Source organism: Panthera pardus, unplaced genomic scaffold, assembly GCF_024362965.1.
Source record: "Panthera pardus isolate Hobbes unplaced genomic scaffold, ASM2436296v1 HiC_scaffold_24, whole genome shotgun sequence".
NCBI classification, from domain to species: domain Eukaryota; kingdom Metazoa; phylum Chordata; class Mammalia; order Carnivora; family Felidae; genus Panthera; species Panthera pardus.
This window is the reverse complement of record NW_026526810.1, coordinates 37,563,317-37,707,495: the sequence shown is the minus strand read 5'-3', so window position 1 is coordinate 37,707,495 and position 144,179 is coordinate 37,563,317. Positions and strand designations below refer to the sequence as shown.

The window sequence follows — 144,179 nt, the reverse complement described above, 5'->3', positions numbered from 1 at the left end:
TTTCCAGTGGGCAAATTTTTTTCCTAATAAGGAGAGGAAATTATGGAAATACAGTTGTAACAGCAGTCAAATTGTTTCAAAATTTTTAAAAGGTAAAATAAGAATAGCCCAGGGGCGCCTGGGTGGCTCAGTCGGTTGAGCGGCCAACATTGGCTCAGGTCATGATCTCGCGATACGTGAGTTCGAGCCCCGTGTCGGGCTCTGTGCTGACAGCTCTGAGCCTGGATCGGATTCTGTGTCTCCCTCTCTCTGACCCTCCTCCGTTCATGCTCTGTCTCCCTCTGTCTCAAAAATAAATAAAAGTTAAAAAAAAAAAAATAAATAAAATAACAATAGCCCATTTTTAGTATGCTAAAAATCTAGTATTCCATTTTTATTGCTGTGAAAAGACTATTTTTAATAAGTCAAATTTAATGATGAGAAAAATGTCAACGTAATTCTTATCAGAGAGCTACATCTGATTTTTCTTAGTGGCATGATATATGGTAATTAAAGAGTATTCTAAATCTTAAGGGTTTCTAGGCTCATTTTGACTTCAACTGGTGAATTCATTTATAAAAGAAAAGAAGTAGACATTGAAATAGGTAAAATACAATAATAAGAGTAATTCAAACATGACAGTTGAAAATGGAGGTGTTTAAAAAGAAAATTTAGAGTATCAGATATTGATGAGAGTACAATCATAAAATGTTATTCCTAGAACGATTTTCATCTTCCTATAAATTAAATAAATTGACTCACTTCTGAATGTTAGAGTCTTCAAAATGATATGTATATACTGAAAATATGATCTTTTTTATTGGCTATTGCTACAGAAAGGGTCATAAGTAATGCCAGCCATTAGTAGAATTTAGAAGATATCATTTATTATACTTCAGAATGGCCTGTTATAGACAATCGTTATTTAAGAAAATATTGAACATGGGATGTAGTTAATTTTTAACATATTGGAAATATTGTTAATTTTAAATTCAAGTTCCTCTATTCTCAGAGGGAGCAGTGTATAATCTTTAAAAAAAATTTATACCCGTCTTAAGACAAAACTCAAGAAAGACAACCAACGTAGCAAAACAGAAATGCCTGCATCTCTCTGAACATATTAGATGCTATCGTACTGAAATAGAACTCTTCTGCTTTCATTACTTTTTAAAAGATGTTATTTTTAGGTAGTCTCCACACTCAACCTGAGGCTCATACTCACCACCCTGAGATCAAGAGTCACATGCTCTACTGACTGAGCCAGCCAGGTGTCGCTGCTTTCATTTCTAACATCCTCTTAGCATTAATGCTTTTGCTGATGCTATTGTTCCTTCCTGCCCTACCATGACACCTATTTCTCATTTGACATGCTTTCCTACACTATGTCATTTGGGTGCCTGGAGAAATTTTGTGTGTTTGCGTATGATGTTTTAAGAAGAGAATAGGGTAAATCCTTCTTTTCTTTAAGATTAGAGATGGGCCTTAGAATAATCCACGCCCTCTGTTTATACAGAAATGACATTCAAGTCAGGTCAAATAAAAACAGGAAATTCCCAGTTGAGTCCACGTTTACACCAGTAGAAGTATGAATATGGGAAGTGCTGCCTGGACCTTCCTAAGACTTGACCTGCCATAGATACCTGTGAATGCCTATGGGTAGAGACCTAAGATATGGACAGTAGGGATAACACCGCCCATGGGCCTGTGTTTGGAGTGGTTCTAAACGTTTTCAGAGTTCAAGCAGCTGTTGCTATATGGCACCAGGGAGCGGAGAAGAGCGAGGAATGCTACCAGTTGGTGCTAAAAACAGATTGGAAGCCCTGGTCCACATTTGCAGAAATACACTGCCTGGACTTGGCAGGCCCTCCTTGCTTTCAGACCTCTTTCTCTTCTTGAACATGAGCAGTTGAAATATTTTCTTCCCTTTCCTCTTTAGTACAACAATTGTTGTTTTGGTCAGATTTTTATGCACAAATAAATTATTTTACTTAATACATATACACTTCTTGCTGAAGTTGGGGGGTAGGAGTTCAGAGAAGGATGATAATACATCCTGTGCTTTGCCGCCAGCTTTAAAAAGCTCTAAAGATCTGGACAGGGGCCTATTTCACTAGACAGATAATGAAGCTACTATGGAGTGCTTGTTGGTGTACTGTAATTTTTGTTTTCTTTTTTTCCTTAAGCCAGACTTATCAAGTATAATTTACATATATTAAAATTCACCCCATTTAGATGTATAGTTCTATGAATTTTGAAAAATGTATATAGACTTGTAACCACCTTCACAGAAAAGATACAGAATATTTGTATTATCCCGAGAAGTTCCCTTTTACTGGCCCTTACCGTAGCTGTTGGCCTTAACCCAGCACTGATTTATTCCTTGTCCCTAGAGTTTTGACACTTGGGAATGTCATATAAGTGGAGTCATAGAGCATGTAGTTTTAGTTTGGCTTGTTTCTCTTAGCATGATGCTTTTTGAGATTTATCCGTGTTGTTGCATAGACCAGTAGCTGGTTCTGTTTTATTGCTGAGCAGTATTCCATTGTATAGATATACTATAATTTATCCTTCAATTGATGGATACTTGAGTTGTTTATACTTTTTGATGATTTTGAGTAAAGCTGCTAGAACCATTTAAGTACAGGGCTTTGTGTGTATATATGTCTTTATGGGGGGGGGGGGGCTAAATACCCAAGACTGGTTTCTGGGTTGTAAGGTAAGTCTATTTTTTTTTATTTTTTTTAATGTTTTTATTTATTTTTGAGACAGAGAGAGACAGAGCGCGAGTGGGGGAGGGGCAGAGAAAGGGGGAGACATAGAATCCTACGCGGCGCTCGAACTCACAGACCGTGAGATCATGACCTGAGCTGAACTCGGACGCTCAACGGACTGAGCCACCCAGGCGCCCCGGTAAGTCTATTTTTAACTTTATAAGAAACTGACAAACTGTTGTCCAAAGTAGCTATCTTGTTTTTCATTCCACCTGCAATGCATGTCAGTTACAGTGGCTCTTCCTTCTTCTTGGCACTTGACATTGTCAGTTTGTTCTGATTTGAGCCAGTCTAACAGTTAGTGAAGTGCCTTGTAATTTAATTACATCATTTCATGTCTATAACATTTGATCCCACGGTTCAATTCGGTGAAGTTTAAATGATTCTCTCCACAAGGAGTTTGTCTTTTAGTTGAGAACCTAATACAAACATACACAAAATCCAACGCAGTATTTCAACAATTGTCCAACTTAGTAGCAAGAAAGCTATCAGATGAAGTTCATGATTGATTTCCAGTGAGTTGTTCAGTTGACCATTGCTACAGCATTTAACTATCCCTGAATGGTTTTGTGGACACCAAGTCTAATGGATTCTTCCTTCACAATCTGTTACTAGTTTTTTGTTGTGGATTTTTGTTGTCGACACTTCAGGCCTTTATCATCTCATCATAGATTACTACAGCAATTTCTAACTGGTCTTGTGCCATCTAGATTCTTTCTACTATAATCAGACCTAAACACAGCCATTAAACTCCTCTACCTAAAATGGTATTCTGCTGTTGTGTAACAAATTACCACAAACTTAGCGGCTTAAAACAATGCTATTATTTGTCCACACTTCTGTGGGGCAGAAGTCTAGACGCAGTGTAACTGGGCTCTCTGCTTAGTGTTCACAAAGCTAAAACCAAGGTGTTGGCCGAGCTGCTTTCTCATCTGGACCTGGGGCCCTCTTCTGAGCTTACGTGGCAGAGTTCAATTCATTGTAGTGGTAGGACTCGGGTTCCCACTTCTTACTGGCTGTCAACTGGGAGATACTCTCAGTTCCTCGAGCCCACTCTCATTCCTTGACAGGTGACCTTTTTATCTTCAAACACTGGGATAGAAGTTCTCCCTCTCATCAAATCCTTCTTATGCCTCAAATCTTTCTTTCTAAACAAAGCCTAATCCCATTTAAGGGCTTACCAGATTAGGTCATGTCCACCCAGGATAATTTTACTTTTCTTACAGTGAACCATTTCATAAAACATAATCTATTTATGATTGTCATGTCCCATCTACGCTCATGCGTAGGAATTAGACAAGGTGTATACGGCAGGGAAGGGGAATATTAATAAAAGGCACTATTGGATCAGATCTAGGTCAAGAAATTATGTCTGTGTCCTTTCTCCTCCCTAGAGTCTCATTTCCCTATAAATTATATCCCTGGGCCAAAGGGTCCTTGAGCTTGAGTGGAGGAGCGCCACCCCAGTCATGGCTTCAAACAGTGAGATGGGTTCTAGTCCCTCATTTCTTTTCAGGCACCTTACTCTTTGGTATTCTACAGAAGCTGAACCTCCTCAATATGCTTCCGGACCCAGAGTGCATGCCACAGTTTGGGCTCTAGTCATTGCACGGTTTTGAGCGGAGGATTGACATGATATGATATGCATTCTAGAAAATTATTCTGGCTGCTGCCTTGAGAATAGGCTTTGGTGATCAGTGGTGCAGTTGAGGAAGCCAGAGTGGAGGCAAGGAGGTGAGCGAGGAGATGCTGTACTGACCCAAGTCAGAGATGATGGTGGCTTAGACCAACACGAGGAAAAGAATCAAGACTGCTGTGACTACAGACGTGAAGCAAGCAGTTAGAGGTGATCTGGCCTCCAGCACTAAGGTTAGAGGTCTACTGGACCAAAGGATCAGAGGTCCTGAAAAAGGATGGGACTCTCTAAAACTGGACCGGATCATTCTGGGTTGGGAGTGATAAAGTGACCCCTTGGCATTGATGGTGGAGGAATAATTTAATCTAGACCCAGCCAAAGCTTCTGTTTCCGAACATTCGGTGCCATGTGCTTGCCTGCATCAGTCTGTGCCCAGCACTTCTGGGGGGGGGGGGGGCTCTTTCCTGTGTGATACCCCTAGTTTAATCCTGTTACCTTGGCAGTTAGCCGTGGCATCCATAGCGCCCATGAGAAATCAAAGGATAATTCAGATTCATAACCAAAGTGTCATTTAGGGCATGTCTCTGTGCATAGAAAGTGAAATCAAATGTTGAGGCAATTATGAGAATTATTCAGGCAAAGACATTTCTTCTTCCCTTATATGGATATTTCATGAAAAATTTCTAGGCCTGTCATTAACTAGCTCATTACTTTAATTAACCACTTCATTATGTAAGTGTAGACACAGCCTTAAAATTATTTGTACTGTTTTTTCCTGTGTGTAAATAACAGCGGAGTAAAAAAATATTAATTTATGAATGCAATTGTGTAGGTGATCACTCCACATTTACTCAGCACTAGCAATTAGTGCATGCAAATCAGCTAAGACAAAAGTCTCTCTGATCCTATTCGGAATACAGGAAGAGTTAATTTGCAAGAATGCCTGTTTCTGGCCCATCTGATTCTCTAAAGTCACGTTCTTGCCTCTGAAAATCAGAAACTGACCACATTTGTTGTGTGCTTTCTGATCACTGTTAATGCCCTTGCAAACACAGGAAATAAAATGCTAACAAATCATCATCCATTACCTAATTATATTTACCTAGACAGATAAAGTTGGGGGGAGGGGGAAGAGTGGATCATATTTTTTTTAAAAAAAAGGCATTTCTCATTTGGCAAACAAAGATGAAATTTATAGCTTAATTATTCCTCATAGTGCCATACATAGAGCCTTTTCTGTTAAACATATCCAAGTCCTGAGATTTTTCTCCCAAAGAGGTGTAAAATGTGTGTTGATTCCCAATTAAATCAGTTCCCCCTCCAGTGGGGATAGTGCTAATGGGATTTAAACGTTCTTGAGGCTTCACGAGGGCACACATTAGGAAAAATCCTGACGTGGATGGAATATTGCTCCTTCAGCAACACAAATATCAACTAATAGAGAACTGTACAACTACCTCTGACATCCTGCGTTGTGGAAGCTGCTTGAATTAGTCATTTTCATTAAACATCATGCTTGTGGATGAATAGCAGCAGTTGATTTGTCTTGATCCTTGGACAATATTTGGACATTTATTTCTAGGTTGTTTATTTAAAAATGCACGATGCTGAAGTTTTATGAGATACACCCACAGGTCTGTGTAAACTGAGCTACATCCGCTGGCCACTGTGACCACATATATTATTAACTCTTTGTGTGCCATGGGAAGCACTCAGGTACCAGTCTCCCGAAGTTGAGAGCTGCTTTGAACAGGCACGGACTGCAGTGGTTTCCGGGAGATGAAGGTAGGTATCTAAATCCGCTTATTTAAAGTCAGTCAGAGAGAGACAGATACCACATGTTTTCACTCATATGTGGATCTTGAGAAACTTAACAGAAGACTATGGGGGAAGGGAAAGGGGGGAAAAAGTTACAGAGAGGGAGGGAGGCAAACCATGAGACTCTTGGATACTGAGAACAAACTGAGGGTTGATGGGAGGTGGGGAAGAGGGGAAAGTGGGTGATTGACATTGAGGAGGGCACCGGTGGGGATGAGCACTGGAAGTTGTATGGAAACCAATTTGGCAATAAATTATAAAATCAATCAATCAATCAATCAATCAATCCACTTATTTAATCAGGGAGGGGCTCGGTTCAATTTTTCTTCTCCCATTTGTTGCAATTCCTGGGTATCTCCACCAGAGGGAGCACGGTTAATGTTTGGAGAAAAAAAAGCAAGTAGCCTTAAGCCTTACACCCTTACTACTCACGAAGGTGGTAGATAGCTTTTCTATCAGGGGCTGATATCTAAGTGCTAGCCACATGCTACGTTTTCACAGCATTATTTTGTTATTTTTAATCCCTTCAGTTTAAATTACATTATTTTTAAATAAAAAATATAGTCATAAGTTTCAAAATTTCTACAGTACAAAAGTAAACAGTGAAAACTCTCCCTGCTACATTTGTGCCCCAGCCTCTCAGCTACCCTCCCACATGCAACTAATGTTACCAGCTTTTTTGTGATGTGTCATTTCACAGGTATTTAATGGTATCAGTTTGTTTAGAGCTAAGTTATACATATAAATGTAAATGAATACTTTCTTTCCTACCCTTTTAAAGATTCCAGTGTACTATACGCACAGTTCTGCATTTAGTATCTTAGAGATTGTTGCCTATGAATGCAAAAAAAGATCTTCTCCAATCCTTTTAATGATGTCATTGTACACATGTACTGTAATTTACCCTATCAGTTCCTTACTGGGGGACAGTTAGGTTATTTAAAAACTTCTGTGATTCCAACAATGCTACAATGACTAAGCCTATAAAAACATTATTTCTTAAGAATGCAAGTTTACAGGGGCATCCAGGTGGCTCAGCTGGTTAAGCATCCGACTTCAGCTCGAGCCCCATGTCAGGCTCTTTGCTGTCAGCACAGAGCCTGCTTTGGATCCTCTGTCCCCTTCCCTCTCTGCCCCCTCCCCTGCTCTCTCTCAAAAATAAACAAACATTAAAACATTTTTTTTTTTAAATGCAACTTTACCTGTAGGATAAATTCTGAGAACTGGAGGACCCGGGTCAAAGAGTATATGTATGTATAGGTTATTTCTGATCATGGCACCATTTTACACACAAGGGCTCAGAGAAGTGGAGTGACTCACCCAAGGACACACAGTTATTAAACACTGAAATAGGATTCACACACATATATAATTTAAAGACAAACAATAGAGGGGCACCTGGGTGGCTCAATCAGTTGAGCATCCAACTTCAGCTCAGGTCATGATCTCATGATTCATGAGTTCAAGCCCCACATTAGGCTCAGACTTGTTGCTGTCAGTCTGTCAGCTCAGATCCTGCTTTCAGATCCTCTGTCCCCCTCTCTCTACCCCTCCCCTACCTGCACCCTCACAAAAATAAATATTAAAAAAAATTAAGACAATGGATATGAATATTTCAACAAAAGAAATTATTTAATGAGAATATATGCACATTAAACCAGTTTTTAATCATTTAAAAATAATACAGTGGTATTATAGGGAGAAGCATTGAAAAGAAAAGGAACATTCCTAATTCTATTACCCAGAGATAAACTATTAATTTGGGGGTACATATCCTTCCATTGTTCTTATTTACAAAATAGGATCCTATTTTAAATATTGCTTTATAATCTATTTTTTCTCTTATTAATATTTAATAACTAGCTTCTCAGATCATTAAATATTTTGCCTTAACATCATTTTCAGCTTCAGTGTTTTCTATTATATAAAATGAACCAGAATTTAACTAAATCCCTTATTGTCAGAAAATGTTCTCATGCCTCTCCCCACTTTAAGTATGATACGCAATACTGTGAGGAACATGTTTGGACTGGATTTTATTTTATTTTTTTTTTGCAATCTATTGCACTGGGGCAGCACTCTACCCCTCCTTCAGTCCCCTTCAGCCTCTGGATCACCCTTTTGGGAGAATTCAACATTGTAGTTAGTCTTTGCAAAGCGGCAATGCCCAGTGCTCACTCCCCTTCTCCCCTATTTCTGCACATGAACAGAAAATAAGGGGACCTGGTTATTCCTCAGCTCACTTTGTGGTAGTGTCGTGGTCTGCTCAACCGATCAGACATTTGCTCCCAGGCTTTGGATCCCATGACAATGGAGGCACAAAAGGAATCTTGGAGGTCAAGGTCATTCTTATGGGACTGGTGGTGAAGGGCCACTGCTCCTGTGGGGTGACCTTGGTTTATCTGGCCCCCTTGTATCCTAGATCTCAAGCATGATTCTCTAGCCTTCCATTGATTTAGTGGGCTCCCAAGATCCTTGCAAAATGGTCTCTCTTTGCTTAAGATAGCCAGAATTGGTCTTGATTGCTCGCAACTGAAAACCGTCATGAATGCAATAGTAATTGTAAGCCTGATCCATGATTATTTTTTTAGGTAAAGAAATCATTTATGAAAGAAGGGAAAAAAGGATTGCTTTACATAACAAATTCTCTCATGCATTTTAGAAAATCATGGATCAAGTAAGGTACACCTGAATAGTTTAAAAATTGTTTACTGGCTAGCTTGTCAATAATCTTTTGGCACCTTATTAACATAGAAAGCTGTATATTTGTCAAGAAGGCCCTCTGAGGGGTGTCTGGGTGGCTCAGTCAGTTAAGCGTCTGACTCGATCTCAGCTCAGGTCTTGATCTCATGGTTGTGAGTTCAAGGCTCACGTTGGGCTCCATGCTGCAGGTAAAGCCTACTTAAAAAAAAGGAAAGAGGGGGCACCTGGGTGGCTCAGTCGGTTAGACATCTCACTTCTGAGATCATGATCTCACAGTTCTTGAGTTCAAACCCCACATCAGGCTCTCTGCTGTCAGTGCAGAGCCCCTTTGGATCCTCTGTCTTCCTCTCTGCCTCTCTCCTGCTAGCACACACACACTCTCTCTCAAAAATAAAAGTAAACATTTAAAAAAAAAAAAAGAAAAGAAAAAGAAAGCCCCTTGATACTTGTGAGGTGATAATTATATAAAAAAATTAGTTGTATCTGGCTTTAGACAAACTCAATGTGTATAAATTTAGATCTATTATTCACATAAATAGGGAGGGAAGAGGGGCTCATTAGAAGACTGAAATACAAAACCTAGAGTTTGTCACCTCCTAGCACTTTTACCTTGGGCAAGTCACTTGACCTCATGGAATTGCTTCTTGATCAGCAAAATTGGGGTAGTAACAAGCCCTATATTACAACGTTGCTGCTTAGAGTCTAAATGTCAGGAAACATGAGATGCATGTGAAAGTATGTTATAATCTGTAAGATGTGAAATAGCATTTCTTTTGTAATTGCAGGAAAGGAGCATTTCTGGTCTTTTTAGAGCTTGTTCATTATTTTATACCCGACAGGTTTACATCAAACCACCCTTAGAGTATTCAAGTCGATTCCATTTACAAAAACTTCGGCTTACTTAATTACTTTAATTAGTAAAAGCTATTTCTGGGGCACCTGGGTGATTCAGTTGGTTAAGAGTTATGACCTTACTGTCATGAGGCTGATCCCCATGTTGGATTCCATGCTGGGGTGTGGAGCCTGCTTGAGATTCTCTCTCCCCCTCTCCCTCTGTCCCTCTCCTTCTTGTGCGCTCTCTCTTAAAAAAATAATAGGGGCACCTGGGTGGCTCAGTCGGTTAAACGTCCGACTCCAGCTCAGGTCATGATCTCACGGTCCGTGAGTTTGAGCCCCACGTCGGGCTCTGTGCTGACAGCTCAGAGCCTGGAGCCTGCTTCGGGTTCTGTGTCTCCCTCTCTCTGACCCTCCCCTGTTCATGCTCTGTCTCTCCCTGTCTCAAAAATAAATAAAAACGTTAAAACAAAATTAAAAATAAATAAATAAATAAATAAATAAATAAATAAATAAAAGCTATTTCCTTTCCTTTCCTCCTTTCTTCTTTCATCTTTCCATTCATATATGGTTAGTATCTAGGACATTAGAGTGAAAACAAAGGTGATAATTATTTGTAGTTCCATTAAAACAACTTGATTCAATACTTCTTCCAAAAACCTACACTGTGGTTGAAAACTGAAAAATTTAATCAATTATTTCACTTCCACAGTGCCCAGCCATTGTGTTTTATAACTGGTTCTCCTGATATGACATGAGTTCTTGAAGTCAGTGACCTGAGGCTACACTCTACCAGTTACCTTATAGAAAAATAATTGGGAAGTGATAAAGAAGTGTCCCTCAAAGGGAACCAGCCCCACAGAAGCAGATCATTCCCTGGAGAGAAGGGAGCATCTACGGTTATCCCTTCATATCATCTCAAGGGCCATGTGGAAGTCAAGGGAAGTCCTGGGGACACCATTCTAGGGATGATGGACACGGACAGCAGAAGGGGTGAGGATGTAGGTCTTGAGGTCATGAAAACTGTAACTTGCTCATATTTGTTTTTCTTGTTATCCTGGTAATGTTACCGTTTTTCTATTGAATTGATTTCTTTCCTGTCCATGTGACAAGCTGGATTCTTGTCATGTCTTCCTCTGTTGTTATCCCGGTCTCTTAACTGGCCTTCCCGCTCCCATCTCTCCTCCCTTTCAATTCAGTTTTTACACAGCTTCCATACACAGGGGAGAGAATGTCAGTTTTTATCAAGTGCAGCATAATAGGTCATTACTAATTAATTTGTTTGTTGACTATCTCCTATCCTCCCTAGAACATCAGCATGGACTTGGTATTGCACATTTCTGTATCTCTAACCCCTAGTACTGTGCTCGGCACATGACAGGAGCTCAGTAAACATTTATTGAGTAAATGGATGTAAATGGATGAATGAATGAATGAGTGAACACCTTTCTGTGGGATGGCCATTCCTTTTTTCCATCATGTACTGAAATCAGACTTGTTCTACAAGGCATAGCTGACCTTCTCTAACTGTTCGTCTTTCCCTGTACTGTTATTCATGTCATAACATGCATCAAATTCTTCTTTGTATTAAATTAGATCTGTACCCCACTGCTTTGTAATTACCTCACATGCAGTCTCTGTGTCCTGCTCACCTCTGGTTCCCCTACAATGTCTAGCACATTGCAGATGGGAGTAATCAATTAGCATTAAGCTAGTGAACATTCTTAACTTCTTCAGCAGGTGACTCTCTACGATCATCCTAACTGGTCAATTCCAGTGACCTAATTTAAACTGGCAGAGATTTCAATCGACATGCATAGCGAGCATTCACATCATACAGTTAAAATCTATGGGGGACACAGAAGGAATCTAAGGCATGCTGTTGGTCCTTAAGGGGCTTACTGCTTAATTAGGAATACAAGATAATTCCATTGACCACAGCATTAGAGCCACTTTAGGATTCTTGTTAAAAATGTCGCCTGACAGAAGACCTCCTGAATCAGAATTTCTAAGGAGGTGGCTGAAAATCTGCATAAAATCTTCATAAGCTCCCCAGATAACTTATATTCTCAGCAAACTTTGAATTAATGAAAACCCCAATTGGCCTCATTCCTCCTTTCATTCCCAAATGGTGCATCTGATCCCTAATTATAGATGCAATCGGTCCCCAGTTCCTAAGAATAATACTAGGTTCCAGATCAACATGCAATGGCTTAGTATCAAATCACCTCTGCTACAAGTCTGGTATCTCATTCATTCAGTCATCAAAATTCATCCATTCATTTATCTCAAAATTTACTTAGAACCTGCTGGGTTTATAGTATTACCCCTGAGGCTTAGGTCTCATTTGTAGATTTCTGCCTTGGTCCTGATTCACACGTCCTCATCTATTAACCTCCTATTAGAGAAGTTCCCCTTTGGACTGAAGCCTCATCGTGTCCTTGGTCTTCCTCCCCTCAGAGACTGGCGCTCTGTTCTGAGCTGTAGGTCAGTGGCTGAGGCCCAGCTATTTGTTGACAGTGTTTCCAGAGACTGAATGCTTACCTGTCTAGTCTCTGGCTTTCTGGAGTGCCAGATCTAGGGCCTCCCCCACTGTCTGCGCTCATTTTAAGTAAATGGACACAGTCTTTATATGGAGAGTAAGGCTTGAAAGATATATGAATAAGTGGCTTTTCTAACTCTAAGTGTTATAAAGTGCTAGTTATCATCATAAAAAATAGGACCCAGGTATAAATGCAGGATGTTATCAGCACAAAAGTACTGGAATACACCTATCTCTGGTCAGCCCTTGAAAACTGTGAAGTTAAATAAAAACAAGGTCTCATAAATGCACCATATTCAGAAGCACATGAATTGCAACTGACAGGTTTACTTATACTTGAAGCTATATAAAATGTCCAAATATTTTTTAAAAAGTAAAGAAAAGTAAAAGCAAGACTTTGGCCAGGACACTCAGGATAGTAGACCCTATCGGTTGTCCACTCAACAGCCTTCCCATCTTCTTGTATTTCTTTCTTGCTGGGAAAGCTGATTCTCATTTCAGAGGCTGAAATGTCCGAAAGGTGCTTTCCAGGTTCCTTCCGGCTAGGGCATTGGCACGTGATCCAGTAAGTCTTGGTCAATGGACCCAAGCGGAAAGTCTGCTGGTGAAGTTCTGTGAAGTGTTTTTCCCTGATGAAAAGAACAACACTGCCCTTTCTGCTTTCAGACATAGTTGCCAACCTGATGTGTGGGATGGCAGCAGCCACCTTGCTACAATGAGGGGATAAGCCTGAGGATGACAGCTGATACACTGAAGATCAATGAGCATTAAGACTGAAAGAGCCTGGGTCATTGATGTCACTGTTGAGGTATGGAATTAACCTTACCTGCAGCCCCTCTAAAGTTACTACCTTAGTAAATGATCTTTGTTTGTGCCATTTTCAGTTAGCTTTTCTGTATGTGTAGCTAAAATAATCCTAAATTTAAATGCAATCTTTAAATTAACTATCTAATTTGCTACTATCCTGGGTGTTTGTAAGAACAGTTTTATTCGCCTTGCGTCTTTCTCTGATTGAGACTTTGGTTTGAGGAGTAGCTACAGTAAAAGTAAAAGTAGCTGCAGTTGGTGGGGTATGAGGTTATATATGTTATATGATTTAATTTTTTTTTAAATTTTAGAGACAGAGAGAGGCAGAGGGAAAGAGAGATAGAGAGAATCCCAAGCAGGCTCCACGTTCAGCACAGAGCCTGACACAGGGTTTGATCCCACAACCTGGGGACTATGACCTGAGCTGAAATCAAGAGTCAGATGTTGAACCAACTGAGCCACCCAGGTGTCCCTAATTTAATTTTTATAGGCCAAGCTCAAATGGTTCTGCCACTGCACAAAGTAATATTGACTCTGAATTATAGATGTGGTAAGTAAGGTAGTGTGTGGTGTAGAGACCTATGCAGGAGGGGTGTTAAAGTTAATGTTAGAATTCTGTGTCTCTGACTTGGGTTTGCGGTTAACATGTCTGGATTCAGGATATAACATTCTGACTGGCATAGTTAAAAATACCTGCCAAACCACAAGAAACTCTTAAACACAGAGAACAAACTGAGGGTGGGTGGGAGGGAGTGAGGGAGAGGGGAAAGTGGGTGATGCGCATTGAGGAGGGGACTTGTTGGGATGAGCACTGGGTGTTGTTTGGAAGCCAACTTGACAGTAAATTATATTCGTAAAAAAAATCATCTTCACTCCCCCCCCAAAATAAAATAAAATAAAATAAAATAAAATAAAATAAAATAAATGAAAATACCTGCCAAAACACTATGACATGATTAAAAATATCCTTTTTGCTGGAAACATCTGGGAATTCTTGTTTCAGTTAATTGGAGATGTATGTGTGCATCCAGGTGTGAACAGACCACAAAGGCCCACTATTCATTTTCTTTTCAGTTAAACTGACCCAGGAAATGTTTTTCAAAGTTTTCATGCAAAAAAAGTACACCCTGTACATTTTCAATGCTGTGTTCTATAAATTAAGTGAACAATGTCCATAAGTACAAATTTACCCACTGGAATCTAATAAAGAATCTAATTTTATGGATAGAATTTGAAATTCATTTTGAAGGTTCTTGTTCTGAGAGTCCAGGCCAATATATAAGTGTTTTGCCTTTGCAAGTGATAAGAATGCTGAATACATTTCATTTCAATTAGTATAATTTAACAAGAATCACAAATTGTTTTAGGATGAGTTTGCTAAATAACAGATATTGTGTACTATGGCAACACTACTAATTATTCAGTCTAGTTAGTATTTCTAATTATTCTTTAAAATGAAGTTTATAATCATAACGTGATCCCAAGTGAATTAAGAAAAGCAATAAAAAGATGTTGAAACTCACAACAGCTAAAGACAGTTACTTCAGTATTTTTTATATCCAGATAAGTAGTAATTAGCAGAGCTAATTGATTTTTAAATTTGTATTGTAATAATGAGAAAAGCAGTGATTCAATTATAGTAAGATTATTTTTCAGGACTATGATCAATGAGCAACAAGTAATAAAGAGAAAAGATAAATAACGTTTCCCAAATATGACTATTTTCCACATTTTAGAAATGGAAGGCAATCTTGCAATGACTTGCAAGTATATTATATATAGTAGAGGTTAATTGAATTATAGATGAAGCAATTATGCCTTGTAATGTAATCTTTCCTGTTTAAGGCTGGAAACTACCGAAGTGCATGAATACAAATTAAAAAACAAAAATAAATTTTTGCATTGCAAAGAGAATACATATTAATTAACAATTAGAAAATATAGATGAACAAAAACATCAATAAAAAAAATTTAAGCAAACAAGTCCCATTACTCAAGAGATAACCATATTTTTTTGTACATTTTGATGTATATCCTCTGACCTTTCTATGTATCATGTATATTATGATACACAGCTTCTACAAAATAGAATCAGAGTTATTGCTTTATACCCACATTTTTTTATTTTGAAATGCTTTACAACATAGGGAAATTTTGGAAGTACAGAACAAAGAACTCCCTAAACCCATCATCCAAGGATCCCACTTAAGTACCAATAAATATTCTTTACACAAAAAGATCCAATCCAGAAACAGATGTTGCTCTTTTCATGTCTTTGTAGTCTCCATTCTGAGACAACTCCAGTCCTAACTTGACTTTTATGATCTTGATGTGTTTGAAGATTACAGTTGTTAATCTTATTATTATTAAAAAAAATTTTAAACACATTTATTTTTAAGAGAGACAGAGAACAAGTGGGGTAGGGGCAGACAGAGAAGGAGACACAGAATCTGAAGCAGGCTCCTGGCTCTGTGCTGACAGCTCAGAGGGATCAAACTCACAAACCATGAAACCATGACCTGAGCTGAAGTTGGACGCCTAACTGACTGAGGCATCCAGGCGCCCCGTTAACCTTATTATTAGTTATGATTATTAGCTGTTTTGTCAACTGTCCCTTGATTTGGCTTCGTCTGATGTTTCCTCATGATTTAGATTCAGCTTATTAGTCTTTGGCAGGCATATCTCAAAGGGCTGTTGGGTTCTTTAGCATCTTGTAAGATGGCACACGAGTTGTCAACTAATGGTGGTGTTGACTTTTGTTACTTGAGTAAGATGGTATTTGCCAGGTTTTTCCACTAGGGAATTCTTATTTTTCCTTTGTAATTCATAAATATTTTAGGTGGAGATACTCTGAGAATGGGTGTATATATCCCATTCATCAACCAATTCTCTTTTATTAGTTTCTTAATTAAATGTATTATTACTATAATAGTTACCAAATGGTGATTTTCTAAGTCTGTTATTTTTTCTACATTTGTTAGTTGACATTCTACTGTAAGGAAGAGACTTTTCTTCTTTTGTGTGTTCATTCATTTATTTATATCAGAGTGGATCCATGGATTTCTACTGTTTTATTTCTTTTAAGGTAAAGTTTACTTATTTATTTTGAGAGAGAGAGAGAGAGAGAACCAGTGGGGCAGAGGCACAGAGAGAGGGGACAGAGGATCATAAGAGGGCTCTGTACTGACAGCAGAGAGCCTGATGGAGGCTCAGACTCACAAACTGCGAGATAATGACCTGAGCCAAAGTCCAAAGCTTAACCGACTGAGCTACTCAGGCACCCCAGGATTTCTACTGTTTTCAATGGGGGTATAATCTATTACTATTATTAATCATTCTGACAATTATATTATCCCAAATTTAGCCAGTGGGAGCTCCTACAAACTAACTTACATGTCCTAACATATTCCCATTGTTCTTTGAGCACTGTCTTCCTTTCTGGAACAAGATATTCCAGGCTTCTTGTGTATTTTCCTTCCTCCAGCCTTGGGATTAGCCATTTCTCCAAGGAGCCCTGGTTCTTTTTAATGGAGAGTGGTACAGACACCAAAATCTCAGCAGTTGTGTGCTTACTGTAACCAGAATGTTGATACTCTTTTACTAGAATGTTGATGTGCCCAGGCACCCCCTTTTTTTTTAAAGAATGGACAAAGTCAGTAAATATACATATATACATATATAATACATATATATTTGATTTTATATTTATGCATACAGAATACCATGTGTCTACATCAGAATCTCCAATTTCAGTATAACACTGCAGGGTTAATTCTAACCTTCTCTCTTTTTATATTTGTAACTCTCTTCTATGACAGCAAGAAACCTGGTTCCTTTAATCCATTGCTTAAACTGCCTCTATGTAGCCAATCTCTCAACCTCTGCTGGGTCACCCTTGGGTTAAAAAAAAAAAGAAAACTAAATAATATATAATTGTTATCTTTCCAAGACACAAATAGTTATCTGTAACACTTTTTAAAAAATGTTTATTTATTTGTTTTGAGAGGGAGAAAGCATAAGCAGGTCAGGGGCAGAGAGAGGGAGACAGAGAATCCCAAGCAGGCTCTGCACACTATCAGCACAGAGCCCAATGTGGGGCTCAAACACACACCGTGAGATCATGACCTGAGCTAAGCTCAAGAGTGGGACACTTAACCAACTTAGCCACCCAGGCGGCCATATAAGACTATTTTTAAAAGCTAAATATTACTCCACCAAACATATATGTGGACATTTAGGTTGCTTCCAAGTTCTTTTATCAGAATTTTACACAATTCATTATTATTTACCATTCCTAGAAGGGCATACTGGGTGAAAGGCAAGAGTATTTTTAAGACTCTTAATTTTTAGTGCCACATTCTATTTTCTTTTTTAAAATATTTATTTTTGGGGGACGGGAGAGACTGAGAGAGAGAAAGAGAACAAGTTGGGGAGGGCCAGAGAAAGAGGGAGAGAGAGAATCCCAAGCAGGCTCCACAATGAATGTGGGGCTCGATCCCATGAACTGTGAGCTCATGACCTGAACCGAAATCAAGAGCCACCCAGGTACCCCTTTAGTGCCTCATTTTAAAGTCAAATAAAACTATATGAATTTGGATCCCACTTGTATGGGATTTATAATCACTCTTTCATGGATTGTACTAAAACTGAACTTTGCACTGGCTAAAGTGGCAATTACCCTGTAAAATGAAAAAATACAGAAAGAGGTATTTACTCAAGAGAGCAAATCATTTTCCAATCCCTTACATGCACATTCATCTACTCAGCAGCTAGTTCCTGACTGTCACCCTTGTTCAAGACAGCCTGCCGAGCACTGCAAGTGACATAAGGTTGCGTTAGATGCCAATTCCTTCCTCAAGGAAGCCATTAAATTAATGAATTAAAAATCCTTAATTTATTCATCAAAGGAAGGCCCTCTAGGACTTCTGTTTGGCAGGACTTCATTAAGGATTAATTTTCATTATTTAAAAAATATTTTTAAAGGGCATTTTAAAAAAAGTCTATAGTTGAGACTAATTCAGAATGGCCTTTCCTTTATATCCTATGGTACATTTTTACTGGAACACCATACAGCACATTTTTGTTATTCAAAAGAACTTGGGCTTGCAGAATACTTGTGAATCAAAATATTAAAAATTGATTTTTTTTTCAAATTCTGGAACAGTCGAGTCACTTTCTTTTTCTTTCTTTTTTTTTTTAGGGAACACAAACTTAGTATAAATACATACTTTGGCCTAGATGCAGAGACTGGCCTTTTTAAGGCAGACTATGCTTAGAAATCCAGATGGCAGCCTTACTGAGGGCTTTTCTTTGAAAGGCAGGTACTAAAGGATGAGTTCATGGGTTTTACTAGACTGGGTGTCTGTGTCTCCTGAGACCTTGAGCTACATGAGCAACACCCTACCCTCAAGAAAACAGAGAACACTGGGGCGCCTGGGTGGCTCAGTCAGTTAAGCACGTGACTTTGGCTCAAGTTATGATCTCACAGTTCATGAGTTTGAGCCCCGTGTCAGGCTCTGTGCTGACAACCTCCCCCACTCGTGCTCTATCTCTGTCTCCCAAAAATAAATAAATGTTAAAACAACAACAACAACAACAATAATAATAATAATAATAAAGAAAGTGGACAAGAAGGTTAACAAAGACCTACTCTCAGGAAATTAAGAAAATGAGAATTTCATTCATTTTTTTTCATTTCCAAGCAAGCTCTCAGTCATAACGTCTGAGGAAGGCAGTGTGATAAACAACGTGGTAAGCCGGGGAGCTGAGAGGCAAGTCCCTCGTCTGCAGGAGATCCTACAGGGCGGAAGTCACTGTGAGTGGGTTGTGTATCTGCCACCACACAAGCATGGAGTCCGTCCGAGGTTAACATCCTAATACTTCTTTCCCTTCTCCGCCTTCAAACTTTCTAAGAGTTTCTAAAGAAGATGGGCTCTGACGGGCTCTCGTAGGCACACTGACTCGGGTCTAGGAGTCTCACTGACTCTTGGCCCTGGGGTAAGACGATCCAATCCTTTGAAAAAGTTTTCTCATTTCTCCAGCAAATAGCACAGCGTCCCGTTTCTGCTGGGCCTCATTTATCATTCCCAAGAAAATCTTTTGCAGACAAACAGACTGTCTCTGAAGGACCCCATCATATTCTGTTTAGCACAGGCTCTCGTACGGGAGCTGCCCTCTGATTGCCCTTCAGGAGACTCTTAGAAGACTCACTATATTTCTTTCAATGTTTGGAGGCAGACTGCCAGATTTTAAAGAGTTAGTGAGAGGGTGGCAAACTCGTGTTAACCTGAGTGTCTGAAACACTGGGTTAAGATTCTGAGATTCATCTGGGCTCAGTGGTAAAACAGTACTCTGACTGACTGCTAATGTTTGATAGGTTTGGAAGGGGGTGGCTACCCTTGTGCCACATGATGCTGCCTCCGACCCTTTTTTGGACTAAAGATAGGGCATAAATAACTCACTATAACAGCCAGTGTTTCTTTAAATCTGTATCTCATTCCTGTGTCACTCTGACCACAGTAGGGTAGTGCTATGGTACGTACATACAGTTCCCCAGAGAGCTCCTTCAAATAAACTCGGTCTTTAAAGTTCAACCTTAGTAAATCTCCCAGATTGTACCTGAGGTCCCTTTTCTGCACGTGGACTTCACACAGTGGGAGCTGAGGAGCAGGGAGCAGAGGATATCTACTTTCATATGATCTGCGCCATGCATTAACAGAGGAAAAATGTCCCATCACTGTCAATGGAATGAATATTCTATCAAAACGGCCCTCTCATTCTCCAGTATTGAGATTAACTTTACCTGCTAAACATGGTAAAATTTATTTCGGTGGCCTATGACCACCATCTATCAGCATCCGACCCCTATCTATATAAAACAATAAGCATGATCTTAAGGCACTCTTAGGGGCTGTCTAAGAGATGTATATTTGCTGACATACAACCTGACTGAAGCCAAACACCATTACCCCTGTGACTGATTGGAGGGCGGCCGTAACTGAACAGTTTTATTTCCCTCCAGCAGCTGAGCTCCCTGACCATGCGAGCTGAGCTGACACGGCATTTCAAGTCCTGTTACCAGCTCAATGGTTCTCTTGTAAAAAAAAAAAAAAAAAGCAAAAAAAAAAGGCACCTCTTCATTTAGCCTCTCCATCTTGATCATTGCTGATGGGCTATCAATAATTTCAAGTTGGTTGAGCAGTTGGCTGAAGGTTAAATAAATTCTGCTGGCTGTTTGCATGATTGTACCAGAGCGGAAGGATTCCAATTTAAAGCGGTTTTCTCACAAGTGCTCCTTGGAAATGTTTCTACAGTAAAAAAGTTATGAAATTCAGTTTTGAAGGTCCAGGTGCACTTGAAATGATACCATCGTCAGGTGCCACAAGAACCCTGACATTAACAAAAATGGGATTTTTCTCTAACTTCAGATTTTCCCCAGAGTAATTTAGAACCCAAACGACACACGGAATTAATTATTAGCAGGGGAAATTCTCAATATGTTATGGCCCTATTTTGGATATTGGTATTTGTTTTCTAAAAATGATCCAAATTACATTTCAGAAATTCATCCATTAGCAATAAGAGCAGGAATGTGTATCACAAGCTGTAGTTATACAGGTTTCCCTTGCTATATATGAAAGCAGAACAGTCCTATGAAACCTTTTGTAAGCCAAAATGGCATAAAGAGGCAATTGGCATTAACTTACATGGAAAAACTTTTAAGCATTGTCAGATCCCCCAAATGACCTCTTCTAGGTTTTTCTGATATGTTAGGACACCTCTTGCTAACAGATGCACAAAATAAATCGAGATAAAGCACATGGTTTTGACACGGGTGGAAATCATGGCGGCCTAATGCGGAGACGCTGAGTGTAATTCCCAAGAAAGGCGCTGGGTGGCACCACTCTTGCTGCTTCGAGTGCACCTGTAAAGGCTGGGGGCAAAACAAGCACAGAACGCTTTTTCGCTTTCCTCCTTGTTTCGCAAAAGTGAAATCCTGTCTGGATTCCTTTTCATTAGTGAACGCAGGTCCTAATGCAGGTCCTGCAAAAACGTGAAGTGGTGTGGTGTGGATTTTTGAAAAGCAGGGGATACCTGGATCGTATGAAGTTTTCCATTGCTAAATAGCCAACTTTTACAGTACTTTATCCACATTCAGGAGGTGGTTTTCTTTTTTAAAGTAAATTTTTTTTTCCCCCATTGTACGAAAATGATATGCACTGGTTATAGAATATGAACAAAGTACCGGTAAGCAAAAAGAAAAGAAAAATCACCCATCAGTTAACTATTTTCACCATTTTGTCATACATCTTCCTAGTTTTTTCCACATACATCTATTTATAATATTTTCTTTGGCTAAGATGTGAGTTTTACTGAATGTGAAATATTGCATCTGTAAAAACTAAGCACACAGATGCTCTTCCAGATATTTTTTGAGCTTCCTGAAATTATTTAAGCTGTATTCGGTGTGAGTTGATGTTGTCACATCCTTACGATGGGTTTCCCACGAAGCGCTCAGATTCTCAAGTCTTTTTCGTGATACTATGTTTTTTGAACTGTAATTTTCGAATCTCTGATTCTGACAATAAAAGTGTATCTGGTTTGGGGCGCCTGGGTGGCTCGGTCGGTTAAGCGTCCAGCTTCGGCTCAGGTCATGATCTCATGGTCCGTGAGTTCGAGCCCTGCATCAGGCTCTGTGCTGACAGCTCAGAGCCTGGAGCCTGTTTCCGATTCTGTGTCTCCCTCTCTCTCTGCCCCTCCCCTGTTCATGCTCTGTCTCTCTCTGTCTCAAAAATAAATAAACGTTAAAAAAAAAAAAAAGTGTATCTGGTTTGCCTGGGTCATAGCTAATTGATCTGGTATACGCTTATGCAGATTTTCAAAGATTTTTTAAAGTTTACAATGTTTTTGGCATTGTTTTCCAAACAATAAAACCCTTAGCTTCCTTTTGAGTAGGTAGAGAGGCTGATTACAGATGTCTCATGAGGCTTACGCCTGTGTGGCCTGCTTCACCCTTCAGCCGACGCTGTACTGCCCCTTCTGCTTTTCACACAGGAGGAAGCTCTACACACATGTGAGCTTCACCATTTGCAATTCACTGGTACTTCTGGCATGGTAGAGCTCACTACCTGGGAGAAAACTTGGTCTTTACGCACTTACCCCCGTTCTTTTTAGTACTCATCCTTCCCTTACATTTGCACTCATTGCTACCATGAAAGATAGTTAAGTGGTCTAGAGAAAGTGAAGACTACAGTAAGATATTATCTTGGTTCCTATGGCTCTTCTCTGACTTACAATTAAATTACCATGTTTTCCTGAGTAACAAGGGAAGATGATAAAGCAGCAGTGGAAATGACTTTGGGTGATTTTGAGCATTGTTACTCCAAGTGTGCTTTGCAACGCAACAGCATCAGTATCATCTGGGAGCTTGCAAAAAAATGCGAAAATCTCAGAAACGACTCAGATGGGGCACTGGGTGGCTCAGTCGGTTAAGCGTCTGAATCTTGATTTCAGCTCAGGCCATGATCTCAGGGTTCGTGAGTTCGAGTCCTGCATCAGGCCCTTGCTGGCACGTGAAGGCTGCTTGGGATTCTCTATCTGTCTCTCTCTCTGTCCCTCGCTCTCCCTCTCTCTCTCTCAAAATAAATAAGTAAAACTAAAAAAAGAAAAAAAAAAAGAAATTGCTCAGATCTACTAAACTAGAATCTGCATTTGGACAAGAGTTCTGGTTCTTTGCATGTACATTAAGAAGCACCTGTCTAGAGGAATACATTTTGTTAAACTGTTGAAGTTCAGTCATTTATAATCATGCATTTAAATAGTGTAATCTGACACAAGACCTTGATGTTATTTTGATTTGTTTGAAAACAATCCCCTCACCGTGTGATATTAATCTTTAAACCACAAAGAGTAGCTGCTATCTATTCCCTTACCATGGTCACTGATGTCAGATCTCTCATGAGTCGGTTTAGGCTGCACCCTGAATAGATTTAGAAAGGTGCATCAGACCACTTATCAGAGGCTCTTTATGCTTAATCATACTAATAGAAAAGCAATAACAACAACAACAAAAAACCCTTCTAGATGACTTAGTCTTTGCCAGGCATTGTTCTAAGTGTTTTAAGATAACTCAATGTACAAAATGACCCGTTAGGATAGACACTAGTCCTGTCCCCATTTTACAGGTGAGAAAGCTGGGACTTGGGAGGACTGAGTAACCTGCCCAAGGTATGCAGAGAGTAAGTAGCAGTGCTGGAATGCAATCCTGACTAATTAGCTCCAAAGTGCATTCTCCTAATCACTCTGCATAGGACGATACAAAAACACAACATGACCATTTTATGTGAATTTGCAATATGCTAGTTTGAAATCACATAATATAGAAATATAAGTTGCCGCTCTCCTTATCCAGTTTTGAATCATGCAATATTCCTAAATTTAAAAAGTGTCAAATATCTCGTAATTCTGAAGCCTCCTGGTTGAGTGACCGGTAAAAGTGTTTATGCTATTACCACGTGGTGGCGCCACTCTGACTAGGAAACAAATAATCCAGCTCTCCTTTGTCAGCTCTGGAGAAAATCAGCCTGGAATTAAGCTAGGTCTTTGGGAATAACCCTCAAATACAATGTAATCCCTATGAATCTGACTTATGTACTGTAGGCCTGGATCACAGTGTCTGCGTTAATTTCAAGTGAAAAACTTTCAGCTCTATATAGTATGCTCATTAGTATTTGAGTTGTCACATTCGTTTCAAAGATTATCTTTCAAAAAAGGCAGTGTGTTGGGGAAGAACACATTGTAATTCTGCAGCAACTCAGTACTCTTTGCTTCTACGACCACATATCAAACAGACTTTGCGAAATACACAAATATAAAACCTGGCGTATGTGGTGCCCCCTTTTGTGGGCACAGAACAAATTGTTTCAAATTACACAGACAACCAGCTCCTTGTTGTTGTTCTTGTTGTGAGATTCACATTATTTACTTTAACAACTATCTGACTCTAACGTGTTCTTTATGTATTTTAGCACAAATTAAAGGAAATTCAAAATAATTTTGCACATGTATGTATACATACTAGCAGACCCCCAGTGAATGCTTTTCTGCTTGAAAAGTTTATGACTATGAAGCTAGCAGTTCTATGTGCTAGAGCATGAGATCAACCAGAGACTCATCCAAAGTAGAATTTCATCAAGAAATGAAATCCAGGCAGTCTTTCTACTGCTAAGGTGATCATAACAACACTAAAGTCATAATTTACTGAACTAATAATCATTTTACTATAAGTTCAAGGCAAAAGTGAATTCTCCATAAGAAAACAAGTTATTCCATATCATTTTAAAACTGTCAGTTTATTCACGGGTCAGTCATTAATATATGTGCCAATATACTAGAAATATAGATCCAATAAAACAGGAGGTTATAGTAAGTCATTAATTAAGACCGGCAGCTTTGGCAAACTGTCTGAATCAATTTTACAGACTCGTGTCAAAAGTGTTAATAGTAGTTGAAAGGGTTTTCAAAGGGTAGCTCGCAAAATTAAAAAAATATATCCATGACTAAAACCCAGAGATAAATACAAAAACGTGTATATATAAATTTCTTCACTAAGCCCTTGGATCTGCCTTGTTGAGACCATTTCACACAGTGTAAATGGGAGGCGAATACCCACGAAAGAGAAAAAATGAAAAGTGGGGGTCCTTATTCCCCTCCATGACCTCTGGCAGGTGCTCCAAGGTGGATAGATGATGGAACGATACTAAAAAGGCAGCCCATTAATAAGAGATGCCAGAGCAGTGGGAGGTTAGGTCAGTGGCGACATCCACGGAAGACTTACCACGAGCTGCATACAGAGCCCAGCGCACAAGACAGGTAACTTAGCTGAATGGAGCACAAACACTGGAGCCAGCCTTCCTCTTGGGGTTTTTCTAAGTGCCTCTGACACTTATTGCTGTGTGACCTCAGGCGGGTTACTTAACCTCTCTGTGCCTCAGTTCCCTCATCTGTAAAATAAGGAGAATATTAGTACCTACTTCACAGGGTTGTTACAAGCATTAAATGAGTTGATGTGTACAAACACACTTAGAACCGTATTTGGTACAATTTATTTATTAAAAAAAATAAATACAGATTTACTATAGTCTTCTCCAATTCCCTCAAAGTTTGCATACAATGAAGACCATCTCCTGACCCAACCTGTGTGAAGTTATCTTTTAAAACTACAAGTGAGCTTTGGTCAACCTCACTGCCTACTGGACTGCATTCAAACTCCTTGGCCAAGTACAGAGACCTCTTACAATGCCTTCTTTCTACTCCTTCAGTTCCTCAGTCTTATCTCCAGTCAGCCTGTGCATTCTAGATACACGAAATTATTTGCTCTTCCCCAAATCCGGCAAGTTCCATGTCTCCAAACTTTGCTCATGCTGGTCCTTCTACATGAAATGCTCATTTCTCTTTGTCTAGTTGGTGAACTCTGCTAAGTCCAGCTCAAACAATTCCTCCTTTAAATAGCTCTTTTTAAATGTTTGTTTATTTTGGTGGGGGGGGGGGCAGGGGCAGAGAGAGAGGGAGAGAGAGAATCCCAAGCCGACTCCATGCTGTCAGCACAGAGCCTAACACAGGGCTTGATCCCACGAACCGTGAGATCATGACCTGAGCTGAAGTCAAGAGCTGGCCGCTTAACTGACTGAGCCACCCAGGCGCCCCCATTTCCTCCTTTAAAAAGCCTCCCTTGACCATTTCTCTTTGCCTGTCTGTCCCTCCTCTCCTAGCATCACCACCCCCTGCCCAATGAGTTATTTTCTATCACCTCCATCCTCTCATTGAAACTATGTGTCATCCATCATATTAGCTGTTGCTCTAAAGTATAAATTTCTAGAGGTCATCTGGTTCCCCAAACACCTGGTAAATATTTATGGTATGGTGGGTTACTATACAATAGTGCCTTTCAATGCAATGCTTTCATCTTCAACTATTCCCATTCTGGGTTTTGATTTCTGGAGAAACCCAGGTTTTCTAGTGAAGTCTCTATCTGGGATCATGTGAACTTGACAAGCTCCCACAGCCGCAGCCAGCTCTCACAGCTCGTTTTTGGTAATCAGGAGCTGGTGCTGGATTCCAGCCTTCCCCCCACCACCCCGCCCCCCAGCCAGGAACTTGTGCAGCGTTCAGGCCACTGTACTTTGGCTCCTGAAAGCAGCCTATTATAGACTTCATTTCTCTGCAAACGAAAAGGAATAAGCACAGACGACTGTATTTTGGATTGGAATATTCGATTGAAGCAATGTATCTAAATACAGAGCATGAGAACTGTCCCTGACACCTATATTAATCACCACCTCTCTCTGATTCCTTCCCTTTGTCTTAGGGAAAAGGAACACTCTGAGGCAAGTGCTGTGAAAGTTCCTCCTTTACCACAGCTCTGCGTGAGGTGAGTGATGAAACAAGCATCACTGTGATCCTGGTGTTCTCTTGTGTAATCACTAAGCACCAGAGTCACAACGCGCTCCTCTCTCAGACTGCTAACCAGCCACCATTGTGTTACACTGTATGGAATATGTGTTTTGGTATCAACATCACATTTTTTTTTCATGTTTTAAAGGTTTTGCTAGGAGGAAACTGCTAATCACAACCCCCTTGTTGGGACTAAAATCCAGTTCTGAAGGGAGATTGCTTTTCAGTCCCATAGTTTTATTTCTCTGGCTTTCATGAAACACAATTTTGGCCCAGTGGGGTCACAAGGATGTAAAGTACCACTAAGACTTCTCGTTTCTTTTTCTTTTGAGTCTCTGAAACATTTTAAATCCAATCAACCGTCTTCAATCAGCAGAGACCCTGAGTAGAAAAACAAACAAAAAAAAAACTACCAGAAGCCATGTTTCTTAGACACAGAGACAGAAACTAATGGAAGTACTCTGGGTGGTCAAAAAGTTTTTGAAAACTCACAAGTAAGAACTATTTCTTTGGAAGGTAAATAAATGAGGCGTTGATATGTTCTGATCATACCTCCCGCTTTCCATTACTAGGAATGAGGTGCAGGACAATAGACATCGTTACGAACATCAAGGAGAGAAAAGAAGAACCAAAGGTGCCTCAATGACTGTTAGCATGAATACATGACGATGCCCTTACATGTTTTTCATAGAGGAGGTATGTGGGTCAACCTGTGTGAACATATGGGAGCCAGCGTTCAATGCCTCTGATTCTGCACGACTCTTCCCCAACATGAACCTTACGAGATATATTGTGTTTATTTTAAGTTACCTGTGGGGTGTGTGCTCCAAGCCTTCTGTAGTCATTGCCAGTGAAGTGGAAAGTAAAGGCCTCCAAACAGGTCACTTTGCCATTCTTTACCCTATTTCACAGCTTGCCCTACGAATTTTGCTTTTAGCTGTAAAATAGTTCTGTTGTGGGTAAATGCTGGTGTTAGGATTAGTTTATGAGGGGTGCCTGTTAAGCATCTGACTCCTGATTTCAGCTCACGCCATGATCTCATGGTTTTGTGAGTTCGAGCCCTGTGTCAGGCTTCGTGCTGACGGGGCTGAGCCTGCTTAGGATTTTCTCTCTCTCTCTCTCTCTCCCTCTCTCCCTCTCTCCCTCTCCCTCTCCCTGTCTCCCTTGCCAACACCTCCCCCCCCCCGACTCATGCTGTCTCTGTCTCTCTCAAAATAAATAAACCTTAAAAAAATTTAAAAAAGAATTAGTTTACTAAAAAAAAAATCTCACTTTATTTAATGTGCTTAATTTTTTCCCCCAGTTGTGCTATAAAAAGAAGGCAGGCAGGAAACAACCACTTAACTATGTGTACTGTTGGGTGAGATTTCTTACACAAATCTTCAAGGGAGGTATTATTATTTCCTTTTTACGTACAAGGAAAGCAAGTCTTACAGGGTTACACAGCTCTAGGCAAGGGAGTGAGGGCTTAAACCTTCATCTATCTGCTTCACTAATGCTTCTACTACACTGGGGGTTGTAGACTCACAGCCTGCCTCCTGTTTCTGTAAAGTTTTACTGTGACCGTGTCAAGTGTACTCATTTACCTACTATCTATGGATGCTTTTGTACTAGCATGACAAAGTCAAATGATTATAAAATCTACGCATGGCCCATGAGCTTAAAGTATTTACTATCTGGCTCTTTATAGAGAAAGTCTGCTGATTCTCAATCATCCACCATTTCTTTCTTTTTTTTTTTTTAATAAAGAGAAGGAGAAAGAGAGAGGGAATGAGAGAGAGAGAGAGAGAGAGAGAGAGAGAGAGAGAGAGAGAGAGAGAGAATCCTAAGCAGGCTCCACACTGTCAGCACAGAGCCTGATGTGGAGCTCTATCCCATGAACCATGAGATCATGAGCTGAGCACAAATCAAGAATTGGATGCTTAACCGAAAGAGCCACCCAGGCACCCTGATCACCCACTACTTCTTAAGAGCTGTCATTTGTACATTTTTCTGAATAACATATGGGATAAGAAATTAGTGAGGTTTTCTTTTTTCCAAACTTACCACCCCCCCATTTCAATGTTAAAAAATACTTCAGAACACCGGAGGGTAACAAAGAAGAAGGTAATGATGGCTTATAATCCTGTGATCCAGGGATAACTAAGGCCATCCTTCAAAACTTTTTCCTGTGTATATATGAATACATGCGATTTTTTCCCCTGCAATGAAATAATATTATATATGTTGGTTTGTATTTTGCCTTTTTCACTTACTATATTTTGGACATTTTTTCATGCCAACAAATACACATTCATGTCATTTTAATGGCTGTATAGTATTTGATTTTATATTTTGCCATATTCATTTATTATTTTTTTTTCTTTTGGCAGCAAGGAGGAGAAACTCAACAAATTGCTCAGTGCTAGAATAAGTTGTAACTAAAAACACACTCTCCAGGGGCGCCTGGGTGGCTCAGTCGGTTGAGTGCCTAACTCTACTCAGGTTGTGATCTCGCGGTTCTGGGTTCGAGCCCTGTGTCAGGCTCTGTGCTAACAGCTCAGAGCCTGGAGCCTGCTTCAGATTCTGTGTCTCCCTCTCTCTCTGTCCCTCCCCCGTTAGTGCTCTCTCTCTCTCAAAAATAAAAACATTAAAAAAATTAAAAAAAACTAAAATCATAAAGATTTTTTTAAATTACAGTAAAATTATAGGTTTATTTGCAACTCAAGCTAGTGTTGGGCTCATCTGAACGCAGACAAGTCTCGAGGAATGTGCATTTTACCTTGTAGTCTAGAATCTGTGAGGGCTATTTGACCACTTTCCAGTGACCCATGTTAAAGTGAGCATTTTATATCTGAGACCAGCTCTCAGTTGATATACTGCTGGTTCCACGCCTGAATGTTTTACTTCCTTGTTATGTTAAAAGGGAGGTAAGCATGCTGTTTGATAACATGGCATAATTAGATTGTTATACCAAATAATAGCCACATCTACACTAGTGTTTTGGCCTGGAATATAAAACAGTACATACCATGGAATAGGGGAATGCTAGAAACCATTACATACAAACTCTTCATTTTGCAAACGAGGAAATGGGGCTGAGAGAGCTGGCTTCTAGAACAGTGTTCTTTTAACTATTAAGTGTCTTCGTTCTTTTCATTTTTAAGTTTTAAAAATAGCCAGTTCTCCTTTCTGCATGAACTCTTACTGGGAGCACCAATACATAACATGGGCAAAAGGAGAGCTGCTCTCGCTGAAGCAGGGGGAGGGGTGCAGGGTACCTGCTTGGCCTTCTCTTTGTCCCCACATGTGGCCCTGTGGGTTCAAGACGATATATCCAGGGGCGCCTGGGTGGCTCAGTCAGTTAAGCGTCTGACTTTGATTCAGGTCATGATCTTGCAGTTCATGGATTTGAGCCCTGTGTGGGGTTCTGTGCTGACGGCTTGGAGCCTGGAGCCTGCTTCCCTCTCTCTCTGCCCCTCCCCCCTCACACTCTGTCTCTCTCTCTTTCAAAAATAAATAAACATTAATAAAAAAAAGACCATATATCCCGATACTTGCTTGGATCTTGAACCCTACATTAGGCTCATTTCAGGTGTCTCCTTTGTCCTGTCCTTCTCTATTTTATGAAGAGTTTTTATGAAAAGGCATTTGATTGGAAGTTATTTTCTCCCTTGTCTGTCAACCATGTCTAACTAGGAGGGGAAGAATAATAATTGGGGTTAAATGCATAGAAGCATTTGTTTCATGCAGACTTAGAGGCCAGATTTAAAAAAGGTATTTTCCCTTGATATTGCTTCAACATCGGAAAATGTTCTGGCAATGAATGTTATGTTATTGATGGTCAAATATATTCGACGAAACATTCATTTTTGCTATTCAGTGGCACTTGGCCACAGAACAGATCACAGTAAGCAGATCACAAAAAATTTACTATAATTTTAGGGACATTTTTATTCCAACCTTTTATGAAAGGTGAACCATTCTATTACCTAATCCAGTGGCATAAATAAGAATTATTAAAACCCATCTAGATTATTACTTTATTGATGTTTCTCACCTGCACATCCTATTATATACAATGTTTATCTTGGATGACAATACCTTGCAGCACAAAAAGAAAATTGAAAGCCAGATCTTCTCTAAGAGAAAATCAAGATCATTATGTAAACAGCAGGCGGGTCTCATCCAGAATATGTCACATAAATATCACACCATGAAACAAGAAATGTAAATTATTGTACATACGCTGTAATGGAAAATTGTATTATACATTAGTGGAGTCACCCATTTATCTAATCACAATCAGTTCCCATAAAATCTCATTTAGGAAAGTTGAATGCAATTCAGGGGAGATGGCCATGGGAATTTCAATCAGGGGAACCTGAGTTTGGATCGAGATCTCACCCAGGCCTGTGAGTCAGCTTTTATTGCTTTCAGATACCTTCCAAATCTCTGGAATTATCTGTATCTGAATGGACCAGCCCCACCTCGCACCTGGGGGAAGACATGAGACCAGCCAGCATCCATGGCCTTACTTCTAAATCCTGGTTCAAAGACAATGTTCAACCCACAGTGTCATCTAAATGTTTTCTGGGCTTTCCCACTCCTCTCTGACCAGAATGTGGTCACTCACACTCATTCATTTGTTCATAGAGTCTCTTACTCAAGAAATACGTATTCAGTGCCTTAAATGCTTAGGCTTTGTGCTGTGAGGTGGGTCCAAAGAGACGGAAGCATTGTCCCAGACTTCAAGGTGCCGCCAGTGTAGCGGGGACAATAAAAGTCATCGAGCAATCACCAACGTATGTGTCATTTCAATGGTGGATGCAAAAGAGGGAGGACAGCGGGTGCTATGGGAATGCAGAACAGATCTGGTCTGTGGACAGCATGATCCAGGAGTGGCTTCGGGTACAAAAGGGACAAATATCAAGCAGAGGGAACACCACATGTGTAGGTCTGGAGGGGAGAAGGAGCTTGCAGCATAAGAAATACAGGGATGAGGCTGGTGTAGCTGGAGCCCAGGGCACGAGGAAGAGAGGTGTGCCAGATGACGGTGGGACGCCGAGGAGGTAGGGAGGGGCTACAGCTGGCAAAGCGCTCAAGATTTTGGTTTGTATTGTACAGGCAATTGGAGACCACCGAAACAATTCTTAGGTTTTAGGGGGTGGGGAGATGAGAGCAGAGAAATACACACCCTGATTTGCATTTTAAAAGGTCCCTCAGAGCACAGATGAAGAGCAGAGGACGGAGGCCAGTTTGAAGGCTGTTGTTGCACTGCAGGGGGAATAATGGTAGCTCAGGAAGGATTGATATGGAAGGGACTGGAGACTAGTGAGTGGATTTGAGAGATACTTAAACGGTTTTTTTAAATGTTTATTTATTTTTGAGAGAGACAGAGAGACGGCACGAGCGGGGGAGGGGGAGGGAAAGAGGGAGACACAGAATCTAAAGCAGGCCCCAGGCTCTGAGCTGTCAGCACAGAGCCCGACGCCAGGCTTGAACTCATGAACCATGAGATCATGACCTGAGCCGAAGTAGGATGCTTAACCGACTGAGCAACCCAGGCTCCCCAAGAGATATTTAAAAGTTAAAATTAACAGGGTTGGGGATGGATTGGGTGTTGGGGTGTGGAAAGGCAGGAAGGTATCAGGGATACCTTCTAGGTTTGTGGCTTGAGGATTTGGATGTATGACATTGCCAACCCCTGAGACAGGGAGTGGGGGAGAGCACCGGCAGCCTTAATGTGCCACCCGGTATGCCTTCTTTGCTGTCCTTACTACCATAAACAAATGATAAGCTGTGGACCAGAGCTATTCCCTATAATGATGACAAATGAAGGGGTTGAAGCTACTTCCCAGCAGTCTCTGAGAGAGCACCGTGAATCCCCTTTCTGAATTTATCAACATAAAATGCGTTAATGGATATTAATATTAGGTCATGGTAAATATGAATTCAGTTGTATTTGAATCTATCACCAACTGCCAGAGGAGCCTCACTGTCATTTCCTTAGATCTTCAATGGATGAAACACAAAGGCTTTTAAAATTTTCCTGTATGCAGAGTCTTGATTATGCATTCTGGTGAGAGAGTATATTTTTGATCCATTGTGAACAATAATCATCATAATACATTATAATTAATGGACAATCCATGGCTGAAGGCCCCTCGGCATTTTAACAGAAAACAACCAACAGAGTAACTTATGATCAAACAAGGCAATGTGCCCAAATAAATAAACCCCAGATTTGGTCCATAAATAAACTCCTATACCCAGGACTCAACATTAAAGAAATGCTATATATCAAACTGGCAAAGATTAAAAAGGTAAGTCAAAATTATTCTTACCTGGAAGTATGCTGCAGCCATGCAAGCTAAGGACTAGGATACAGCCTGGACCTTCAGCTATTTTATGTGCATTATCCCTCTGTGCAGACAACACCTATCAGATGGAAGGCTGCCCATCATCTTTGGTTAGCCTCACCAAGAGAAGCATCAATCTGGCCGTTCCCAGCTTACCTTGCAACAAGGATGCAGGCCTGAGAACGAGGCTCCAGCAATCAGATGCACCTGTAGGACGGGCTCATCTGAGCCACCTGAGAAAACTCCTGTGGGTAGAATTTCCATAGCTGCTGGTGTGGTGGGTGGCACAGGTGATAGGCTTTTGGCTTGGCAGAGGCAACAGGGGATTTACCCAAGGGGCTTTTCAGGGTAAATTCCTGGCACAGAGGGAGCACTGGGGGCAGATACAAACGGGGCCCTCTGGTGGTGAGGGAGGCGCCATCAGCAATGGTGAGCCCTCACCTGGCCAGCTGTGGTAGGTGATTTGGGACTTTGGGAAGCTTAGCCTTACACTGCCGCCCCCCACCCCCCACCACTAGTATCCTTCCCCAGCCCTCTCTGGAGAACTGAATTCCTTCCACCTAGCTCCAACAACCAGTCACCTTTAACTATATTTGCTTTATCCCTTTCTCTGTGTATGTATATATCTTTTGTTCTCATTTTTGCTGGACCACTTGAAAGTTGTCCACTTCAAAGTCGTTGACCTTCTGACACTTTGCTCCTCAACACTTGCAGAGCACATCTCCAAAGCATAAGTTCCCACAGAACCACAATACTGTTATCAAACCTAAGAAAATTCATACTAATTTCATAATGCCATCTGGAATACAGTCTATATTCAAATTCCTCCAGCCTAAGAATATCTTTTACAATGATTGTTTTTCCAAAACAGGATCCAGTCTAGGTTCAGTATTGTAATTGGTGATGATTAGTCCCTTTTGGTCTAAAGTACTTCTAACTTTTAAAAATGTACCCACGATGCTGACTTTTTTGAAGGGTGACGTCAGTTGTGTCATGGACCCTTCCTACGGTCCTGATTCGTCAACCAGTTTCCTCTTTGTGGTGTTTATTTTATTCCTCTCTCTTCTTGTTGTATTGCCTATAAATCCAGAGTTAAGAGTTAGAGTCTTGACCGAATTCAAGTTGACATTGTTTGGCAAGTGTGTTTCACCGGCAGGGCTGGGTGTATCACTGATAGAGTGTTCCACTATTTGTGATACGAAATTTGATCACGTGGTTAGGGTGATCACTGCCAGATCTCCCCATCGTAAATGTATGTCTTTTCCTTTTGCAAATAATCTGGTAATAAGAAACCTACTTTATCTCCTGTGAATATCTTCTTCTTGAAAAACTTTTCATCTTATGATTTTAGTTATCTATTTGATAATGCTTGCCTGACAAGATGTTTTTTCTTTAAGATTTTATTTTTAAGTAATCTCTACTCTCAACATGGGGCTCAAACTTACAACCCCGAGATTAAGAGTTGTGTGCTCTGCTGACCGAGCCAGCCAGGAACCCCTGGCAATACCTTTTCTAAAAACTCTTTTTCTCCTTTACCAGACGAAATTAGCCTCTGTTGCTTATAACTGAGAATTCTGACTTAGTAAGCCACCTCCTATTAGTAAGCAATAGCTTGGAACTGGAAGACCAGAAAGCGAGTACTGGCTTGTTAATGGGATGTGTCACTTTGAGCAAGTGCTTAGTCTTGTGTGTGGCTCTGAAAAAACCAGTCCCACCGGTTCTGAATTCAGCCAATTTTTAACTTTCCCCGCCATTTCCACGGCTGTTCCCATTTACGTCCTTTTCCTCTGGGCCATTTTCACATTCAGGGAGCAGTGGGCAATGGGAAAGGGGAAGGCGAATAGGAGGGGAGAAGGACTGAGGCACTCCACTCCACCCCACACAAGGCTGGCCCAGACAAGCCTAAGAAATCTGACTGCCCCACTTCTCAGTTGCCAGCTGCCTCACAGGATTCAAAGAATGATGCAAGGCCAGCCTTCTCTTTGGAGCACTCACAGGTTGGTGGACTACAATGTAGGTAGCTTTTGTTGGATGCTTCCATGTGGGTTTCTCACTTCAAACTCAACCTGTCTTGTCTTCACTGTTAATCTCCTTGAGAGAAATGAAGCCCTGATGCATAGTGGGCACATTTAATGTTATGGAGTGAAGGTTGAATCAATACCAACGTATACACATATAATCACCTATAAATATACACCTTTCCTGGCTATTCACACACACACACACACACACACACACACCACTCTCAAAAGACAATGTTTTCACAAGGCGGTATAATCTAGACAGCAGAAGAAACTGAGACACCTAGTGGTCAACTCCGTTGCCTAAATTTCTAGTTAGTCAATCATTTCTCTTCATGATAACGAAGTTCTGTGAAAAAACCTTCATCTAGACCTGGCTTGGAGAAGCATATAGCAGGCACAGCCCATTTAGACCTTAGAATCTCCACTCAGACCACCGCCCACGGGAAGCATTTCTTACACTGTGGCCACTTGGCTGCCTCCAAGCCATGGCACCCCATAGCTGGATCAGTAAATATCAGAGCATCCAAGTCTCCCCGGGCTGGATGGAGGTGACCCCGAAAGTCCTGCGCCTGATTACCAATTCCCGTAGATGCCCTCAGATTTTAGTGTAATTGACGTGTCATGGACTTCATCCTGTGATTTGTTACAGCCTCATTGATTAACGGGGGGCTGACAGAGCCCAGGGTTTCCCTGCTGTTCTCTCTGGCAGGAATGTTTGCTCAGCAAACAACAAGGATGGGGGTAGGGATGCAAGCTCAGAGACTCTGCTTCCCCTCGTGTCTCTCTTCCCTTCTGGGTATCACAGAATCCGCCAGGGCTGGATTAATATGACAGTGCCTTGAGGATGTGGGTCCCATTACCACTGGTCCCTATAGTTTCCTGGAGGAATTACAGTGGCCTCCTTCAGTTTTACAAGTAACTGGAGGCTTACAAAAATTTGTGAGAAGTTACTGATTGGCTCTCTTAGAAAAAGGCAAAATAAAATAAATAAAATAAAATAAAATAAAATAAAATAAAATGCAGCCTGCTGGCGAAAATGAATCGAGGGTGATCAAAGAAGAGTTTTCTCTGGAGAGGTTTATTAACAGGGAAAGGCAGGAATAAACCTGGAATGATGGAAAGATTTTAGTTCTTGATCTGGGTTGTGGTTACACAAGTGTGTATATGTGTGTGTGTGTGGTGTGTGAGTGTGTGTGACAGAGAGAGAGAGGGAGAATTCATTGAGATATACACTTAAGATTTATGCACTTTACTCTGCATATGCTACAGTCTTATTAATTTTGTTATTAAAATATAGCCTGCTGTAATGGGAAGAACACTGCATTCAGGGCCACCTTCCTCTCACTGTTTACATCTTGGCTGTCTTCACTTCTTCAGCAAGGTCTTCACTGACCATCTCCAGAACAGCCCGTCCTCTCTCCTCCGCTCTATCCAATTACCTGGTTAATTTTCTTCATTGCGCTTGTCATCCTCTGGATATAGCTTATTTATTAATGTACTTATTAGCTATTTCTCACCACTAGAATATAGATTCTGTGGTGGCAGTTCTTTTCATTGTCCAGTTTCTCGTGGACTCCCCAGGAAATATATGTGGTTTGACAGACTGAGGTAGAGATACTTCAGGTGATATGAGGACTCTGTTGTGGGATGAGTATTACCAAAATAGGGTCAGGAGATCAAGTGATGCTCATAGTAAAGACTCAAGACTGTGGTCAAAGTCAGGTTAGAGTTCACCAGGCCAAGGTCCAACATCCGAGCCAAAAAATCAAAGTCGTGGTCAAAATCAGGCATGAATGGTCATCAGGCCAGCTCCAAGGGCAACTCAGATGGGCCGGGCCACCAGTGCATAGTCCAGTCTTTGAAAAGCCATTAGACAGATCCGTTTAGGGGTTTGAGACAACTTCCTGAGGTGAGAATAGACTTGTGGTTCTCAACCAGGGCTGTTTTGCTTTCTGGGGATAGCCAGCAATGTCTGGAGACATTTTTAGTTGTCACAGTTACAGCGAGGGAGGACTACTGTCATGGGGGGAGGGGCGGGCAGGTAGAGGCCAGAGATGCTGCTACGCATCCCACACTACACAGGGCACCCCCACCCATTATGCACAAGGAAGAATTATCCAGTCAAAAATTTCAATAGTTCCCAGATTGAGAAACCCTTGAAAAGAGGATAGGGCAGAGAAATTGGGATCTCAGCTTTAAATATGTACAAATACTGTGCTCTTCCACTGAAGGAGGCAAAGGCCACAGATCTTCCAGAAGGGAAAAATATACCTATCTATAAGCATCCTATCCATATTCTAGTCTATAAAGTATTTTATTTTGTGGCTATCTCTTTCTCCATAAGCACCAGCAGACCAGTGTTTAAACAAGCTGGTATTCCAGAATTTAAAACCTAAAACTAGTTTGAGTTTTCCTCACTGGATGGGCACCTAGCTACTGGCAGCTATGTCTGACAACCAGTCATTCTTGGGCTCCGGGCCAATTTCTTTAATGAATCTCTCTAATTTAATTCATATTTCCCCACCTCTCTTTTAAGTACCACCCAGGCTCATCGAGCCTAATATTGGAACCAAACACATTTAATGGCCGTCCCTTCATTAAACATTACAAGCTCTTTAAGGCCTCGGCAGACAGGTGCCCCATTTGATAACCTAGCGCCCTGGCAAAGTCAATAGCCAGTGCCAAGTTCATCCCTCTGTTTCCCATCTTACAGCTGAGCCTGGAGCCTCGTGGGCGAGACAGGCTTTATCACTGGGGAAGCATAAGTTTTCCAGGCCAATGGATTCAGCGCTCTGGCTATATCTCATGCCTTGACACTAGATGTCAGCGAAGGGTAATTGTTGTCTCAATTTAGAGGCCAGCTCAGGTAGCTGCTGGCACCCTTGGTTCATGTTTTATAGCAAAGGTGAAGTATGGCTCCGTTCCCACTGCACACATATATTACAATAAAAGGGGATATCGGTGCCTAGTGTTTTTAAAGGCTAGTCATAAAAGATGAATAACGAGGCAGTTTAAAGCTAAAAGACAGCTGCCAAGCTCAATGGCCATGATGGATGCCGAACACCCAGTGTGGAGAAAACCCATTCCTCCGAGACCACCATCCAAAAAATTAATTACTACAATTCAGCATCTTTAAATGTGCCACTTAATATACTGCTACCATAATTAAATTTCCAGCCCTGTGACCTTGAGACCATTTCCTGAGATAATAAATGAGATCAAGGTTTAATTGATGCGGATGCAAGTAGAAACTGTCCAAGGATGCAAAGAGCCTCCACACTGTGAGTCAAGGTTGGGGGGTGGGGCTGGGGTGGCTGAGGTGGAGCAGAGTTCTGCTGCCCTGTTGAGTCTGTCCTTCAGTGACGGGGCGGGGGGGAAGGGGTGTCTCTTAAACTTTCTGTGTTTGCCACCAGAACACCAGAACAGCACAGTGAGGTGGCAACGGCACAGAACTGGGAATTGGGAAGCTAGTGCTGGGGTCAGAGATGTGTTGCTAAAATTCTGTTTGGCCTTGAACCAGTCACTTCTTCCTGGGCACTGGAAGCTGTTCTCTGTAGGAAGAAGGGCTAGACAACACACTCTCCACAGTTCTTTCTAGCCCTAATGGGCTATAATTCTTTTGGGTAAGCTGAATGGAGAGACATGTTAGTTGCCCCTTTTGCGCTCAGCAACAGAACCCCTGCCTCACCCACCAGCCATCCTTTAGAAACTGTTGGGTAAGCCAGTAGGTTTCTCTATCAACTGTCATGAGTGCTGATGGTGGGTGAAAGGGGTTTGCTAGTATCTCCCCCTGTAGAAGGTCACTGTCTCAAGAACCAAGTTCCTTGGAGGGCTATGGATGACCCCTTGTCCAGCTAACTTGGGGCATACTTAGGATATATTTAAGGCATGAATCTGGCTAAAATGAAAGCAGAAGGCAATTTTAAAGAGTGGAGCCCCATGCAGTCAGAGAGTGGGAGTGGAAGCTCCATGAGCAGAAGAAAGAGTGGGTGATCTTAACCCTGTATGTTGGGCCTCAAGTAGTTTCAATTAAAAATTACTGAACACCAACGAGACACTAGGGACCGTGCTACAGGCTGGTCTTTGCCCTCAATTTGCTCCTAGCATTTTAGGGAAATGGGAATAAACAAATTCACAATAGTATCCTAGTATAATAATACAGATATGTATAAGGTACTGCTGATCTGGATGGGGCCTTATTAGTTTTGTCTTTCTTTAGTCCCCCATTTCCAGTAGGCTTTCTGAATAACTGCCAGTTGATTGATCTTTGCAGCAGTGCTCCCTCCCCAACATAAACATGGAAACTACAAGCCTTAATTCACCATAGCCTAGGAAGGCTCTGTCTATGTTAGCCTTTTCCCCCCTAGATCAATGCTGAATAAATTCCTCAACCTCTCTGCCTACGTGCACGCAGAGCATATCATACATCCAAGGAAGTGAGTTTAGGACCCAAGGGGACATTTGGCGATGTCTGGAAACATTGTGACTATCATAGCTGGGGTGGGGCTGGCTACTGGCATCTAGTGGGGAGAGGTCAGGGATGCTGCTAAACAACTCACACTGCATAGCACAGCCTCCCCCCACCTCCCCTGAAGTCCTGGTCTAAAGTAGTCTATCTAACTTCAACTCAACCAGTTGAAGAGTAATAAAATCAAGTCCACACCTATTGTGACTTTGGTCTTAGTATATCAAAATAACTGGTTTCACTGATTTTTTTTAAATTAGTGAATTACTTTCACCTGAATTGGTGGAGTCATAGCACCAAGTGCTGCTAGTTGGTTAAAGCAGGTGTTGAGTGTTCCCAGAATCCTGAGCCTCACATCAAGCAGGGATCGTGGCAATACAGAAGCAAGCAGTGATCAGCGGGGGTGGGGATAAGAAATATTTTTAAGTTTATTTATTTGAGAGAGAGAGTGAGTGCAGGAGAGGGGCAGAGAGAGAGGGAGACAGAATCCCAAGCAGGCCCTGCACTGTCAGCACAGAGCCAGACTTGGGGCTCAAACTCACGAACCATGAGATCATGACCTGAGCTTCAGCTAAGTCGGATGCTTGACTGACTGAGCCACCCAGGTGCCCCAAGCAGTAATCAGAGGGGGTAGAGATAATAAGGACATATTTCTTGAAAAAGAAAACTGACCCAAGGACTGAGCCCTGGAGCACTCCACCCACGGGGTCAGGAAGGTAAGGAAGAACCACCTGAGAAACCTTAGGAGGACTGATCAGATCTGAAGACTAGGAGGAGGACCAAAAGAGAGAAGAGCACCAGAGAGAAACTGAAACACGTGTTTTAATGGTGTTTAAGGCTGCTGAGAGGTCAACCCAATGGAACCAGTGGAGATTAGTACTGAGATCATGGGATACCCTGACAAGAGCTTGTTCTGTGGAGTGGAAGAAGTGATCTGAGGGGGTTCAGCACAGGATGAAAAGAAAGAAAACAGAGACAGAGACTATACACTCTCTTTTGAGGAATTTTGGTATAAAGGGAAACCAAGAAATTGGGCTGTAGCTAGAAGGGGTTGTGAGACCAAGAGGTGTGTGTGTTTGCAGTTAGATGGGAGATCTTACAACATGTTGGCATGCTGATGAGAATGCTCCACTACAGAAGGAAATATCAGTGGGGACCTGGGTGGCTCAGTTGGTTAAGCATCCAACTTTGGCTCAGGTCATGATCTCACGGTTCGTGAGTTCAAGTCCTGCGTCAGGCTCTGTGCTGACAGCTTAGAGCCTGGAGCCTGCCTCAGATTCTGTGTCTCCTTCTCTGTCTGCCAATCCCCTGCTCACACTCTGTGTCTTTCTCTCAAAAATAAATAATAATTTAAAATTAGAAAAAAGAAGACAGTATTGGTGATGCAGGAGTGAAAGGTGACACTTTGCCTGCACAATATTTTTGAGTTAGTGAGAAGGGATGGGACTTAGTGCACAAAGGAAGAGTTGACCTAGGACAGCAGGATGGACAGTGCATCCATAGTGTGTGAGTTATCTACTGCTGTATAACAAACTGTCCCAAAATTTAGTGGCTTAAAAAACATGAAAACCCACATTTATTATCTCACACAGTTTCCTCTGGTTAAGCACTTAACAGCATCTAGGCTGGATGGTTCAGGCTCAAGGTGTCTCATGAGGTTGCAGTCAAGATGTTGACCAAGACTGTAGCCATGGGAAGCTTTCACTGGGGGCTGAAGAGCCGCTTCCAAGATGACTTACTCGTATGACTGGCAAGTTCATGCCGGTTGTGGACAGGAAGCCTCAGTTCTTCACCAGATGGACCTCTCCATAGGGCTGGCTGCCTGAGTAGACTCACAACATGGTAGTGATCCAAGAAAGAACAGGGTAGAAGCCTCAATGATTTTATAATCTAGTTCGGAGGCTATACACCCTCAGTGTCTCCACATTCTGTTGATTAGAAATGAGTCATAAAGTCCCAGCCAACAGGAAAAAATTTAGACTCAACTTTTTGAAAATTCTTTGAACGTCAAAGAATTTGTGAATATATTTTTAAACCACTACATATAGTAACAGGAAGGAAGTCGGCAGATGCGGGCACAGATGTGGTGAGGGGGGAATCGGTAGATGTTCTCTTCTAAGCACTTCTATGTTTTTATTGAAATGGTAAGCAAGGCATCGGCTGGGAGTGGGCATGGGGAGAAGGTTTTAGAAGGTGGAGGAGATAGAATATAGGATCTAGGAAACAGTTGATGAGATCAGGAAAGTGAATGGACTGCTAGGACTTCCAGGTGAACTAAGCGTCCCTCTAGGGGATTGATCATAAACTTGAAGGGCAGCGACTCAGCAGTTTGGATGACTTTCTCCAACCCCCAACCAGGGAAATCTGAGGATGTAACGTGAGAATAAGAAACCCCAACCTCCATGAAGTAGACCATGTTTCCCCACCCCCCGCCCTTTTTAATTAAATGTTAACACACAATTGCTTAAGGAACTTGTTTGTATTAATAAATAACATGTTTATTTGTTTGCTTCTCTCTACAATTTCTATCATTCTTTTAAGTTTTCCAAAATTAACCACATGTAGGATTTCCCCTCCCTGTTCATTTCACATGAGCAAATGTTCATAGACAGGTGTGAATCAGAGCCTCACAGGGCCCAGAGCTGGTCAGGCCCCACAGGGAGTAGTGTTTTCAGGGTGGACTCAGCATTTTAAGAGAGTTCAAGTTTATACTTGATAACCTGGGAAGTCTCGAGAAGAAAGTAGCCAGAATGGCAAAGTGCCATCTTGTTACGGGGAAATGATAGGAGGAGCTGGAATGTTTTGGAAGATACCTGGTCACTGTCTTCAAACACCTAAGAGACGGTGTGGGATTGCTGCTTCCGGCTGTCTTCAGCTTCTCAAGGATGTGCCAGTCAGGAGGGGTAATTGGGGTGATTATCCTGGAACAGGGTGCTCGTCACAGGATGACGGACAGAAGGTGTCCCTTCTGACATACATCAAGAGTTGCTTTTCTGAGAGGATAAGGCTTCTCCATCCAGCTGGATATAAGTCAATTCCCTCCTTAAAGGGACAGATCGTGGGAACTTATGCATGGGATAGGTTGGGGCAGTGGGTAGGTTAAGCCCAACCTTAGGGCATGCTGCCAGCTACCCCAGAGTGAAGTTGGAGGATGCGAAAACAAAGGCTCTCATCTTCCTGTTTCAACACTGCCTTCACCCATGACCTCATGCACAGGTGCTATATGGCCAAGGAAGTGGCTGCGTTATACCGCTGAGGGCCACACTGGAACTGGTGGTAGAAGTCCCAGCAGGACAGATTTCTGTTCTTGTGAGGAAAACGTCCCAGTAGGTGGAAATACTTAAAACATGAAAAGGACTCCCTACAAGCGGTGAGCTCACTCCCCCTTTCAGGAAGCATCTGCCAGGCTCCTTTGGAAAGAAAGCCTGCAACAGGAGGGAGGTCAGACGGGCTGACTTCACTTCCAAGTCCTCCTCCGCCTCTGCGATGCTGTGATCTGGTCACCTGGGGTCTTCGCAGCGAACAAATGTTTATTGAGCTCCTACGGCGTGACGTCCCGTGTACTGAACACCTCTTGTACTTCACTTCAGGTGTTCTTGGACTCGCCTGCCATGCGGCCTCGGCTGTGGTGCCCAGGTTTCTGCAGCCTGCCATTTTACTGTTCATAACGTCCCCCGGAGACATTCATCTTGGTTCAAATTTTAATTACAAACTAGTATGGCCACTGATAGTTCAACATCAGAGACCCTGGGTCACAGGGAAGCAAACCAACTTGTTGAAGCCTGTATTTATTTGGTATGGAATATGACTTAAGAAATAGAGAATGTTTTCTAGAATCCTTTTCAACTCAAAGGGTCTGATGTGAACTTGGCGAGTTGTCTTAAATTCTTAATACACTTTTTTGAGGGTATTTTCCAATACACTGCTATTTGATACTACATCGTTGGTGTGGACATTTTTCTTTGGCATTAAGTGGATGCTATTAAGTTTTTCATAAAATATGACTTTTGTAATTTGATTTTTTTGATATGAAATATAGTCACACAATTCAAGCTTCTGTCTCTTGTCCCACAGCTGAGTCTCCTCATGAATGACCAGTTACTGGTTTCTTATTTATTCTTCCAATTTTTATGTATATTCAGGCCAACACACATGCACATATTTTTCTTCCTGTTTTAATAATATTTTTACATGATAGCATACTATGTATATCTTATGCATCTTGCTCTTTTCTCTTAATATATCTTTGAGATCTTTTCATTCCAACATATATATAAATTTATCATTCATTTTTATAGTTGTATAGAATTCCATTGTATGTATATCGCAATAAACAATTTTATACAAGTGTCACATTTATGCGGGCAAGTGTATCTATAGAACAAATTTTCTGGAAGAGGAAATGTGGCATCAGAAATCACATGCATTTGTAGTTTTGACATACATTGACACCCTGCCCTCCATTGGCCTTGGAGCACCATCCACAATGTATCAGAGTGACTGATAATTTTTTATCACTAAATATTTTTTTAACTTTTTAAATATTAATAAATAACTTCAGATATTTTTTAATGAGGGTTAAGCAAGTGAGTTCAAGCTGTATCTACTTGAAACATATTTTCAAGAAAGAGAAACTGGACTCAACATCACTCCAAAACAGAAGTCTATAGAGGAGTGCCTGGGGGGCTCAGCAGGTTAAGCATCCAACTTCAGCTCAGGTCATGATCTCACAGTTTGTGGGTTTGAGCCCCACGTTGGGTTCTGTGCTGACAGCTCAGAGCTTGGAGCCTGCTTTGGATTCTGTGTTTCCCTCTCTCTCTGTTCCTCCCCCACTCATGCTCTGTCTCACTCTTTCAAAAATAAACTTTAAAAAAAATTTTTAAAAAAGTCTACAGAGAACATTTTATGACATAAACCCTGAGGTTAAATTTCTATTCCTATCACTCGTGGGTTTAGAGGTTTTATTTCCAAAGACTGAAATGCTCAAGCTTCTGATCTCTCTTTTCTCTTCCTTTGTGGATCAGTGAAGTGAGTTTCTCAGCTCCCCTGACTGCCAGGAAGGGTGGTTCTCTCTGTTGCACATCACAACAGGTTGTGATGATATCATATGCAATAAGCTCTTTCTCTCTCTCCTTGAACTTATTTCTTTCTCCTGGGACTTTGTCTCTTCCCCAGGCACACTCCTATCAGTGACCAGTCCCCTTTTCAATTCTTTCTCATTGATTTTTCTTCTCATAATTAGTAGACTCATGAAACTGCCTTCACCTACATTCCCTATTGTGCTAAAGGGGTCTAGCCTTTGCTTACATCATTTATCTCCTGTTGAATTTTGCAAGTCAACCTAGCAGTTCTTGCTTAATAGAGATTTTAGTATAGCTGACTCTTGAACAACACGGGTTTGAACGGTGTGGGTCCACTTACATGTGGATTTTTGGTTTTTGATAAATACAGTATAGAACTGCAGATGGATTTTCTCAACATTTTTTTTCTAGCTTAATTTGCTGTAAAATTCAGTAGATAATACATGTAACATACAAAATAAGTGCTAATTGACTATTTATGTTATCATTAAGGCTTCCAGTCAACAGTAGGCTATTACTAGTTGAATTTTGGGGAAGTCAAAAGCTATATATATTTTCGACTGTGCAGGGGGTCAGTGCCCCTCATCCCCACATTGTTCAAGGGTCACCTGTATATCTCAACAACTGTATTTACATGTTGCCGTTCTTTCCCCATCCAGGAGTAACATACATACATGTTCGGAAGGGGGCGCACTCCTTCCAAGGCAGTATGGGCTTGTAGTGGTTGATGCCCAAGGAAAAGAGCCCCAGAGCTGAGGTGACTGGCCTTTTGGCCTTTAGAATTTACTAGCAGCGGCTGCTACTTTAATGGAACAGTGGTCACTGGCCAGGCACTTCACACTCATTAGCTCGTTTAACCCTGGTCATAAACTCATGAAGAGACTCCTGTTATTAATCCTATTTTACAGATAAGGAATCAGAGGCTTACAAAGTTGGAGTTACTTACCCAAGGCCACAGCTCACAAGAGCCCAAAGTCAACATGCAGTCCCACCCCACTACTGGGCACTCACCGGGTGACTTTGAACAAGTTTCCTCCCCCCTTACTTCTCTACATCCTTTGTCCCTTTCATATTTGGTTAAAAAAAAAAAAAACCTCATAATTTCTCTTTCTTCCTTTGTTTTTAAATAACTGTCATAGTGTTCTCTGTAGTAGGAGAGACCAAGGAACAAGCAATTAGCACTTGCCTTGACTGACGCTCAACTTCTTCTTTTGCATCCTCACCTCCACGTCTCACAGGCTCATTACAAAATCCACTTCCAAACTCACAGGCTCATTACAAAATCCACTTCCAAATGTGTGGGGGAGTATTTACTGAAACCTGTAGCGAAAGGGAGGGCAAAGGGTAAATCATACCTTTTAGAAACACATTCCTGGATTCAACCAATGTCTGCTGATCTCTAGCCCCATGCCAGACAGATGATTGCATGAGCCCTTATTTTAAGGAATTGTTAAAAAACCTCCTGGGGTGGGGGCTGGGGGTGGGGCGGAGAAAGTCATATAAGCAACTATGGCAGAAGACAGAATGAAAACAAGTGTTTGTGTCTCATAAAGGTCCCTCTGTCACCCTGTATTGCATCTCTTATGCATAGAATTCCATAGACAACCTATTCAAAAGCAAAATTTCCCTTTAAACAGGAAGAACTTGGAAAGCAAGGGAGCATACAAAATTGGTTTCCAAATGATTTGCTAGTGGATTTTCTTTGCAACTTTGATCGCATTGAATTCTCTTTAGTAAATTAGGGTGAGATGTAGAAAGATTAATGAAGGATGCCGACCATAGTATATTGCCTTCTCCACTAACTTAAAAAAAATAAAACTATGAGGGCAATATCATGCAAATACAAGATTATAAAGGTGTTCTATGAAGGAATAAAGTTCATCTTCAACAAGGAATCCTATTATTTTATAGTCACATGTATTGAACCTTAGGAGTTAGTTCTATAAGCCATAAGCCCTATGCCTCCCCAAATAAAATAATAAACAAAAGTCTGAAAAATTCTGTTACCACTTTCTTTTCATATATCCTGCGGGAAGGAGAAAAGATGGGTGAGAAAGAAAGCTATCAAATGATGCCCTCAAACTCTAAGTCATCCTGTCAAGCAGATCATAAATAGATAAGACCACTGATAGGTAGACAAAAGCTCAGCATGATCTTGCTAGAAGCCAAATAGGGGAAGCCCCAAACCCAAAGGTCATGAATTAGTCTGATTTTAAATTTTTACATTGTTTAATTATAGGAGTCCAATCGTTAAATTTAGTCAACCAGAAAAAGCCCTGAAGGATCAAAGTACATTGCTGTAGTGGCATTGAACAACCTCTAGGAATATACTTTTTCCCCATCTGCTGCTTAGGTAGCCTGTGCTGTCAGCAGAAACCCCAAGATGGCATTCTTGCCTTATTTTTCTAAATGACTCCTTTGGTTTAAAAAAAAAAAAAAACTGTCTGAAATCCTCACAAGGTTGGGTGGCTAGCTTTGGCGGAAGGGGTGGAGAGGGGAAACATGACATTCTTTCTATTATTTAATCATCAGTGTTGAGTGGGTCGAAAAGGCAGTTGCCTACTGGATATGATTTCAGGTATACCATAGAAAAAGCCCCTTGTTCACAATGATTTCTGCCTGCTGGTCAGCAGTAGCCCAGTAAGTCATTATCAGAAACAGATAAGAAAACTGGGGGTGTTAATTATCTAGCAGGGACCCGAAGGGAAAGGACGTAGAAAAGATAAACTTTGGCTGAACCAGAAATTGAGGGGAAATCATCATTGGTAACCTCTTAATTTGATTTTATAGGATAGAGCCTCTGTTCACCTATTATTTAATATTCCTAACAATCCTGCATGAGGCAGCAATATCACCATTCCCAGATTCCATACAAAATGCAGTTCGGGAGATGCTCTGAATTGTCTAACACTGTGCAGAATAATCCCAGAACAGTTAGGTCACTGGGATGATGCTGGAGAGAGTCACAATGGGAGTCATGTGGCCCTTCCCTCTCGGGCAGCTCCTTCCCATTGATATTTAAACATACTCCAACCTTTGCCATCCTTTGCTCTGCTGTGAAATCCAATGTGTATGCTTGAGTCTAGGTTCTCTTGACCTCTAAGCAGAAACTGACGCTATTGATCATTCTCTTCTTCTTAAAACACTTTTCCCCCTTAAAGCTGAGATACTTCCCGGTTTTCCTCCTAGCTTCTGGCTCTCCCATTTCAAGTCTCCTATGCAGGCTTATTTGTCTCTACCCAGTCACCATAGACAAGCTCCTCCTGGTCTCTCCTAGTTCTTCTGTCCTTTCCCCTTACCTCACTCCATACATTTCCACTGTGGTAACTGCTAGTGACTTTCCAATTTAAATCTCCAGCCGTGACCTCTCCTGTGAGCCCCAAACCTACTCAGCACCTTTACGTGGCTATCTCAAAGACATCTCGAATTCAGCATGTTCTGTCCCACACTCAAACTGGGTCCTCTCATATTTCCTAATTAGGTGATTTATGCCAGCGTCTGAAAATGCTGGCTAAGCCAGAAACCTTCAATTGGTCCTTGGCCCTTTTCTCTTTCTTCCCCCCTACAGCCATCCATCACCATATCTTCTCGGTTTTATCTAAATGTGCCCACTTTCCATCTTTGCCCCTACAGCTATACTAAACCTAAGCCACCACCACCTCTTGTCCACACTTCCCACCCTTCTCCCTACACACTCTGGTTTCTTATTAATCTCCACAACGAAATCAGGGTAATTTTTTCAGAACATGAATCTGGTCATCATTTGTTTCAAAATATGTCAGTGACTCTCAATTGCCCTTGTGATGAGGACCAAAATCGTTAGCATGTTTTACAGGGTGTGGTTTGGGCCTTGCTACCTTTCTAGCTTCATCTTACACCTTCAGCCCCTGTCCCCAACCTAAACTTGTCCTATGTACTTTAACTGTATTGTTTCTTGCTCCAAGGCCCCCACCCATATCGTTTCATCTAGCAGATCTCAGATCAAGGGTTATCTTCTCAGGCAAGGCTCCCTTAACCCCTTCCTCTCTCCCAAGTAAAGTACCTTTGACATTACCCACCTTCAAAGAATGGTTACCAGCCTTCAATGTGCTCATCTCAGTTTGTCACTATGCATTCCTTGACATGATTATTTGATTAAAGTATACCTTTCCTATTACAGTCTAGGCTTGGTTTGGCTCGCCATTTTAATACTAACTACAAGCATAGGGCCTGCCATATAATAAGTGCTCAGTAAATATTTGTTAAGAGACGGAATACTGAGAAAGGAATAGCAAGATCAACATCTATTTCACTATTTCACCTGGTTCCAGTCACACTATAGATTTTCACGGAGAGCTAATATTATCCATATCACACTTCAGGGGTCTTAAAGAAGAATGTCCAATTTGGTTACTTTTTAATGTCATCAAACAAGTCCCATAGTTGTTTTTAACTTAAGAAGCAAGGTGATACAACCTTAAAAATAAACATCTGCTTACTGAAACTCCTCTCTCTCCTAAATAGACATCCAGATATATTCCACAAGTTACCAAGTTGGGTTTTTGTCATCGGGAAAAGGAAAGCATTCCACAGATAGAAGGCCTTGTTGGAGAAGATGGATGTCCTTGCTCAAACCACAGGAGAGCGGACTCAATCCCAGTTGCTAAGAAATGAAAATTTCCCTAGTACAATGTGACTACTGGAAAGTGAGCCGAGAAGAAAGAAACCAGCGGAAGGAGGAACTGCAGTAGGAAAACAGCCATGTTATGTGGGGCTGAGAGTATCTGAGAGCCATCTACCTCAGAAAAGGACAATGGTCAACACAAAAATGTGATAATGATATAAACATACTAGACCAACATAAAACACTCTATAGATTTTCCTTAGGGCTAATGTGAGAGAAAGCTTTCAAAATTAAAAAAGCTACACTCGGGAAGCACACGCTTCATGCTAAATCTAGTAACTGCTAAACCCAGTTCTTGCAGTTAACAAATGATAGGATTCCTCTGAAAACAAATTTGTAGATAAGGAAATGTGACATTTCAGTGGGCCGCAGTTTTTATTACAAGTTTACACATTGTGGGTTTTCTCCAAAAGCACCTTATGGTTATGTTGATATACACACTGGCTTTCTGGAAACATTTAATTTATTCAAGTTGCTTGTTAGTAGCCAGATGTTTTAAAGATTTTACCACTGTGGTTGAATTCAACAACAAATCGGTGGGTTATTTCCTAAACCAATTTGTTTGGGTAGAAATTTAATAGATCTCTTTTAAAGCCCTGAAGTATATAGCAAAATTAATATCTAACTATAAACATAGAAACTCATGATGGAGAATTTATCTTTTGCATTTACTTGTCATGTTTATTCATCAAAATCCATGCATAACTAAGAAAACTAAATAAATATTACTTTTCTTTTTTAAAAATTAAAGAGCTCTAACTTCTGATTCTAAGACAAGTTAAATACAAACTCTAAGAGATGTATTTTTAAAGGTAGGGTTTTTTCTTCTTCAGTCTAATTTAGGATCTCTGGGATAAACAAGATGTTTTACATATGCGCTAGGAATAATTGATAGTTCAAGCTTCTGTGTGTTATACTTGTTAAAATATTTGCATTCAAAAGCAAAGTCAGAATTGTAGCTCAAGGCTATATGTATATCTTTCCTAAGGAACATAAGACATAAATAGCATTTTGAATTGTAATTGTTTTGAAATTATAAATTTAAAGATACAGACATGCAATTTTTTTTTTTTTTTAAAGATGATACTGTCTTCTTCATTCAAGCTTTTGCAGTGAATGTATGTATGTGTCACACACCGGCAGGGATTGCATATAAGAATAAGGTTGAGTGCCTGTCCTTAAGAAGCTCGGAGTCTAGTGAGGGCATACTGACTATAATCTGCTAATTGCAGTGTAGTGTAATAGGTACTGCAATTGTGGTAAGTACTGGGATTTTGGGAACAAGCTGGAAGAGTTGTGTCCTGGCTATTAGTGATACTCACTGAGATCCTGGGGCTTCTTCCTGACACATGCTAGGATTGCATTTCTTCACTTCTTTAAAGTTAGGCATGGCTTACTTACTTTGGCTAATGAAATATGAGTGGAAGCAATACAAGTCACATCTAGGTGGAAAGGCTTTTTCCTTCATCATGACTAGCAGTAAGTATTCCAGACGGTAGAGGATCCACTGGGCTGGAACCCCAAGGGAGGATGATATGGAGCAGAGCCCCCGGTCAATGTGCAATAGACATACAGTGTGCATCAGAAATAAACCTTTATTTGTTTAAGCCACTGAGATTTGGAGGATGTTTGTTATTGCAGCACAAGCTAACCCCTACTGACTACGATATGCTTTACTCCAGACTTGGAGAACTAGAAGTTTCTCAGTGTGCACAAGGCTAAGCTGAGAGCCAAAGAATGAGTAAGAGCTGTCCAGGTAAAGAATTGAAGGGAACAGTGTTCTAGAGGTAAAAGTACATGCAAAGCCTGGGAGCAGGATGAGAATTCAGCATGTTTGGGGAAGAGTTTTTTTTCTTATTTTTCAAAATACAATAGAGTAGAACAGTCCAACAGAGCTATGGAGACTATGCCGAGTAGAGGTAATACTAATTACTTATCAAGGATATTATTCCAAAGGATTTCTAACTGGTTTATGTGGGCTCTTAGACACAGAATGGAGAAATAAAGAACCAAATTACTGTAAGCCAAAATAATGGAACTTGTCCTTTATGGAAAATTCACCAGCAAAGGTCTCCTCTTTCCAGAAGGGGTATTTTTTAATTTAAATTTTTAAAATTTAAATTCTAGTTAGTTAATATACATGGTAAATTGACTTCAGGTGTAGAATTTAGTGATTCATCACTTAGAGATAACACCCAGTGCTCATTACAACAAGTGCCCTCCTTAATGCGGATTACCCATATAACCCATCCCCTGCCAACCTCCCTCCATCAACCCTCCGTTTGTTCTCTATAGTTAAGAGTCTCTTATGGTTTATTTCCCTCTCTCTTTCTTTCCCTTTCCCTATGTTCATCTGTTTTGCTTCTTAAATTCCACGTATGAATGAAATCATATGGTATTTACCTTTTTCTGACTGACTTATTTCGCTTAGCATAATACACTCTAGCTCTATCCACGTTGTTGCAAATGGCAAGATTTCATTCTTTTTGATGGCTGAGTAGTATTCCATTGTGTGTGTGTGTGTGTGTGTGTGTGTGTGTGTGTGTGTGTATGTGTGTGTGTGGTGTGTGTGTGTGTGTGCATGTACACACACCACATCTTCTTTATCCATTCATCAGTCAATGGACATTTGGGATCTTTTCATGATTTGGCTATTGTTGATAATGCTGCTGTAAACATTGGGGTGTGTGTGCCCCTTTGAATCAGTATTTTTGTGTCCCTTGAGTAAATACCCACTAGAGCAATTGCTAGGTCATAGGGTAATTCTATTTTTTTTTTTAATGTTTCTTTTTATTTTTGAGAGAGAGAGAGAAAGAGAGAGAGAGAATGAGCGGAGGAGGAGCAGAGAGAGAGGAAGACACAGAATCAGAAGCAGGTCCCGAGCTGTCAGCAAAGAAGCCTGACGTGGGGCTCGAGCTCACGAACTGTGAGATCATGACCTGAGCCAAAATCGGACACTCAACCAACCGACTGATCCACCCAGGCACCCCTCTATTTTTAACTATTTGAGGAAACTCCATTCTGTTTTTCAGAGTGGCTGTACCATTAGAGTGCAGCATTCCCACCAACAGTGTAAGAGAGTTCCCCTTTCTCCATATCCTTGCCTACATCTGCTGTTTCCTGTGTTGTTAATTTTAGCCATTCTGACAGGTGTGAGGTGGTATCTCATTGTGGTTTTGATTTGATTTCCCTGATGGTGAGTAATGTTGAGCATCTTCTCATGTATTTGTTAGGCATCTGTATGTCTTTGGAAAAATCTCTGTTTACGTCAGAAGGGATATTTATATTCCTTATATTCTTGCCTCACTTTGCAGTTACTTCTTTGCATACAGACTCAAATGAATTTTTTTGCTTTATTAAAGTCAGTTATGCCTGTGTCCATGCATATCTACCATACTGTAAGCTCCTTGAAGGTAAGGTCCATATCATTTTTATTTTTATTGTACTGTATTTTGCATTGTAGGTAGTCAATAAATTCCTATTAAGACAGCTACCACTATTTTAGGAGTCTAAAACCAGCTCACAGCCTTGACTAGCTTCTAAAGAACTGCTTGAAAATGGAAATAAATCTCTGTGCAGAGCTGGGGATATATCCATTTAAAAATGCTCCAGAAACATACTGAAGTCTTTTGATGACAGTGAAGGCTGTGGACTTAGGAAATTTGCTGCCCAAGACCTAGATTTTAGAGCTACTACATCCTGGTTGTGAGTCCTTGGGTTTAACTTTCATCAGGTTGGTTTCCTAACTTGTGAACTGCAAGGAAAGTCTGCCCTACTCATCTCTCAAGCATACTGGGGGACCCAAAAAATATGAGAATTTTAAAGTGCTGTAGAATATGATGTGATATTCAGGTTACTGCTGTTAGCAGCATGGCTCTTGGATCATTAGAGGAAGTGGATGTCATGCAAAGCCTGTGCAGTTGATTAGACCTGGGTTTGAATTCTTTCTTCAATTAATAGTTCAATTTCAATAGTTCAATTTCTTCAATTAATAGCTGCATAATCTTGGTCAAGCAATAAAATCCCAGCATATACCAATTTGCCACTGATTTAAACTAGAATAATGTACTTATTTTATATAAATACTCTTAGGGAAGGCTGGCATACTAGAAGGGCATTGAACTTCGAAATCATATAGGCAGAGTTCAAATCCCACTTCTACCACTTATCAGACAGGTGACTTGGCATGTTAATTAACCTCTTAGAGCCTCAATTTCCAGATCAATATGATGGGGATGGTATTACCTCGTTTCCCAAGGTTAAGAAACTACCTGAAGTAGAAAATGCTGATTAATTATGCCTCTGAAATGTTAACATATCTGTTTATCACAGAGCAAAGTCCATCCCTAAAAATTCTGAACTCATGCCATTCGTGGAAAAGGCTCGCTAAGACTCAGAAACTTGTACAGGGGCCTCTTCCCTTAATCTCAACATAGAGAAATGACTGAATGAATTTGAAATTAAACCTCTTGCCAATCTGAATCTGTGACTCACCAGACCAGACAAGATTCCTGTTCACCTGGAGGGATCCAAGGCACCTCATGAGAACTCATCATTTTCCCTTTCTCTTTCCTTTCCGGGGAGTGACAAGGACTTGTTTTCCCTGGGGTCGTACAAGGAATGTTAGGAGAGGAAAAAAAGAGAGAGAGAGAGATCTGGGCCACATTACAATAAAGACCATGGCACCACATGGGCACCACAGTCAAATTTTTGTCTGTTTTCTGAAGGACACAATCTTGGCCCAATACAATGGCTTGCTGTGGTCATCTGTCATGGTCCAGAGAGGAGCAGATCTGCCAGTGTGCCGTGCCACTCCTCACACACAACTGCTGACGTCCGTTCTTGACAAAATGGTATGAGCAAGCTGTCTGCCAGGCCCCTGCATTTGCCGTGAGTGTGGTTTGCACAGTAGCATCGGTATCTCCTGAGATCTTGTTAGAAATGCAGACCCTCAGGCCCCACCTCAGACCCACTATCCCGATCTACAAGTTAACGAGGTTTGTGTGCACTTTGCAGTTTGTGAAGCACTTGGCTACAAAGTCTAAATAATGCCTGACACCAGGTGCCAAAGAGAGCCATTATGTAGGAATTACTGGGGAGGAAACCCTCAAATCTCTTCACCAAGATTCTTAAACTAGACAAGGTCCTCAATTAATGAAGCCCAGGTCTCCCTGCCCTAGCACACATGTATACTACTCTGAATGCAATAAAGACATTATTCACTTTCTAACAAGGATCTTTAGATTTTGGGAGTTGCATAAAATCATATAGCTAGGCAGTCGCTAAAATGTAAAATAACCTTCCTTTTTTGTAACTATTGGTTTTGGCTGATAGAAGTCATGCATATAGTCATATTTCAGAGAAATTACCATGCCTTAATGAGAACTTTAGGTTGAAGGAAGACATTTCAGTCAAATGATACTGAAATTGATATGATCAAAATGAAATATGTGGCATATTTATCTAATCAGCTAGAGCTGCAATCGCTAACCATAGTCATTTACAGCTCAATCAACTCATCTAGTCATTATCAGCTAATGATACAATGAGTGATTACTCCCACATGGAGATAATAAGTGAGTTCATGAAAATCAGCACTTCTGTTATGAAAGTGTGACAGGTAGGACTGAAAATAAGGTCTTTGAATGCCGTTAGCGCCTCGCTTACCTGACAAAAATCTAATAGGAAAAAATGGAATGGCAGAGATACAAGATGAGGTACAACCCTTTTGAAAAGCAACTTAGCAACGTGTATCAAGAATCATTAAAATGCTCACACCTTTTCATCATGTAAAATATTTCTTCTTTTTTCTGTTTGAAACAATATCAAACTTTCAAAAATTGGAACTGGAGTACAAAGAACTTCTGTACCGTTTGAGAGTAAGTTGCTGATAAGATACCCTTGTCATCCTTGAATATTTCAGAGTGAATTTCCTACAAATGAATACATTCTCCTCCATAACCAGAATACAACCTAAAAATTAGGAAATTAACATGGATGCATCACTATCCTCTTCTCTTGTCTTCACACTCTATTCAACTTTTGCCCATTGTTTCAATAATGTCTTTACAGTAAAAATATCCAATTCGGAATTACGTGTTGCTTTCAGTTGTGGCTCTTTAGTTTCCTTCAGTAAGAAACAGTTCCTCCTTCTGCCCTTGTTTTTCATGGTCATGCCACTTTTTAAGATTACAGACTCGTTATTAATTTGGATTAGTCTGATGTTCCTTTATAATTTGATTCAGGTTATATGACTTTGGTAAGAATATCAGAGAAGTGATGGCGGGTTCTTCTCATTGAATCCTCTCAGGTGGCACATAATTTTGATTAGTCTCATTACTGGTTATATTACCTGCAATCACTTCGTTGATGTGTTATTTACCAAATTTCTCTACTGTAAATTATTTTGCCCTTTGCAACTAATATCTGTTAGGTAAGAAGTTACTTGGAAATGATATAAACATCCTTTACCTCACTATTTATTTATTTATATCATGTGTTTGTTTAGATTAGTATGTATTTATTCCTCTTTTATTCAATGGGTTTTCATCTGTTACCTCATTATTTGTTTTGCTGCTCAAGTTGTCCAAGATTTAGCTAGCGGGAACTCCTTCAAGTTGGTTTTTATATTGTTTTGACATGTCCCTATTATTCTCTGAGGACTTTTTCTCTTTCTGGTACAGGATGTTTTACGCTCATCATACTTTTTGCCTGCACCAGCACAGGAATCTTCTATTTTTCCGAGACTCCCTGGGTCCCTTTAGTGGAGAATCATATTTAGAAACGAAAATCTGGAAGCTAGATGTGTTCATTGCACAGTGACACTGGGAGCCATGACACCCAGGCCTCTTCAGTATCCAGAGCTAGAGGATGACTATCTATATATATCTAGAAATAAATAGGATATGGAGAGAGATATTTGTATCTACATATTCAACCATGAATACAAACTGATACTTTCAATTTGAATCTGACACCACATGGTTTCTTGTAGTTTTCTTCTTTTCAGTAACTCCCTTCTTTGACAATGGGAAACTGGACTTACATTATTGTCAGTACATTTACTTATCTGGTTAACCCACTTGTGTGTAAGTAATTGCCAGTCACCGCTGCTACCCTTCATCCCCACAGGCCACCTTTACTGTCTCTCTCTCAGCCTCCAGGGTTTCCCTCATCCCACCTACTATGCTTTGCTCCATGTAATAGCGTTTATGTTTAGCAGACTTAATATATTTGGAGTTCAATTTACTTATTTTTCAGGAAATTTTAGGAATATTTGATTTGTAGGATCTTATTTATCTCTAATAAATAATAATAGCCAATCAGAACAGAGTTCTCTTAAGTTCTCTTCAAGAGACTTTATAATCTAGATTATTACAGAGATAGGAAAACGTTTGTTTGTTTTTTAATTTTTTTTTTAACATTTGTTTATTTTTGAGACAGAGAGAGACAGAGCATGAACAGGGGAGGGGCAGAGAGAGAGGGAGACACAGAAACTGAAACAGGCTCCAGGCTCTGAGCCATCAGCACAGAGCCCAATGCAGGGCTTGAACTCATGGACTGTGAGATCATGACCCAAGCCGAAGTCGGACGCTTAACCAACCGAGCCACCCAGGCGCCCCAATAGGAAAACGTTTTGTATTCACTTTATGAAAGGTAAAAAACTTTCTGAATTGTAGACACATAGACACACATACATGTGGAGAGTGTACGTCTTCAGTCCTACAATTTTATTCAAAGGTTAATAGTAAGATAGCCACACAAAAACTCACAGGTCCAAATATCAAAGAACTGTCCACTCTCCTGATGAGCATGAAATTCTAATTGGTTTGAGCTCAAAATAGACAAATGAGCAAACAAAAAAGACTAACAACCTAGATTTTCTATTTTTTCACCCATTAGAGAACAGACCTCTATAGTCCATTAATCCATTTACCTCTTTTACCAAATAGTCAGACAAGGAAACCAAATTTCACTAATTATTACTGCCACCATAACTTATTCCTCATGTGTGAACCAGAAACAAAACGAAAATATAAAATCATTGGGGGGTGGGGGGAACGCTATAGAAGCACAGAGGCAGAAAAGTTCAAGTTGTATTACCACTTGAGATTTATCTCTGGCAGCCAAGAAAAGATGTGCCGGGTCTTAATCCACCCCTCACCCCTACCCTCCAGCTCCTCCTAATAGGTATAGCTCTGTGGCAATGCAGTTTACTTGACTCTGACAGGGACAGAGGATTCTGTCCTGGTGGCTGAATTCCAAACTGTTAAAGGATAATTAAAAAGAAATACAGTCATGCCTCTGATACAAATACCAAGTGAATATGTACCAATGATTTCAGTTAACTTATTAACTAATGAGGGAACCAGTAAGATATTATAACCCGTTTCTCCAATGACTTTTAGAAAAAGGAAAGAGAAAGGAAAGGGGGGAAAAAAGAGAAAGATATAGAGGAAGAGAAAGAAAAAAGCACTTACTACATAATTTTAATTCAGACCCTTGATCCAAAGGAAAAATCTAAATAAAAAATACAGTTTCTGCATAAAGATGTTCATTTCAGTATTATATTTAATAGATGCAAATTGGAAGCAGTCTAATTGCCCATCAATAAGGAAATGAATAAACAATGGTAAACACATGGATTATTAAGCAGTGACTAAAAATGGTGGTTGGGGACCTCCTGCTTAAGAGGGCAATTGAGCACGTATTGAATCTGAGAACAACAAAATCCGGAAGCAAGTGCATGCTATGATTTCAGTAACCATATATTCCAGCTTACTTGGGACAGTACCAGTTTGTCCTTGTTGTGTGGTTATTAATCTCCCTTTTTGCTTTCAAAAGTGTCTCACTTTAGATGATAAATTATATGGTCACTTTAACTATCATGGGTTGGCTGCAGGATCAAATCTCATTCTCAGCAATTTTTCTGGGAAACCTCCTAGAAGAGGAGACCACGGATAATTAGAATCTTTCTGCAGTATTTACACTCAATTTATACTTAGATAGATCAGAGCAGTGGCTGGCATATTATAAGCACTAGAAAATGCTAGCTTTTGTTGTTATTATTACATTTGATGTGACTAGATAAGCTAAGTTCATATAGGGCACTTGCTACAGCTGTTCTTTATGAGAACAATCTTGGACTTGGTACACTGCCTGGAGTCATCTGGGCTTTCATAACGAAGATGTGAACAAAACTCACAAGCACAGAGGTGACGCTCTCTACTGTAACTACTTCTGCTATAATAGCTCGTTCATTATTTTCCATTGGCTTCTACACATAAGAAAATGACAGCACATTTAAGCTTTTCCTTTCTCCACTTCTTTGGAGTAAAATGTTTGAATAGGGTCTCAACAATTTTCAGACTCATCTGAACTCATACAAGCAGACCAGCACATATCTTGTGGAAAACCTTTGAAAAGACAGAGCAATTCAAGAGAAGGGGACAAATCTCAGCAATCAAATTGTCTCTTATTACTGAACCAACAGATAAAACTGTAAGATTTCAAATAAGTGTTCTCATCAAGATGCAGGAGGAATTTGAACGTACAAAGCTAGAGAAGACATGAATAGAGCACTGTGCAGAAAATGCAGCTCAAAAAAGATGTTGTAGAGATGAAAATACAAGCACTAAAGCAGAAGAAGCAAACTACAGTAATTATAGGAAATTGATCGCTATTGATGTTCTCTCCTGACTTAGAGAAGATTTATGAGAAGAGATAAACTTTGAAGACAGGGAGCAAAAATTCAAAATATGTACACTAGAAATTCTAGAAGGAGAAGACCAAGCAGACAGAAGAGAAGTAATAATCAAAAGTTCTACCAGCTGATGAAAGGCTTGAATATTCAGAGCCAAAGGGTTAAGTGAGTGGCTGGCAAATTAGTGAGAAAACTCACACCTAGACAGGTTTTATTGTATTGGGGTGGGGGGGGAAGGATTCCTCTAAGTATTTACAAAGTAAAGTGAAATGTCAAATTTCTTTACTGCAACACTAAATTTGAGAAGACAACAGAGCAAAAGCTACCAGAGGGTTGAAAAGAAAGGAATGGGACCTGAAAATCTGATTTCAAGTGTAGAAGCCTCAGAAAGATATAATCAGAAATGCAGATATGTTGAAACTACCAAAAACATATCTATCTTTTAAAAGTAAAAATATTTCAGGATGCCTGGGTGGCTCAGTCAGTTAGGTGCACGACTCTTGATTTCCACTGAGGTCATGACCTCATGGTTCATGGGACTGAGCCCCACATCAGGCTCCACACTGACAGCACAGAGCCTGCTTGGGATTCTCTCTCTCCCTCTTGCGCTGCCCCTTCCCTGCTTACATGCTCCCTCACTCTCAAAAATAAATAAATAAACTTGAAAAAATAAAAAAATACAAATAAATAAGTGAATCAAAATAAAGAACTCAAGAATAGATAAGGCTCAGTATAAAAGAAATGGGAGAAAAACAGAGACAATGCAAATGTTAAAAAGCAGTCTTCAAAAGTATCACAATGTAAATGTAGTAATAATCAGCCTGGATATAAAAATCTCTGCTCATACCAAGAAAAGAAGTAAGACAGAAGGAGAGAAAGGAGGTAACAGTATGGGAAATTATACAAATTTTATAGGAAGAAGTAAACATATTTTGATGATTGATAACTGACAAAGAAACAGGCTCAAACAATTTTTACAAAATTCAACAATGTAGTTACAGAGACAAGCATACAGAAAAAACACCATTATTACATGAAATGTCAAAGAGACACAAAAGAATAAGACAAGATGGTACAAGAAAGCCCAACCATATTAGCTGAGAACCTCCTAGTTATAAAAAAAAGAAAAAGAAAAGTGTAAGACTTGAAAAATTGGAGAAAAAATTCAGGTTCCTGAATGGGAAAGTTTCACTTTGTACAAAGGTAAGCTCTTTCCAAATAAATCAATGAAATCACTGCAATTACAGTAAAAAAAAAAACAAACCAAAAAAAACCAAAAAAACCTAAGGGAATTTTGGGAGGCAATCTCAACAATCTTATTTCTAAACTTTAGCTGTAAGTATAAATGAGACCAGCAAAGACTATTTTGACAAATGACAGTAAGAAGTACTCAAGAACAAGCAGTCTCTTGGGGCACCTGGGTGGATTGGTTGGTTAAGCGTCCGACTCTTGCTTTCAGTTCAAGCCATGATTCCACAGTTTTGTGGGTGTGAGTTCAGTGTCTACGAGTGCAGAGTCTGCTTGGGAGTCTCTCTCTCTGACTCTCCCCCACTCACACTGTCTCTGTCTCTCTCAAAATAAAGAAATAAACTTTAAAAAAACCTTTAAAAATTTAAAAAGAAAAAGAATAGGTAGTCTCAAAGGCAAATTAATTGATGCAAAACGAGTTAAAATTTGATCCATAATTGCTATATAACATTAAATATATCACAAATATACATTGATATTTTAAGATACATGATGTTCTCATGACCATGGAATGATCAGTGACAACACTGGATGTATATATATACTAGGTATTTTCTCGTGCCACTTCCTGACATTCTCAGGTATAACTGATTATATCCCCAAAACAGATATCAAATAATAACCACTATTTTATTTGTTCAATATTTTTCTTACATACACATCTAAAAATAATTGTTTAATTTAAATTAAAAAAACATTGTTTCATAAACAATATCTCCAGTATCAATTTTTTTTTCAATTTTAGCACAACATTTATTATCATTTCATGGAACACGAATTCTCTGTGGAACATAGTGTAAGAAACGCTGCTTGAAAATATAGTAAGATACTACAAATCAACAAGAGAATGATGGTTATTTCCAATAGAAAATGGTCAAAGAACACTAATATGTAATTAATAAAAAATTAAAACTGGCCAATAAACAGATGGAAAATATTCAACCTTACTTCTAAATAGAGATAGACATTTAACTGAAATCTGATTTTCCACTTATTAAATGTAAAATGATTACATGTTATGCTCCCTACCAATGAAGGTACTGCTCTTACATGGTTGATGAAAATATGTATCAGCACAAACTTTTAGAGTACAATTTATCGTTAAGCACTAACATTTTGCTACAAAACTCTGCATCTGGGATGTACTTAAAGTCTTAACTAAGAATGTTTAGTTCTGTCTTATTTCTAATAAACAAAAATTAGAAAATGGGGAACTGGCTAATTAACTTATGATGTGTGCACACAACAGAACACAAGACAGCCTTTAAAACACTCTGGAAGAGGGGTGCCTGGGTGGCTCGGTTGGTTGAGTGTCCGGCTTCGGCTCAGGTCATAATCTCACAGCTCGTGAATTCAAGCCCCACGTTGGATTCTGTGCTGATAGCTTAGAGCCTGGAGCCTGCTTCGGATTCTGTGTCTCCCTCTCTCTCTGCCCCAACCCACTCGCATTCTGTCTCTCTCTCAAAAATAAACATTAAAAAAAATTAAAAAAAAAAAAAACACTACAGAAGAGGGGCACCTGGGTGGCTCAATAGGTTGGGCATCTGACTTTGGCTCAGGTCATGATCTCACGGTTCGTGGGTTCAAGCCCTGTGTTGGGCTCTTGCTGACAGCTCAGAGCCTGGAGCCTGCTTCAGATTCTGTCTCCCTCTCTCTCTGCCTCTCCCCCACTCACACTCTGTTTGTGTCTCTCAAAAATAAATAAACATTAAAAAAAATAGTATGGAAGAGTAACAATGTCATGAACAAAATCAAAACTACTGTAATGAAAAAATAAGATTTCAAACAATATAATTCTATTTATTTTTTGAAATTTTAACAATAGCTATTTTAGGTGACTGAATAAAGTTCTTTAATCTGTGCTTATTTCTATTTTCAAATAGTATTTTTATTTTTTATTTATTTTTCAAATAGTATTTGTTAAAATGATGAATAATCATTGTTGAGATTCTGTAAAACAATTTGGCAATATGTATAAGGGCATTAAATATTTCTGTTATTTGATCTACCAGCAACCCAGCCTAAAATAAATATGAAAGACAAATGTTTGCAAGCCATAATGTTACTTAAAATATTATTTACAATAGTGAAAACCTGGAGACAACTCCAATGTTCAACACTACGAGTTGATTTTTTTTTTAATTTAACACTATGAGTTGATTAAATAAATCCTGGTACTGTCCTCTCATAAAATATTAGGCAGTTGTTAAGACACATGGTCAAATAATTTTTAACAACAGTGGAGAAATACTTAGGATACAATGTTAAGAGACAGAAGCTGGTATTGAATTTATGTAATCCATTCTGTAAATATAGATTCTATAAGTAAAATAAAGAAATGCACTGAAAAATACTGAGAGAGAGTGCACTAAAATTTAATAGGATTCTACCTCAGTGATTTTACATTTTCTTCACTCTACTTCCCTGAAGTGACCCAAACTTTTAGCAAGGAGCATAGATGAAAATGATACGGCTGAAACAGGTGAAAAGGTGTTCTGAAGATTGTGCTGCAGCAAGATTATGTGTGATGAGTGGGAAAAAGAAGACAAAATGAGAGGTACCTTCTGTGTTATGGACTGAATGCTTGCGAAGTCTTGACCCCCAGCATGGCTGTATCTGGAGATGGGGACTCTCTGGAAGGACTTAAGGTTAAATGAGGTCACAGAGGTGGGGGCTCTTAGGATAGGATTAGTGTCCTTACAAGAAAACACTGCAGAAATCTCGTTCTCTCCCTCTCCCCGAGCGCATGCTGAGGAAATGACATGACAAGAACACAGCCAAGAAAAGGTTTCACCAGAAACTGAATCTTGATCTTGGACTTGGAGTTTCCAGAACTGTGAGAAATAAATGTCTGTTGTTGAAGCAGACTCATACACTAGGTCAAAAAAGAAATCAGTCTTTTTAAAGTGGAAGGAAATGCTCCAAAGAGTATTGGAGTATTGGTGCTGGAAGACCTCCCTCTCCAGTTTCTAAACACAACAGGAAGAGAGCAGGTTATCTGGTGATGAATTGGGGGTCACTGGAACAAGTCTGAATGCTTCTGGAGAAGCACAAGCTCAAGGTAGGCCACCAAGGTGTGGCTGCCCTTCTGCTGAACTATTGCCTTCAGGGCTGGTGCCTGATTTTTAAAGGTCATAGGCCCAGAAACACATTCAGAAGAGATTAACTAGATCTGTGAAGGCTCTTCCAGAAACAATGTTTAGGCTGGAGAGGGAACAGTGCCCTCAAGTAATAACACCTAACACCTTTGCTGTTCCCTTCTACCTCTCAGATTTGCATAGCAACTCTCTTAAAATAACAGATAGGCATTTTAGGGATTATGTATCAGACCTCAATTTTCTTCCTTCTTTCTTTCTTTCTTTCTTTCTTTCTTTCTTTCTTTCTTTCTTTCTTTCTTTCTTTCAGAGAGAGAGTGAGCGTGTGTGAGAGCAGGGGAAAGGGGCAGAGGAAGAGAGGGAGAGAATCTCAAGTGGGCTCCGTGCTCAGCACGGAGTCCAACACCGGGCTCGATCCCAACCTGAGTTAAAACCAAGAGTTGGATGCTCAACCAACTGAGCCACCCAGGCTCCCTTAGACTTCAATTTTCTTTATCCTGCCCCATTCTAAAGAAAGAAAAGACGGCTTCATTTTCCATTTTCGTAAAAGGAGCTAGTAAAGGAACAATGGTGTCACACATAATCTTATTATCAGGTAGGACACAAAAGTCATAGCGGATGTAGAGGCCCCAGTGAGCAAGCAAGAGGGAGTGTCAGGAAAGATGGCAGATGTTTGCCCACTGGAGACTGGGCTGCACACCAGGTTATCAACATTAATGTGCTCTTCCTAAAAATCTCAAGACTTTTTCATTAAGTGGGTAAAATTCAAATAACGTAATCTCTGCTTTTGCAAATTAGCCACAAACCATCTAGTTTCTTACCAATTACTTGATATTTTTATCTACCTCTAAATGTTACTGACCTAAAAAAAAAATCTGATCAAAGGCTGTAGAAATTCTAACCCCTGCAGCAATTATTAAATTGGTCCACTCTGTGTCCTGTGCTGACAAATTGTTATAATCTAGAGCCTGACGACCTACAAGTGTCTCAATTAGACGCATGGATGTAGCAGCGATGTTTTAAAGTTGTCTACACTTGACTTCATTCCTTTAAAACAATAACCAACCTGCCCAGCCGCTTAAAATCTTCTCAAACCTAATAAATAGAAATGTCTTTCCTTTTACACTCTAGAGCAGATGTGAGGACGACCATACCTCCTGGGTAGTCAACATTAAATGAAGATAAGCACTTTTGCGGAATAAATCTCTTTCTTGTAACCAGCTTCTCACATCAGGCTTCTCCTTATGCTGTGAAGATCCTTGCATTTACATAGAACCTTTTTATCTATTCTACTCCTTCCTCCATGTCTGCCCTAATGGGCCCTGGTGGTCTAGAACCGTATCAATTGAATCAATAAGGGCTTGATACTGTGTGCCAAACTCTTCCAAAGAGTAGCAGTTAAGACCTCTGACATCTCTTAGGCCATGAAATTGACCTCTTGAGGGAACAATGGAAATATAAGTTATGGCAAAGTAATTTGGTATTTAGGAAAGTTTATTCCTGTCTTGAGAAGTTACCTGATTGATATGTCTAGATGTCATGTTTCACACAAGACTGTGAATCTCCCAACATTAAAGACAACTTATGCATTCCTGCTGTCCACACTACAGTGCCAAGCACTGTAAACTGTTAGGTTGAAATTAATTTTCTATCTGGATTATTAGCAAATACGATGTTGCTATTTTTGTCCAGTGAATTCAGTGAACAAACAGAGGGAACTGGGTGTTTTGGGACAATGCCGATTCCTTTCCTGTTTTCCTACTGTGTTCTTTATTAGAACAATATGCTTGTGTGTGTGTGTGTGTGTGTGTGTGTGTGTGTGTGTGTGCACGCGCGCATGCATGACAGGCAAGGTAAACTCTCTCTCAGCCTAAATGACAACAGAAGCAGTCTGACATCTAGCTTGCCTGACAGCTTGTATCTGAAACAGTCAGCTGCAAATTGCTTCAATAACCATTTAAGAGAGGTCATTTTTCTTGAACAAAAGTTAAACCATTTGCCTAAGTATTTATGGAGTTCCTTCCCGGTACAGAGTGAGACCTGGTTCCCCACGGGTGAAACAGTTGTTAGTGCTTCTAACAGCTTCCATCCCACCCAACAGGCTCTACAATAAGCCCTCAGCACCCATCTTCGGAAACATATGAATCTGAATCTCTCCAGAGGGGAGATGAACTGCTCTTAAGTCTCTTGGGCTGGTTCTGAGTGTCTCTTGATGCCTTTCCACCCACCTCCTTTAGACCCATACTTTGTTTGCACTATCTGTTTGGTACATGAATGACACTTAGATTTGGACATTGTCTCTCAGAAGTACGCTTCTCACCCACTACCAGCTCATGGTCTCAGAACCCTTGACCAAATCAGAGCCCCAACCTTTTTTTCTTTTTAATTTTTTTAATGATTATTTATTTTTGAGAGAGAGACAGAGACAGAGACAGAGCGTGAGTGGGGGAGGGGCAGAGAGAGAGGGACACACAGGTTTCGAAGCAGGCTCCAGGCTCTGAGCTGTCAGCACAGAGCCCGACGTGGGGCTTGAACTCATGAACTGTGAGATCATGACCTGAACCAAAGTTGGACACTTAACTGACTGAGCCACCCAGGCACCCCGGAGCCCCAACCTTCTGACATGCTCCGTGGGCAAGGTCAGACACCTGGAATGCATTTTAGACTTGACTGTGTCACAAATAAAGATGGGCTTCCTATAGCAGTGAAACCTAATTATGCAATTGAAAGATGTTATAAATTTTTGTTTTTATTCTTCCAGGCTTTTAAGGGAATTGTAGAAAACAGTACCCATGAGGACCTGGTCTACAAGCAAAAAAAAGAGAGAGAGAGAGAGAGAGAGAGAGAGAGAGAGAGAGAGAGAGAGATGTGAACGTTTTGTTCTCTATTTGCCCTGTTCGACCAGTTATCCCTTCAGTGAGGTCTTCCAATTACAACCTGGACAGAAAAAGCCACCTGAACGAAAGTAGAAACAAAGCTATTTCTTTAGTATTTCTGGCGGTTAAGAACATCAAGGCTTGACTCTCAAGCTGGAGTGTCCTGAGAGTTTGTAAGCACATCCTCCACCTGGTTTTAGAGGTTCTTAGAGGGTTATTCTTTCTCTCCTACTACTTCCCTTTGTCTCGCCTGTTGCAGAAGCTTAATGAAAAGGCCCACATGGCTCCTATCTGGAAAGTATATGATAAATCACTGCAGACACGATTTCTAATGAATATGTTTTTGGGTGGCTTAAAGGAAAACGTTGTGTGAAAAACACTCAGAACATTACTTGGCACATAATAAGTATTCAATAAGTGCTATTTGTTTATTTATTTGTTTGTGTATGTCCCTACCATGGTTCCGGAGAGGATTTAAGGCAGTGTCTGAAAATAATCCCAAAGAGTCTATGATATAATCTACGATTCTGGACTCCAGAGTAAAAACACGGACAACATTCTCCCTACGTTTTTCCCACATCTTACCATTCAGCCTGACCAGGTTCTGCTCGTGTGTCTTGCAAGTCATCTTCTATTTAAATTAATACATGTATCTCTACAAGTCTGGCCCTCAGAGGGGTGCCTGGGTCGTTCAGTTGGTTGAGCATCCCACTCTTGATTTGGGCTCAGGTCATGACCCAAGGGAATGAGCCCCACATCAGCCTCTTCACCGAGCATGGAGCCTGCTTAATGTTCTCTCTCTCTCTCTCTCTCTCTCTCTCTCTCTCTCTCTCTGCCCCTCTTCCCTGCTTGTGCTCGCTCTCTCTAAAAAATAAAAAATATATATAAAAAAAGTAAAAGTCTGGCCTCAGAGAAGCCAGAGAAGCAGTCTGCATACTGCACAACCTCTCCATTGACTATGCCACCATCCTTGGGGTTATGGTCCTTAGAGATAAGTTCCACCCTCTGTGGTGTAGGCAGAATCAATACAAGTTGGAAGACCATCAAAAGGATACCTGTGTTCAATCAGACAGCATGTGCCTTGACAGAATATACATATTGAGACAACGCAGGCAATTTGACAGAGCATCTAGTCCATTTACGTTCAGCATTATCATTGAAATATATGGATTTAGTGTTATTGTGTCATCTGTAGGTTTCATGCTTGTGGTGATGTCTCCGGTCCTTTGTAGTCTTTGCAATATTCCACTCGCAGAGTCCCCCTTAGGATCTCTTGCAGGGCTGATTTAGGGGTCATGACCTCCTTCAGTTTTTGTTGGTCTGGGGAAACTTTTCTCTCTCCTTCTGTCCTGAATGACAGCCTCGCCGGATAAAGGATTCTTGGCTGCCTATTTTTCCTATTCAGCACATTGAATATTTCCTGCCCCTCCCTTCTGGCCTGCCAGGTTTCAGTGGACAGGTCTGCTATTACCCTTATGCGTCTACCTTTTTAGGTTAAGTCCTGTTTGTATCTAGCTGCTTTCAGAATTCTCTCTTTATCTTTGTATTTCAGGCAGATTGACAGAGAACCCAATCAGAAGTAGGAAGCAGATCATCCGTGCATGTGAGCGAGGGAACTGCAGAGCGGTAACTGTGGTGGAAAGCTACCTAGTGCCTCGTGAGGAGATACCAATGACATGCTTTTTTTTTTGTTAATGATAAAACACCATGTACTTATCAGAATAGATTACTGAAGTATATTGAGTGGAAAATGAAATACCTCCTCCATCCCCTCACCTCTCTCCCTCTCCTAGCTCATTTCTTCTCTCCAGAGGGCACCTGTTAACAGTTGGCGGTGTGTCCATTCTGATCATTTTCTATCCATTTAAAACCATGGAATACACACCAACTGTTTAAAAACACGTAAATAGGATCATGTTATATGAGTATACATTTCTACCACTTGCTTTTTTCACTTAAAAATATGTCATGGCAGTTGCGGGGGGGGGGGGGAGGGGTGCTTGGGTGGCTCAGTTAAACATCCGGTTCTTGATTTCAGCCCAGGTTATGATCTCACGGTGTGAGTTTGAGCCCTGCATTGGGCTCTGTGCTGAAAGCTCAGAACCTGGAGCCTGCTTTGGATTCTTTGTCTCCCATTCTCTCTGCCCTTCCCCTACTCACACTCTGTCTCCTCCTCTCCCGCAAAAATAAATAAACATTAAAAGCATACATCACGAAAATCTTTCCTTGACATTATGGTTTGATCCACTTGTTAAAAAAGAGATGTATTCCAAGTATAACTAAACCATCATTTATTTAACCATTTTCCTACCTATAAATGATTAGGTTGTTTCCAATATTTTACTATGCAAAAAATGCTATAATAAACAACCCTGAATCCATATCACTGTGCACAGGTTTCTATGGAATGACTTGGTCAAAGGGGATAGTAATACTTTACAGGTGCTACCAAACTTACTTCTGTTATATACTCTGACAAGTTGTATATGAGATTACTTGTTTCTCCAAATCCTTATCAACAGAAAATGTGATTTGATCCTTAAACGTTTTGTCATTCTTGGAAGCAAAGAAAGCCGACTTTGGATTGTTCAACTGCCCCCTTTCAGTCCCGTATTCTTAGACATTTGCCTGACCAGAGCGTGCTTCCTAGAAGTAACGCCATGGTAAGAACAGGTCCAGTGGTGGTGCTCCCAGATTTTTTCTCCAGGAAAATCCGGAAGCCAGTGGGGTGGCGGCCAGGAGACTGCTCTGGAGCTGTGCTTGCCTCAGAAGCCACTTTTTCTTGATATTATATGTTTTATGACTTGGCTTTTGGGACACCGATGAAGATTATGGAATGGCTGAAATTTCTCCCCGTTCCTTCCACCCTCCCAGCTGAGGCAGACGTGGAAGTGTTGGGAAGGAGCCTGCCACCACCCAGTCCGTCTGAAACAAATTATTGGTGGTGAAAAGAATGTTATATTCACATTCACTTCCATTTATACCACAGCAATTTGCGTTTCTGGGGTAAAAAAAAAAAAAGTTAAGACGGACATAAAATGCCCGAGCAGTCTGGTTTTTATTTTACTTCCTCGCCTGGCCACCAGGAAGTGGCTAATGCTAGAATACTTTCATATCAATGAACTTAGCTTCTATGGGAAATAATTTTGCATTTATAGAAAAAAAAAAATCCGTAGAATATGTTATCCCAGTATAGGCTGGTGAATATTACAGTTCCTAAAAGGGGCTTTGGAGTTTGATGTGGCATGAACTATATTTAGTTCTGAGCAGAGATAACCACTGGGGTGGCCTACTTCACTATCAGTTTGAGAAATGACTACTGTACCACATGATTTGGGGAGAGTCAGAAAGAGGGCAGCTGGGGTTTTCCTTACTGTGAAATCAAAACACCTCCCAAGTACTTCTTCTTTTAATCCTGAACACAAACTTCCTTCTAATTACACTACCGACCATAGCTGAACAGTGTGAGATCCACTGTGAAATGAATATTACTAATGTAAAAAAAACCCCAGCATATCCATCTTTTAAAAATTTAGTATCTTAATGTGATCCATGACTTAGTCACCTTTTGTACTGCTTTCTGTTTGATTATAATTTTATCTATTAATCATGTTAATCCAATAGACTCTGCCTTAATCAAATGTGAGTCAATTACCCAGTTCCTCAAATTATATTTTTTAATGAAAGACATTTTTTAAAATTGAATGCCAATTAGGGCCAAGCCAAACTTGTTCATAAAGTTTGGGTTATCGCAGAACAGTATGAACCCTTGACGATACCTGTAATTCCAGTTCCTTCTGACGAGGGCGTGCTGTGTGCTTTTAGACACAGCCATTAACCTCTCTGTAATTCCCGGTTTTCCACCTGTGAAATGAGGATAATGATACTTCTGGCTTGGGAAATGATTTTATGACTCTTAGTTGAAAAATGCAGCTAGAATACCAATTTTTTTTAAAAAAAAGCCTTATGTAATTTTGCTCTTAATTTCTTACCATAATTGTTTTTGTTTTTCCTTAGCACCAAACGGCTTTTTGACATCATTAGAGAACTATATACATAACTCCGCCGAGAGGGAAGTCAGACTGGGAAGGGTCTCTGTAGAGCAGATTCTTTACCACGAATGACTACAGACAGAGTGACAAGGATACTCTCCCCACGGGGCCCCCAGAACTCTGCTGGGAAAGGTTGAAATGCTGCTTCCTAGGTCAGCAGACGAGAGCCCCAGGCTTCATCAAGGAGCATGTTACAGACCCAGAAATGGGGAGTGGGGGGGCAAGAGTGCAGAGAGGACTAGCTCATGGTTTAAGGGGCTCCATGGTTGGGTTTCTGGGGTCCTTGTGCTCCAATGATAGTCCAGAATGTGAGTCCAGAGTTATTATGAATTTTCAGTTATGATTCTAAATGGAGTCTACAAACCACTGCTTAAGGATTGAACTGACTATGAGGTCAGAGGCTCAAACCTTGGGCTGGGACTGATCCGGGGCTCATCTCCACCATTTAATGGGAGAGGAAAGAGATCTCATCAGCAGACAAGTGTTTCTGCTTCTGGTCTGCAAAGCTAGCTGCCATTACACTGTCTGAAATTAGGGATCTGGACTTGTCAGGAAGAGGGCTCTTTCATAGCTGTTGAAGTTTAGGGAGGTAATGATAGTGATTTCATTCCCTTTCTTTTCAGCTCCAAGTACCCTCCTCCTCTGGTATTTTGCTCTGTTGTTTAGTTGAAATCACGTTAGTGTATTACAGGCTGATCCAGCTGAGTGCATTCTGCAGAGAAACAACAAGGAGCCTGGTGGTGGTAAAGAGCTCTCCAAATGGCAGGTGGCAGCAAGGTGCATTAGTGCTTCTTGATGGACAGCTAGGAACCACTGTCAGTTTCTACGTTCTGTGCCACCATGGTTCCAAGGAAAATCACTTGTATTAATTAACACCAACGAGGGGCTACCTGGGCAGAGAGCTTCTGGTCCATAAAGAGGCCTGGGCAGCTGGCTGGGTAAACTGAGATGTTCCCATCCTTCTGCTAATACACTTTTGAAGCCGTTCCACTTGAATTGAAGCCCCACATTCCCAAGGTACTCAAGGCCACTTGGAGATAACATTCTACAGGAGTAGCTATTTCTGAATTGAAATGCTACTGATTGTGAGCAAAACTTCCCATTTGTATATAGTCAGAATGAAAGCCTTTTGCACTCCAGCCCTGTGATTATTTGAAAATCTCTTTTTGTGCTTCCATCAGGCTCTGGTGTTGATGGCTGCCACGGGGACGCAGTGTTACTCACTGCCAGCAGGCAGCATGAAACTCAGTCGTGGGCAAACATCTAGTGTTCTGGAATGCTCTAGTAACCTTGCTGTTGACTCTGAATGCCTAGATTCTGGGTCCTGACTCTCCTCCCACTCTAGGCCCAGCAAAGGGGCCAAAGAACATCTTGTGAGGAAAAAAGAAAGGCCCTACTATGCTTGAGTTAGATGAATAAAACTTTCTCTTCCAAAATTTACAATTCTCTTAGATGTTTAGCAGTGGAATTATTAGGTCAAATAAAGTGAATACTTTGAGGCTTTTGAGAGCCAAATTGGTTCCAAGGTATTGTGTTCATTACAGTTTAATTCTAGCTATATTTTCTCCTTTGAGAATTGTCTTTGAGGTATTTTGCCCATTTACCATATCAGTTTTCATTTTTCTCTTGTCGATTTGTGTGAACTCTGTTCAAACTAAAGATGCCAGCTCTCTGTAATATTTGTTGCAATTATTGTCCTAAGGCTACTGGGAATTTTCTTCACATACAGAAAATTTTGCTTTTATCAAATAAAACCCATCCATGGAGCCCCTTTCTTTTCTGACTTCTCGGCAATGGTATTTCAATAAATATTTATTAAGAGTGTATAGTGTGCCAGGCATTGTGTGTGCCCTGGCCTCCAAGAACTTGCAATCATTATAGGAGGATATGACGGCATAGAAAATCTCACCATATTGGACTGGGGAGACTTCCATTCTGGAATGATGGCCAGCTTGGCACTCAAAGGAAACCTTTGGCTACTGAACAGTGCAGGGGTTCTGGAATTATATCCTAGAAAGGACACACTCTTGGACATATTGCTAGTTTTACAAGAGGTACAGGAAGACTCTAAAGATCCCTCCTTTTCAAATAGAAAAAGGGTAGGATAGGGCCAAAGTGGCTAGCAACAAGAAGGAGATGGTTACCTGACCACAACTGTGTTGTAGATGGTTATGCGGCCTTGGGCCAGCCAGGATGGGAAAGCCGACCTGGCACTACCCTGAGAGCTGGGCAAGAGAGGACCTCCTGTGGGCCCATGTGTTAGAGAAGGTTCTCACATCATAAAAACACACATACCAAGTGCTGACACAGCATCATCATACGCTACACAACCACTCTCATGACTGACTCCATTAAGGCCCCAGACTTGTTCAGGATAGCATCTAAACAAAGGGTGATAAAGTCTAACTGTGGTGAGGTTTGGGTTGTTGGAGATGGATACTGCTTTAGAAGGCAGGGAGGATTCGAGGGGACAGAAGACTTTAGGTAAAAGAAAAAGTAAGTTAATCTGCTTGTTAAATCCTTTCCTTTTGAGTGAGTGCAAAAGGTCCTCACACAATAAATATTGCTCCGTAGTCTCAAGTGTCCATGTTTTGTCTTTGTGTCCAGCGTGTGGTTGTAGAGGGACTCACAAATTAACACAGTATTTGCAACAGCCGCACATGACGGTACAGAAAAATTTCCAGTATTAAACAAGTCATATTACTCTTTCATTCACAGATTTGGAGGCTTAATACAGCACATGCAATGTGTGATACCTACTGATTCGTTATATTAAAAACTAGAGAGACACCAAGGACTAGGTTTCAAATGATCTTACACACATATATAACAATAATTAAAAATTCTAAAATTTACACTATAAAGTTTCAGTTTCCTGAAATAGTTCTGAACTGTATATTTTGGTGGGCAAATATTTACATGTATACTTTGAGTGCAACTGCAACCTATTTATTTACTTGCTTATTTATTAAAGTTTTAAAATTTATTTGGAGGGACAGAGAGAGCAGGGGAGGGGCAGAGACAAAGAGAATCCCAACATGGGGCTCCATCTCACCAACCCCGAGATCAAGGGTCAGATGCTCAACCGACTGAGGCACCCAGGAACCCTTACTTTTAAATTTTTTAGATCATTAATGTTAGTGGAAAACAAATTACGTAAGTGTCTGGATTATAACATAATAAGTGATTTTTCTGAAAGACACATTTCAAATAATTTCACTCATGTGGAATTTAAGAAACAAAGCAAATGAGCAATGGGGAAAAAACAGACAGAGATAGAGACAAACCAAGAAACAGACTCTTAACCATACAGAATAAACTGATGGTTATCAGAACGGAGGTAGGTAGGGGGATGGGTGAAAGAGGTGATGGAGATTGAGGAGAACACCTGTGATGAGCTCTGGGTGATTTATGCAAGTGCTGAATCACTATACTGTGCACCAGAAACTACTACTGCACTGCAGGCTACTTCACTAGAATCTAAATAAAAACTTAAAAAAATAAACTGATCAAGAAATTTAAAAGAATAAGTGACTTTTCGGAAATGAAGGCAAAAAAGTAAATCTAATCAAATAAGTCTATAATCGGTTATGAATTATGGTGGTTTTTATTTCATTCCTCAGTCAATATTCACTACCTTATCGAAAGAACACCTGGAGAGATGCAATGATAGTTCACTTCAGGGGCGCCTGGGAGGCTCAGTCGACTGGGTGTCTGACTCTGGATCTCAGCTCAGGTCATGACCTCACAGTCATGAGATCGACCCCAGGCTCCGTGCTGGTCATGGAGCCTGCTTGGGATTCTCTCTCGCCCTTTCCTTCTTTCCCTCCCCGACTTGCATGTGCTCTCTCACCCTCTTTCTCTCTCAAAATAAACATTTAAAAAATAATTACCTTCAGTTGTTATTACAATTCTGCCAACTTTAAGTGACATAAAAACCGTAATTTTACACAAAATCTTCTTTTTTTTTTTTTTTTTTTTCAACGTTTTTTATTTATATTTGGGACAGAGAGAGACAGAGCATGAACGGGGGAGGGGCAGAGAGAGAGGGAGACACAGAATCGGAAACAGGCTCCAGGCTCCGAGCCATCAGCCCAGAGCCTGACGCGGGGCTCGAACTCACGGACCGCGAGATCGTGACCTGGCTGAAGTCGGACGCTTAACCGACTGCGCCACCCAGGCGCCCCTACACAAAATCTTCTACTTTGTTGGGCGGACGTCTATTTTTCAAAGTAGGGGGATAGAACATGTTTTATGTATAGTGTGTACACTTGATTTACAGCTTTTACGCATTTAGATATGGAAATATAGACATCCCAGTTTTACTCTTTCCCAAGCCGTCAAACACGTCAGGGGAAGACTTGCCTACATTTTCAAGGGGTCTGAAGTGGTCAGGTTGGTAGCTTTTAAAAATAGTGTCTATTACATGCACTGTGAAAATTATACATGTCAAAACTTTCACTAGGATACAGTGAAAGAGGTATTTTATACATTTAAGTGACTGTGGTGGAAAAGAATTTAACAAATGATGTCTAATTAAAAAGGTTTAAAAGGTAGAACAGAATAAACCAAAAAATGTAAAGAGAAGGACATAGCAAAGGTCAAAGCAGTAACCAATGAAAAAACCAAATGATAGCATAAAAGAACCAAAAGTTGCTCTCTTAAAAAACAAATCAAAGACATTTTCGGTAACACTGATCAAGAAAAGAAAATAGAAATAATCACTATATGGAAGAAAAGGGAAAGATAACAATATATACAGGTGAAATTTTAAATATAATTAAGGAATACTACAAATAACTTTATGCCAGTTGAATTAAACAACTAGACATAATGGACAAACTCCCAGAAAAATGACAACTTAGAAAAACTGATTCAGGAAGAAATAGCTCCAATTGTCCCTTAATAATAAAAGAAATGAAAACAATCATTAAAAATCTTCCCATAAAGAAAACACTAGTTGAGTTCTAATAGACCAAACTAATATTCAACCAACTGTTCTAGAAATACAGAAAGAGGAAATACTTCCCAACATAAGACTTATGTTTCTGACAAGAATAGAGAAACTGCTCTTTTTTAATGTTTATCTATTTTTGAGAAACAGAGGAGAGAGAGACAGAGCGTGAGCAGGGGAGGGGTAGAAAGAGAGGGAAACACAGAGTCCAAAGCAGGCTCCAGGCTTCACGCTGTCAGCACAGAGCCCAATGAGGGGCTCGAACTTAAAAATCGCGAGATCATGACCCAAGTCAAAGGTGGGTGCTTAACCAATTGAGCCACCCAAAGCTTATATATCTTTGTACCAAAACCAGACAAGGAGAGACTGAGAATGGAAGATTATAGGATTTTTATGGAATTTCAAGTACAGACATTTTCGTTTTCTTCAAGAGATTTGATATATAAAATTTCTTTAAATGTTTATTCAGTTTTGAGAGAAGGAGAGAGACAGAGTGCAAGCAGGGGTGGGGCAGAGAGAGAGGGAGACAGAATCCAAAGCAGGCTCCAGGCTCTGAGCTGTCACCACAGAGCCCTATGCGGGGCTCCAACCCACAAACCGTGAAATCATGACCTGAGCCGAAGTTGGACGCTTAACTGAGCCACCCAGGCGCCCCTCATATAAAAATATCTTTAAAACTGTTTAATTAAAAATTTTTCACTTGACTTCATCTAGAATTTACTTAAATATGTGACATGAGCTGAACACACACATATATACACCTATTTCCCAAAGAGCTAACCTGTAGTTCTCTCAGACAAATAATCTTTTCAGAAAAAGTGAGACTTTATTACCAGGAATTTTTATTAGTAGGCATTTTAACACATGCTGACTCAGTTACTTGGGGTTTATTCCTGGTAAACCCTGATAAAAACAGATTTTGATGCTCACACACACACACGCACACACACACACACACACACACACACACGCGCGCGCGCACAGTAAGAGAGACCCAGGCAATCATTCAATTTAAGTTAAATTCAGTTTTAAAATTAACCCACTTTATTTGAAGAGCTTGTGTCAATAACTTAGTATCCACCTATCTTTTTAATTACCACAGTGACAGTTTAATTACCATGGACAATTAAAACAGTTAGTATTATTTTGAGTTTTTTATGTTATAGTAGATTATTTCACATTAAAAGTTAAATACCTGTCAGTTTTCATTTCCTGTTAATAAATTCCCACATCCATCAACCTCAAATATTATAACATTTTCTAACACACACACACACACACACACACACACACACTCAGAGGGAGAGAGGGAGGGAGGGAATAGGAGAGGGAAAAGAGAGGGAGGGAGCCCAAGCCGACTGTTTCAGGCCTTTGCAGGAAAATTATTCAGGCAGCTGGTATCTTGTTGGCTTGGGGTTCTGATTGATGACAGAAAACATAATAAATAATCTATTTACTAACTCCTAACAACTAAATAATGCCCTTATTTTTCACCGTAACTGAATTGCCAATACGGTATTGACAAAGTGTCACAGGGCTGGGGTTAAACTGACCTCATGTCACCATTTTTCTTTCTACAGCATCAGTGAAGACCCCAGAAAAGACCCTTATTACTCTGATTAATGGAAGGCACTAAAGGTTACCAGTGAACTTGGTTGTATTTATTTATTTACACTTAATTCACTGGTAAGGGGTGGATGGATGGGAATCCAGCGGGTAATGGAAAACACAGTAATTTTTTTCTGCTCTCCCACACTGTCTACAAAAAATGACTGCTTTGCATATCGCAGGGTGCTTACTGGTGCAGGGAGCTTCTGATCTCCATTCCACATGGCAAGGGTACAGTGTGTGTGGCACAGAAATGGAATCTTCCCAGGGCTGAGCACAGAGTCTCGCTCCATAAATATTTGTCAATTTGGCTTCGCGACCACAGACCCTATAGAGTAGGTGGTGGCAGAGAGTAACTTTCTATGACTTTGAAGAAAGCAACCACTTAGAATCTCTGATGGTGCCTTCCAAATACAATTGTTCAACACCAGTTTAAAGTTTATTTATTTATTTTGAGAGAGCCAGAGACACCACGAGTGAGGGAGGGGCAGAGAGAGAGAATCCCAAGCAGGCTCCACACTGTCAGTGCAGGGCCCGATGCCAGCCTCAAACCCCACTGAACTGTGAGATCGTGACCTGAGCTGAAACCAAGAGGCAGAAGCTTAACCAACTGAGTCACCCAGGAACCCCACTCAATACCAGTTTTGGTTTTTTTTTTAATTCCTTCATCTCTGAATATGTAGCATCATGGTGATCTGCTAACCTTCACCTCCCCTACAACTCCTTCAGTTCAGGTCCTGGGTGGGAGACACCTCTGAAGTCATCTCCCTGTCTCTAATGTAATCCTTTCTTGGCTTCCACAAGACACCTAAAGCCACTGCAGGTTTCAGCACACCACAGGGCCACCACTCACACATCTACTTCCTCTAACCCCACAGACCCACTTCCTCCTTGGACTGTAAGAACTCAGATGCTCTGCCCCAAAGCCCTAGTATTTTAGTTCCTGATTCAGTTCTTACTTCGCTGATTAGTTTGTATCTTCAAAGCTTTGTCTCCCCATTAGGCTGTAAATTCTTTTGGTATGAGTTTCGATCAGACTTTTAATGTAGCAAGTTCTTGGGCTCAGAGTAGTTGTTTATTAAGCGTCTGCAATGGAGTAACATTTGCAAGAGAGTACAAATTTAACTTCAAATCGTGTATGTGTGCGTTTACAAAAGAGGGAGAGATCTTATTCATTCACCAATGTGTACTCCTTAGAAATATACATCCTTTTGCAGATTGCACTGCAGCAGAAAAACAATTCATAAAAGTGACAAGCTCTTTGAAGCACTATGGAAATAATTACTTATCAAACTAGCTCAATTACATTTCTTACTACTGATTAAGATTAATCTGGACCTTTGTATGAACAAAAATTTGGTTGCTGGGGTGGGATTTTATAGCTGTATCACTATAAATTTATATCCACCATATAAAAATTGTCAATGTATATAATTAACTGTCAAAATATTCCCTAGGGTTAACTGTCAACTGAATTAACTACAAAATACAGTTAGGTTTTAATTAGCCATTTTTAAGGCCTGTAGAATTAGGTGCAGAAAGCAGTATGATGATTTCATATAAAAACGCGCCTCTTCTCAACTTTAAGATTCACATGAAATTCTAAATACATAAATATATACTTTTGAGTGAAATAGGAGTCCTTTCCTCCATTCTTCCCTACCTTCCTTCCTTTATTCCTTCCTTTCTTTTTGTAGCTTTGCAACTCATGTTTTAACAGTAAAATGTGAACACTTCTAGACAAGAATGTTTGTCAAGGAGGAACTGCCAGTTCTTCCAAAGACTAAATTTTACCATTCCCCAACTTTCAGTATTATTTTTTAAATGTCTATGGGAAAAATCTCTCAGCTATCTGTGACATGAGTTTTTTTCATTATGTTAAAAACAATCTTATCAAATAGCTATGAGCTCATAAATCTGTGAAAAAAAAATGGTTGTGGTTGGCAGATGATGACAAACTCAAAATGTTGTTTATACATCTTTTGAGATCTTTGAGCATTGCTAATCTACACACATACACACACACACACACACACACACATACACACACACTGACTACACTAATACATCAATAAAATACCATACACTTGGCTATGCCTAAGCTACATTTAGAAGTGATAAAAGTTTCAATTATTTGATTGCATTCATCTGGCTATAAAGCATCAGAATAAATTATGGAAGAGGCAGTTTATTTCCAAAGAATGAAGCTATTACGACATTTTAACTGATGATTATTTGATGTACTCTCAAATAGTAATTGACCTGATACCAAGTCCCTCGTCATCTGAAACCTGAATAAGTTGAAAATAAAATGTGTAAGTTTACAAAGAGTATTCCACTGTTTTCCAGCTCTCAGTCTGAAATCCTTTTTGGTTTCAGTTACCTGCCTTGAATGGGTGCAATGATCCAATAAACTGAAGAATGAATATAGCTCCTCTTCTTTTTGTGTTACGGAGCCAATCTAACAGATTTTGAAATGATTCCCTCAAGCATTTGAAGAAACTGACATCTTCATCTACTTTTACCTCATTAAATAAAAAGGAATTCAGGATTAACGTATTTTGATTAGGAGAGTTTTGTGACATGGCAGCTTATTAAACAACGGGACTTGGTTTTTTTTAATGGACATTTTTATTTTTTAATGTTTATTTACTTTTGAGAGAGGGAGAGACAGAGTGCGAGTGGAGGAGGGGCAGAGAGAGAAGGAGATGCAGAATCCGAAGCAGGCTCCAGGCTCTGAGCTGTCCGCACCGAGCTTGATGGAGGGCTCGAACCCACAGACCATGGGATCATGACCTGGGATGAAGTTGGACGCTTGACCTACTGAGCCACCCAGGTGCCCCCGATGGGACTTGTTTTTAACATGGGTCCATATCCTACCAGGGGGACATTATCACTCCCTAAATCTCAGGCTGTAGTTAAGGATTCCAGTGACCAGGGTTTGACATTCTGCTATGTGACCTTAAACCAGTCACTTAAACCCCATGGGCTTCAGGTTCCAAATTTATAAATAGGCAATAATAATATCACATCCAGTGGATTATTTGGAGAATCCAATGAAACAATGTATGTGAAAATGCTTTACAAAATATTATACTATCAAACTGTACATCTATCACCAGTGTGTTATCATTATTATGTTTCTAGGAGATATTAGTCCTCAACACATACTGCCCACATAGTGTGTGATATTTATGCAGACTTACAGAAGAGGAAAATGTTACTTCTCTGGACCAACAGCTATACATATCTACCTTTATAAACGCATTTGTTACACACAGGATTTTCTTGACTTCAGTATTCTCTAAGCTTTGTTGGTCAGTTATCTCATCAGTAAAAATATGCAGGAAGCATGCAACTTAATACATTTGTATGTTATACATGTTTTAATATACTGTGGGCCTTAAAAGTTATATACAAATAAGAGTAATTTGAAAAGGATGGAAGAGACTTTGGGTGTATGTCTGTAAATTATTCAAAAGCAAGAAGGAAAATGAAGAGGAAAAAGATATACTCCATTTCTAACAAAACTAAGAAATAGCTAGAACCTCAAACTACAAACTAAGTGGAAGGGTAGTGGAGATTATTTAGGAATACATTAAGAAAGAGGATACTGCAGCACAGATCTTGGAAAAAGAAAAAGTAAACCCACACTTTTGAAAGGTGGAGGTTTACCCTGAAATGGAAAACCTATTATCTTATATGAAACAGCAAAAAGTGAGTGTATATGCTGGCAGGAGGAGCACCCTTATACTTGGTTTTATTCCAGAAGAAGAAAAAAATGAGGCTACGAGAGAAGTCACAGAGACAAGTTATACTTGGAGGAAGCAGTTTATCCCTGCCAGAGGGGGAGAAAAGTAACTTTGCTTTGGAAAAACTTCATAGGTGCTAAACCCCACTGACTCAAGAAAACGAACTTACACACAAAAACTCTGCAACATAAAAAATGTTCCAGGTGGCTTTGGCCCTTCCCCAGTGTGAACTTTTACAAGTACCTACTTGAGGAAATACCCATATTGCAGAGATGAAAAGTCAAAAAGAAACAATCAGAGGATTAACAGAGGTGAGGAAAACAATGAAACAAGTCGCAGATGGGCACCAGAAGATACTGCCACAGGGTGGATGAAAAGTATGACCAAAGTTTTTGCCAAAAAATCTCAGAAGCTTGGTGAAACAACTGATTCTATGAAGGAAGAACACAAATCAGTGATGTAAGAGTCAGAGAAGAGAGCAAGAGGCAAGAGAGGGGAAGGTGAAATGGGATCTGGCAGAGCTTAGGAAAAAGGTTGAAGGAAATGAGAATCAAAGGAAATTAAAACTCCACAGAAATAAAAGGGGAATTGGAAGAAGCACCAGGGAGACTGGACACTGCTAAAAACACAGTGGGATAGAAAAGGAAGGTGGAGGCACAGGAAGGAAGGAAGGAAGGAAGGAAGGAAGGAAGGAAGGAAGGAAGGAAGGAAGACAGATGAGTAAAAGTGAAGAAAGAGTTTAAGGATAAAAAGGAACACATGGAGAGGGTAGGCAAAGGAGAGTCCACATATGTATAATTGGGGTTGCTGAAGAACAAAGCATTGTTATCAAAATACTTAACATAATTTGAGAAAATTAACCTGAAATAAGAGAAATTTGTATCCACACCAGAAAGGACACACCATATTCTGGGGAAAATGGACTCAGAACAGCCAACAATGAGACATATCCTAGTAAAGTCATTGGACCTCAAGACAACACAATAGCAACAACATTCCTTGGACAGCTGGGCAAAGAGTCATTTATTATTTTTTTAATGTTTACTTATTCTTGAGAGATAGATAGAGCACAAGCAGGAGAGGGGCAGAGCAAGAGAGAGAGACACAGAATCTGAAGAAGGCTCCCAATTCTGAGCTATCACCACAGAGCCTGACATGGGGCTCAAACCCACAGACCATGAGATCATGACATGAGCCAAAGTTGGATGCCTAACTGACTGAGCCACCAAAATGCTCCAAAGAGTCATCTCTAAAAGGAAAAAAGGGTGTGCTGGCCTATGACTTCTCCATAGAAGCAGTCAATGCTAGACTGACTTCTAAGTCAGGGGAATAACACCTATGGCAGCCTCAAGAAAAGAATGTGTAACCTAAAGATGTTATCTGGGTAGAAGGACAATAGGCAAATACTTTTGAACATGCAAGAATTCAGTGACTATTGTTCCCATCAATCCTTCTGAAGGACTAGCTTAGAGGACAAACTTCAGCCAATTGAGATAAAATAGAAAAGGGATCAACACGAGCACTGAATGTATTAGCACTAAAATAAATGTGTGGTTCCGATTACAGAGCAGAATGTAAATATTCTGAGCCCTAAAAATGCAGACACGATATAAGTAACATAAGTTGGGAAAGTAAGGGCAGAAGAAGCTGGAAAATAAAGGCTAAGCAAATTCATACACAAAAACTTGTAGTTAACAGGTTTTAATATTAACAAATCAGTTAATATAGGCAAGAGTACAACTTGCCTATATTGTACAAAAAGGAAGAACACTAAGAAAGATGAAATAATTCTTAAAAGATGGGTGGTAGAAAAGAGAAATGGGAAGAAAGGAATACATGTAATTTTTTATGCTCTGAGTAAGTTATAATGCCTAAAGAACTCTGAGGGCTCATTATCATATAAATGTAAAATTTAAGGGTAACCACTTGTAAAAATATAAAACTTCCCTATTTATCATGCAAAAATAGGTAAGGAAATAAAACATACGTCGGAAGATTTTCACAAAACTATAAAATAGAGAACACAATATAAAAAATAGGACATGAAACTTATCTGTCATACCAGTAAATATAAATGGATTCACTTCATCTAGTAAAAGAAAGTGACTTTGAGAATGGATCACAAAGCAAATCTAAACTTTAAGTCATGCATAAGAGATGTCCCCAAAGCAAAGGGATTCAGAAAGGTTGAAAACAAAAGATGAGTAAAATATACCAGGCAAATGTACACACACACACACACACACACACACACACACACACGTTAATCATCTTAATGTCAGACAAGACTGAATACAGGACAGGGGTGCCTGGGTGGCTTGGTCAGTTAAGGGTCTGACTTGGGCTCAGGTCATGATCTCATGCTTTGTGAGTTGTAGCCCAGAGTTGGGCCCTGTGCTGAGAGCTCAGAGCCTGGAGCCTGCTCTGTGCTGACAGCTCAGACCTGGAACCTGCTTTGGCTTCTGTGTCTCCCTCTTTCTCTGCCCCCCCCCCCACTCATGCTCTGTCTCTCTCAAAGATAAATAAACATTAAAAAATAATTTAAAAAATTTTTGAATTTTGAGTACAGGACAAAGAGCATTAAATAACCCCCCAAAATGGGTTTCTTATTTTGTTAGCCTACACATTTAACCTGATCCCAGTAAATACAATAATTGAGTTTATCTTTTCTAGAAAATATATTAATTAGCAAGGTTAGCTAGGGAAAATCTAAAAAAAATAGTATAAGAAGAAGGAACTAGCCCAAAGGAATAAGAAAATCTCTCATAATATTCGAATGATTTAAATAATGTATCATATAAATAGAAATGGCACAGAATTGAAGGTCCAGAAATTGATATACATTTGGGTTTGCAGGGAGCAAGACATCATTCTTAAGAGCAATATAAAACAAAATTACATTGAAATATTTTTTTTCCTATAATTTGGCAAAGTAACAGACTGAGTTGACAAAGTTGAAGGGAAAGAGGCATTCTCTTACCCCCCTAGCATGCATATAATCTCTATTGTGAGACATGTGGTAAATTCCATCAAAATCCATATACCCAGCAATTCTATTTCTAATTTGTTTAAAACAGAGTTACTCATACACAGGTGAAACGACCTATGGCATTTCAATACCTTTGTATCTGCTTTGTATTAGCAAAGGACAGAAACAATCCAAAAGTCCACCAGCAGCAGACTGGTTAAGTAAGTTTCGGTACATCCAATGCATATTTTGAAATGATCTCCCAATTACATGAAGTAGAAAAGTAAGGCACAGATTTTGTATATGTATTATGGTAGCCTTAGAACATAAGAAGGAACAAAAATACAACTATTTACTTGTATGTGCATAAAATATTTCTGAAAAGATTTTTTTAATGATGGGATAAAAATACATACATATAGGCATTTTAAGATTTTCTTCCCAAGCCCCACTGAGCTGCTAAGGGCACTGAACTCTGGGGACTACTGCTCCAGGTCCGCCCTGTTCGATACCATAGCCACTACCCACATGTGGTTTACTGAGCATGTGAAATGTACTAATCCAAATTGAGATATGCTGAAAGTGTAAAATATACACTGGATGTTGAAGACGCAGAACAAGAAGAAAATGCAATAATATCTCAATAATTTTTATGTCAATAAAGAGTTTGGGATATATTGGTTTAAATAAAATGTATAATTAAAATTAACTTTACTTATTTATTTTGACTCTTTTAAGGTAGCTACTAGAAATTTTAAAATGGCATAGGTGGCATGCCTGCTATTTTTGTTGGACAAGTGAACTTAGGGAGAAGAGAGGTCATGCTCTAAACCATACCCTGTGTCCATTACACAACACTACAAAAGAGCTCAATAAAATTCTGCGGACGCTAAATACATTTTGTTAAGATGTAAGCTACTAATTCTTTCACATCATTAGGGACTGTGTGGGCACAGTACGTGGGTAAAGATATCGCTTAAGATATTTCTCAGAAACATCACAGAAGGAAATAGAGTGAAAACATCCACTGTGAGGTTATTTACTCCACACTCTACTCAAAGATTAGGCTGACTCTATACACTACAATTAAGTGTTTTCAAAATTGCCTTAAGGGTTAGCATATAGAAATTATGGAGGAATACTCCGTGCCTGGGTGGCTCAGTCAGGTAAGCATTTGACTTCCGCTCTGGTCATGATCACATGGCTCGTGAGTTTGAGCCCCACATCGGGCTCTGTGCTGACAGCTTGGAGCCTGGAGCCTGCTTCAGACTCTGTCTCCCTCTCTCTCTGCCCCTCCCCTGCTAGTGCTGTCTCTGTCTGGCTCTCAAAAATAAACAAACATTTAAAAAGTTAAAAAAAAAAGAAATTAGGGAGGAGCGTTTGGCCATTCTCAATGTGAATCATCGTTACCATATATGACTTGATGAAAGATAATCCTGACAGCTAAAAATCTAAAGTCTCATGTCTATCTAAAAATATTTTCAAGAGTAAAAAGAAGAAACCTACTTAAATTTCCATATACATCTGTCTTGGGTTAGTATGAACTTGAAAGAAGATTAATGAATAAAGCAGTATTTGCAGTATTATTTGAAACAACAGATTTTTTTTCTTTTCACAGATTAAGTTCTTTAAGAGAAACAACCTACTGCTAATTTCATTTTTTATACCAATTGAAGTAAATGAGCCGCATCCAACTTGATGTCATAAATTTAGCATTTTTCCCATTTGGAAGGATACAGGCTTTACTTTTTTCATACACTCATTTATTTTATGGAAAATATAAGTGATTTCAATAAACAAAAAGTATAAATATCAAAGAAAGAAGGAAGGAAGAAAAGACAGGAAAGAATGGAAGAAAATAAGAAATGAAGGAAGAAAGGAGGGAGGAATAGGGAGGGGGAAAGGATCAATTCTAAAGATTCATCCGTTCTCATTCCAGTCCAGTCTAGAAGGGACCTAAATCATGCCATATTATAAGGTTGGCAACACATGTAAAAGGCAACAAAACAACGTGATCTGATTGACTTCTTGTCTATTACCTGCAAGTAAATGAAGTAATTACTAAATATGAACCCCCAAAATAAATGAGTAGATATTAAGCCCAGAACTTGAACTGTCTTTGAGTTCTCACTGATAGCACATCTTTTGTGCATTTTAGAGTTTAAAATAAGAATTTGCACTTTAGGCTTTGAAAGTGCATGAGATTGAGTGTACACAGAATGCCGTGCTGCTTCATATGCTGTAGTGTGTCTTTCTTTCCTTTGCTGTCTTTAGTAATATTAGAAATCTTTTGTATCCATCTCTAACCCAGTGGTTCTCAACTGGGGGTAATTTCGTCCTCTCCTGGAGGACAGCTGACAATGTCTGTAGATGCTTTTGGTTGTCACAGATGGAGTAGGAGTGCTACTGGCATTTAGGAGGTGGAGGCTGGGCTGGGGATACTTGTAAATATCCTACAATGCACGGGACAGCCTATCCAAATGAAGAATTATCTGAATCAAAATGTCAAGAAGTTTAAGAAACTTTGTGCTAATCTGAAAGAGACGTCATTTTTGGTTCAAGTCCATTGTCCCTTTGGCAGCATCCTTTAGGAGGTAAACTGAGCCTGCAAATTTCAAAGAGCTGGCCTCAATTCTCAAAGTCTCTGTCTACATGCCTACATAGATTCATTTATTCATACATTCATTCAACATTTCCTAGCTTAAAAAAATTTTTTAATGTCTATTTATTATAAGACATTAGATAAGATAGAGTGCGACATTTTTAATGTCTATTTATTATAAGACAAAGATAAAGATAGAGTGCAAGCACGGGAGGGGCAGTGACAGAGGGAAACAGAATTGGAAGCAGGCTCCAGGCCTTGAGCTGTCAGCACAGAGCCTGATGCGGGACTTGAACCCACGGGCTACAAGACCATGACCTGAGCCATCGTCAGTCCCTTAACCAACTGAGCCACCCAGATGCCCCCAGCACTTCCTAGCTTAATTAGGAATAAAAGCACATCATACGTAGGGTAAAAAATATTGTCCAAACTGGGACACTATGGAGGGTTGTTTATTAATTACACTGGACAACAGGAGTAAGTCGAGAATGTTCTTGGTAAATCAGATCACGTGGTCACCTTAATCCGGTGGCAGTATGCAACGTCCAAAATGATAAATGAGCCACAGAGGAACTTCTAATGGCAGCCAGTTGGGCGAATGGTGTTTGGGCCCTGGAACTAGGCATCGAGGCAGAGGTCTAAGAACATTGCTGGTTTGTGTGTTGATAAGACCATGACATTCAAAAAGAGCCAGTATAATACCATTCCCACGACCATAGGGTTTGGTATTAGAAAGGAAAAAATAGGCATAAAACGCAGGACATCCAAAGGATACCAATCCTGCTAGAAGGCATTATAAAGGACACTTTTTACAAAAGCACTTACACACATTGCTCACACATAGTAGGTACTCAACAGATGTCTGCTGAAGAATAAATCTCCACAGTCTGATATGACATGTGAAGAAACCGTCTCTATGTAAACCGTCTGTATGTGTTATTTTAACTCTTGGGATTTCCTAAATGTATGTCTAAGATGCACAAAGTAGTGCTCCTACCCCTTCTGCACCACAACCAAAACTTGCAAATTTTGGATTTGTCAAAATACAACAAAACTGTTCAGGCAAGGTAAATAAGTCTAAGTGCCAGCACCGTCGCTTTCCTATTTTCCTTTTGATCTGTAAGGTTACTAGGGGATGAGATCATCTTTTATTTATATTGCATGTGGTAAAATTTTGAAACCGGATTTTTGCACCCACCATTCTCTCCCTCCATAATTAAGCCTGTAGGGCTGGCTGGCTGATATTTTTGAAAGCAGAGCTTGTCAATTTCTGTTAACACTAATTTAGAGTTCATAGCTCCATATAAGCATGGAAATGCGAGGGCAAAACAATTTGTCTAAAAAATATTTTGAGAGGAGTTGAACAAATTGAGGATCATCTGTGCGCTGACTGCCAAGCGTTTCTGTTCCGATTACAGCACCGATCTCACAGCAGTATGGGAGCTCACCTTCTGTGGCACGCACATTTGATTTTCCCAGGTCCCTTTGCTTTGCCCTCCCTTTCCTTCCATTTATGCGCTCCCACTATAAATAAATGCCTTTTCCCTCCTCTTTGCCATGTGTTGTCTTTTTAATTATGCCCCAAACTCTAATATAGTCAGCCCAGATCTTGTTTGGCCATTAACTTGGGAAGAAAAGAGGCTGCCTCCTGCATTTCACAGGAAACATTACAAGGGCAGACCAGGGACTTTCATCTCTTCCCACCTTCAGCAGACAGAACAATAGGCGGCTATAATCTTGTGACACCCACGCCTAATTTATCCAACCAGCAGACAGGTAGCACTCTGCAATGCTGCTCCTGTCTGAATAGGTGCAGTAAATACTCAGCTTAATAGTAGCGTCTCAGGCAGGAGGGCAACATATCACAGCGTGGCATTTTTATAATCTTCCTGGCATGCCGACAGCCAGGAGCACAGGCCAGCGCGTGTTCCCCCTCGGTGGGGCTTAGGATGCACGTAACTGTTAGATGGTGACACACTGTGCCTTTAAGCAAGTTTAACTGTTTTATATCCCCTCTGATCTGCAGCTTTGTACATCTGGTAAGCTGCCTCTTCAACTTCTGTGGGCACATCTGTGGAGCAGTTACTTGAAGCTTGCTGTGCGTGGTGGGCCTGGTGCGGGGTTTCTTTGTGACTGTCTCCTGTTTATCTGTGAGGAGTTTCTCTCTGACACGGCAAGGCCACAGCTGAATACATCATCCTGGCCAAAAAGATAATAATAACCTTGTGACAGCCAGAAGGAATATACTTAGCAAAGGCGGAACAGAAATCTTGTCTGGAGAAGCACTGATTAAAAAACATTTATTTCTCCTATGTCTGTGGGTCATTTGGGCTTTGACTGATCTAGCTCTAAGCTTGTATTAGGGTCCTCCAGAGAAAGAGAAATGACAGAAAATATGTAGATTCACCAGAGAATTATTATGGGAATTGGCTCATGAGGTTATAGGAGCTGAGAAGTCCCATAATATGTGGTCTGCAAACTGGGGAACCAAGAAAGCCAGTGGTGTAATTTAGCTCAAGTCTTCAGACCTGAGAACCTGGTGCTCTGATGATTGAGGGCAGGAGAAGGTGGACATTCTGGATCAAGAAGAGAGAGTTTGAATTCGCCCTTCCTCCACTGTTTCGCTCTATTTGGGTCCTCAGAGGACTGGAGGACACCTGCCCACATTGGTGATGGTGGATATTCTTTACTCAGTTTAGTGATTCAAATGCTATTATCTTCCAGAAACATCCTCAAAGACACACCCAGAAATAATGTTATACCAACTGTCTGAGCATCTCTTAGCCCAGTCAAGTTATATAAAATTGACAATCACGAAGTTGTAGGCTGGATCAAGTCCTGTTCCATGTGTCTCATTGTCCTTAAACAAGAGGTTACCCAAGGCACCTTCTTTCTATGGTGAAATGCAACTTGTTTCAAGTCTTGTATCTCCAGCTCATTTCCCATTGACAAATCACATGGGTGGCCAAGCCCAAGTCAAGAGACAGGGCAGTACATCCTGCTTATGAAACTGAACCAAGTCATAGAGCCAAGCTTAGCATCAAAGAGTCAGGGTAATATATTCCTCCCAGGAAACTGAAGGTGAAGGGGGAGGTAAATATTTGCCAAACAATAATGTAATCTAAAGCCCTGTCCCTGTCTATAAAATGAATAAAGCACAGCTATTTGCTAAACAATGGAATTATCGAGTCCATCAGTGTGGGTTCCATTTTTGGAAGATGCCACAGACACTACGAAAGGATGAGTAGCCACATAATCTTGACCATGATAAAGTGGTCATCTCTATGACCTGTCACAAAGACTCACCAGACAATTTTCAGAGCTTAGTCCTGACTCTTCAAGTCTTAGTGAACTATGTCATGGTTTGAAAGCTGACCTACAAGGTGTTTGCAGGTATTTAATATTTGTCTCTTCTTTTGATGTTGTAAATTTCGTTTGCTCAACAGACCTGTGTTCTGCTCTTTCAGCACTTCTGGTGTCTAAATACTTCCAGAAAATAAATGTGTGTGAAAGCACTTGGGGGTTATATCAGGCTTGATATTCATTTGCAACACCAGGATGGCACATGGCTGGCATCCATTCTGAGCAGCTGAGCGATCATTTGGGAAGGTTGGTGCCCTTACCATACACTTAATGAAATATTTTGAATATCACCAGTGACTGGTTATATTTACAGTCTGTGATTCTGGCTCTTAGGCACATAAATTATGACTCTGGATCTGCTCATCAATTCTTCCAGAGAAACTGTCTTGCCCACGGCTTGGACAGAACATCAGCTTTCGGTTGAATTATAAAGCTCCGCGTCCCAACCACACTTTCCATCGTGGCCACAGCTAACTGGACCAGCAATGGGCACCTGACCCAAAGACAGCTAATGATTATGTTTGGGTCTATTAGGTAGTCTGTTATTAGGTCCCTCTTTGAGTGCGTTAGGCCCATTAGATTTTTCCATCATAGAATAATGAATTGGGAAATGTGGAATAAATCAGATGGCATCAGTGGCTAAAATTCATCCAGAAGTATGAGATTTTTCACTGTGTTTTAAAATCAATTTGTTGGAGTCAATCTGTCTTAGTTATCTATTGTAGCATAACAAATTACCCCCAAATTTAGTGGCTTTAAACAACAATAAACAACTTTATCTCACAGTCCCAGGCATGGATTAGCTGGGGCCTAGTGTGTGGTTACAGTCAAGGTGTTGGCTGAGGCCACAGTCATCTCAAGGCTCATCTGGGGCAGGATCCACTTCTCAGCTCACTCAATGTTGGCAGGATTCATTTCACTGGCTGCTGGACTGAGGGCCTCAGTTTCTTGCTGGTTCTTGGCTGAAGACCTCTCTCTGTTTCTTGCCGTTGGCCCTTTCCATCAGAGCAAGCATGTGTGAGGGGCCACGGACAGAATGTGAGCAAGGTGAAAGTCAGTCTTTATAAGTTAATCTCTGAAGTGGCATCTGTGTCCGTCAGGGTTCAACCAGACAAGCAGAACCAGTAGAAGATACATGTTAAGAGATTCGTCACAAGCAAGTGGCTATGTGGTTGTGACAGCTGGCTATGCAAGAGGCGTAGGGCAGGACGTCAGGCTGGACAGTCTGGACTCTTGGGTGTGGGCTGAGATGCAATCCACAGGCTGAATTTGTCCTTCTTCAGGGAAGTAGCAGCTCTGCTGAAGGTCTTTCAACTGATTGAATCTCATCTACCCAGATTATACTTGAAGTCAACTTACGATGGACTTTAATCGCATTTAATACTTTCACAGCAACACCTAGATTAGTATCTGATTCAATAACTGGGGACTGGAATATCAAAAAATTCCATTACAACAGCTTTTCACTTTTGCCACATTGTATTCATTAGAAGCAAGTCACAGGGTCCAGAACATAGTCAAAGGAAGGGTACTACACAGGGGAAGCCAAGATCACTGGGAACAACATTTCATAAGGCTATCTACTACAGTTACTTGTTTTCTCACCAAATAACTTTTGCAAGGGCAAATGCTTTTAAAAATGTTCCTAACTCTAGAGAAATTTGCAAAGCCATGTATATTTTTTGAATTAATTATAGTTAAATGAATGAGGTCTTATTCAGTGGTTAATTACACAGGTTTGGTGAGCAAACATAGTTTGTAACTTCAAGTGAACAAATTCAATTCTGTACAACAAACATTCTAATAAATGTGGTTTTTCCTGACAAATATTTATAGCCTCAAGGTTACAAGTCAGCGTTCCTCAGAACTACTAAAGCAAACCTCTGAACATTATAAGAAGGTCCTTTGGTCTTCTCAGTTAAAACAAATATAGACCGAAACTTCCAAAACGACAAAAAAACCTAAAAATCAGTATGGATTTAGCTTAAATTTTATGAGCATTGATATGTAAATACTGACCAATCTTCGTCCTTGTATATTTTTTTTTTAATTTTTTTTTTTACTGTTTATTTATTTTTGAGACAGAGACAGAGCATGAACAGGGGATGGTCAGAGAGAGGGAGACACAGAATCTGAAATAGGCTCCAGGCTCTGAGCTGTCAGCACAGAACCCGATGTGGGGCACGAACTCACAGACCGCGAGATCATGACCTGAGCCGAAGTCGGCCGCTTAACCAACTGAGCCACCCAGGCGCCCCCGTCCTTGTATTTTTAAACATAAGATATTGGGTATCCCAGTACTCTGCATCCTCAGAATCTCTTGTCAACCAGTTCCTCGCTTAAAGTACTTTATTAAGGATCATTAAAAGCAATGGTAAGTGAATTCTATAATTTTAACCAAGGTGGAATTAAAATACTTGGTGCTTCTAATGCTCGATTTCTACAGTCTAGGGGAGGGAAAGACCAGTGGTCGTTCCGGACCATGAAGGGCCAAAATTACGAGCAAACCGAAGCCATGAATGAGCTGAGCTTTGAGATGGAATAAAAGCCAACAGAAAAGAGGCAAGCGAACACATCTAGGTGGAGACCAAGGACAGGAGAGGGAAGGTAATGGCAAGACACCAGAAGGAAGATCATTGACCTCTCACTGCTAAGGCTGCCTCGAGTTCATTTCCTGTCTCCACCATTTCTGTCCTGGACTCCTCCTCTTGGATACTCACTACATCCCCTCCTTCCAACCCCCCATGCCATCAACATTACTTGCTTGAGTGTGTCTCTTCCTTGTCTTGAAAACGGATGATCTATGTTTATAAAATGGCACTTTTAGTTAAAATCAAGACTTTAAAAAATTGTGGTAAAATACACATACCGTAAGGTTTTTCATCTTCACCCCCTTTTAAGCATACAGTTCAGTGGCAGTAAGCACAGTGACATTGTCGTACAACCATCACCACCACCCATCTCCAGAATTTTCTCCTCTTTCCCAACTAAGACTCTATACCCATTAAGCAATCACTTCCCTGGCCCCTAGCAACCACTAATCTACTTTCCATCTCTATAAATTTGACTACTTTAGGTACCTCATAGAGGTAGAATCACATAGCATTCATCCTTTTGTGACTTAGCAGAATGTCTTCAAGGTTGTAGCCTGTGTCAGTTTCCTTCTCTTTTAACTGAGTAATGTTCATTGTACGTATATGCCACGTTTTGCTGATCCATTCATCTGCAGATGGACAGTTGGACTGCTTCTACCTTTGGCTATTGTGAATAATGCTGCTATGAACACAGGTGTATGGATATTTTTTCTCTGCTCTCACCTCTTTTACATACAAATCCAAAAGTGGAATTGATGAACCATATAGTAATTCTATATTTAACTTGGGGGGAACTGACATAGTGGCTGTACCATTTTGAATTGCCATCAAGGTCCCTATTTTCCTCTATTCTCACCAACATCTCCTAGTTTCTGGTTTTGGTTTTGGTTTTGTTTAGATGGCAGCCATACCAATGAGGGTGAGGTGGTCAAAGGAAGTGCTAGTAAAGAGATGCATGAACTAAGTTGGAACTAAAACCGAAACTGACAGGATTCTGAAGGATCTGTCTGTAGCTGCCTTAGCATCTCTGTTTCTTTCCGCAGCCCTGCTTCGTTTTTTTCTTATCATACTGACTGGCTTTTGCTGCTTACTTAGGGTTTTCTGCCCTCTCATCACTTTGGCCTGCATGCGGCCTGTCATGGCTCTTCTAGTCCACTCTACACTCTGTGACTTCTTTTTAAATTTTATTTAAATTCAAGTTAGTTAACATACAGTGTAGTCTCGGCTTCAGGAGTAGAACCCAGTGATTCACATCTGACACATGACACCCAGTGCTCATCCTGAAAAGTGCCCTCCTTAAAGCGCATCACCCATTTAACCCAGCCCCCCACCTACCTTCTCTCTACATGCTGTGACTTCTTGAAAACATCTTCACATTTAATACCCACGGACACCCACTTTGGACTCTCATTTCCCATACTGATGGTCAGAGAACTGATTATTCTGACTCATCATTTTGATCATGGACTTGCCCAGTGATGGGCTAACCTAGAATTATGTGACTGCTCTGGCCTACTCAGCCATGCCCAGAAGGGTACAGTCACACTGAAAAATAACGAATGAAGCACTGAGGACGGAAGGTGGGGCAGATCCCCTAGAAGGAAGGATATGCGTACGTGTGTGTGGGTATACACATAATGGGCAATGAATGGTTGCCATATACTGAATGGTATCTTCATAAGATTTCCCAGCATCAATTCATTCATCAATCAGTACATAATGAGTGCATATTTATTATATAAGAGGTAGTGGGCTAGGCATTTATAATGCTCTGAGCACTGGTCTAAGAGAGCACTATACTGTGGGACACGACAAAATGCTAACGGACTTCTCAAAAATTTTGAAATCTAGTTAGAGATGAGACATCTACCTCCACAAAACTTTAAGTTGCAATATAAAACACCAATACTGTGGATCTGTACGTAATTTCCTGACCAACTTTCTAAAGAGCGCGGTATACATTAAGTGCTGTGCATTCTGAGGGATTGCTACAGTATGAAATTATCTGAGAAGACTTTATGGAGGACTTGATCTGGGATTCTAAGGATGGCAGGTTTCACAGTTAGAGAGGTTGGAGAAAGCAACTGATTAGTCAACAAATATTTAGTGCATGCTGAACCATGATTAGGTACCGTACTAGAAGCTGAAGACACAGAAGAAAGTAAGACATTCTTCTGAAGGGGTCTGTAATCTAGAGACAGACAAACAGAAAACAATAGTGGCAGACATCAAGGTGGCAAATGATGAGCTATGTTTCAAAAGAAAAAAAAAATCTAGCCTTTGTTATCACCAACACAAGAAATCTCAGAGACATGACATGGTCTTTGGAAATTAAGGCCACCCTTGCAATTTACTCTGGCTTTGGGAAGATGTATACTCTTCAAGCCCCACAGAAATGCCCATCGTCCCCGTGGGTCTGCCACCACCTGTCTCTGGATGGGACAGAGAAGGGACAGGCTGCTCTTGGATTACCTCCCACAGTACTCTTCAAAAGCCCATACAGTATCGCTACTTTCTAGAGGCCGTTGGCTGGGGGCAGAAGCTCATAGCTCCGTCTAGGGAGACAACGCTGGTCAAAGGGGAGAGCAAGAGGTTGGAATACAGCCGGGAAGAACGGAGCTTCCAGATGGACAAAGGCCATGGCCAGGGCCACGGCGCTCCAATCTTTCATGGAACAAACCTCATTTTCTGATTTGCTTAATATTCTGTAATCAAAAAGCAGCCCTGCAGAGGAGAGATGATAATAGATACTTACCATACAGACATTATCTTTTCTGTTTGTTTTTAATTTATTTTTTTCTTTTTTAAACCATGAACTGTTGGTTTACTCTAACACTTAGTGTTAAAAAATGAATGGTGACTTGCTCTATATTCTAATGCTGAACAAGCATTCTCATTTCTAATAACCCAAGTTTTAATGACTCCAGAGGGCTTAGTAAACAAAAAAACCTTTCGCTAATGCCACATAATAATATCATCAACAAGTCCACTGCTAGGAAGGTCCTGATGTTGCCTTTACATTCGATTACCTTCTAGCTCTCAGTCCAGACTTTCTGAACATTCAGAATAGAAATTTCTTGCTGGTTAAAACGAGGGCTACTTAATTCAGAAGCAAAACAGGTCCTACTCTGGTACAAAGTCTCTACTTTTTCTCTGGCTGGCTCCAGGCGTAGGGAGGTAGTTCCCAGGCACTTACCTCAGAGCAGCTTTAGAAGAAAGGAATCTGAACTTGATCCCAAATAAGCTGGGGGACCAGGAAGGGGAATGGGGCAGATGCACGTATTTATTTCAGTGCCTTTACATAGTGATGAGGTCCTTATTTCTGCCTTCCCCTCAAGCCTCAGAAATCCTTACAAGGGGGCAGTAGGATCAGATCATACATTTAAATTATTTTCAAAGATGTCAAGCAATTCCAACTTCTCTAATACAGCAACCTTCCAAAGGAACGATAAATCTCCAAACCAGAGACAGGCTTCTCCCTTTAAAATTTTAGCTGGGAAAGACTGATTATGTATTTAAGCTTTGGAGCTGTGTAAAGCTTTGTTAGGCAAATCAGTGACCAGACCATCTCTCCTAGCTGAAAATCTACAGCTCCTATTTATATATGATGAATCTTCGAGGACTTCTTAACAGAAATCATCATCAGTCCTTTGCATATCGTCCACAGAGCCAGGGACTAAGCCTCACTACTATAATGGAAATCCAAAGGCCTGGAAACAATGTATGTAGTTCCCTGACTAATTTTATTATGCAGACACACACTTAATGGCTCCCGTTACAATCGCATCCAGGGTGGGAAACAGTACTGGATTGCGACCATCACGCTAAATCGACAAGGATTATCAGTCATTAAAAAGGAACCAAATTAGCATCAAGCAGTAATATTTTATACTTATCAAATCTTCTGCTGGTCAAGGTCCATTACTGAGCGACACCATAAAGGCAGGAACCATCAGCTCATTCTCCAGAACATTTAAATCTCTATTGTATTTGTGTAGGATATAATTTCTGGTAGCAATAAAGCCTAATAAAGGTTATACCCCAATGAATAGATTGTTAATAAATTGACCCATGACATTTAAATGGATAATTATGTTTGAGATAAAGAAAGAATCTCTTGTTTCCATGAGGAAGGGTTTCAAGTTGTGCCCAACCCAAGTTACCCATCAGCCACAGGATGGTTCTACATGGCTTTACAGTGCTATAAAATATTAATTTTGCTGGTTACCATTGTATTAGATTAATTATTCATCAGGCCCTCCCAACAACTCCTATCTATCAGAATCATCAAGGCTTAAATTTAAAATGTTTCCACATGAGAAGAAATTGTATGGAAATTAACTGCCACCTGTACTTCTATGCGGGAGTTAGAAACGCTAAGGTTTATCTTCCCCTCAGCCCCCTGCCACAGTGTTGCCTGCCTGTCATGAGATGTTATCTTCACTTGGTGGAGAAGTGAAGAGTCGGGGAGCGATTAGGAGGCTGAAGGAGCTGTTACTGAACATGATGGATTAGATCCAACTGGAACAGTCCAACATATGTTATGTACTGATGCCTCTCAGTTCTCATTAGGACTATGCCACAGACAACTAGCAAAACCTATCGGAGAGAAACAAAACAAAGCAGAAATGCTGCAGGGGTTGCAAGCACGGCCCCCCTACAGTCTCTTGGGCAAGGCTTCTCCTCTGTCTTTCCTGTGCTGCATTAGGCTCAGGAAAAAAGACTTTTCGTGTGACACAACTAACACTAACTTGTTTCAGTAATCAATTAATATTTAATTTGTGCATTTGTTCAACTAACATTTATGCATTCATATTATGTAGCTATTAGACTCTCTTTTGAGAAGAAACTGGTTATGTGTTCTCACATAAATCAAATGCAAAAAACGTTATTAATTCTCAGAAGAAATCCCAGAGAAGCCAGCCCCCAAGACTGCCATCTCTTTCAAAGCAGGGACTCGCTTTTATTATTCTTTAGATGCCGGGTGCTTAGCAATACATCTTCAGTAGGTAAATGAATATATGGGTTTTTTTGAGGAAACTGCCCACCAACGATATGGTAGACTAGAAACCCCAAATAGATCTCCCTGTATAAATTATAGAAAACCTCCTTTAGAAATGCACTGGTGAGCTGGAAATAAAGTGAGGAATCCTCAGATGACAAAAATATAGTGAAGTGGGAGTTTGTATAGCAATGACGTCAGCTTTCATTCTGGAGAGCTTCTGATGGAATCTGGTGACTTTGAGCTTCCATTTTGACTATTGTATAGGAAAAGGGAGACAGAAGATAAAACATATAGCCTACCCAAGATCAACAGTCTAATAGGAAAGCCCTGTATAAATCTGGGATCCTTAAGAGTTATAGCATAAGAGAGACAATGAACTAGAACAGTAAACCTGCAAAGGGGGACTAAAAAGAAAATTACGTTTCCTGACCTTGGCAATGGGAAGAGGGGGAACAAAACTTTTTATAACCACAAATAAGCCCACACAAGGATTTGCAACCCAAATCACACTTTCAGAATATTCTGATAAGGATCAGGCCAAAAATTTAGTTTAACATGGGATAAGGAAACTGGATGAAGCAAATGTTAAACCCTCTATAGAAGTACATGCTTGGAACCAAGGCTTTCAAAATATCCATGAAATCTCAGTTCACAGTAAAATAATGATATAATCATCATCATCATCATCAAAGAAGCAAGATACTATAGATGACAGCTGACAGAAATGTCAATCAGGAGAATACTGGAATTTTAGATGCAAAATAAAAATAATTATATTTTAATATATTTAATATGAATAAAGGACATGGAACTTTAAAAATGATATAGCCGATGTGAAAAAGAACCAAAGGGAGTATCTAGAAATAAAGTACTGAATAACTAGAATAAAAACACTCAGTAGACAGAACAGATAAAGCTAAAGAGAAAACTAGCCAAATGACGGAGGTAAGAAATTATCCACAATGCCATGTGGATCAAAAATAATTGAGATGACATGAAAATACTACGGAGAAGGTAAGTTATACGGAATGCATATGCATCATCAGAGTTAAAGAAAGAAGTGAGAGAAAACGTAAGACAGATTCAGAAGACAATGGATGAAAAATTTCCAGAAATGACAAAAACTCCAACCTTCAACTCCAAGACCCAAAACATCTCAAGCAGGATAAATAAGGAGAAATTCACCTGTGGACAAGAAAATAAAATCTCAAAACACCCAGGAAAAGGAGATGATATTAAAACCAGCTATGGAAAAAAGAGTTCATCCTCAAAGGAATGTCGCTTGGCCTGCAGCTGATTTTTCAACAGCCACAACACAATCCATGAGACAAGGAAATGACCTATTGTTCTGAGAGGAAAAAGAGAATTGTTAAAACAGAATTCTGTACCCAATAAAATTATCTTCCGGGAGCAGAGTAAAGATACTGTCAGAGAACAAAATCAGTTTGCTACCAAAGTACCAGCATGAAAGGAAATTCTAAGTGATATTCCTCAGGCAGAGGAAAAATGATCGCCAAATGAAAATTTGATATTCAAGGAGAAAATGTAAGCAAAGAAACTGATAAATACATAGATAAAAGTAAATGAAAATTTTCTTTATAAAACAACAATTATCCAATTTGTGAGACTCATAAAAAATGACATTTAACTTCTAGGAAGAAAACAGCCAATAAGTTAGGATGGGAATGATCACTTTAAAATGTTCTAAGTTCCAGGGTGCCTGAGGGGCTCATTCGGTTAAGTGTCTGCCTTTGGCTCAGGTCATGATCTCAGTTCACTAGCTGAAGCCCCACATCAGGCTCTGTGCTGTCAGGACACAGCCTGCTTTGGATCCTCTGTCTCCCTGTCTCTGCCCCTACCCTGTGCACGCACACCTTCATAAATAAATAAATAAACAAACACACAAATAAGTAAAAAAAAAAAAAAAAAGAAAGAAAGAAAAAGAAATGTTCTAAGTTCCTTATACTGTTTTGAGAAGGGTAAAACATTAGCTTTGTATTTGAAAACATTAACTACTTATATGTTTAAGGAAATCAGTAAAAGTATAGCAACAGAGCATAAAATTCCCAACTTTGGTGACAGTAAAAAGAGAATGACGGAAAGATAAACATGATCAAACCTAAAAGAAAGGCAAGAAAGGAGAAAAAAGATAAACACAATATGAAGGACAAATGAAAAACACAAAATTAGGGAGGACAAATGAACCCAAACATCTCACTAATCTCGATACATTTATAAGACTATCCAGTTAAAGGACAAAGATTTTCAGAAAGGATTAAAAATGTAACAATTATAAATAACTGTAACAATTTATACAGCTATAACAATAATATAACATATAGTAACATAGCTTTAAAATGTGTAAAGCAAAAACTGACGGAGCTGCATAGAGAAACTGAAAAAAATCCCACCTGTACCTTTCTCTGTTTTTCATAAGACAGATAATTGGCAAGAGTGCAGTAGATCTAAGCATCATTAAGAAACTTCACCTGGTGGATAAATATGAAACACTGTACCCAACTGGAAAGCTCCCATTCGTTTTGTATTCGTTTTCCATTGCTGTCATAACAAATTAACACAAACTAAACTTAGCAGCTTACAACAACACAATTGAATAACTCACACTTTTATAGGTTCAGAGTACACATGGGTCTTACCAGGCTAAAACCACGGTGGCAGGACTGCCTTCCTTCCTGAAGGCTCTGGGGGAGAATGTAATCGCTGGCTCATGCAGGCTGTCGGCAGAATTTAGGTCCGTGCATTTACAGGACTGAGGCCCCCATTTCCTTGCTGGCTGTTGGGCTAGTGTTGTCCTCAGCTTCTAAGAGCCACACCACATTCTTTGGCTTGTGGTCCCCTTCATCTTCAAAGCCAGCAATGGTGGTGGGAGTCCTCCTCATGCCTCACCTCTTCTGCCACCTCTTCCATCCCATCTCTGACCAACACGAGAAATCTGTCCTGGAAATCAAGAAGAAAACGCTAAGCTGACAGAAAATTAGGAACAAGTTTTTTAAAGTCCTGTAGAAAAACAGACACAGGAATGTCAAATGAAACAACAATATGAATAGATGCGTAATCTCATGAGTAATTAGAAATGTAAATAAAAACCACAATGAAATCCACTTTATACCCACAGGATTAGCAAACATGAAAAATGCTGAGATGCTGGCATGGATGTGAAAAGGATGTGAAACAATGGAAACTCTTACAGAGTTTCAGAGGCATAACCACTTATAGAAGCCAATTTTGAATTTCAAAGTAGTTACACATACACATCTTCTATGATGTGGCATTCTTTTTAAAAAAAATTTTTTTTAACGTTTATTTATTTTTGAGACAGAGAGAGACAGAGCATGAGCAGGGGAGGGACAGAGAGAGGGAGACACAGAATCTGAAACAGGCTCCAGGCTCTGAGCTGTCAGCACAGAGCCCGACGCGGGGCTTGAACTCACGGACCGTGAGATCATGACCTGAGCCGAAGTCGGACACTTAACCGACTGAGCCACCCAGGCACCCCTATAATGTGGCATTCTAACCCTAGGTTTGTACATCAAACAGTGGTTCTCAAAGGGAAAGTCAGTGGATCGTGTGTCTTAGAATCAATGGAGAGTTTGTAAAGATGCAGATGCCTGATCTCCACAGAAGGATTCTATTTTTTTTTTAATGTTTATTTGGGGGGGGGGGCACAGAGAGAGAAGAGAGAGAATCCCAAGCAGGCTCTATGTTGTGAGCACAGAGCCGGATATGGGGCTTGATCTCGCAAACCGTGAGATCATGACCTGAGCCAAAATCAAGAGTCAGACACTCAACCAACTGAGCCATCCAGGCGGCCCAGAAGGATTCTTGATCAGTATCCTTGGGGATAAAGTCTGCGGATTTTTGTAGTGCTCCAGGCAATGCAAATGCACGCTGAAGTTTGAGATCTACTGCTCCAGGGCATCTCTTGCCTGCGTGTGAGACACGTACAGCAGAATTTATAGCTGTACTGCTTTAAATAAAGAAAAGAAACTGCCCAAATATGCATCAATAGTAGAATGGATACATAAATTATGGCAAATTCATACAATGCAAACGAATCTAGTAGCTATATGCATCCACAGGTTGAATTTCAGGTACATAAAAGAATGGAGGAGGGGAAGCAAAAGAGTTATACAATATAATTACAATATAATATAATTACAAAATGCTAAATACAAGAGTGTGCAAAGGCAAACTATATAATTATATGACTTAGGGAAACATACATATAAATTTTGGGGTACATACATAGGGAATAATAAGAACAAATTGAGGATAACAGTTTCTTCTGTGGGGAGGGAGGTGGATGGCAGTAGGAACAGGCCTATGGGACTTGTGGGGACACTGGTAATGTTTACAAATGGGTGTTTGCTCTAATGTTGGTTCTTTATAACTTACACAATCGATACAAATATATGTATGTAGGTATTCAATACATAATACAAAATTTTTAAACGGCGGGGGGAAGTGGTTGAAGAGATAGGGATTAAAAGTTGACTGTTCACTTAGCAAACTTGTTATGAATGCTTCTGAAAGTGCTTTGGACAACTCTTTAAAATATTCTTACTCTTGATGACCATGATGCTGGTCTCTAAGGTAGAAACTACGAAAAAGGAGAGCTAGCAAAGGAGGGCAGGGGGAGAACTCTGCAACATTTGGGAAAACATCTCTAGACTTTCCAAACAAATTTTACTGACCTGTCAACACTTCAGATAATTAAGAAGAGGTCCTAGAGAGGACAAACCACTTGGTACTGAGTGTGCCCTGTCTTATGCTTGATCATGCTGATGGTGAGCAAGCCAAGTGTCAGGCAATAAACATGACCTTCTCAAAGACCAACTTTCCCATTGTGCAACCTGCCATGGTCCTTGATAGATATTTTTCGAAAGCTGCCTCTGACTGCCCTGAACCTATCACTTATTTAATGCTATTTGTGGCATGCTAAATAATGTAGCGTCTCCAAATTTCTCATTTTTCTTCTGTGAGAAATTAATATCCTGGTTGAATCAGTTCTCTCATTTCCCTAGTTTTATAAGGCCCAGTATAAACCAAGAGCTGATGTTGAAAAATAAAAACGATGAGGAGCAGTACTCTCATGACCAGACTCTTCCTTTCTGAAATGGCGTCTTTCTTTTCCTTCCTCTACTGCACTGAAGGACGGAGAGTCCATACTTCATCCCTATGAAACAGAACAAGATCCACGTGGAAGTGCTTTCTAAAAGTAGCCCTGAGACGCCATCTAGAAGACTGTGCCAGGCTGGCCATAATAACAAAGTTTATTATGTTGGGCTTTGTATTGCATTTTGTGTTTAAGACCTGACTTTCTTCCTATGGACAGAGAAAACCCAACAGACCTTAAGTATCTTTGCTAATTTACAATGTAGTTGTAGTGATCTCTTGATGTGGAGCAAATACAAAGGATACATTCACCACCCACCAAGAATAGTCACAATGAGGAGCCCTAGACGGGTGGGTTTAGAAAAGAAGGACCTGGGGGCGCCTGGGTGGCTCAGTCAGTTAAGCGGCTGACTTCGGCTCAGGTCATGATCTCGCGGTCCGTGAGTTCGAGCCCCGTGTCGGGTTCTGTGCTGACCGCTCAGAGCCTGGAGCCTGTTTCGGATTCTGTGTCTCCCTCTCTCTCTGCCCCTCCCCCGTTCTTGCTCTGTCTCTCTCTGTCTCAAAAATAAATAAACGGTAAAAAAAAAAAAATTAAAAAAAAAAAAAGAAAAAAAAGAAAAGAAGGACCTGTATTTATTTCGCTCGCTAACTTAGAAGCACCTCTTCACAAAGTCTGTCCACTCCTTAGACCACTAGCATAGTCAAACCTTTATACATACATGATCTGGGAGGCTTGTTCTCATGACCCGCCTTTGTTAATGACAACCCGCGTGACTTAGAGCGTATCACTCAACAGCTTCCGCATTAGTCAGGGCAAACTGTTACGATAAAAAGTATAGCATCTCCGTGGCTTAACATGACAAACAAGGCCTTGTCACATACACCGAAGTTCAAAGCAGGATGGACAGATTTCCTCCAACAGGTGACTCGGGGACCCAGGCTCTTTCTGCTGTAGTTCTACTATCCTCACAAATGGTCTCCAAGGTCACTGTAGAAGAGGGAGGAGGGAAGGCATGGAGAAGTCTCACCCTCTCTTAATGTTCCGACCCATAAATGACACATTCCTCCCCTCACATTCATTTGGTGAGAACTAGTCACATGGCTCCACCTACTTATAAGGAGCTGGGAAACGTAGTTTAGCTCTGTGCCCAAGAAGAGGAAATGGGGCTGCTGAACATCCTAATTGCTGCCACTGTCTCATTATTTGGGGCCTCATTTCCTTTCTCTCTAAACTGGGGATAATTGTTTCTGCCGAGCCCTAACTCAGAGAATAATGAGGAACATGAGAGCATTAAAAAAATGAAAGCATGATCTAAATAAGAGCTATTGAAAATACAGGAAAGCGCTATCATTTCGAACACTGAGTTGGGTCCAGGACCCAGGTTTCAAAATGACTCTCCATGGAGCCTAAGTAGGTCTGTTTATTCAATGCTGACAGAATCCTAGACTTGATTTATAGGCAGGATTTCGACAGACACCCCGCCCATTTTGCTTATGATGAAAAGGATGAAGTCCCAGAGGAAGTGATGCCAGCAAAAGTTTTACATTAAAGGGACCCTTAGAGATTTTCCACACCATTAAAAGTGCAAAGGATAAAATGTTGGAAGCTGACCCAAACTTAGAAGGAAGTATAACTACTCACCACGGCACAGAAAAGATGCTTGTTCTCCATCATGAATTAGATGATGAAAAGCAAGCAAGCACTGTTTGAACTCACCTTAAAAACAAAAATTATGTTTATCTATCTTTGAGAGAGAGAGAGACAGACAGACAGAGTATGAGCAGGGGAGGGGCAGAGAGAGAGGGAGACACAGAATCTGAAGCAGGCTCCAGGCTCCGAGCTGTCAGCACAGAGCCTGACACGGGGCTCAAACCCACAAACTTTGAGATCATAACCTGAGCCAGTCAGACGCTTAACCAACTGAGTCCCCCAGGTGCCCCTGTTTGAACTACTTCTGATTAGTTCGTTACCAAGTAAACAGCTTGATGCTCAGTGTTTCTAATGTTTTAAATCACAACGCACTAAGTATTAGTTTTACTACTTCTAAATTCTCCTTATACATTTGCAGTCAACAGTAAGACAGATTTTAAATGTTTTGACAAAAATGTTTAAAGGTCACGAAAACAACTGTCATTTTTTGTCACCGTTATTCAGGGTGACTTGCTCAGTCATTTTTACACTTCGGCACTACCATGCAAAGTAAGGACTGCCTGTATGGTGTGCTGATTTCACATATGTGTTTCACTTAAAGACTTGTGCCTGAGAAGAAAAGCATTTTTAATATGGCCCGTCTTCATTAGAGTTCCCATTCTTTGGGAGACCGTTTTGCCAATGACAAGATGATTAACACTAAGTAAGCTTATTAAGATCTAAAAAGGACTGTTAACTGCAGAAAAATAGTTTCTTCATTGAAGGGTTGTCAGCAAGTCTAATTTATTAGCTTGTCATATTCTGTGAGTGGGAACATAAATCTCGTATCAGGGACCAAGATGAAAAAGACTAGGAATACCTGCCATAGCAAAATTCTCCACCTTCTTCCCAAAGGTAAACATATACATCACCTTAGTCTTCTAGGTGGGAAAGTGTGATCACCTACATCCAAAAATATGAAACTCTATTATGGATGTCATGTGAGTGAAAGCTGCACACCAGAAGCCTAATTTATAATAGCACTGTAATGCCAAAAATGGGCTAAAAATTCAAAATGCTAACAAACCACATAACACAACCCTTCTATGAAGTGTTTATACTACGTAAAGTAGTATAAATGAGACCAGCCATAATCTCCTTGGAAAAATAAAGAGCTAGGAGGTGTTTATCTAAAAAGGTTAGGGAAGTTTTAGGTCTGTGGAATGGATTTTAGGTCTTAATCTCTGAGTCATGCTGAATTCAAACCAGCCTGAGAAAAGTGGGAAACCGCTGGCTCAAAGGCCAGGGGGTCTAACCTCAGGCCTGGCTCAGTTCGGGTTCCCAAACAGTGCCAGAAAATACTCATCTTGCCATCTCCCGGCTTCCTTTTCAGGGCATCTCTCTCAAGAGGGCAAGATGGCCACCCGCAGTCCCAGGCCTGTATCTTCTGGCTCAACAACTCCGCGAAACAGAGCTCTTCTATTCCTGATAGAACCACCAAAGTCCCGAGACTCCTCTCATCAAACTAAATCCAGTCAGGTACCACCATGGATTAGTTACGGTGGTCAGAATTAGAACCTAGGTCTACCCTGGGGCTGGAGAGGAGGACAGCATGAGCCCACAGTGGGGCAAACCGCGTTGGCGGACAGTGGAAAGGGGGGCCCGAGAAAAAGGATAAATAAAAATAGGGCAGGAAAAAAGAACGGATGACCACAATGGAATGACACGGAACCTGGGAGTTTAAAGGACCTTAGGGATCAAATTCCAGACCAAACTCTACCCCTGATGAAGGGACGCAGGCTACAGGACTCTGAAAGGTAATGATTCCGTTTCTGCTTTCCCTCCTCTCATGGCAGGGAAGCTAATTCCATGGATGAACAGTTCTGGTTGTCAGCGTTCTTACACTGCTGCCCAAATTCTCCTTGCTGCACTTTCTCACTTGGGCCCAATTTCTGTCTCCAGGACCACAAGAGAAGCAACTCCCATGGTCCCTGAAGCGGTGGACCCAGCTACTGGCATCTTCCCCATCAGTCTTCAAAGGCTTCCTCCCCAACCTGCATGCATATAGAGTTAGGAGGTGTTTATCCAAAAAAAGGTTAGGGAGTTTCGGTCTCTGGAATGGGTTTTAGGTCTTACTGAATCACTGCCTCGTGTCCAATTCAAACCAGCTTTAGAAAAGTAGGAATCCACTGGCTCACCCCCACCCCCCCCACCCCCCATTTACAATTAGAGGTGGATTAACTGTGAAGCTCCCAAAATTCAGACATCAGGGCCCCTCACCAGCACAAGATGCCGCAAGCACTGAGAGTTACAACAGGGTCCTAGGAGGGAAGGGGAAGCCAGGGTTCCACCAGAAAGCATTTCTACTTAAATATTTCTGGAGCTCTCAGAAAAAAGGGACCTGAATCTCCAAGCTCCAGTAATTTGTTGTGATCCTCATTGAAAATAAATATTCCAATTCATATCTAATTGTGTATTTGTAATTTTGTCGTCTTTTTTTTAAGTTGATTTATTTTGAGAGAGACAGAGAGAGCATGAGTGGGGGAAGAGCAGAGAGAGAGAGGGACAGAGAGAGAATCCCAGGCAGGCTCCACGCTGTTCAGCACAGAGCCCTACCTGGGGCTCAATCCCACAAACTGTGAGATTATGACATGAGCCAAAACCGAGTCGGACACTTAACTGACTGAGCCACTCAGGCACCGCTGTATGTGTTTTCTTAAAGACCTCCTCCTCTCAAAATTGTACAAACTTAGCCCCCCTCCCCCCCCCCCCCCAATCTGGATCTGCTACCATAAGGAGCCTCTCTCATCCCTTAGCAGTCTTTCTTAGGACATGGTTTGCAGGTATTTTATTATCCAGAGCAGCCTCCAGCTTTTTATTTTATTTTATTTTATTTTATTTTAATGTTTATTTATTTTTGAGACAGAGAGAGACACAGCATGAGCAGGGAAGGGGCAGAGAGAGAGAGAGACACGGAATGTGAAGCAGGCTCCAGGCTCTGAGCTGTCAGCACAGAGCCCGACGCAGGGCTCGAACTCACGAACTGTGAGATCGTGACCTGAGCCAAAGTCGGATGCTTAACCGACTGAGCCACCCAAGCGCCCCACCTCCAGCTTTTTAAAGGTGGAAACCTACAGCTGGACAAAATGCTACAGTGATGATCTGGCAGGTAGAGTTGGAGAGGGTCTCACTGCCTTGTTCTGGTGCCTCTGCTTCCATTATTGCAGGCCAGGGTGGTGATGGGGTTAGTCATAGACGTGCACCACCTGGTTGGTTTGCTTCGTCTGTGGTCTGTGTGAAACACCGGCTTTTTTCCATCCTCTGTTGCCTTGACTTGTAGAATTTTCAGTTAGTGGAAACATATTCTTCATTGTCAAGGTTGGTCTGAACGATTTCCTCGGATATGACCAACACTGCCCACTTTGAGAGACAAAAGCTAAAACCCAACAAAAAAGATCTCCAGAATCCAACTTCTGGATGCAAAGGGAACATGAACTCTTACTTGAATCCATCCTGTCTGCCACCCACATCAGTTGGTACACTTTACTCAGAATGTTTACAACTAAAGGTGATTTAGCCCGACATTTACAGAGACTGACTCATAAAACTAAAATTCTCATAGATCATAAGCAGCCCTAAATGTATACCTCTAATTTTTGTTAAGGTGACCACCCAATAGTTTTTATGTAGTTAATACCTGTTAATGAGATTAAATTTTTTATTGGCCCTATTACTGAATTTGGATACAACTGATCAAAACCAAGCTTCAAGTATTTTAACAAAAGATGCTCTTCTATATAATTGAAATACATGGAAGGGCTAAAAGAGTAAATCGAAGTGGATTTATACTTATCTTGGTCTGGTCCTTTGCTCTGGCCTTACCGGCTATACCACTATGTTCTCTCCAGCTCTGAGGAGTTAGAAAGTGTTCATTTAGCACAGAGGGTGGCAAGTAGGTTTCAACAAGTGAGCAGCTTTGAATCACTAGTAGTGACCTGAAGCTTTGTAATGACAAAGACTCTGAGACCAGATCTCGATGCATCAAAGGAGTTCTGTGATCAGCTGGTATTGTCAGTCATGAGCACCAGAAACAGAAACGGGAGCATTCACGTTGTATATTTGCCATCTGTGATCAATTAGATTAAACTCCCCTGAGGTTAAACACCTGATTCATACCCCACACTGCATTTGGCAAATAGGACTTCATGATTATTGAATGAATGAATATGGGTTCTACATTTTGCTTTGTGAAAGATATGCAACAGAAGCTCTATTAGCCAACATTCAATTAATTACAATCTCAAAATGGATTACCCATTTCCAGAATCCAGTCAGAAAGTGGAACAATGAAACCTATATATATTTAGAAACTAACCTTCAGGGTTTCAGTGCACATCGAATGCAATTCCCCAGCTTTTCTTGATCTGCAATCTCACGTCTTACTTAGCGATAAGTGGTTGAATTTCAGCCCTGGGACTTGGAAAGACCCTCAGTTATCAATTTTTAAGATCACTAGACTATAGTTATTAAGTCTGGAAAATGGGCCCAAACATTTCAAACAGTGAAGTTTTATTTATTTTTATTTTGTTATTTAAAATAGAAGGGCTCTTGGTTAGATAAATGCTCAAGGACAGTAAACTCCTTTGCTAGACTGTAAGCTCCTGGAGGGCAGAGATGGTATTTGATTCAGTTCCATGTTCCTGTATCGTCTAGTACGTTTCCCTGAATACTGGGCTGCTTAGTAAATACTTGCTATATGAATGAATGAGCAAATATCTGTGTGTGGGGGTGGGGGGAGGTCAGTGTTCTCTATATGTTCTGTCCTTGAGCCCCTTTGCCTTTAAGCATTTATCTGAGAACTTTCCTCCCTGACAAAGGGGAGACCAGTGACATGTAAGGTATCCCAGCTTTGGACAATGAAAACACTTTTTAGAGCTAATCAGAGGAGTGTTAGCAGCTGGGTCGGGGCCTGGAAAGGACAACCAGACTAAGAATTCAGAGCTCTGGGTTTGAGACTTTGAACTGCTTGCTCTATGACTCTCAGTTTGCACATCTGTAAAATGGGGAGAATACCTTGTCTTCTGAAAGTTGTAGAGAGGGTCAAACAAAATACCTGCAAGTATTTTGAAAAATGATGAAATCTCCATAAAAACAGGGGACATCAGTTGTTCTTATTCTGCAGCTAAGTGGCCACACAGCTTTGGGCACATCCCTTCACCCTCACCCTTGATTTCTTCATCTTAAATCCAAGAGGGTTGGACTAGATGCTCTCGAGCAGTGCTTTCAGCCCTCATGTTATGTACACACAGCTGCGGCTTTCAGCTCTGGCAAGAGGAAAGAGGAGGGCTGGATCGAATTCTTTCCTGAACAGACTCAGACAAATCATTTGATGCTTTTGCCCATTTACAAGAAGCAGCCAATCGAGGCAATCAAATTGCATTCTCGAGAATGAGCCAGAGGAAAATGCAATGTTTGGGTAGTCACAGAGCTTCATCTGAGAGTCAGAGAGGTGCAGAAACCAAATGAGACACTCACAGAAAAGCAGGGGACAGTGTTGTTTTTAGGCACTTGCTGACTCATGCACTTTGTTGGATACTTTAAGCATATTCTCTCAATTAGGTCGCACAACAATTATTCAAATTAACAATTTATCCACCCTCCAGATGAAAGCTCCCTGAGATTCAGACATGTTAACCCAACCCGGGAAAGGATTTAAATAAATTCAGGGCTGTTTGACTCCCAGGGTTTTCCTTGTACGATTCCACTGCTAAGGAGCCAAAACAAAGATAGATGGTTCCGAAGCAGAACTGCGTATGCCGGGAGGCAATGGGTGTGCGCTGTCTACAGTCATTGGCAGGCACAAAACACAGGGAAGAAAAAACCCAAACTAAAAGCACCAGGGGCCTCCTGGAGACACCGAGAATGGAGCTCAGTGAGCGCCAACTTCAGACGTCACACGTGCCACTAACGACCCAATCCCGCACCTCAGACTTGCAGATTCAATGCAGCAGTGGGTTCATCTCAAAGCACTTCTCCAGGCGTGAATCTGCTCAGATACCTGCTCTTCCAGGCTGCAGCCTTCCCGGTTCAGTGCTGAGGGACCAAATCCCCAGAGGGAATTTCTAAATTACTCAATTCCCTTTGCCTGTACTTATATCCTAATGATAGGACATTAAGATGCAAATTACACAGAAACTTAGTAAGCAAATCATGTCACTTTCTAATGGTTACATCAATAAAGGCTGCCGAGAGGCACCACACTGTTGCCAAACCCCAGGAATGACTTCAAAGGCCCACCTGCAAGCCCCCGGCTCAGTGTGTGCTAGAAATTCTATCTCACCAAAGTATTTATGGTCAGGGATTCTTTCCTCCCCAAGTGGCAGAACTGCCTGATGCTGTTTCTCCCAGCTTCCAATGCTGACGGCTCTGTCTGTGCACATGTGTGGGTCCTCAGGGTGCTGGTGGTTTTTTGCCAGTGTGGTTTATAACATTACAAAGGGGAATTCAGTCTCCTCTGAGTAAAATACTTCCATCACGAGAACATGTTTCAATTTCTGCTTGTCATTTCTATCGCTGCCATTTGTCTCCTCCCTCTTCTGCTTTCCTTTTTCCTATTTTTCCTTCCAAGAATTGGCTGTGATCGCCTAAACTAAGCTCTTGTTTGTTTGTACCTTGCCCATATAAAAATCCATCCTATTAAAATCATTGGCTTTTACAAGCAAATTTACTTTAGCAACGATATCTCAGAAGGTCAAACTATTCATTATACATTTCAGAGTCTCTGGCCCTTAACCAAGGACCAGTACAGCATACAGAAGTTTAATAAATGCTTGACTGTAAAATATTACAATCCCTTCCATTTCACCATCGAATTCTTACTAACAGGATTATGTTCTTGGAAAGCCAGAAGCCCTGGCCTCTGGTCATAATTCAGTTCCTAATTAGCTGTGTGATCCTGGACAGATCATTCCCCCTCTTACTGGGACTTGCTCTCTTCATCTACAGAATGACTAGGGTGGTAGTTTCTGCATCTTCTAGATTAAATTCTGTAAGGACAGAGCTCAGATCTGTGGTGCCCCCTTTTGTAAAGATCCAGATCTGCAGGATCTAGTACATACCTAGAATACAGCAGGTTCTCTGTGACTATTTGTTAAATGGATTTGTGAAGAATGCTGGGAATCTAGGTTTTAAATCGATGGCATTGTTCAATTGGACTTTGAACTTGTATTTGCTGTTACAAACAAAACTATACCCAATTGTTTCAAGTTTTTTTTTAAATTTTCCTCTATCCAGGACTCAGATAGATGCTCTTCTGTACATTCTGGAAGCTTGTGAGTCATTTCACAAACAAAACTCCGTATCTACCTCCAAGCTGACTCACTGGCTTCCCGGTGTGTTTCTCACCAAACCAGATGATGGCCACACAGGCAGTAAGGCTTTGTAGGGCAGTAAAGGCATGGTGCCCATATGAAGAATTCAGGTCAATTCATCTCAAAGTAAGTATTTACCGGATGCCTATTGAGACACCTAATGTGTAATGTTAGTTTGGGAAGGAAGCACGTACCAAGACAGCCAATTCTTGGAGCCCTTGATAATCAAAGATCAAGGACATGTCCATCTGGACCACACAGCTCCTGGATCCTATTTTTAGATCCTATTTGCAGTGTTTGCCACTTTCTTGGAAGTCCTTCTCACATTCACAGTTTAGACACAGTCATATACAAACCATTCAATTTTATCTCCTAATCGTAACATTGCCTTGCGCTGTTTTTCTATCTGTCTCACCTAAGTTTGAGACTTTAAAACATGGGTCCAGAGACAGGTTTCCAAAAGGGGGCCACCAGTATTGAGGATTATGTGCAAAGTTTTATGTGTATGAGCATTTTTCTGAGAGAGGGTTCGTCGCTTTCAACAGATTTCCAAAGGGATCTGTAATTCCAACACACGAACTCTCAGCTCATTGGCTACTAGAAACCCTGGGAAGAACTGCCTTGATTCCAAGAATCTCCATTCACTTCTCCAACAGAGCAGTCAAGCTGAATGTAGAAAAATTCAAATTCATCAAGTGAGCTGAAAAGCCAAGAAAGCAAGCAAATGCCAATTTCTCATACTCATTCAGATATGAGGGGGAAAACCCAACTTTCGACTAGGAATAAAACTGGAGTGCTCAGAGCTCCCTCTTACCAGTTTTTATGATCCATTGGGGTGAAGCACCATGAACTAAAAACCTGGGCCGGCCAAGCAAATAGCTGAACTTGAAGGAGATATTGGATCCACATTGTTGGATCCAATATTGAGCAAGTGAAGTGGAGGCAAGCGTGTCTGCCCTAAAAGAATAATGGCCACTGAGGTCTGTGTGGGGTGGTCTTGCATACTTGACCCACAAGCACATGCACACAGAGGGCTCTGGACTCTAGGGTTCCTGCATCTCATGCTGTGCTGCCTCAGCAGTTTCCAGAGTCAACAGAATCATCCAAGTTATGGTGTACTCTCATCTCCTCTTTTATAAATTATGCATCAAGGAAAGAAATTCATGGCAATTTTTTGATAAAAAAATACCCCATACAATACCCCATATGATAGACAGTCTAATTTTCTCTTAAAGTTTAGGAGAGTTTTCCAGAAGGAAATCTGGACCCCCAAGGTGGGGGTAAAGTTGGTAGACAAAAAATATGGGCGGGCGTGGTTCACAGTCAGCCGTCTGCCTGCCCCAGGCCCTTGAGACAGGGTCTTCTGACCACATTGGTTGTAGAAACTGTTAACAAGGAGACTGAGGTGTTACCATTCTCTGAAAAGCACCAGTCTTCCTGCCTGGCTCTCTCTTGCACTGCCTTCATCCCTCACTTCCTGGGCCTACCCAGCTCTGAGCTTTGGGCTTCATTTCCCATTCCTGGTTCCACTCTTGCCTCTTACAGAGGAGGACTAATTTGGCTGGTCCAGTTTTAATTTTTTTTTTTAACGTTTATTTATTTTTGGGACAGAGAGAGACAGAGCATGAACGGGGGAGGGTCAGAGAGAGGGAAACACAGAATCTGAAACAGGCTCCAGGCTCTGAGCTGTCAGCACAGAGCCCGACGCGGGGCTCAAACTCACGGACCGTGAGATCATGACCTGAGCCGAAGTCGGCCGCTCAACTGACTGAGCCACCCAGGCGCCCCATGGTCCAGTTTTAACCAACTTCGAGTGTGTGCATTTGCTTAAGGACAGTGGTACTGAGCTGCTCTCTTCTGGCTATTCCATCTGGTGAAGTTGGGGTGCTCAGAGGGCATAATTTGCATAATCTCCATAGCCAAGAGTGATTCAGAAGAACCTTGAGAATTCAAAGGTAAATAGACTCTAACTTTATGATATTGAAAAACAACTTTGTAATTAAATGTATATTAATTTGCAAAAGATTCTGTTTGAATGCATATCTTTGGTGGTTCCACCTCGTCTCACCCCTCCCCCCGATGCACAAAAAACCATGCTATTACATGAATGGCCCATCTATGCCACAATAAGAAGATCTGACTATTGAAAATATAGTAAACACAAAATTCTACCAAGCAGAGTACTCAGGAAGTAAGGAGTTCTAGTTACCTGAAATTTCCAAGAAAATTCTGGTTAAAAATCCTCATTCTCTATATCTTGACACAATAAATAGATTTTAAATAATTTTCTCTAAGAAAAATAACCAGAGGTACACAGAGATTGCCACATTACGTATCGTAGGAAAGATATCTATGCACAGTGAATGACTTCAAAGCGCACCAAGCCCCTTGTGTGCACCTGAAGCCGGTGGAGAGCAGAAAGCAGTCTATGGCACTTCCTGGAAATGTGGCAGGGTTGAGCCATCAGCCGTACTTAGAGGCGGCCAGTTTCCTAATGTGTCTTCATATTGGGTTTCTCTTCTTCCCTACGTTACCCACTCTGCCCTTACTCTTGCTCCTTATGATTGCACTTATTAATAAAGAACAGCACAAGACCAACTCAAGTCTGCTTTCTGGAAAACCTGGCCCACAAAAAATTTTTACAAAACTAGTGATTCTCAATGGCTTTTGGGTAAAGGTGTGTGTGTGTGTGTTATAATTTTGCAGGCAAAAGAAAGGGAACCATTCTTTTCTCCCCGATTACTTATTACACCTCTCCTCTTCCCACTCTGCATCAGTTAGGGGCCAGTCAGTAAGTAAAAACAATATCAAGAGCTTGGACAGAAACATTTAATATAAAGACGTCCTAACTAGTAAAGGTGATTGATTTCTAAAAAGGGGTAAAAGATAACTTTAAGGAGTTCAGAAGTAGCACATCTAGAGAGCAGTGAGAGGAAGGAACTAATAACTCGTCCTCTGTAAGGGTAAGAATGGGTCTGCTCGTGGCAAAGTTCCTTGCCAGAAGTGTGGGCTGGAAACAGCCTGTAGGAGCAGCCAGTCAGGTGGTGGAGAAACTTGCCAGAGGCTGCAGAGGGGAGCTGGTCCATAGCAACGGTCTCTGGGTAATGGGAAAACCTGCCGGAGGCTGTAGGCTAGTGGAGCTGATCCACGCAGGATGCTGAGATGAACACCACGCAGTCCTTCCACACAGACCTGCTGGCCCCAGCACCAGGAAGGGAAATACCTACCCCTTTTCGGCTTCGAAGTGGCACACCAGCACCTTCTATTAACAGAGCCTAACACCCAGCCAGCTGGCAAAGGAGAAATGTCCACGGGGTCTAGCTCTCAGGTTCACCAAGCAGAAAAGAACGGTGTATTCAAAGCTGAGAGGTAACGGGTTGGCAACTGGCACACCCACCTTCTCTGTGTGGGAGACATTCACTCTACAATGACAAGTTTAAAAATGGGAACTAAAAATATACGCTCTATGTAAAATATTACCAATGATTACCATTTAATAACACAATTAAAATTTATTTCTCAGACCTGTCTGCATTATCTGAATTTTCTGTAGGTAATCATGTATCTTATTTTTATCTGGAGGAAAGATTACCTTAAAAGATTCTCACTCATTACAGTTTTACTGAATTCTGTTAGTAAACATGAAACTCATTATTATGCAAATATACACATAAGGGTGAAAGGGGCTTAGGGACATTCATTCATCTCTAAAGGGCAGTGTTCTGGAGGACATGCCAAGCAGTCTTGAGTCTGATTAGCCCAGAATCTCTGGCCCTACCATTCACTCTCAGGCTGCTTGTGTATATTCCACACATGTAACATAAAAAGGGCACAAAGTGGGATGCCTGGGTGGCTCAGTCAGTTAAGCATCTGACTCTTGATTTTGCCTCAGGTCATGATCTCACAGTTCTTGGGTTTGAGCCCCACATCTGGCTCTCTGCTGACAGTGTGGAGCCTGCTTGGGATTCTCTCTCTCCTCTCTCCGCTCTCTCTTTCTCTCTCTCTGCCCCCACCCCTCTTGCATACGATCTCTGACTCGAAATAAACAAACAAACATTTTTTAAAAATAAATTAAACAAAAGGGCACAAAGCAACAGCAATTGCCATTTACCGTGCTGGTCAATGGCAACAACACTTACCATGCTGCTGACCTTGCAAACTTTCTGCTGTCTTGGACACTGGAACCTGCTCATCTAGATGTTCACAACGTTTATCTTTCCTTTGGCTAAAAGCCCTTAGAGTCTGCAACTTGCCTCCTGCCCTTCTAGGTAGCTTTCCTGGTCTCTCACCAACCACCCCAGGCTTTGAATTTAAGCTAGCAGAAATGTCAAACCAGGTAGGTTTCCTCTGCTCTCCCCACCCCCCATTTCCTCCCTAGTGTCTTTGTTCACGCAGAACCTCCACCCAAACTAACCACCTGCTCCTTTCAACCAGCTCCTCTGGTTGTCCCTTAACAGTCAGTTCCGGTGTCACCTTTTTAGGAAACCACATCCCATGAAGGATCCAGGGAATCCAGTGATTCTGCATTATTTTGAAATTGTTAGTTTAGGTGCTTTATCTCTCCGGGTCTGTCCTCAGAGCTGCTTCTTGGTACCCTCAGCCTTTAGCATAATGGGTGATACAGAGTCGGCACTCAGTGCCTGTTGGGGGGAACTAAAAGGTCTCCAGGCCCTGAGCTGCTAGTCCTTTCCTGCCATTCGTGCCCTGGCATGAAGAGCCTCTGTCAGAAGGAGAACCTGGGCCAGAGGAACCGGGGAAGCAGGTGTCATGTTCTGGGGACTGCCAGCTCCTTCCTCTCCTCATCAAGCTTTTCTCAAAAGTGACAGGCAGATCGGCAGAAACAGACACACCTACTCCTAAAAACACAGATTTCCATTTAAAAAAAATGCAAGAGGAATAGAAAGAAGCAAATGCCACTCCTTCCAAGAACTGGAGGCGATTTTTACGGGTTCAACCTGACACGGTTGAGGGGCCGGGGAAGAGAGCGAGCACTGTCTTCATAGCCGTGTTGAAAGCTCCCGTTCCCTGCACTCTCGCGAACTCTGCCCACAAGTGCACACAGTCACCCATCTATCACTTTCACCTGAAATATATAAACAGGTGAAGCTGAAATGAGCTTGGATGCCTTAGGTTGTCATTATCATACCCTCCATTTCCCACCCAGGAGACGCCATCACTCACACAACGGAGCATGCTTTCCTGTATGCACAGGCCTCTTCCCAGCTTACAAAGCACCTTCCACATATGTCAGCTTATGTGACTGTCACCCAAAACACTGTATGGGTAAGCAAGTTTCAGGACGGTGGATCAGGTTGTTAGCAGCAAGGACCAAGGGTGGCTGGATGTCCTTGTGATGTCACAGGTAAGCAATGTAATGTCCCTCCCCCCTCCCCCCCCCACCCCCGCCTTGGTCAGACAGGCTGGTGGGGTTATGGCCTCCCTTTCACCTGTGTTCCCTTCTCAGGGAAGTCCCTTGAAGAGAGCCATGGGCTGCTTCTAACACCTGCTGACTCATGACACCCAATAAGTACTTAACATACAAATGAATGACTGAAGGAAGTCTGGTCTCCCTTTAAATACTTTCTCATTAAACTAGTTATCCCAGGGCAGCCTGATGGATACAAACTCTGGAGAAAAGGATTTCCAAATCCAGGCAGAGCTAAAGCCCTGTGCAGGCTTCCAGCAGAGAATGAAGGAAGCCAGAGAAACATGTTGAATGTAGTCAGGCACAACCTGTCCTAGCAACCGCCTCCCTCTCTATAAAATTCAGTCTCCCTCCCCCATCTGTGGTTGGAATGTTTTTCTCATGTTAATTTCAGATTCTAAATGTCAAGATGGTACCTTTCCTAGTTGTCTACAGGGTGCCCCCACAGGAGACCCATGCCAGGAAACTTCTGCCACTTTCCAAAGAAAGGACAGTGGAATTCAAACTCCCCAAGCTCTCCAGTATCTCACCAAGTTCCCTGGTTATTATTTTAGGGAAACTTAGATTTCTGGTTCCACATCTGGCTAGTTTTGCTCGATGGAATGTATAATCCTGTTTCAAAGGTGATTCTGGTTAATCAAAGTCCTGGTTCATTAAATGGGGGCTCTTAGTCACAGAAAGGAAGGAAGGAAGGAAGGGAGGAACAGAGATACAGAGGGAGGGAGGAGAGAAAGGAGGGGGAGAGGGAGGAAAGAAAAGAAAAAAGGTAAGAAGGGCAGGAAGGAAGAAGGAACAGAAGGAGGAAGGAACGGAGGAAAGAATGCTTACTCAAGAACACAAAGCTGGCCACCAGTGTTCTCTCAGGGGGCATCTTGAGAAAGGAAATCGATCATATGAGAGGAGCTGTGGTGAACATATGGGAAGTTCCCACAAAGACCATTGCTGTGACGAGTGGGCAGGCAGAATGTTGCCAGTATGTGCAATCTCCCTTAAAAAAAAAACAAAACAGCACTTGACTATGAGGAGAATTACGTAAATACGCAACAAATGTTTAAATAATTGAAAATCTTTAATATTTCAAAATAAATTTTTAAAAGTTGGTATCAGGAGCCACTACTATTGACTTTACTCAGTGGAAATTTCCAAACTACCTAGATAACTTGAAAGTCACCTTTAGACCCCAGCTGGTTGTCACCTATATGACATATGTGGGTCGTATTTTCCTTTTGCATAAACAAGAAGCTCCTGCTGGGTTTTTCCACCGTCTTTTCGTTTCTTTCACACTTTGTATCTTTAACCAAGGTCTAGCACAGAATAAGAACGTAATAAGCAGTTGTTGAATTTATGAAAAACATGTAAATGGAGCCGTAAGTCTGGGATTCCAGTTCCAATCCTGCTACTGGCTTTCTACGTGATTTTTGAGAAGGTCACTTTATATTTCTGGGTCTCAGTTTCTCTATCAGTAAACTCAACACAATAGGGTCAGTGACATTAATGACAGCTAACAGTGACTGATCACTTATGTGCCTGGCACTGTCCTCATCTGTGCCTGCATTAGGTCATTTGACCTTCACACTGAGCCCATGAGTTACACAGGAATTCTTTCTTTCAAGTCACCTCAGGCACAGCTCTGAAAAATCCCCAAACAGGTGCCCCAGTGGTCCGCAAAGGCATTTCTAAAAGGAATTCAAGTATCTCTGGCTGGAACATGCAACAGTCTCACCCAGGTCACTTCTGGGCATGGAGCCATGAGGCTTGCATCAACTGTAAAATCCTTTCCTTTGTACATTTCAAATTAAAATTTTCTCTCATCCAGTGAAAACAATGAGTAGCAGAAGTGTGCAGGGAAAGCAGTGGGGGGAAATTGGAAAGGAGAGAGAGATGGTTACAGCTGGTCTCTGTTTGACTCTGCAAGAATGAAGGGAGGCAGAAATTCAGGAATCTACCCAAGCAGACTCCACTGAGCGCCCCACCCATCATCCAAGTGCATCATTAGCCAGGATAATTGGCAAATTAATTCACTGAGATAAATTAATTCACTCAGTGTTTTGCTCATGATACACTTAGGATAACAGGTATGGGACGTGGCCAGAAAAGACAGGGATTAACAAAGATGTCATTACCCAGCTGCCTCCAGGGAGCCCAACCTTGGGCTCCAGTCACTCCTAGCAGGGCCACCTTCCCTCAGACTTGCCAGTTTTAAAGCTGAGCTGTGGGGGCCCCTGTATGGCTCAGTTGGTTGAGTGTCTGACTTCGGCTCAGGTCATGATCTCTTGGTTCATGAGTTAGAGCCTTGTGTCAGACTCTGTGCTGACAGCCCAGAGCCTGGAACCTGCTTCAGATTCTGGGTCTCCCTCTTTCTCTGCCCTTCCCCCACTCACACTTTGTCTCTCAAAAATGAATGTTAAGAAAAATAAAGCTGAGCTGTGAAATGATAATTTTTGCCTAATTCAAGATAGGCATCCTTGAGAATCCTAGAAACATTCTGTTCTCAGTCCCGTGCAGTTTCCTCAATGGGCTATTCCACTTGGCCAATGCTCCTGGAGCTGTGTCAGAAGAAACAGTAGGAGAAAAAGGCTTTCTTTCAGAGAGCTTTCAATTAATTTGGAAGAAGATATTTGAACAATGACTTCACTGGGAGTCCAGCTGTTGGAATACTGAACAAATTTCACAGCCATTGTTTTAATACTGGCCATGAAATTCTTGGTCAAATTCTACCGGGAGACTATCACCCTCCTTGGGCCCCATCCCACAAGAGATAAATACATTTCTTCTGTCCTATTTACTGCACCAGAAGCTATTTTTGAGAGGGCGGAGTTTAGCGGTTAGACAGCTTGACTCAATCTAGAGAGACCCAAGTGAATCCTGGTGCTGCCATGTACTAACTGTGACACCATGTGTAAGTTCTTTACTGTCCCCGAGCTCCATTTTCCTCACCCATGAACCCACTTTGATATCTTTCACAATTAAGACATATAGGGTTGTTCTGAAGACTAAATGATACATGAAAAGCTCAGAGCACAGTCCCCAGCACACAGAAAACAGTCAACCAACCGTAGCTGTTTATTATTAATACTTTCATTATCATCCAACCTCTCCCTTCTACTGGAGTGGACCTGGTGGTTTGGATGAGAGACTTCAAAACTGCAAACTCAGACTAAAATAGATTTGTTTTTCATATTAAGTTCTATTATCACGGATGGAATTACATCTGTAGAATGCATTTCGAAGGATGATTAGTACATTGAACTCTATGGATACTGAGTGTATGCGCGCACACACACACACACATTTACACACACACACACACACACACACACACACACACACACATTGACTCACATTCCACAGGTATGGATTTTCACAAGACATATACTTTCAAATATCCATGACAATGAGCCCAAACTACTGATCCTACCTCTACGATCAACTTTCTTAACAGAATAGTTTGGGGCTTGGGGATTGAGGCCATTGCCTTGGAACTCTTGACATTCTCTAACTTGGAAACCAAAGATAAGTAGGTCAGTTAGGAGCAATTACAGTTTGGAGGAGGAAGGTTTGGTATCTCTACAATGATGCCACATTGTTTCTAGAGTGTCAGCAGCTGTTTATGCAGGAAGATTTCCCTCCCTCTCTAGTGAATGTAACATCAGAGGGAAGAATTTCTAAATCAACACCAGGGAGGCACAGCTAGGGCTCTCTGCAAACTCATAGCAGAGAAGGAAGGCAGCCAGAAACATATAGGCCACCCACTGGACTGCTCGAGGCCTGCAAGTTAGGTCAACTGAACTGACCTGTACAAGCTCGACTGCAGGTGACAGGAGGCCAGAAACACTCTCACTGTGGGATGTCAAGTATGAAAGGCAAGTTCCCAGGGGCTCTCGCCTTTTATTTTGGAGCCATTTGCTTCTAACACACACTGCCTTGCACTAAAATTACTGTTTTAAGGCACATGAAAAGATGCTCAACGTCGCTCCTCATCAGGGAAATACAAATCAAAACCACACTCAGATATCACCTCATACCAGTCAAAGCGGCCAAAATGAACAAATCAGGAGACTATAGATGCTGGAGAGGATGTGGAGAAACGGGAACCCTCTTGCACTGTTGGTGGGAATGCAAATTGGTGCAGCCACTCTGGAAAACAGTGTGGAGGTTCCTCAAAAAACTAAAAATAGACCTACCCTATGACCCAGCAATAGCACTGCTAGGAATTTACCCAAGGGATACAGGAGTACTGATGCATAGGGGCACTTGTACCCCAATGTTTATAGCAGCACTCTCAATAATAGCCAAATTATGGAAAGAGCCTAAATGTCCATCAACTGATGAATGGATAAAAAATTGTGGTTTATATACACAATGGAGTACTACCTGGCAATGAGAAGGAATGAAATATGGCCCTTTGTAGCAAAATGGATGGAACTGGAGAGTGTGATGCTAAGTGAAATAAGCCATACAGAGAAAGACAGACAGATACCATATGGTTTCACTCTTAGGTGGGTCCTGAGAAACTTAACAGAAACCCATGGGGGAGGGGAAGGGGAAAAAAAAAGAGGTTAGAGTGGAAGAGAGCCAAAGCATAAGAGACTCTTAAAAACTGAGAACAAACTGAGGGTTGATGGGGGGTGGGAGGGAGGGGAGGGTGGGTGATGGGTATTGAGGGATGAGCACTGGGTGTTGTATGGAAACCAATTTGACAATAAACTTCATATATTGAAAAAAAAATTTTTTTAAAATGCCTTCAGAAAAAAAAATAAATAAAAAATAAAATTATTCTGTTTTACAACTGGAAACATCACAAGACAACATTACTGGATTGGCCAGTGAATAAAAAAAAAAAATTCAAGGAAAAATGGAAGATACAGAATATGTCACTTCATATGTAGAATAACCAGAAAAACCATCTCATTGCTAGGCTTCATAGCTTTAATCCTAAAGCAGGGCATTCCAGATTCCTCCACCTCAGGGCAGTAATCTACAAAAAAAGGCAAGGTAAGACTCAATTCCCAATTTAAACCTTAATTCAGATGCTTCCTGATTACCAGGACCTTTTCTTTCCTAGCACAAGAAAAATAAGTTCCCTGAAAGTTCCTGTTTTCACACTCAGTCACGTGATCACTGAGAGTGATCCTGTCAGTCATTGTACTAAGAGCAGCCCAGGGACTTGCCAGACAGCAAAAGGACGTTGCCACCTCTGGCTTCCAGCTGAAGGCTCTGCAAGTCACCCTCCATGTGCTGGTTACCATACAGGACTGTTCTGGTCCGCTCCACCTGCTCCTGGCCCCGTGCAATGCAGCCCAAGGCCAGCCTCTAGGAGACTGCGGAGCTCAAACCTTAGGGATCCCAGGTCACCTCCTGTCAGTGGCCCCACCCTCTCCCCCTTCCTAGTAGCCTCAGAGGCAGGGCCAGGTTCTCACCACTCTCGGCATAGAGAGGTGCTAGAGTGCAGGCTCTTGGGTTCTCAGCTCCCAAAACTGCCAACTGGAATCTTTTCAGAAACAGTTGTATTTCCTCTTCTTCACTGTCCCCCTTCATGCACGTTAGTGCTCACGTCTCCCCAGGCTGTCCTAGGTCTCTCTGCCTAGGAATTGAGTGAATCGGTAACACTTACCACAAATTAAACCAATGTGTCACATTGCCCAGGGACACACACATTAGAAGAGATCCGAAGAGTGAGGCACCCAAAAGAATGGTGGACTTTCAAGCAATGGGTGGTGGATGGGAGATAGTTTCAAGCAGGGGGGTCCTTCCAATGACTGGGTAAAACCTTTCCATGTAGGCAACTGTCTCCTCTGCCATGTTAAGTGGAGTCACTTCTGGGCAGAACTACAAGACCAATCCTCCACATGATAAGGTAGTGCTGAATAAAGCAAGTATCAAGATACCCTGTTTTTATTTCATCGCTCCCATGTGTTCATACAGGTCCATGGGGCAATTACAAACCAACATACTGGTATACGAGGTAGGAAAAGCAAAGGCAATACTTAGGTGTTAGGGGGAAGGGCAGTCTGGGTTGTTGGGGCCCTGAGTCCTCACCTCAGCTCTGCCACCTTCCTCAGGGACTGAGGACAAGTCACCTAACTTGTCATACCCACCCGAGTCTCAGTTTCCTCATCTGCATGAGGGGATGACAACACAAGGAGCCTCATGAGGTACTATGAGAGTCCAATGTGAAAATCCATGTGAAGGTACACTGTAAACAAAAAAAGCACTCTGGTCACCATAGCTGGTGTCATCCTCAGATTCATGAAGGATTAAATGCTCTTTGAGTTTGCAGCCATGGGCACGAATCTGTCAAAAGTACACAGTGGGGGCGAGGTGGGAAGGAAGGAGAGGTTGTTTCATGTAAGGGGTAATCTTAAGAGCAAATGAGGCAGGATTCCAAAATACTTTTGTATGTAGGTCAGTCATAGCATACATTAAGTTGTGTCTTGTTTTGAGAGAAAAAGAGGACTTGCACATTGTTTAGTCACTTTTCTCTGGCTCTCAAATCAATGCTTTAGTGCTCACGGAGCACATATGCTGACTGTGCCCTTATTTCATCAGAAGTGAACAGACATGGCTCTCCATGCATAGTAAGGGATGTTGTCTAGTTGAGTGCCAACAGCTGTCTCCGCAGATGTCAACAACAGCTGCATTTTGTCATTCCAAGATGTGAATCTCAATTAATCTCCCTCCCTCCTTGTTTTTGGAAACTTTGACATCTCCATATAAAGTGATTTTATCTTCCCGGTTAAACTCATTACACCCAGATGTATCTGGTCACCTTTACAAAATTAGGTTCAGTGTGCTCAGGAATTGGAAATAAAAATTAGCTTTGATGTCAAATTACTAGTAAGAGAAATCTCAGTCAAAGCATAGATCCAGTTTGCTAATCACTTCTAGCAAAGGATCTGAATGCATCAGCCAGCAAAATCACCTGGCCCCCACAGAGACATTTCAGCAGGAAATCTGTAAATAAAATGGATATTCACTATTTCATAGTGCATTTTTAAATGACAGGTCTGTATAGCAGGGCCATCACTCTACAGATGTAAAAAAAAAAAAAAAAGGCAACTTAGTTGGAAATGAAAACAAAGGAAGAGGTCTGTGAGAGCTGAACTATGATTCTAAGAGTGGAGACTGCTATTCAGGTATTCAGGTCTGGCCAACTGGCACTGTCCAGCTTTGGGTGCTTGTTCTATCCATCACAAAGTACCTAATGCAGTGCTACTTATGGGCACTGTTCAAAATGAAATCCAAATACCCAACAGAGCAGAGCAGATGCTGATGTAGACAGACATGTTCCTGGGGAGAATTTTTTAGAGTCAATGTCTGCAGGGCAAAGACTTGGCTGTGCATGTGCTGGACCTCACTATGTGCATTTGTTAAATGTATATTTGTAAGCTATAGGGTTGTTTCTGTTTTTGCTTGCACACTCATGACTAGTAGAAACTAACACAGCAGATAATGGGAACAAGAATGAACTAGGAATACTGGGATGCCTGGGTGGCTCAATCTGTTCAACGTCTGACTCTTGATTTCAGCTCAGGTCTTGATCCCAGGGTTGTGGGATTGAGCCCTGGTTGGGCTCCATGCTGAACGTGGAGTCTGCTTAACATTCTCTCTCTCCCTCTACCCCTCTCCCCTGTGCTCTCTCTCTCTCTCTCTCTCTGAAATTAAAAAAAAAAAAGAACGAACTTGGAATGTTCACTTATCCTCACGTTCAGGGAGTTTATCACCAAGGTAAAACCTGCCTGATCTATGAAGAAATAACTTATTTCTGCTAGTACCTTCTGTTCCCTCAATCCAACAGAGAGAGATAAGGAAAGAGGCATATGTGAAAAGTACCACTAGAAATAATCAAAGTGGGGCTTCCCTGCTACCAAACAAGGTGGGGGGATAACTTTGGGGGTAATTTATACAGGTTCATCTGTTAATTTATACTGCCAATTCTTAACCATCTCCAGAGGATGATACCACAATGACCTTTCCTTGTCCGGGACCAACCTGTTTATCCCAGTTGTCCATTAATAGGATCACCCCCTCTACTCAAAGACATGACATGTTCCCTTGCAGAGGATGACAGGGAAGTATTTAAACCAAAACAAATGTGTGTTTGTTTTAGCAGAACTTCCTGAATCAAATTATTAAGCAGAAACTTAATGTAAGTAGAAAATGTGGGAGCTCTGACCAGAATGCCTCAGATCCTTTTTTACTGTGAGTCTGTGTCTATATATGAGACACACACACACACACCCCTACACCTTTTTGGGTGTTAGGTTTTCACTTCCAATAGCCAGCACCTTCAGCTAGTTGGGGGAGACTGCCCTCAGCCTGCTTTGCTTCATATTTGACAGCCAGCACTGTTCAGTTATTGAGGCCGTTTCAGGCGACCTTTTAGCTACCAACAGACAGAGGAGTATGAAAACTTCCTCTCCCCAGACTCAGACTGGGACAACAGACGGTCCAGATGTCTCCAGCAGAGCCAGGCAGAAGCTACATTCTGCAGGGTTCTGCCTGAGATTACATCCTTCTGTGGCTTCCTCTGCTTGCCTGAAAGAGGGGAGTTCCTGTAAGTTGGCAGAAGTGATGCTGTCTGCCCCAGCATGGAGTAGAAAGAGCTAGACAGGCACAGAGGGACTCAGGAGACTCAATGGGCCCTCAGTCGGGGCTTCAGATTATCATCCTGCTATAGTCCTTGGGCTTCTGGGGCAGTAGACCCACTATATGTTCAAATGTAAATCCAAATGACATTTTAAAGTCATTTTCTGTGGCATCTCCCATGAGAAGAAATAGTAGCAAGTGAGGTTAGGAGATGAAGTATGTGTCGTGAAGAGGACTCCTAGCAAGTGTCTTTCTTAGTCAATGGTCTAGGAGCGAGTACTGGTCATCAATCTCGCCAGGCCTACATGACTTGTTTGGCCTACCAGGAGTGCCCTATGCTTGCACCATGGAACTCACTGTTCCCATGCTCATCCTTCCTGAATGTGGCTCGGATCCACCCTCAAGACTTATTCCTTACACCAGACTCTGTCCTGCCTCTGGGTCCTCAGCTCCTAACTCAGCTCCCCATTCCCTGGTTTTATTCTCTCTTTACTCTTTGTAACTCCTCCCAAAGATGATTCTAGGGCTCCTCAGCTCTATAACTGAAGGCCCCTTGGAGCAACACCCCACCTGGTCTGGGTACTGGAACTCTCCTGGAATTGACCCCACTGGGATGATCTACTACCTCTTATGGCAAGACTTGGCCTGATTAGTGGAAAGAAACTACTTACCCTCATTTGACATACTATAGATTTTACTTGTTTGTCTTTTCTGTTCCCCTCCTACTGAAATAGAAGTCTCATGAGGGTAGGATTTTTTTTTTGTCTGCTTTGTTCTCTACTGTGCTCTCAATTGCCAACACATAGATGCTTAATAAGTATCTTTTTAGCGGCGCCTGGGTGGCTCAGTTGGTTGAGCGTCCGACTATTGGTTTCGGCTCAGGTCAGGATCTCACGGTTTCATGGTTTCCAGCCCCACATCGGGCTCTGTGCTTATGCTGTGTAGCATACTTGAGATTCTCTCTCTTGCCCTTCTCCCACTCATGCTGTCTCTCTCAAAATAAATAAATAAATAAACTTTAAAAATAAATAAATATCTTTTTAATATATTTTGTAAAAATTATTTTTAAGAACCAAGTAAATGAAGAAATAGCACCATCTTCTTAAGATCCTCTTTTTGTAGTACAGTCTGTTTTTGGCTAAATTTCAAATTGAAATATAATAAATTACCCAGTTTGGTTTCCCAGTATTTCAAGAGAAGGAAAAGGGAGGTAAAAAGAAAGAAAGACATGTTTAAAGAAAGTGTGACGGTATATTAAATATAATCTTTAAGATCAATGGAAAGAAAATATAGTATGGGGGAAAAAACTTGGATCTGGAAGAGTATTCTTTAAAAAATGGTGTTGTCCAGGTAAGACATGTATGTAATCAAATTGGTTTCAGCATGTTGAAATTCAGTGTTTTTACTTATGCAAGGCACTAGGTATAAAAGCCTATCAATGCTTCAGAGAAAATGTAGAGAAAAAAGTACTCCATCTTATGGTAAAAGTTGTCTAATTGCTTGCCACTGTAGCCCCTAGTTCCACACATTTAAGTGTTAATAGACTATTTAGTGGACTGGCCTTCATCAATTTCCTTTGGGTGTACACCATGACAAATTCTTGTCTTACATTTCCAGCTTGTCTCAGCCTTCACTGTTGACAATTCTAGATGGAATAGCCAATCCAGGTTGTTGACTGAAGATTCCCAAGCAAACTGAATTACATAATACAAACAGCTAACAAGAAATGTTCAGGGGTCCTACCTGAATAGTGTGTACCAGACCAACCCTTGTACCTTAGGAAGGCTGGGTAAAAATGAGAAACTAACAAAACCAGTTATTTTAAAGTATCAAGAGCAACCAAGGCAGCCAGGACTAGAAGGGACATGGAAAAGCCAGCAGGGAATTTGAAAGTGATAACAGGGAAGGTAATAAAGTCAGTAAGGTGACTTATCATATCAGCTACTACAGTGGTTAGCTAGATATCAGTTTTGCTGGGGAACTTTGACAGACCCATGCAGAACAAGCCTAGAGTTTTCCCAAATAAGGAGCAAGGAGTCCATCATCTATCTATTGAGAGCTGCTTTTACGAGTGTCTTAGTTGGACTGCTATGACAAGGTACCACAGCCTGGGTGGCTTAAATCCCAAGCATTTATTTCTCACAGCGCTAGAGGCTAGAAGCCTGAGACCAGCATGCCAGCATGGCTGGATTCTGATGAGGGCCCTCTTCCTGGTTTATAGCAGACACCTTCTCACATATCCTAACATGGTTGAGAGGAAAGAGATCATTTCTCTTGTGTGTGTGTGTGGTTGTTTTTTGTTTTTTTTTTTTTTTCATAAGGGCAGTAATCCCAGTCACAGGAGCTCCACCCTCAGACCTAATTACCTCCCAAAGGCCACACCTCCAAATACCATCACATTGAGGGGTAGGTTTCAACATACAAAGTCTGGGGGAAATGCAAACAGTAAGTCCACAGCAGGGGGCATTAATTTTCTGTCACGTAAGGTTCATGTGGGCCAAATACGCAACAACAGCTAAACAAAACTCTCCCAGTAGAGAGAAGTATATGTTTTCAGTAATCAACTTCCAGTGTGTGAAGTTAACAAAGGTACAAAGTTAATGTTAATGTCAGTGTGTGCTACAGCCTTTGACCCAGTAATTCCACTCTGAGGTATATATTCAACAAAAATGCATATATCTGTGCCCCAAATGGCAGGTACAAGAACATGTATAGGAGCAGGACTTTCAATAACTCCCAACTGGGAACAACTTAATGACCACCAGTCATTCAATGGATAAAGACATTGTAATGAATGTGTACAATTTCTGCTGCTCCAATGCTAGCCCCGAAAAGTCTTTCTGCCTCAGTTCTTCTCCTGTAGTTCTTCCCCCTGCCTTAAAACCCTCCAAAGGGGTTCCATTTCACTTAGAATAAGGTACAAACTCTCTCACAGATACCCTGCCTACTTCTGTGCTCTTTTCTCTGTCCTTCTCGTTCATTATGCTCAACAACAATGGTCTTTTCCTGCCCCTCAACATAATCACACGAGTTCTCAGAATCTTAGAGATTGCAGTTCTGGCCACTTGGATGCTCCCTAGACCCTCTCAACATGGTTAATTCCTTCCCGTACATTGAGGTATAACATAAGTATAGAAGAACTAACAAATCCTAAACAATGAAAAAGCACAGAAGACCATGACAGGGCCTGCTTTTTTGGAAAGCAGGGCCTGAGTTTTGGAAAGAAAGTCCCTACAGCTAAGGAAAGGGGAATGGTGTGAAAAAGCCAAGATGAAGGAAGACTAGTGTTGAGGTGTTTGTTAGGAGTGAAATAAGAAATGATTACAACTTGAACAAAGGTATTGGCAATGGGTAGGGAAAGGAGGCAACAGAGACATTCAAGAAGAATCTACTTGGTGTCTTGAGCTACCTGTGGTGAATTATAGAGACTCTAACTACCTTACTGTTACCAGTTTGTGGATTTAACCTGATTTAGAAATAGGAAATTCTCTGTAACTTGGATTACAGCTTAGTGTTTTTCACCAATGAGACCTGTAATTTGTTTTTCTTAGAAAGCCTAAGGTCTTGGCCACACTAACTCTTTGTTTAACTTCCCTCATTCACTTAAAAACCTGATTATTTTTATGCATGATGTTACTAATGATTCCTTCCTCATCTTGAATCCCAGTCTTGCTCCTGTTTTTTCCCAGCCAGTATATGAATAAAATATTGGAACTGCTGATTAATGACCCTTTATGTTCCACTTTGAGATGTCTGAAGGAATCATCCAAATGCCCAGACATCTCTATAATGTCACACTTAAATTACAGGCTGAATCTTTAAAAGGCTGTCCTCTGTTGTAAAGGCCATATTATCAGGATGGTCATCAGACCTAATTTCCTTTTAGGAGAAAGAATAGAAATATTATCTTTTAATGCCAAGAAAGTGTACTACTTAAAATAGGCAAATACATAGGTCAATGCTTTGACTTCGGTTACCCTTAGTCCTAGGTTCAAAGTGCCTTCTCAGAAGAGTCTAAGAATGAAGGGGGATGCTTGTTCTTACTCTTGTTTTTAACTGCTTTAGTTTTAGAACTCTGACGTGATGCCATTTTCCCTTCTTTGGCTTTTTTATGAAGATACTGGCATTGTACTTCTTCCCATAGAGGGCACTGGTAGTTGGTATCAACTCTTTGTTACAGAAACACACCGCCTATCGGGGGATAAGGCAGTCAGTAAAATCTTTTATCTGATATAATAGATTCTGTATAGAAATCCAAGAGCAAGGGTCCACAAGGAACTTTCAGTCATCTCCATCCTGCACGATAACCAAACCAACAATAATAATAACTGCAGCAGGAGCAATTGTATTGGCCTTAGGGATAATATAGCTGATATGATCAAGCATTTACTATGTGTGCCAGGTACTGGTGAGTACTTTACACACTGGATCTCATTTGGTCTTCTCAACTCTACAAGGCAGGTATACCATCGTTATCCAAGGTCACTCTGCTAGGAAGAGGCAAAGTGAAAATCCAAACCAAAGTATGTTTGATGCCAAAGAACATGCTTTTCACCACTCTATTGTACTGTGAGGATCTGAGCTACTACATAGCTTGGTATTCATAGGCTTAACCTATGATGGCTTTCTCTGTGTAGGATATTATCTTGGACAGTTTAATCTATATCAAAAGGAAACAGGACTTGCATTGAAACACATAGCCCTAAACGAAATGTCTCAATCTAGTGACTGCATGACCAATAGTCATACAGATCTCAAAGTTTCTAGGATAGCTCAAATTCATAGCATCGTTTCCCTGTATTCCCATAAAAAGCATCTCAATTATTATACCAGAGGTCTCAATTGTTGCATTAGAAACTATGGTTGGGCTAACCACACTGGTCTTAAGCCATGAAAAGGAGACATTTGTCTTTACCTTGAGGGTCTTTTAAGACCTAAATGCTACAAAGCTCGACCGACGTCGACCATGCTCCATCTCAGAGGCGCATCACGTCAAATGTTTTCATGTTACTGTATATTAACTCATCCCCAAGTAATGTTTAGTATTGTTGCAAAATCCCCAAGTTCTATCTGGAAAATGAGAAACTGTTTCAAGTGCAATGGACCCTTCCCTGAAAATGTCAAAATTATTCCAAAGTTCATCTTGGAGGAAAAAAATGTGAAATAAAAGTAGGCCCTATACTTTAAAGTGTACTCAAGGGGCGCCTGGGTGGCTCAGTTGGTTAAACGTCCGACTTTGGCTCAGGTCATGATCTCATGGTTCGTGGGTCCGAGCCCTGCGTCAGGCTCTATGCTGACAGCTCAGAGCCTGGACCCTGCTTTGGATTCTGTGTCTCCCTCTCTCTCTGTGCATCCCCCATTCACATTCTGTCTCTCTCTCTCTCTCTCTAAAAAATAAACAAACATTAAAAAAAAAGTTTTAATGTACTTAAAAACACTTTAACAGTAAAAACAGTATGGTACTGGTGCAAAAACTGACAGATAGATATGAATTGATAGACAATTGTCTATATCTATGTCTATACTGAACTACACATATGATGAAGGTACAGTCACATATTAGTGAAAAAGTGATGAGTTATCCCTCCTGTAGTATGAGGAATGTTGGCTTTTGGGAAAAACATTAGTTAGATCCTCATCTCAAACTATGGCTGTAAGTATATCCTATGTGGTTTGAAAACTAAGTGTAAATATTGAAAACTTAGTCTTATTTAAGCTTTTTAAATAAAGGAAGAAAATACAGAGAAATATTTAACTTTTCTTAGATCAGGCAAGGAATGCCTAAGTACTAGAAAAATGTATGAAATCATCAAGGAAAAGGTAAATATATTAAACCACCTTAAACTTAGAAATAGACATCTAACAGTCATAAAACACCAAGAGCACTCTAGAAAAATTATTTGCAACAAGTACAGTAGACAGAGGAGTCAAGTCTTTATATATTTTTAAACTTTCAAATAAATATCACAGTAGGATAAAGGTAACATGCATGAGAACTAATAAACCTATCAACATCCATAAAACTGTATTAAGAAGAGTTACTTATATAAAAAGGTCAATGTCAGTGTGAATGTATTAAGATAGACATTCTCATATATCAGCAGGAATGTATATTATTATTACCACCGTTCTGTACAGCAATTCGGCAAGTATATTAAAGGCATGAAAAAGTTCACAATCTTTGTCAAAATAATTTCAAATCTAGCAATTTTGGTGACAATCTTATACACAAAGGTATTCATCAACAGATTATTTATATTGCTCATGACTAAAAGGAACCAAGGCTCCTTGGAGAAAGACCTGGTTCCAGAGCACAGGCAGAAAATGTAGATGTGAGCCTGGAACACACTGAGCCAAAAAGCAAGGAAACACACAAACTAATGGAGAGATGCCAAAAGACAGGGAAGTCAGCTTGAAGGGGTGTCCTTCAAATTTGAATATCAGAACATTATTATAGTTGACTGCAAAACACCAAGACAAATCCATGAGTCCATGGCAATACTAAAAGAATAGTAAAATAAAACAGAGAGAGAAAAACACAACTCCTTTATCTTACTCATTAAATTAAAACTTAGAACATGAGAAGTATTCATCCTGCCTTTGAAGAGGGAAAACTCTTCTTTCCAGAAGACCAGCAGCTATTAAATGTAGGTGAAAGGGAAGAATTAGAAAAATCACCATGTGAAGGTCCCACTAAAATAACTAGTCTGGGCAAGAATCAGTAAGGATGCAAAAAACTATTAGGTGAAGAACTGTTAGGGAATAGTATAGTCATGATACCAAAGAAGCACCCCAAAGACTATGGACTAATTGCAAAGGGAAGAACACACCTCTAAGCAAAGAAATCTAGTGTTCATCACCTTAATCAAGCAGTCAAACGTCACTCCATTGATCATGGGACAACCTTATGTTGTATCCTTCTGATGATGAAGTCACCTGTGAAGCATCTTTGCCAAAACTGTCTACCCAAATCTAATTAAGACTTTAGTCCTAACTTCCAGTTTACAGGAAACCTACAGGCTGGAAGAACACGTTAAATGACATTACAAGGGAACAGTCCGCCAAATTCAGAAGGCAGAATGTTCTATAAAACAACTGGTCTGGTATCTTCAAAAAGTCATTAATAAAATAAAACTAAAAAAAAAAGTGGGTGCCCTATTCTAGACTAAAAGAGACTAAAGAATCAAAACCAAATGCAGTGTGGAATCCTTCATGGGATTCTGGCAGGAAAAAGGGAGCTATGCAAATACATCAGGGACAATTGGGAAAATCTGAATACGGACTAGATATTACATCATATGAGGGAACTACTGCTAATATTCTTAGGTGTGACGAGTGTACTGTGATTATGTAGGACAAGGTCCCTCTTTTCAGGAGAGGCATGCTTGTCTTTAAGAATGCAATCCTGGGGCGCCTGGGTGGCTCAGTCGGTTAAGCGTCCGACTTCGGCTCAGGTCATGATCTCACGGTCTGTGAGTTCAAGCCCCACGTCGGGCTCTGTGCTGACTGCTCAGAGCCTGGAACCTGTTTCAGATTCTGTGTCTCCCTCTCTCTCTCTGACCCTCCCCCATTCATGCTCTGTCTCTCTCTGTCTCAAAAATAAATAAACATTAAAAAAAATTTATAAAAATAAGAATGCAATCCTATGGTGTTTGCAATTTACTTTTAAGCAGTCCCACAAAATAATTAAAACAATTCCATACATATATCTGTATCATGTAGACAGACACACATACACACACACACACACACACACACACACAGAAAATATGGCACAATATTTAAAAACCATTTAAAATATGGGTATGCATTGTACTATTCTTTCTACTTTTATATACGTTTGAAAATTTTCGTAACAAAAAATTAGAAAAAACATCGTAAAAACTGGCATCATATACAACTCAAAATTGCATATTATCACACAACTCAAAACTGAGCTATAGGACTCATCACGCAACTCAAAATTATGATGTTAATGAAATTAGGGTACATCCATACGGTTGATATTATACACTTATCAAATACCTTTTCAAAGAATTTCTAAACACACAGGCAAATAGTTCCAATGCAGTAATAAGGGAGATAGACAGGAGGCAAGACTTTATATGTGGTATATGGCTTGATCTCACTTTCTATAGACACTGAACATACTTAATGAGCAACTATAATGTGCCACGAACTCTTCTACCTGCATTAAAAAAAGGAAATACACTAAAAAAGGAAATAGCAGCCCCTGGCTGCTAGAGTTCTAGGAAATCCTTATTAGTCTCTAATACTCTTCTAAAATTTTCAAATTATATAATTTTTATAGTAAAAATAACAAGCAAGAAGTTGTGCTGAAGTATAGTCATCAGGTATTTGATATCAGTAACGGCTAGCATTGGCTATACACCTGGCATGTGACAGCCCCTCTTCATGTTTTCCAGGAGCAAGTCTGCTTAGCCCTCCCAATAATCTCTTGAGGTATTATTTACACTCACAGAAATGGAGCACTGAGAGGTTTGGTAATCCACCCAAAGCAATGGTTCTTAAGTGGGGAAGGCAAGGACCCCCAGGAACATTTGGCAATGTTGTGAGACATTTTTGGTTGTCACCCTGGGGACGGGGGAGGTAGAGGTCAAGGATGTTGTTAAACATCCTACGTTGCACAAGACAGCACCCACAGCCAAAAACCATCAGCCCCAAATGTCAATACTGCTGAGGGCTGAGAAATCCTGACCAAGATCACTTAGCTAGTAAGGCAGAGTCCAGCTTTGAGCCTAGGTGTCCTGATCCCCCAGCCCATACTCTTCATCACTCTGTACTGCTCTTAAACACGCTGCCATAGCAATGTTTTGTCACTAAAATGTTGCAGTGTTTCTTCATTGAGAGTAATTATTAATAACAATAACTACTGCTACCATAAATGATGCTTTGTGATTTACCAAAAAATTTAAGCAAAAAATAAAAACAAGAATCTTTTTCTGAAAGTTCAAAAGGTACATCTGACGTGGTAAAAGGGCACTCCACTGGCATCATTCTTTTAAGAGCAATTTTGCAGTTGGCATCAAAGTCTTAATATTTATAACCTTTATCCAGATATTCCACTTTGAGAATCCACTCTAAGAATATAAATCAAAGTATGACAATATCCTGGTGTGCAAATATGTATTTTTTTGGAGTAGAACCAAGAAAGGAGGTTACCCAACTGTCTAATAAAAGAAGAGCCTAACAGGCTGGGCACTTGTGCTTGAGCGAATCCCTGTGAGGATGTGGAAAGTCATGTATACGAGAATATTAGGAGAACAAAAGAAACAGAATGTAAAATCACGCGTGTATGTCTGCAAGCATGTTAAACAGTAGCATCGTTTACAAGACGAACACGAAACACTTTGCCGGAGTTGCCAGATTAGGATAGTAAAGAGTGATTTCTTTGTCTTTTTTTTCCCTTTTATTTTCAAAATTGTCTAAAATGTAGCTATGCATTTTAATGGGGTAAAAACAATCACCATATTTTTAGATGTACCTAAATCCTGGGAAAATGATCTCCATTTTTAATGGAGGCCCTTTATAAAAGCTGAAATATGTGTAAACAAGCTTATGACCTAGATCTGAGCACTTTAAAAGTAAAAACAAATCTGAGAACAGAGCCAACGGTCCTCCCAACACATTCTCTATGTCGATATTAGATGAGAAAATCTCCTCTCTGGCAATCTTAATGTCTCCTTCTCCCTCTATAATGACTTGATGCATAAAAATTAATCTTTTCCCTCCGCTTTGATCCCTGAGCTCCTTAGCAAAGATTCCATCTTGCTCTATAACACATGATGAAGCATTTTCCCTGTTATAATGTGACAATGGCCCTATTGAGTACAACAATTTGAGTGTGAATGTGCCACAGCCAAAGAGGAAATCTTAAGAGGCAATTCCACCTAGAACTATTTGGCAAATGCATAAAAAAGTCACATTAACACTGTCTTGAAAAACAGTGCCCTTAACAAAAGAACACAAAACAGAGCTGGGAATGGGGGTGGGGGGGGAGGGATGGGGAAAAGGAAAAGCAGAGGTGACAGGTTCCTGGGGTTCTATCTCCAAGTACTGGTCCTGTAGATCAGTCAGTTTGGTGGGGGGGGGGGGGGGGGGGGAGTACATTTGAAAACTTTCAATAAAAATGATTGTTTGTCAAGGCTCGAAAAAAAAATTCTTTAATTAGTTTACTCAAATATTAAGTCTGACATCTAGAAACTCAATATTAGCAAAAATGTGATAATTATGGCTGGAAGGGTTTTTTATTGAATGTAAATTCATGAATCACACTTTTGGCATATCTCACTCCCTTTTGTTCTTTCTCATATGCCTTCACACTTAACCGGAAGCCTTTGGGCTCCACTCTAAAATCTGATCTCAAATTCACCATACTTCCTTTTGAAGCAGTTGCAGTTCATCAACAACTATGACAAAGGACTCTTCTAGCCCATTCTGACGGAAGATACAACCTTGAGATATCCTCCAGACTTGGGGGTACCTGAACCTTCAGAATGCCCAGGCTGCTCCAGAAGAGACTTTCTCTATTACATGGCATCCCACATCACACCATTTGCCCACACGGAGGGTTCTGTGTTTTCCAGCAATTGTTTTGACCCATCTGGCTGCCGAATCAGTGAGTGAGCTTGCCAACAATCTAGTGATTGGCTCTAAGGGGGAGAACAGAAACACGGAACATGTGTTTGGTGTTAAAGTGGGTCAGGTCTGTGCAAATAGACATTGGTTCATTTTACCCTCACAGTATCCTTATCTTATAGAAGATGATCCTGGGACTAGAACAGGTCAAATCATTTGTCCAGCATCATGTGAAGAGTGAATGGCACAACCAGAATCCGAAGGTTGGTCGGCCTCACATCAGAGCTTATGCTCTGCCCGCCCTGGATTTGTGGGGGCAGGGTGACGGGAGAGTGCACGGCCCCATAGCACAATGTGGATACACAGCACAGAAATTAATATGCACATGCGCAAATGTGGGCTGATCGTGTACACCTTCTTCCAAATATCAACATATCATTGTTTGCTCTTATAACAAATACGAGAAACTGGTCATGTTTGGTGGTTGGTTTTCAGGGGGGGTTGGGGGTGGCAGCCATTGACCAATTTTCTAGGATTCTAATTTCAAATGCCTACAGGGGTCAAGCTTTTTTTTTTTTTTTTTCCAGACATCAGGAAGAGGTGAGGACCACAGCCCCCTAGAAGGCGTAGGTATCTTCTAAAAGGACAGAGCTAGGGGTGCCTGGGTGGCTCAGTCGGTTGAGCGCCGACTTCGGCTCAGGTCACAATCTCGCGTCCGTGAGTTCGAGCCCTGCATCGGGCCCCTGAGCTGACAGGTCAGAGCCCGGAGCCTGTTTCAGATTCTGTGTCTCCCTCTCTCTGACCCTCCCCCATTCATGCTCTGTCTCTCTCTGTCTCAAAAACAAATAACGTTAAAAAAAAATTAAAAAAATAAAAATAAAAAATAAAAGGACAGACCTACATGACCAGTACCTTATTTTACTACGGGCAATTGTGGGCCTAGTATGTAGAGCCCTGAGTTTTTCTAAAGATGCCAGAAATAAGGATTTTTATGTGAGCAATCCCGATTTTTTTAAAATGTTTTTATTTATTTTTGAGACCGAGAGAGACAGAGCATGAGCAGGGGAGGAGCAGAGAGACGGGGAGTCACAGAATTTGAAGCAGGCTCCAGGCTCTGAACTGTCAGCATGAAGCCTGACGCGGGGCTCTAACTCACGGAGTGTGAGATGATGACCTGAGCTGAAGTTGGGCGCTCAACTGACTGAGCCACCTAGGCGCCCCCAATTTGTTTTAAAACTGGCAACTATTTAAAACAATTTTTTTTCCAGTTGTATGAACCAAATAAAACATATCTATCTGGCCTTGCCTTTGCTTTGCACCTTGTGGTCTAGATAATACACCTGTGCTACAGATGATAAGATATGAGGGACTTCAGGGCAGGCCTGACACAGGTAACGGACTCAGCTTAATTGCTTCCACCACACAGGGAAGGAACGCACTGTTCATTTTAGGCAGTGTTTGTCATTTTAACATTATCATTTGGAAAAAGGAAACAATCATCACAAATTCTCTGTACAGATATGTATAAATTTCAAAACCAATGGTCAAGAAAGTGGGCAAGAGGTGAGAAGGATTTTACAGTTTAGCAAAACAGAAAAACTAGAAAGAAAGGACACATCAAAGAAATGCTTAACAGGAGTCCCATTCCAACTGCCAACAAGACACTCATCACAGGGTTTCCTGGAAAACTCTGTTTTTCAGAGGGAGCACATTTCCACCACACATCCTTTCCCCTACCTCTTTCCTTTCCACCTCATCACCACCTGGTTTCTCAGGGTACTGATTCAGACATAGACCGATTTCAGCCGCATTTTATTACTAAAATCTTCCTCCTGCAAATGAGGGAGCTGAAAGGGAAACAATCTGGTGCTCCTGACCACTGGATTATGGCTCAGGCACCCCAAAGTGCATCTTCAGACAACCCTACTATCCAGCAGGATGAACACTCTTATACAAAAATATGCCCAGATCGAAGTGTTTGAATGCACTTTTTGCTTACGTAGACATACAGATGTAGGGACATCTCATAGTGCTGTGTGGAGAACTGGAGGGGATGAACTGCAATGAGATCAAAGATGTAAGTTAACATTTGGGAAAATCCCATGTTACTAGTTTGTCATTAATGTTTTATTTATTTGGTTTAAAGGTTTACTTATTTTTGGGAGAGTGCACAGGGAGGGGCAGAGAGAGCGAGGGAGACAGAGAATCCCAAGCAGGCTCTGTGGGGTCAGCACAAAGCCTGATGCAGGGCTTGATCCCACCAACCACGAGATCATGATATGAGCCAAAATCAAGAGTTGGACACTTAACCAACTGAGCCATCCAGGCGCCCCCTGCTGTTAATATTTTAAATATCTTTGGGTACTACCATACAACAAATTAAATTCTAGCAGTAAAATACCCCAAGTGTATAAATTTCTAAGTCTAAATGAAACCACTCTACCACCATTTGTGAAAGGAAGCTCTGTCTTCTCCCTGGTTCACCAGGAAGAGGCGAAGAATTCAATGGTCTGGGAAATTTGTTATCAAGTCCAAGCCTTCAGCTCAGGTCCTTGATTCTGAGGTCTGGGATTTCACTGGTAGTGCCATAGTTGGATAACACAGCTTATCTTGGGCAAGACTATGCTACTTAAACTGTTATGGAGGGCGTGTCCCAGAGAAAACTGACATAAAATTTCAATCCCCACCCCACTCTTAACTAACTGGGTGAACCCTGGCCAAGTTCCTTAATATCTCTTGGCCTCATTTTCCTGGTCTCTAAAAAGTAAGGGTGAAGATGTTAAAGATCACTGTAAGCCAACTTATTCAATGTGCTAAGTCAGAAAGCTCAATACCAAATATGTTATAAACCTCATCTCACTTATTATCTATTTTATCTATTTTATCTACATTAACCATGAATGATAACATTGATAATTTGCAAAGTTAATTAGTAACAACTGACAATGCCATCTTCACAGGAGCATCATGATTAAGTGATAGAGTATAGGCTAAAGCTCTTTGCCAACCAAGAAGATATACATAGATGTTAACTATAGCATATTGTTGGGGCGCCTGGGTGGCTCATCGGTTGAGCATCCAACTTTGGCTCACGTCATGATCTCGCAGTTTGTGACTTCAAGCCCCACATCGGGCTCTGTGTTGACAGCTCAGAGCCTGGAGTCTGCTTTGGATTCTGTCTCTCTCCCTCTCTGCACCTCCCCCACTCACACTCTGTCTCTCTCTCCTTCAAAAATAAATAAACATTAAAAAAATTTAATTATAGCATACTGTCAAAAAGAAGTACAATAGACCCGCAAATGGAGTCACTTATGCTAAGCCCAGCCCCATGTCACCAAATGGAGACTTAATCACAGTTTCAGCTCTCCCAGAAATGAAAATCTTAGTTAATCTGGAATCGCCTGATATCTGCACGAGTGACGTAATCTGCCCAACAGACTCTTGCCATCCTCTAAAGGAATTCTGCAATAACCAACCTGCTCTTTGGTCTAGTATAACTTCCTCGTTCCCACTCCCATCTCCCTATAAAACTCTTGCATTTTGTATAGCTCCTTTGGGGCCCCTTTCATCTGTGAGATTGGATGCTGCCTGATTCCAATCAATTTTTGCTCAAATAAACTTAAAATTTTTAACATGACTCAGTTTATCTTTTAACAGTTCTAGTATCAGAAAAGGGAACCAAAGGAAACCGTTAGGGGTCCCTAGGCACAACAAGCAACAGACATGGGCTCCTTGAGCCCACTGTTTTCTGCTGTCTCTGGAGGTCACCTGCAAGTTCCTCTAGGATCCTAGCTTCACAGCTTTTGCAGTATGAGCTTTCAGACTTTACTTGAGCATTTCTTTTTCCAGACTGGGTCCAGAAACCAGCTGGAGTAGGATTAGCTCCAGGGTTAGACTGGTTCTGACTAAGAAACTGAACCAGGTCTGGAGTTGGAATGGGTCTGGCTGAAGCTGGAGTCCAGTGTGAGACCTCAGGTGAATAAAATGTTATTTTAAGGCTGAACAAACAGGTTAACCTTAGCCAAAGATAATGTTGAAAAACTCTGGCCACAATGGAGAACTTTTAACCTAAATATAGTTACCCATTTATGAGGTATCCTAGAGAAAAAGGGGTCTCAGCCAACCACTCACCATAAAAGATAGAGGAAGAACTATTCTTCCTCCTCTATAGCTTCTGGTGACCAGGAAGAGACCCACTGGGATACCCCACTTGATCCAGAGCCTGCAGACAAAATCCTGGGAAAACTGGCAGGAGCCGGCAAAGGGTAAGAATTCTTACCAAAGTCAGTTCTCTCAGATCTCTATCTGTAGTGCTTGGTTGAGAGAGAAAGGTGAAATTTCATGCTATCTCTTCCTTTCCAAATTCAGACTGGCAGGCAAAAATGCCTGTAAGAATTAGATCTTTGAATACTCAACATTACTTATCATCATCAGAGAAATAAAAATCAAAACTACAATGACATATCATCTCACACCTGTCAGAATGGCTAAAATCAGAAAGACAAGAAATAACAAGTGTTGATGAGGATGGGGAGAAAGGGGAACTCTTCTGCACTGTTGGTGGGAATGCAAACTGGTGTAGTGACTCTGAAGAACAGTATGGAGGTGTCTCAAAAAGTTAAAAATAGAACCACCTTAAGATCCAGCAATAGCACTACTGGGTATTTGCCCAAATAAATACAACACCACCAATTCAAAGGGATACATCCATCCCTATGTTTATAGCAGCATTATTTACCATAGCCAAGATACAGAAGCAGCCCAAGCATCCATTGTTTAACAGGTAAAGAAGATGTGGAATATTATTCAGCCATAAAAAATAATGAAATCTTGCCATTTGCAACAACATGGATGGAGCTAGAGAGTATAATGGTAAGTGTAATAAGTTACTGACAGAAAGACAAATACAGTATGATTTCACTCCTAGGTAGAACTGAAGAAACAAAGCGAATGAGCAAAAGGGAAAAAAAGGAAAAGGCAAACCAAGAAACCAACTCTTAACTATAGAGAACACAATGATGGCTACCAGAAGGGAGGTGGGTGGGGGGATGGGTGAAATAGATGATGTGGCTTAAGGAGAGCACTTGTAATGAGCACTAAGTAATGTATGGAAGTACTGAATCACCATATTGTACACATGAAACTAATACCACACTGTATATTAACTGGAATTTAAATTTTTTAAAAAATGCCATCGGAAAAAAAGTCATTTAAAAAGCCATTTTACCCATTGTGTTGATCCTTTCTCTCCTAGGGACAGTTATTGCTTTCTTGTTCATCTCTTCTTGTGTCCTGAGAACTTGGTTTGGCAAGTGTCAGGTTGGGGCCCCCAAAATATGGCTGGGCAGAAATGTGGGTTGTACTCCACTTGCAGCTGGGGTCCTACTGACTTTTGCCAGCTGTCAGGGAAATTATCCAAGTCTTTCTTTTGGCTGCCTTAGGGAGTCACCCTGGATCTTGGGAGGACAGTATCTTTTGTACCCTATTTGGGGACACCTCTTCAATCCACAAGTTCATTCACTACTGCCAGGACTATTTACTATTTGTACTGGCTGTAACCTGACAAGATGTTTGTTTTGTTTTGCTTTTTTAACCTGAGATGATATTTGAAAGGATTATTATTATTTTTTAAGTAGCTCTATGGTCCAAAGTTGGTCAAATTCGAAGCTGTTATTAGGAGCCTGATAGGAACTTTTTTTTTCAGTCCTTCTCCCCTAAGCTAAAATTAAGCTATGTATCTAGCAGGAAAGAAAAACATCTGAAGCCTTTAGTGGAGGGATTTATGAAACACCCCAAAGAAACACAACCTTAAATCTAGAACACAGCAAACTTCTGATTAAAGATTTCCCCTCTGATACATAAAGGAAATTGAAGATAATGTAATTGGATGGTTGTGACAGCCTCTTGATACCATTCAGGTTGCAACCCAACTCTTTGAGGAATTAAAGACAATTGTACTTGTCTTGCAAATTTAGTCTTTATAAGAATAGAAATGTGGCTCTAGAAATAATTCAAAGCCCACCTATCCTTTTAACCAATCCCCAACCTTCTCTATTCATCTCAAAAGGCTTGGAGATACTGTAAAATATCTGAATTTAGGAAACAAAAGTCCTTCTTGGAAATTTGCATTCCTCCTCTGTGCCTTTTGAGATGTTAAGTATTCTACTTGGTCTTCCCGAGGAAACAAGCAATTGTTATTGGGGAGGGGTGGGGGAGGAAAGGCTATTTAAAAACTCAGCCTACAAAAAGTCTTAAAAGTTTCTTCCACAAATACAGGTAAAAAGTTTAAAAAGGTAACCCCTTAACTTATGCCATCTGCCGCATATGAATACAACTGTTCTTTAGAAACTAGTGAGTTTTGGGGCGCCTGGGTGGCTCAGTCGGTTAAGCGGCCGACTTCGGCTCAGGTCACCATCTCGCGGTATGTGAGTTCGAGCCCCGTGTCGGGCTCTGTGCTGACTGCTCAGAGCCTGGAGCCTGTTTCAGATTCTGTGTCTCCCTCTCTCCCTGACCCTCCCCCGTTCATGCTCTGTCTCTCTCTGTCTCAAAAATAAATAAATGTTAAAAAAAAAAATTTAATAAAAAAAAGAAACTCGTGAGTTTTGCATTATAATGCCCGTCTTGCAGCTTAAAATTTTAAATGAAAGCTATAAGATCTCTCTTTATATCTGTAACTGTCCATATGTTTATATATGTCTACATATGTAGGTTATAAATGTGGAATTTTTGTAACACTGGTCAGTATTGTCAAAATTAGTTTGTAAAGAGCTCTATTTAAAGACAAACAAGTGTTTATATAAAGTATACTCTCCGAAATATAGAAACTAATCCAAATGTTTTTCAAGTTCACATCATTTAGGATAATCTTTGGTAAATAAAAGCAAGTTTAAGTTTGTTAGTTTAATTAAAACACACATCTTTAGAATTATCAGCATTAAATATAAATTTATTTTTATTCTACTTAGGTTTACTAAAATTCAAATAAGCTCATGTTACCTCTGTTATAGAATGTGTCATCAAAAAAAGATAACTTGAGATGATGATTAGTTGTTTAATATCTTATGAAATGTTCATGTAAAAATAATTGTTAAGAAAAAATGATTTAAACAGATGTAAGATAAAGGTTTATAAGTAAACATTTCAACAATAATTATACTTTATGTCTACAGACAAATAGTTTCCAAAATCTTTTTGGTAACTTAAATCTTAAAGTTATACTGATATAAGTTCAATGATGGATATTCATTGAGTATCTAGGTCTTTCCAAATAATATAAAATATTGGAACATTAGTTACTGAACATAGGTCTATCCACTTTTGGCTTTCTTTTACAGAGGAACTAAAGGTACTTGGGCCTATTAACAAACATATTTATACCACACTATAAAATTTACTATGAGGAAGAATATGCTTCTAGAAATTATAAACTCATTTTATAAATTTGCCAATCCACAGAATGCTAATGTAACAGTCCCCCATTACTTCTTAGTTTTCACTAGAAATTAAAGAATCTAATGGCAAAAAGTTATAATCAATATATTTAATTAAACCACCTAGATATAATAATAGTGAAGGGAAAGAGTTATGTATGAAAAGTAGAGAAGAACAGTAAAACGATTCCTTGTTCCAGAATGAGAAAGAAGAAAACATACGACAAAATCTGAATGAATGTTAAAAAGTTATAGAATATTTGTGGAAAAGGAATCTCGGGCAAAGAGTATTTTGTGTGGTCAGGCTAAGATTGGAATGAATTTATTTACATTTTTAAAGAATGAGTTTAATATCAGAAGTACACTGATAGAAAATTAGAATTTTGTTTTCTATTAAAAAGACAAAGTTTAATTAAGTTATTGGTCTGCTCTTAATACAAAATTGTAACCAAAAGTTTTTCCTTGGTTGGACAGCAAAGATTTTGTGTCCAAATCTTACCAAAATAATTTACTGTTTTTTTTTTAAAAAATTTTTTAATGTTTATTTATTTTTGAGAGAGAGACAGACAGAGTGTGAACAGGGAGGGGCAGAAAGAGGGAGACACAGAATCCGAAACAGGCTCCAGGCTCTGAGCTATCAGCCCAGAGCCCGATGCAGGGCTCGAACTCACAAGCCCTGAGATCATGCCCGAGCTGAAGTTGGATGCTTAACCGACTGAGCCACCCAGGTGCCCCTTTACTGTTCTTCATGTTGTTTTTATCAGGTCTTTCATTACTCAAGAAAACCTGGTCTTCTCAATCTTAAGAGTCAAGTTTTGCTCACAACTCTGTAATTTTCTGTATCTGCCTTTAACATCTTCTATTGTCACCTTGGTTAAATAGATAAAAGTATTATTTCATAATGATCTGTGATCCCATCTGTCAAATGTTCAAACCTTTTGACATTTTGTCCACGCATTCTCAATGGAGTTTCTTTGACTGCAAACTAACTCTGAGATTTCTCAGAGGGTCCCTGGAAAATCGCAAAGGATTTGTCTCTCACCTTGTAAAAGACTGATATTAAA

At 40.7% G+C, this 144,179-nt stretch overlaps 1 long non-coding RNA gene across 1 annotated transcript; it reads right to left on the bottom strand.

Moving 5' to 3' along the window:
- Positions 1-45,716: 45,716 nt before the first annotated feature.
- LOC128772767 (uncharacterized) lies at positions 45,717-116,364 on the bottom strand. Its single transcript, XR_008416921.1, has 3 exons — positions 116,254-116,364; positions 99,594-99,894; positions 45,717-45,773 (listed from the first exon to the last, which is right to left on the bottom strand). It is a non-coding gene; the product is annotated as an uncharacterized LOC128772767 (long non-coding RNA).
- Positions 116,365-144,179: the final 27,815 nt, after the last annotated feature.